The 144,179-nt window shown below is 48.3% G+C and overlaps 1 protein-coding gene and 2 long non-coding RNA genes across 3 annotated transcripts; 1 reads left to right on the top strand and 2 right to left on the bottom strand.

The window, feature by feature from the left end:
• Positions 1–18,564: 18,564 nt before the first annotated feature.
• On the bottom strand, positions 18,565–31,740 carry LOC123376733. The gene is made up of 3 exons (XR_006581914.1): positions 31,608–31,740; positions 30,383–30,484; positions 18,565–18,680 (listed from the first exon to the last, which is right to left on the bottom strand). It is a non-coding gene; the product is annotated as an uncharacterized LOC123376733 (long non-coding RNA).
• Positions 31,741–70,614: 38,874 nt separating this feature from the next.
• LOC123376701 lies at positions 70,615–123,506 on the top strand. The gene is made up of 6 exons (XR_006581902.1): positions 70,615–70,772; positions 105,826–105,881; positions 106,842–106,941; positions 111,101–111,208; positions 112,223–112,341; positions 123,427–123,506. It is a non-coding gene; the product is annotated as an uncharacterized LOC123376701 (long non-coding RNA).
• A 6,108-nt stretch (positions 123,507–129,614) lies between these two features.
• Positions 129,615–132,087, bottom strand: LOC123376394 (transmembrane protein 121). The gene has a single exon (XM_045028344.1). The coding sequence runs from the start codon at positions 131,371–131,373 to the stop codon at positions 130,435–130,437; it is 939 nt and encodes a 312-aa protein (XP_044884279.1). The 5' UTR covers positions 131,374–132,087; the 3' UTR covers positions 129,615–130,434.
• Positions 132,088–144,179: the final 12,092 nt, after the last annotated feature.

Below are 144,179 nucleotides of genomic sequence, written 5' to 3'. Positions count from 1 at the left end.
ATAGTAGACACTCAAACCCTACATCATTTATAACTTGTCAGCTCAAGGTTTATTGACCCCTGCTCATTCTGTCCAGGTATTATATACAGGGTTGGTTTCGCTCTCCTTACAGCAGTGCAATCTGGGACCCTTTGGTTAGCATGCTTCTCCTTTCTCTCATTTGGAAGCAGCCTGTGTTTTAACACTAAGAAGCAGCCTTCAAATCTAAATCATGCAAATGAGGGTTTATTTTTAACCTGCTCTGCATTCTGACAAATACTGACTTTGGCAGGATATTTTTGCAGTGTCACAATGCCAGATTAAGCTTGGAAACATCCCCACAAGGGCTCCTGGAGGGACAAATAAATGACCGAGGATCTCATGGACTGAAAGCATGAATATTACATAACAGACACATGCCCCTTTCCTCTTGGAAATCCCAAGGTATCTGCATCAAACTGTGATACTCCTCACTTTGTCAGCATTTACATGTATGTGAAACAACCATGGTAGTTCAAGCAATATCAATAGCTTACATAATTATTCAGGTGCTAGCAGTCATGATTCTAATAGCACATTCCATTTGCAAGGGTTTCCCAGGCACTCTGTAAGCTGTATACCATTATTCAGGAACCCCTTCACCCACTGCTGAAATGCAGCAACCTCTGATGGGGAAGGCAGCAGCTGTTTAACAGGGTATAACAATGCTACACAAAATATTAGGCCAAGAAATGAAGAAGAGGAATGAAGCTTTCAATAATCCAGACAGTAAAACTCAGTAACCATTTGATGGTTCTCAAGTCATCATCCACTGTTCCATTTTTGAGCAACCTGATTCAAAAGAAAGCACAGCTCCTGACAATTCTCTCCAAGGCCACCTCCATACTGCCAACTTCCTGAACTCCTCCCAGTGCAGAGGCCAGAGATGGAAATGGCCACACTGAGGAGTCCATGCACAAGGGGCCATACATACATATCCTCTCCACAGTATCTCTCCAGGGCACTGATATTACCAGTCACTGTCCTTCCTCAGAAATGTAATGTGACAGGGTCAGGCCAGATGTCTACAGGAGAGTGATAGAAGGCAGATATATTAGCCCCAGGTTAAGTAGGTCCCCTTTCCTTGGGTAAGGTAACAAGGAAGGTTCCAGAACAATCAGGAATTTTCTGGAAACAAAGCAGACAGGCTGATTAGAACAGCTGCAGCCAATCAAGAAACTGATAGAATCAATTAAGACAGGCTAATCAGGGCACCTGGGTTTAAAAAGGAGCTCACTTCAGTTTGTGGTGTGTGTGTGAGGAGCTGGAAACAAGAGGCGCAAGTTGCTGAGAGTGAGAGGGTGTGCTGCTGGAGGACTGAGGAGTACAAGTGTTAACAGACATCAAGAGGAAGGTCCTGTGGTGAGGATACGGAATGTGTTGGGAGGAGGCCATGGGGAAGTAGCCTAGGGAATTGTAGCTGTCGTGTAGCTGTTCCAGAAGGAACTCTAGGCAGCTGCAGTCCACAGGGCCCTGGGCTGGAACCCGGGGTAGAGGGTGGGTCCGGGTTCCCCCCAAAACCTCCCAACTCCTGATCCAACACAGGAAGATCTCTGAGGCTAGCAAAATCCGCCAATAAGCGCAGGACCCACCAAGGTAGAGGAGGAACTTTGTCACAGTAGCCAGGAATGCAATTGCACTGAGATGTGTCTAAACCTTCCTGCTAAACTGGACCTCCTCCCTATATACGGCTATTGGCCTGTGGAATCCCACAAGGGTCAAACCTCTCCCCTATCTTAGTCATCATTCATATAAAGCCAATGGGAAATATATGCTACAGCACAGGCTTGAGTGCCAGCAATACATGGACAACAGCCAGATCTGCATTTCATTAACATCAAACACGACAGGCACTATATTCCAACTATCCCATAGCCTAGAGGCACTTGGATAAGGAACAGGGGTGTGGTAATTTAATAATATTTGAAATGGGAAAATACCAACCACTAATTTAACTCTAAATTCCTTTATTAAATCCAAGAGTCAAATAGTATTTATATAATTGCTCTAAACATGGCTAAAAAGCCTAATAAGCAATTTACTACTTCCAAACAGTAACAAAACATTTATAAGCATTTGATTCAGATATATACAAATGGGCTAAACCCAGGGGTCCTCGATGTATTAGCAATGAACACTTTTATATGCACTTTAATAAAGTGATGTCATTTCCCATTACTGATTTTAGTTAAAAACGAGTTGGAGACAGTTCACCCTTATTTCCTGTCTTAATCCAGATACGATTTACAACCTCCTTTCTTCCCAAGGCTCTTTCTCCCCTCCTTGCTGTCCAACAGTTTTCCCATTGCAACTTGTTTCACACAGGCTTTAACACTGGTGTGTCGGTTAGAGGAAGGGCTGTGTTGGCTCATTTTAAGACAGTTTTAAATCAGACAAAGAGAATCCTATCTGCAGTTACCCCTATCCATTAGAGGCTTTCTTTCCTTATTAGTTATTCTTTGAACCAGAAATCCTTCCTACTTTATTCCTTTTAGCCTTTATACTTATTATTATCAAGGTCTTCTGTCATGGGGCACAACACTCACTGCTGGACTGGCGCCTCCTCCTGGTCACTCTGGGGATTAGCTTAAGGCCAGTGCGCTCCATCCACAATTTGTATGCCATCACTCTGTCTCTACATCTGCCTGGTGCGAAGGTTGCGGATCTCTCGAGGCATCTAGATAGACTTATGTGTAGTGCTGGGGAGGAGCCGGTGGTCGTGGTACATGTAGGTACCAATGACATAGGGAAGGGTAGGAGAGATGTCCTGGAAGCCAAATTTAGGCTGCTAGGGAAGAGACTGAAATCCAGGACCTCTATGGTGGCATTTTCAGAAATGCTCCCAGTTCCACGCGCAGGGCCAGGTAGGCAGGCAGAGCTTCAGAGGCTCAATGCGTGGATGAGACGATGGTGTAGAGAGGAGGGGTTCACGTTCATTAGGACCTGGGGAAACTTCTGGGATGGGAGGAGCCTATACAGGAGAGATGGGCTCCACCTAAACCAAAGTGGAACCAGACTGCTGGCACTAAACATTAAAAAGGTTGTAGAGCAGTTTTTAAACTAGGAGATGGGGGAAAGCCGACTGCTGCAGAGGAGCGTGTGGATCGGACACAGACTTCTCTTAGGGGAGAGTCTGATGATAGAGAATCTTCAGGTTATAGTCAGGAGCAGAGGAATGAGAAATATAATGTAAGGGCCGGATCAGATGATAAACAGTCACATAAAAAAGAATCTGGCACATCAGAAAAAGGCAGGCTAATAAACAGGGACAAGTTTTTAAAGTGCTTGTACACAAATGCCAGAAGTCTAAATAATAAGATGGGTGAACTAGAGTGCCTTGTGATAAAGGAGGATATAGATATAATAGGCATCACAGAAACCTGGTGGACTGAGAGCAATCAATGGGACACAATCATTCCGGGGTACAAAATATATCGGAAGGACAGAACAGGCCATGCAGGGGGAGGAGTGGCACTATATGTTAAAGAAAGTGTAGATTCAAATGAAGTAAAAATCTTAAGCGAATCCACAGGTTCCATAGAGTCTCTATGGATAGAAATTTCATGCTCTAGTAAAAATATAACAGTAGGGATCTATTATCGACCACCTGACCAGGACAGTAATAGTGATGATGAAATGCTAAGGGAAATTAGAGAGGTTATCAAAATTAAGAACCCAATAATAGTGGGGGATTTCAATTATCCCCATATTGACTGGGAACATTTCACTTCAGGACGAAATGCAGAGATAAAATTTCTCGATACTTTAAATGACTGCTTCATGGAGCAGCTGGTACGGGAACCCACAAGGGGAGAGGCGACTCTAGATTTAATCCTGAGTGGAGCGCAGGAGCTGGTCCAAGAGGTAACTATAGCAGGACCGCTTGGAAATAGTGACCATAATACAATAGCATTCAACATCCCTGTGGTGGGAAGAACATCTCAACTGCCCAACACTGTGGCCTTTAATTTCAAAAAGGGGAACTATACAAAAATGAGGGGGTTAGTTAGACAAAAGTTAAAAGGTACAGTGACTAAAGTGAAATCCCTGCAAGTTGCGTGGGCCCTTTTTAAAGACACCATAATAGAGGCCCAACTTCAATGTATACCCCAAATTAAGAAAAACAGTAAAAGAACTAAAAAAGAGCCACCGTGGCTTAACAACCATGTAAAAGAAGCAGTGAGAGATAAAAAGACTTCCTTTAAAAAGTGGAAGTCAAATCCTAGTGAGGCAAATAGAAAGGAGCACAAACACTGCCAACTTAAGTGCAAGAGTGTAATAAGAAAAGCCAAAGAGGAGTTTGAAGAACGGCTAGCCAAAAACTCCAAAGGTAATAACAAAATGTTTTTTAAGTACATCAGAAGCAGGAAGCCTGCTAAACAACCAGTGGGGCCCCTTGATGATCAAAATCCAAAAGGAGCGCTTAAAGACGATAAAGTCATTGCGGAGAAACTAAATGGATTCTTTGCTTCAGTCTTCATGGCTGAGGATGTTAGGGAGATTCCCAAACCTGAGCTGGCTTTTGTAGGTGACAAATCTGAGGAACTGTCACAGATTGAAGTGTCACTAGCGGAGGTTTTGGAATTAATTGATAAAGTCAACATTAACAAGTCACCGGGACCAGATGGCATTCACCCAAGAGTTCTGAAAGAACTCAAATGTGAAGTTGCGGAACTATTAACTAAGGTTTGTAACCTGTCCTTTAAATCGGCTTCGGTACCCAATGACTGGAAGTTAGCTAATGTAACGCCAATATTTAGAAAGGGCTCTAGGGGTGATCCCGGCAATTACAGACCGGTAAGTCTAACGTCGGTACCAGGCAAATTAGTTGAAACTATAGTAAAGAATAAAATTGTCAGACACATAGAAAAACATAAACTCTTGAGCAATAGTCAACATGGTTTCTGTAAAGGGAAATCGTGTCTTACTAATCTATTAGAGTTCTTTGAAGGGGACAACAAACATGTGGACAAGGGGGATCCGGTGGACATAGTGTACTTAGATTTCCAGAAAGCCTTTGACAAGGTCCCTCACCAAAGGCTCTTACGTAAATTAAGCTGTCATGGGATAAAAGGAAAGGTCCTTTCATGGATTGAGAACTGGTTAAAGGACAGGGAACAAAGGGTAGGAATTAATGGTAAATTCTCAGAATGGAGAGGGGTAACTAGTGGTGTTCCCCAAGGGTCAGTCCTAGGACCAATCCTATTCAATTTATTCATAAATGATCTGGAGAAAGGGGTAAACAGTGAGGTGGCAAAGTTTGCAGATGATACTAAACTACTCAAGATAGTTAAGACCAAAGCAGATTGTGAAGAACTTCAAAAAGATCTCACAAAACTAAGTGATTGGGCAACAAAATGGCAAATGAAATTTAATGTGGATAAATGTAAAGTAATGCACATTGGAAAAAATAACCCCAACTATACATACAACATGATGGGGGCTAATTTAGCTACAACGAGTCAGGAAAAAGATCTTGGAGTTATCGTGGATAGTTCTCTGAAGATGTCCACGCAGTGTGCAGAGGCGGTCAAAAAAGCAAACAGGATGTTAGGAATCATTAAAAAGGGGATAGAGAATAAGACTGAGAATATATTATTGCCCTTATATAAATCCATGGTACGCCCACATCTCGAATACTGTGTACAGATGTGGTCTCCTCACCTCAAAAAAGATATTCTAGCACTAGAAAAGGTTCAGAAAAGAGCAACTAAAATGATTAGGGGTTTAGAGAGGGTCCCATATGAGGAAAGATTAAAGAGGCTAGGACTCTTCAGTTTGGAAAAGAGAAGACTAAGGGAGGACATGATAGAGGTATATAAAATCATGAGTGATGTTGAGAAAGTGGATAAGGAAAAGTTATTTACTTATTCCCATAATACAAGAACTAGGGGTCACCAAATGAAATTAATAGGCAGCAGGTTTAAAACAAATAAAAGGAAGTTCTTCTTCACGCAGCGCACAGTCAACTTGTGGAACTCCTTACCTGAGGCGGTTGTGAAGGCTAGGACTATAACAATGTTTAAAAGGGGACTGGATAAATTCATGGTGGCTAAGTCCATAAATGGCTATTAGCCAGGATGGGTAAGAATGGTGTCCCTAGCCTCTGTTGGTCAGAGGATGGAGATGGATGGCAGGAGAGAGATCACTTGATCATTGCCTGTTAGGTTCACTCCCTCAGGGGCACCTGGCATTGGCCACTGTCGGTAGACAGATACTGGGCTAGATGGACCTTTGGTCTGACCCGGTACGGCCTTTCTTATGTTCTTATGTTCTTATGCCTTCAACCCATCTTGTTACCTCAGGAACCGCAGCACCCTCTTCATGGCTCAGCCCTCTGGCTGTGTCACCTCCAAGTTTCCTCCTTCCAGGGAGTTAGTATCACAGTCCTATAATCATGCCACTTCCCGAGTGGCGAGTGGGGCGAACCCAGGCCCACCGACTACTCTGGGTCCCAACTCAGGGACTCTGTCGATGGCAGCCTTATGCTGCTCTCCTTGTAACTGCTTGCCATTTTTTCCTAGGCCTCTTCTCCTTGGGCCCTGCACTACTTCGCCCTTACCTCAGGGCCTTCAAGCACTGCACTGACCACAGTGCTAGCACTCCTTCCACTTGCTGAGAGGCCAGCCTTCACTCCATGAGCTTCAGGCCACTACTGACCCTGCTCTGCCCTGCAGCTCCCCTTATCTGACCCCGCCGGGCCCCGATTGGTTGCTCTCTGCAATGCCTCCACTGCTACCTGCTGAGGTTAACTCTTTCTACACCCAAGTGGGACAGACCACCCCATCACACCTTCCTTCTACTTGCAAGTCAGGGCTAGGGTGACCAGATGTCCCGATTTTATAGGGACAGTCTCGATATTTGGGGCTTTTTCTTATATAGGCTCCTATTACCCCCACCACCACCTAGTCCGATTTTTCACATTTGCTGTCTGGTCACCCTAGTCAGGGCCTTTCTCTACAACACATATATATTTCCTTAACCAAACTTAAGCTAACTTTAATTTTATACTTATCCTACAAGGTGATAGGAAACAACTTCATTAAGCACAGTCCTGCTTTCCTGTATTCCTACAATAATTACAACATTGGTAACCATATTTCACTACCCCTGCATTCAGTACTAAGGTCATTTGTACCCAACACCGGCCAAAGTTGATCCTTTGACACAGCTGTATCTGATGAATATTTAAACATAGCAGGAGCAAACTGTATTTACATAAACACACCCATAGTCTCTTCCCCTCCCAACTAGCTGTCAGGGAAGCATTCATTCAGGCCCTGCTTACTCCTGGCCTTCTCAACATCCTCTGGCAAGGAGTTCCATAGGTTGACTGTGCGTTGTGTGAAAGAATACTTCCTTTTGTTTGTTTTAAACCTGCTGCCTATTAATTTCATTTGATGACCCCTAGTTCTTATGTTATGAGGAGTAAATAACACTTCCTTATTTACTTTCTCCACACCAGTCATGATTTTATAGACCTCTAGCACATCCCCCCCCAGTCATCTCTTTTCCAAGCTGAAAAGTCCCAATTTTATTAATCTCTCTTCATACGGAAGCTGTTCCATACCCCTAGTCATTTTTGTTGCTATTTTCTTAACCTTTTCCAATTCCAGTATATCTGCTTTGAGATGGGGTGACCACATCTGCATGCAGTATTCAAGAGGTGGGCGTACCATGGATTTATATAGATGCAATATGATATTGTCTGTCGTCTTATTCTTTCTTAATGATTCCCAACATTCCGTTCGCTTTTTTTCTCTGCCACTGCACATTGAGTGGACGTTTTCAGAGAAAGGGAGGGGGGAGGGATAGCTCAGTGGTTTGAGAATTGGCTTACTAAACCCAGGGTTGTGAGTTCAATCCTTGAGGGGGCCACTTAGGGATCTGGGGCAAAAATTGGTCTGCCTAGTGAAGGCAGGGGGCTGGACTTGATGACCTTTCAAGGTCCCTTCCAGTTCTAGGAGATTGGTATATCTCCAATTATTACCTTATTACCTAACTATACACAATGACGCCAAGATCTCTCTCTCGAGTGGTAACAGCTAATTTAGACCCCATCATTTTATATGTATAGTTGGGATTATGTTTTCCAATGTGCATTACTTTGCATTTATCGACACTGAATTTCATCTGGCATTTTGTTGCCCAGTCATCTAGTTTTGTGAGATCCCTTTGTAACCCTTGGCAGTCAGCTTTGGACTTAACTATCTTGAGTAGTTTTGCATCATCTGCAAATTTTGCCACCTCACTTTTTACTCCTTTTTCCAGATCATTTATGAATATGTTGAATAGGACCGGTCCCAGTACAGACCCCTGGGGGTGTGACAGGGTTCGACTCACGACAGCTGGCACCTCCTGCCGGTAGCTCTGGGAATTAACTCTTGACCGCTGCAGAGCGTCCTCAGCACATGGTAGCTCACCTCTTGTCTCTTGTCTGCTGCTCTGGGATCCGCATTGCTCCCTGCTTGGTGGTGTCCTCTTCAGGACAGTCTCCATCCGCTTCAGGACACTGCCCTCTGGCAGTGCCCACTACTCTGGTCTCATCCCCTTCCGGGGGGTTGTTAACAGCAATCCTTCTGTTTGCCCCCCTGCCTCAGTGGCCAGCCACAACCTTAGAGTCTACCCCCTCATCTCAGGGGCAGGTCACGGTCTGTCTCGGCCTCTCTCCTCGGTGGCCAGGGGCAATGGAAGGGGGGAAGGGGGAGAACCCAGGCCCACCCACTACTCTGAGTCCTGACCCAGGCACCCTCCAGCGGCAGCTTCCCTCTGTCCTCCTTCTCTCCCCTCTCATCTGCCTAGTTTCCCTGGTTCGCTTCCCCTTTGGTCCTATGCACCTTCTCAACCCCTTCTAGCAAGGGCCACAGCGTGGCAGGTATCTGGGCCAGAGCTCCGCTCTGCTCCCCCAAGCTTGCCCAGCACTGCTCTGGCCCAGGTGCTGCTCCTTCGCTCAGAAGCCAGTCCTTCTCCCTCACTAGTCAGGGAGTGACTGACTTCTCCTCTGCTAGGCAGCCTTTATATAGGACCTAGCCCGGCCCTGATTGGCTCTCCCCAAGCCTTGGCTGATTGGCTGCTCGTTTGCACAGCCTCTCGGGCCTGGTTCAGCCCTTTTCCTCAGGGGGTGGGACACTGCCCCACCACAGGGGAACATCACTATTTACCTCTCTCCATTCTGAAAATGGACCATTTATTCCTACCCTTGGTTTCCTATCTTTTAACCTGTTACCAATCCATGAGAGGAGCTTCCCTCTTATCCCATGACAGCTTACTTTGCTTAAGAGCCTTTGGTGAGGGACCTTGTCAAAGGCTTTCTGAAAATATAAGTACACTATATCCACTGGATCCTCCTTGTCCACATGTTTGTTGACGCCTTCAAAGAATTCTAGTAGATTGGTGAACCATGATTTCCCTTTACAGAAACCATGTTGACTCTTCCCCAACAAATTATGTTCATCTATGTGTCTGACAATTCTGTTCTTTACTATAGTTTCAACCAGTTTGCCCGGTACTGAAGTCAGGCTTACCAGCCTGTAATTGCCAGGACCACCTCTGGAGCCCTTTTTAAAAATTGGCATCACATTAGCTTTCCTCCAGTCTTTTGGTACAAAAGCTGATTTATACCACAGTTAGTAGTTCTGCAATTTCACATTTGAGTTCCTTCAGAACTCTTGGCTGAATACTGTCTGGTCCTGGTGACTTATTACTGTTTAATTTATCAATTTGTTCTAAAACCTCCTCTAATGACACCTCAATCTGAGCCAGTTCCTCAGATTTGTCACCTAAAAGGTATCGCTCAGGTTTGGGAATCTCCCTCACATCCTCAGCCGTGAAGACCAATGCAAATAATTCATTTAGTTTCTCCACAATGGCCTTATTGTCCTTGAGTGCTCCTTTAGCACCTCGATCATCCAGTGGCCCCACCGGTTGTTTAGCAGGCTTCTTGCTTCTGATGTACTTAACAAAAAATTGCAATTACTTTTTGAGTCTTTGGCTAGCTGTTCTTCAGATTCTTTTTTGGCCTTCCTAACTATATTTTTACACTTTATTTGCCAGAATTTATGCTCCTTTCTATTTTCCTCACTAGGATTTAACATCCACTTTTTAAAGGATGTCTTTTTGCCTCTCACTGCTTCTTTTACTTTGTTGTTTAGCCACGGTGGCACTTTTTTGGTTTTCTTATTATGTTTTTTAATTTGGGGTATACATTTAAGTTGAGCCTCTATTATGGCATCCTTAAAAAGTTTCCATTCAGCCTGCAGGGATTTCACTTTTGGCACTGTACCTTTTAATTTCTGTTTAACTAACGTCCTCATTTTTGTGTCGACCCCCTTTCTGAAATTAAATGCTACCATGTTGGGCTGCTGTGGTGATTTCCCTACCACAGGGATGTTAAATTTAAATATATTATGGTCACTATTACCAAGCAGTCCAGCTATATTCACCTCTTGGGACCAGATCCTGTGCTCCACTTAGGACTAAATAAAGAATTGTCTCTCCCCTTGTGGGTTCCAGGACAAGCTGCTCCAAGAAGCAGTCATTGAAGATGCCTTCTCCTTGGGCTGCCACCTTGACATGATGGAGAAGCTTGCATATACTTAAGACCCTAAGAGTGATGCCATCTGGAGTCCTGTACTTCTGGTAGGTTCACCCATGGCAGTAAGGTTGAAGGCGAGGTACCAGACAAAGTGCAGCCCAGCACAACACAACCCAATATAAGAACCGGCGGATGAAGCAGGATCACCTCTCAATGGCTGCGAACGTGGACAAAGACTGCAATGGAGGAGAAATCCTGGTAATCTTGGATCTCCTTGCCACCAGACACAGGTGCCTCTTCTGCCAAGATATGTTTGTCTGCTGGTGTGCATCAGTGCCCCCACATTAAACTACTCAGGTGCAGGCTTCTTTCACAGGAAGAACTTTTCCCCCACCTCTACCCAGAAAAGTCCTGCAGCAATAGGCGAGTGGCAATGGAGATAGGTGAAGTGATCACCAGGAGTCCCTAGTCACAGACCTACATGTAGGTGGTGACCGTAAGATGGTCATCATGTGCCCCAGTGGCGTTTTCAGCAGCAGCAGTCATGACTGAGCAGGCCTTTTTAGGAACCCTTCTGCTCACCCCATATGGGGAAGGGGCTAGAAAAGGTGCCCCAAACATAGGCTATCCCACCATACCTGACTGGATACCCATGTCCAGAGGGATCACTCCCAATGCAGTCAAAAACAAAAATGTTTCTGGCAACTTGGAATATCCATACCCTACTAGATGACTCAAAAAGTAAAAGACCCAAATGCAGAACAGCAATTGTTGCTTGAGAACTCTTGAGGTACAACATTGACATAGCTGCTCTCAGCGAAACGATATGTGCAGATGAAGGCCACTTGAGGGAAAAGGGGGGTGGTTACACTTTCTTCTGGAAAGAAATACCAGCAAGCAACAGGCAAATACACGGGGTTGGCTTTGCAATCAAAAACCTTCTAGTCAAGCGCCTGATGAGTTCCCCATCGGCATCAATGAGCACCTTATGACCCTTCACATCCAATTGGTCAATAAGTCATTTGCCACAATCAACAGTGCATATGCACCGACTTTTGACGCCGAAGAAGAACAGACAGCTGCAGATGCACAGAAGCCAGCAAACAGAGCTGTAAATAGGGGAGTTTCCATGGGAGTTTGCAAGGGGAGTTTGAGGGGAAGACAGGCAGGCAGAGGAACAGACAGGCTAGTGAAGGGAGTGTGTGGTGGTCTGGCAGTGTTTTGGTGCTCGTTGGGGGTTTGTGTTGCTGTGGGTTGTGGTGTTTTGGTTTGATTTGTGTTTCCCGGACTAACAGGACTTAGGTGAGAAGCCTATGACAGATACAGAGGCAGCAGTGGTAGTGACCCAAGCAGTGGAAGACACAATGAAGAAAAAAAGGATGTGAAAGCTGCAGCATGTACATGATCCTGGAGGGGGTACCTGAAAAGAGTTTCATCTGCATGAAGTGATGCCTGATAGAGCTGATGGAAGAAAAGATCTGAGGATTGGAGATGCAAGTGGAAACTCTGGTTAGTTTAGAAGGGTGTTTGAGCGGATGATGGAGCAAACACATGAGGAGGCTGAAGGGAAAATCTGAGACTTGCAGATGGAAGCGGGATCAAAGAACTCTGAGGGGACACTGCTAGGTGAGGAAAATAGACAGTGGAAGCATGTGACTAAGAGAACCAGGCAGAGGAAAAGACGGGCTAGTAAAAGAGAAATAGAGCTCAGGAACAGGTTCGCAGAGTTGGTAAATGAAGAAGGGGCACAGCAGGTGGTCACTGAAGGTGAGAGGACAAGGAAGAAGAGAAGAGCAGCTAGTCCTATGGTGGGGGGGAAGAATCAATGGAGATAACAACACCAAATATGAGCCCCGGGAGGATACGGGATGGGTTGCAGAGGATTGCAAGGGAGAATAGGACTTGCAGCCAGAGGGAACAGGGGATAGACTGGAGAATCGCACCATCACCAGGAAAAGGCAGGTCTACGTGATTGGGGACTCATTACTGAAAAGAATAGACAGGCCTGTAACTAGAGCTGATCCAGAGAACAGAAGAGTGTGCTGTCTGCCGGGTGCTAAGATATGGGCTGTGGACCTGAGGCTGAAGAGGATCCTAACAGGAGCAGGAAAGAATCCACTGATTGTCCTTCATGTGGGAACAAATGATACAGCTAGATTTTCACTGGAATGTATCAAGGGAGACTATGACAGACTGGGGAAGATGCTTAAGGAAATCGAGGCTCGGGTGATCTTCAGTGTGATTCTACCTGTTCCTAGAGAAGGGCAACAAAGGTGTGACAAGATTATGATGAGCAACAGATGTCTCTGGCAGTGGTGCTATAAGGATGGCTTTGGGATGTATGGCCACTGGGAAGCATTCATGGACAGAGGACTGTTCTCTCAGGATGGACTTCACCTGAGTAGGGAGGGAAATAGACTTCTAGGATGGAGGCTGGCACAACTGATTAACAGAGCTTTAAACTAGGAATTGGGAGGGGATGGATGGGAGATGTCTAAGGGTATGTCTACACTACGGGATTATTCTGATTTTACAGAAACTGATTTTTGGAAACAGATTGTATAAAGTCGAGTGCACATGGCCACACTAAGCACATTAATTCAGCGGTGTGCATCCATGTACCGAGGCTAGCGTCAATTTCCGGAGCGTTGCACTGTGGGTAGCTATCCCATAGTTCCCAGTCTCCCCCGCCCATTGGAATTCTGGATTGAGATCCCAATGCCTTATGGGGCAAAATACATTGTCGCTGGTGGTTCTGGGTACATCCTCCCCCTCCCTCTGTGACAGCAACAGCAGACAACCGTTTTGCGCCTTTTTTCCTGGGTGAACTGTGCAGACGCCATACCACAGCAAGCATGGAGCCTGCTCAGCTCAAGACAGCAGTCATGGACATTGTAAACACCTCGTGAATTCTTGTGCAGTTTATGCTGAACCAGGACCTGAAAAACCAGCTGAGGAGGAGGCGGCTACGGCAGCGCGGTGACGAGAGTGTTGAGGACATGGACACAGAATTCTCTCAAACTGCGGGCCCCGGAGCTTTGGAGATCATGCTGTTAATGGGGCAGGTTATAGCCATGGAACGCTGATTCTGGGGCTGGGAAACAAGCACAGACTGGTGGGATCGCATAGTGTTGCAGGTGTGGGACGATTCCCAGTGGCTGCGAAACTTTCACATGCGTAAGGGCACTTTCATGGAACGTTGTGACTTGCTTTCTCCTGCCCTGAAGCGCCAGAATACCAAGATGAGAGCAGCCCTCACAGTTCACAAGCGAGTGGCGATAGCCCTCTGGAAGCTTGCAACGCCAGACAGCTACCAGTCAGTCGGGAATCAATTTGGAGGGGACAAATTTACTGTGAGGGCTGCTGGGATGCAAGTAGCCAAAGCAATCACTAAGCTGCTGTCACGAAAGGAAGTGACTCTGGGAAATGTGCAGGTCATAGCGGATGGCTTTGCTGCAATGGGATTCCCTAACTGTGCTGGGGCGATAGATGGAACCCATATCCCTATCTTGGCACCGGAGCACCAGAGCAGCCAGTACATAAACCGCAAGGGGTACTTTTCCATGGTGCTGCAAGCACTGGTGGATCACAAGGGACGTTTCACCAACATCAACGTGGGATGGCCGGGAAGGGTTCATGACACTTGCGTCTTCAGGAACACTACTCTGTTTAAACGGCTGCAGCAAGGGATTTACTTCCCAGACCAGAAAATAACAGTTGGGTATATTGAAATGCATATAGTTATCCTTGGGGACCCAGCCTACCCCTTAATGCCATGGCTCATGAAGCCATACACAGGCAGCCTGGACAGTAGTCAGGAGCTGTTCAACTACAGGCTGAGCAAGTGGAGAATGGTGGTAGAATGTGCATTTGGACGTTTAAAGGGACACTGGTGCACGTTACTGACTCGCTCAGACCTCAGCCAAACCAATATATCCATTGTTATTGCTCCTTGCTGTGTGCTCCACAATCTCTGTGAGAGTAAGGGGGAGACTTTTATGGCGGGGTGGGAGGCTGAGGCAAATCACCTGGCTGCTGATTACGCGCAGCCAGATACGAGGGCGATTAGAAGAGCACACCAGGAAGTGCTGCGCATGAGGGAAGCTTTGAAAAACAGTTTCATGACTGGCCAGGCTACGGTGTGAAAGTTCTGTTTGTTTCTCCTTGATGAAAACCTGCCCCCTTGATTGACTAATTCCCTGTAAGCAACCCACCCTCCTCCCTCGATCACAGCTTGCTTTGTAAGGAAATAAAGTCACTATCGTTTAAAAATCATGTATTCTTTATTAATTGATTATAAAAAGAGGGAGAGAACTGACAAAGTTGCCCGGGTGGGGTTTGGGAGGAGGATAGGAGGGAAGGAAAAGGCCACTAAAAAAGTTCAAAGTAATGACAGCCTTTTGCTTGGGCTGTCCACTGGGGTGGAGTGGGCGGGTGCACGGAGCCTCCCCTCCCTGCATTCTTACACGTCTGGGTGAGGAGGCTATGGAACATGGTGAGGGGGGAGGATTGTTATATAGGGGCTGAAGTGGCACTCTGTGATCCTGCTGCCGTTTCTGAAGCTCCACCAGATGCCGGAGCGTGTCAGTTTGATCATGCAGCAGCCCCAGTGTTGCATCCCACCACCTCTCATCTTGAGCATCTCTCCTCTCCTCACATTCGTCCCTCATGGCCTCCGTTCACTGGCAGATTTCCTGTACTGGGACAGAGTGACCTTCCACTCATTCAGATGAGCTCTTTCATTGCGGGTCGATTCCCTGATTTCTGAGAACATTTAGTCTCTTGTCCTTTTTTTTCGCCGCCTTATCTGAGATAGCCTTCGGGATGGAAAAATTTGCAGCTGTGGGAGGGAGGGAAAAAAGGGAGAGAAGTATTTAAAAAGATACATTTTACAGAACAATGGTTATACTCTTTCACGGTGAACAACACTATTCACATTACATAGCACATGTGATTTCAGTACAAGGTCGCATTTTGCATCTTAATATTGAGTGTCTGAGGCTTTGGTGTTAGAGATCACAGACGCAGGTCTGTGCAACAGAATTCGGCTTGCATGCGGCCATGGTAAGCCATTGTCTTTTGGTTTCTGCAACCTTCATATATCCAGCGCCCTCCTTTCCCACATACCAAGCAAAGCCCGTTGAGTGCTGCGGTTTTCCTGTTAACATGCAGCAGCAGCAAACAAACTAACCCCCTCCCCGCGCCCATCCAATTCTCTGGGATGATCGCTTTATGCCTCCCCCCACCGCATGGCTGGTATCAGGGAAGATCCCTGCTAGCCAAATTCAAAAAGCTCAGTGCCAATTCACCCCGGCCCCTCCTCCCCCCGCTTGGCTAACGGCAGGGAAGGATTTCTTTTCAGCCACAGGCAAACAGCCCCGTAGGAATGGCCACCTCTGTCCCCTTAATTAAATTCCCGTATTTCAAACCAGGTTACCATGAACGATATCACTCTCCTGAGGATAACACAGCGAGATAAAGAACGGATGTTGCTTGAATGCCAGCAAACACCGGGACTATACGCTGCCAGGCTTTGTCATGCAGTGATACCAGAGTACTTTGCTACTAGCATGGCGTGGTCAAGTGTCCTACCATGGAGGATGGAATAAGGCTGCACTGCCCAGAAACCTTCTGGAAAGGCTCTTGAAGTACCTCCAGGAGAGTTTCATGGAGATGTCCCTGGAGGATTTCCACTCCATCCCCAGACACGTTAACAGACTTTTCCAGTAGCTGTACTGACCGCGAATACATCCCAAGTCCTCAGGGCAAATGAATCATTTTAAAAAGCTTGCTTTTAAACCATGTTTTATATTTACAAAGGTACACTCACCAGATGTCCCTTCCATGTCTTCATGGTCTGGGATAATGCGTTGGAAGGGTTGGGAGGGTATTTCAGTCAGGCTGAGAAAAAGCTCCTGGCTGTTGGGGAGAATGGAGTGTTGTGTTCTCTCTGCAAGCTTGTCCTCCTCCTCCTTCTCATCTTCCCCATCCGCAGAATTCTCAGGCATGGCTGAGATTACCCCCTCCTTGGAATCCACGGTCAGGGGTGCGGTAGTGGTGGCGGCATGTCTGCGGCCCTGTCCCGGACCTTCTGTTTGCTTTTTTGGTTTTCTGGTAGGCTTGTCTGAGCTCCTTAACTTTCACGCGTCACTATAGTGAGTCCCTATTGTGGCCTCTCTCCATCATGCCCTTGGAGACTTTTTCAAATGTTTTGGCATTTCGTCTTTTGAAACATAGTTCAGCTAGCATGGAATCCTCTCCCCATATAGTGATCAGATCCAGTACCTCCCGTACAGTCCATGCTGGTGCTCTTTTTCGATTCTCAGACTGCATGGTTATGGTTACCTGTGCCGATGAGCTCTGCATGGTCACCTGTGCTGATCAGCTCTCCACGCTGGGCAAACAGGAAATGAAATTCAAAAGTTTTCGGGGCTTTTCCTGTCTACCTGGCCAGTGCATCCGAGTTCAGATTGCTGTCCAGAGCGGTCACAATGGTGCACTGTGGGATAGGTCCCGGAGGCCAATACCATCGAATTGTGGCCACACTAACCCTAATTTGAAATGGCAATACCAATTTCAGCGCTACTCCCCTCGTTGGGGAGGAGTACAGATATTGATATTCAGAGCCCTTTATATCGAAATAAAGGGCTTCGTTGTGTGGACGGGTGCAGCGTTACTTCGGTTTAACGCTGCTAAATTTGAAATAAACTCATAGTGTAGACCAGGCCTAAGTGGTCTCAGTGCAACTAGAAGGGACAGAACACCACACCCAGAAGGTATGTGGGTTACAATAGCACCATGTGGTCCTGCTCTCACTTCATCTTCAACACTCCCACAATAAATAATAATCTTATTATTTTATTAAACACCTCTTAAGTGCAACATAAATGCTGCATTCATTTGCCTACTGTACATTGTCACTGCACTCCTAGTATCTAACTCATTACGCTGGAAAGCACTGTGAGATACCTGGAGTATGAAAGGTGCTGTATAAACCCAGTTCTATTATTTTCCCTCCTAATTCTGATACTGAGTGGTAACACAGACACTACAGAGGCTGTCCAATAACTTTTTCTAAAATACACGCATAGGTCTGGATGCACCTGGTAAGATACAGACTGTGGAACTGACGTGGAGTGCAAATCAAAGTGTGTTTATTTGCACATTTGATACAAGTTTGCACCATGAGGGTGTTAACTGTGTATTTTAAATTCCAAATACTGCAGAAAGAAGCCCCACATAAGTGACCAGACATGGCATGGTGTATTGTATTGTACTGCCTGCATCACTGTAGTATCTAAGGCCCAGATCTGCAAACTCACTGGAAGTTAGGACCCTAAATACCTCTGTGGATCTGGACCTGAGTGTCTTCCAGTCATGCCTTAAATGACATATGGCTCATTTTCTCTCTCTCTCTCTCTCTCTCTCATCTTCTCGTCAGGGGGAGAACTTTGTGTGCAGTGGAGTGTTTTGGTCAAGCAAGTGTCCTACAAATATCATAATTCACTACTGCTGGTTTGTAACCAATTCCTTCTATGGCTGGGTTTTCCTGTTGTCATTTGCATTCTTTATAACAAGAAATATGGTCCCTTAAAATTAAAGTTACAGATATTTGGCCTTGAAATGCAACAGGGTCTTGCCTGAAAATCAGAACTTCTCTGGGATAACGCACGCGTACATTGCCAGTCAGATTGGGAAGAATTTTCATGTTACTATGACAGCCACATTGCTCAGGCTCTTACTGAGCTGCCTACTGGAGAACAGTCTCAAAAAGACCCACATGAGTCCTGTCTGCTGGCATTCCAGCCAGGACCATGCACTATGGTTATGTAGTTGTTGAGGTGACTTTCTGCTACAACTTGTGAGTTGGGCCCTTGTCCTGCCTAGCTGGGGAAGGCCGGTGTGGAAATACTGGTTCCATTATAGATTGGGGCTGTCAAGATAGCCCTGCAATGGAGGGTGTCAGTAGTAGCTATTATGAAGCTGCTATGAAGGAAACCCATTGTTGATGCAGGCAATCTATCCAACTCTCTCCCAGTTTCCAGGCTTTATTTTTTGAGAAGGCCATTGAGAGCTCTGTGGTGGGGCAACCTGGGTGATTTTTCTGAGTCCTCCATCATCTTTGACCCTGGAAAATGGGAGTGGAATTAAAAATGTTAGTTTCAACGTATAAAGTCGCAAATGGTTTGGGACCTGGTTACCTGAAGGCTGACCATCTTATGCTCTGCTGCAGTTACCACCAGCAGAAGCTCTCGATCTGAGGCTCCTTTACTGTGAATGTGAGCAGTCTCTGGCAAGATGTTCTGTGGGAGGCGTTCCTGGACTTTGCAACTCCTTTTCCCCAACAAAGCCCAGCTCTGTTATCTTTCTGAACATGCTGTGGACACCATCTGTTCCCCCTAGGCCTCTGAGGAGGGGATGGGCTAAGGTTTGGAGTGGTGGTTTTTTTTTATTGTCCTCATTGGCTTTGGCGATGAATATTCATATCAAAGGATGGGCTGAGCAGTCTCTATTACTATTTGTAGTATGTAGTTTTAGTAGGGCTGGTCAACAGTTTTCTGATGGAAATGGGGTTATCGACATAACAACTTTGTTTTATTTGTCAGGGGGACAGTGTGTTTTTCATCAAATGTTTGGTTTTTTTATCAAACAAAAGTGTTTGGCCAAAAACTGAAGTGAAGAGAAAATCAGTTTCTTGTTTTACTTCCCCCCCCCGCAGATTCAACCCCTCCCTACCACAGTTTTTGGTAGTTTTCCACCAAACTCGAGGTGGGGGGTGGTTTCTAGAAAATAGCCAATTTCTGGGCTGCTCTAACTCTTTGTTTATGAAATGGGCACCAGAGTACGTCGTGGGCACTTCTAGTGGCTTTATTAATATAAATATTCAGTAAAACAAATACATCACAACCTACATTTTGTTCACAGGATTATTTCACTGCCTTGATGATGGCACATGTGCCTCTTATATCATCACATTCACCTTAGCAACTCTATAAAGTGTTCTCAGGTTTTTCCAAAGAGCCAGGCTATCGTACAGACCACCCCGCTTCCTAATCAGTCTGTCAGTAGACATTTCTAATGCAACCATCACTGTGGTATTTAACCCTCAATTATTGTAATGTCTGTGGTTAGGCCATATTTATAGTATACAGCCAGTCAGTGGCTCAATCCTATTGCAAGTTACTGGATGTATTAATAGAGCTGGTCGAAAAATGGTTTGGTTTGTTTTTTTTTCTCAGAAAACTTAGATTTTTTTTTTCCAGCAGAAATTTCAATACCAAAAAAACTTGGCCTGAACCAAGACATTACAGGAGAAAACAGAATCAGCCTAAAACTGAAATATATTGGCTGAAAACAGAAATATTTTGATTTGGAAAGGTTGCCACAGTACCTCATAGTAGTTCAGGTGCCTCATGCTCCCATTCTTAGCTATAGGCCAGACTCCCTGGTCCACTACATCTATTCTGAGATAGCAAGCTATGGTGCACCACAGGGTCTCTGGCCATAGTGCATCTTGGAAGTGGAGCCCAGCCCATAAAGAAGAACAGGGACAGACGCCAACCAGACAACAACTCCCAGGAGGCACCAAAACAGTGTTTCTAAATTGAAATATTTTGGCTTTTGGGGCACTTGATTTTTTTAACAGAAAATTGAAATTTCTGTGGAAAAACAAAGTAAACAGAACACTTTCAAGCAGCCCTATGTACTAAACTGGATGTTATCCACTCTAAGTTGCTGGCCTTATATTCCATTGGCCTTCCCATTGCTTCTATTAATTGGTCTCTGTATCTATTGGGTTTCCAGGAAATGGGGCGGGCGAAGCCCGCCCCATGCTAACGGAACCCCCCCCAGCCTAAGGGGAGGTGCCACAGAGCCTCAGAAACCCACTAATTGCGGGGGACAACTAATAAAAGAACAGGGACAGGAGTGCGGTCAAAGGGTCATAAGAAGGGATCCTGACGGGGACACCGAGCAGAGAACCCCGGACAGCGCCCACTGCTCCTTGAAGGCGTCAAGGGAGCCAGCGGACGCCGCCCAGAGGAACTCCGCCCGGAGACGTGAACGGACTAAGGATCGGAAACAAGCCCCACAGTCGCAGGAGTCTCCATTGGCCAACCGCCTCTCCCTGGTCACGTAGATGGCCATTTTTGCCAGGGCGAGGAGGAGGTTGACCAGGAGGTCCCGCGACTTCGTGGGGCCACGGATAGGGAGTGCATGGAGAAGGAGGTGGGGGGAAAAGTGCAGCCAGAAACGCAATAGGAGATTAGTGAGGAGCCGGTATAGGGGCTGCAGCCTGGCGCACTCTATGTAAACGTGCGCCAGGGTCTCCCTCACGCCGCAGAAGGGGCAAGTGTCTGGGACAGGGGTAAACCGCGCCAAGTACACGCCCGTGCTCACGGCCCCATGGAGGAGCCGCCAACTGATATCCCTGACGGGCCTCGGGACCAGGGTGGAGTACAGGCTGGCCCACCGGGGCTCCTCACCCTCCAGAGGTGGCATGAGGTCCCGCCACTTGGTGTCGGGGCGGGACACGAGGGTGAGGAAGTGAAGGGTGTGGAGCACGAGCACGTAGAGCTGCTTCCTTGGCGCGGTTTGGAAACGGACCGGCTGCAGATCGTGCAGCCGGCTGGCGGAGAAGGGGCGGGGGGCCCGGTCGGATCCACGGGGCAGAGGCCCGATGAAAAGGTCTGGAGGGCTCGGGGTGGGGGGTGGGCGGGGCGTGCCCTCACGCAGGACCCGGTCGAGGTAGGCCCGAGCAGCGGGCGGCAAAGCGGCCTTCACCTCCTGTAGTACGAGCCGGGGAGTACAAGGTCTGGAGAGCCCCATACGCCGAGCGAGCGTCAGGGGATCCAGCCAGTCTCCCCGGTCGTAGTCCAGGAGGTCTCCGACCCTGGTAGCTTCTGCCAGGACCAACCTCTGGCGCACCGCGGGGGACTCCGCCACCTGCACACGGAGTTGGGGGTTGTGTAGCAGGGGCTCCGCGAGGAGATCTGCCCCCTCGGTGGCAGCCACGGACCTGGTCGCAGAGAACAGCTTCCAGGTCTGGAGGAGGTCCTGGTAGAAGACCGGCAGCCCGGGGAGGTCTCGCGGAAGGCCCCTCGGGTCGAGATAAAGGAGCTGCCGGTCGTATCGGAGCCCTCGGAAGCGGCGCAGGAAGGCGTGCGCCAGGGCTCTCCATGCCGGACTACCCGCACCATAAAGGAGCCTCTGCAGTGCCTGGAGGCGGAAGACGTGGACCTGAGTGCGCAGGCACTTCAGGCCCTGCCCTCCCTCCTCCAGGGGCAGGTGGAGCACCCCTGCAGGGACCCAGTGCAGTCCTGGCCAAAAGAACTCCAGAACCACCTTCCGGAGGTCAGTCAGGAACCCCGGGGCCGGGACCAGGGTGTTGAGCCGGTACCAGAGCATGGACAGGACCAGTTGATTGAGCACCAGTGCCCTCCCTCGGAGGGAAAGGTACCGGAGGAGTCCTGTCCATTTCCGGAGCCGCTCCGCCACCCTGCCCTGCAAACCTTGCCAGTTCTCCGGCGGAGAGGGATGTGTGGCAGAAAGGTAAACGCCGAGATAGAGCAGCGGACCCGCGCTCCACCGGATGGCCTGAAGCGCGGGTGGGAGGGAGTTTGCCTGCCACCCGTCCCCGACCACCAGGCCAGAGCTCTTGACCCAGTTGACCCGGGCAGAGGAGGCCGCCGAGTACACGGCCTGGCAGGCCTCCACCCGCGCCAAGTCGCCCGGGTCCTGGACCACGAGGAGCACAACGTCGGCGTATGCCGACAGGACCAGCCGCAGCTCCGGCTCCCGAAGCACCAACCCCGTCAACCTCCTGCGGAGGAGACAGAGGAAGGGCTCGATTGCCAGGGCGTACAGCTGGCCCGAGAGGGGGCACCCCTGCCGCACTCCCCGCCCGAAGCTGACCGGCTCGGTCAGGGTCCAGTTGAGCCTGACCAGACACTCCGCGGAAGCGTACAGCACCTGGAGAAAACCCACAAACTGCGACCCGAAGCCTAACGCCTGCAGAGTGCCCAGGAGATACCCGTGGTCCACCCTGTCGAACGCCTTCTCCTGATCCAGGGACAGGAGGGCGAACGACAGACCATCCCTGCACCCAAGCTCCAAGAGATCCCGGACCAGATACAGGTTGTCGAAGATGCTACGGCCCGGGACGGTGTAGGTCTGGTCTGGGTGGATCACGTCCTCCAGCACGGCCCCCAGCCGCAGCGAGATGGCCTTGGCTACGATCTTGTAGTCCGTGCTGAGGAGCGAGACGGGACGCCAATTCCGTAAGTCGCGGAGGTCCCCCTTCTTCGGCAGTAAGGCGAGCACGGCTCGCCTGCACGAGAGAGGGAGGACCCCGCTCCGCAAGGACTCGGCCCAGACGCTGACCAGGTCTGGGCCGAGGACGTCCCAGAACACGCGGTAGAACTCCACGGTCAGCCCGTCCATGCCCGGAGACTTGTTGGTGGGCATGCGGCGGAGGGCTTCCGAGAACTCGGCCAGAGAGAGAGAGGCAGCTCTAGCCGATCCCGGTCGCCCGCGCTGACCGTCGGGAGCCCGTCCCAGAGCACTTTGCAAGCGGCAGGATCGGTCGGATCCGGGGAGAAAAGGCGCACGTAGAAGGTCCGGGCCCTCTCGCACATCTCCGCCGGATCCGTGAGGAGGGAGCCGTCCTCCGCCAGAAGGCAGGTGACGTGCTTCTTGGCCCCCCTCCTTTTCTCCAGGGCATAGAAGAAGCGGGAGCCGCGATCCATCTCCCGAAGGAGGCGGATGCGGGATCGAACAAAGGCGCCCCGGGCCCGATAGTCTTCGAGGACCCGGAGCTCCTCCCGCTTCTCCCGGCACGCCCCGCAGAGGGATGGATCCTCGGGGTTGGCGGCCAGACGCCTCTCCAGCTCCAAGACCTCCCGCTCCAACTGCCCTATCGCCGCATCCCTCCGTCGGCTGGCGCCCCGGGTGTAGTCACGGCAGAAGAGCCGGGCGCGCACCTTCCCCACATCCCACCACCGCCGCGCCGAGGGAAAGGCACGCCGCTGCCCTCGCCAGGCCAGCCAGAACTCCCGGAAGGACGCCACAAAGCCCCCATCCTCCAGCAAGCTGTTGTTAAAGTGCCAATAGGCCGGCCCCGGCCTCTCCGCACAGAGAGAGGCCGTCACGGTGACGAGGTGGTGGTCCGAAAATGGGGCCGGCCGGACGCTGGAGGACTGGGCCCGTGAGAGATGGAACCGTGATAAATAGATGCGGTCCAACCGGGAGCGGCACGACCGATGGGCTTCCACCCGGACATAGGTGAACGTGGAGGCATCGTCCGGGTGGTGGTCGCGCCAGACGTCCACCAGGGAGTGATGGGTGACGATCTCCCGGAGGACGTCCGCGGCGGCCGGGCTCTGCTCAGTCCGCGAGCGGTCCCGCTCCTCTAGGACGGTGTTGAAGTCCCCGCCCAGGACCAGGCACTCGCGAGGATCCAAGGAGCCGAGGAAGGCGGACGCCTGCTGGTAGAACTGCAGCCGCTCCGGGGCCGATGTCGGGGCATAGACGTTGACGAGGTTGACCACGAGCCCCTCCATGCGGACCCGGAGGTGCAGCAGGCGGCCCGGCACAGCCTCAGCGACCCCCAGCACCTCGGGCCGTAGGTCGGGGGAGAACAGGGTGGCCACTCCAGCCCGACGGGTTGTGAGATGGCTGAAATAGACCCCGTCCCCCCACTCCAGCCGCCAGCTAGCTTCGGCGGCCGGATCCGTGTGGGTCTCCTGCAGGAAAACCACAGAGTACCCCCCCTCCCGAAGGAAGGAGAGCACCTGGCTCCTGCGGAAGCCCACCCTACAGCCCCGGATGTTCAGTGTGGCAAAGGTGACGAGTGCCATGAGGAGGGCTGGGGGGATCCTCGTCGGCAGGGGCGCTCACGGCCCCCGTTGGGCCACGCAGCAAACCGTGGCCCACCCCAAAGGTGAGCAAGGAGTCACGGAATTTGCGCACCCGATGGTAAGCCGCAGCACCCTGCTTCCCGGTCCTCTTTCCCTCCCCCATGAGGGCCCTCGTGGCTAGGAGGATTTTGTGGAAGTCCCCCCAGCGCTGGAGAGCAAGCGGGATCTTGTTGCGGGAGCCCCGGACGTCCTCCAGGAACTCCTGCAACATCATGGGAGGTGGAGGGGGCAGGGACGGGGTCAGGAGCAGGGGTCGGGGGAGGGACAGAGATGGGACCCTGGGCCGCAGGAGCTGAACCATCAGTAAGCGGCTCCTCGTGGCCAGGCACGGGGGTTTGAGGGGTAGGGAGGGGGTCCCTAGCGACACCGGGCTCGGGCTCAACGGCAGGTAAAGCAGCCTCGGCGCAGAGAGATGCAGAACCCTCGGGGAGGCCCCCGCCTGGGAAGGAGCTCGGTTGCCCCGCACCACCAAGGGACACCCCTGGTAGCCCTTCTCCCGGCCACGAGGCACCGGCCATCGCCGCAACAGGCTCGGCGGCCAGCAGCAGGGTGCCGTCCGCAGCCGGGCAAGTCGAGGGGCCCAGGGGACCCTTGGAGGCGGGAGCGGACGCAACAGGAGGGACGGTGGAGCATGGGGAAGAGGAAGCTGGGGTGAGGTCAGCTAGGTCGAGGCCCATTAGCAGAGGGTCGTCCTCCCCTGGGGTGACCGGGGTCAGACCCAGGGCCTCGATCTCCGCGAAGATGGAGGGGAGCTCACCTCCCCCCACCCCGGGGTCTTCCCCACTCGCGCCCGAGGCGACGCTCACCTCGGGTATTGCAGGGGGTACAGGCGGCAAGGGAACAGGAGGGGCCGCAGCGGAGGCCTCCGCAGGGGGGGATTGCGGAGGAGGGATGGTGGTACCTTCCGGTGCTGCCACGTCTTCCCTAGCCGTCATCGGCAGATGGGTCAACCCCTGGGGCATGGCGGAAGGCTCGGTGTCGGCGGCCCCCTTTCTGGTCTTGCAGGGGGTTTCCGCCTCAGGTGTCACGGGCGGAGCCCGAGCCTTCCGCTTGCCCCGCTTACCCTGTACCCGGGTCCAGCCCTCCATGGCATCGTCTTCGGGCTGGTCGACAGGGGTTGGGTTGGGGGGCAAGGATGCCTGTTTGGGGGCTTGGAGCGGCACTGGGGGGACAGTAGGAGAGAGGGAAGAGTCCCCCTGGGGAGAGCCCTCTCCCACGCCCGGCAGTACCCCTGCTGCACCCTCCTCCACAGGCCCCGCCAGAGTGCAAGCAGCAGAGGCAGGGCTCTCCCGCTCGTCTGGGCGCACTGGAGGACGGACCCCTGAGGCCCGAGCGGGAGCAGTGATGGGCTGAGGAGGTGGAGGGGCGACTCTGGGCACCGGGCGGCCAGGGGCGCCGGCGATGACGGGGCCGGCACCCTGTCGGGGCTCGGGGGTCCCGGGCGCTCCCCCGTGCCGGGCCAAAGGGCAGTCCCTCCGAACGTGCCCCGTCGCCTGGCAGAGGTAACACCGGGCCTCCCCCGTCGAATAGTGCACCCGGTAATGGGCCCCCTGGTAGGGGACCAGGAAAGACCCCTCGAGCGCCTCTCCGCCACGCGCCGCCGGCGGCAGTTGAAGCTGCACCTGCCGGCGGAACGAGAGGATGTGACGGAGGGCGGGGTCCTTGCAGCCCAAGGGAAGAGGGCTCACCACGGAGATGGGCTTCCCCAGAGTAGAGAGGGCGGGTAACAGGGCGACATTGGGCAGGAAGGGAGGGACGGAGGTCAGGACCACTCGGACTCCCAGGTCCTCCAGCGGCTCCAGGGGGACGAACACGCCCCCCACCGCCAGGCCCTTCTCCACCGCCTCCTGGGCGGCGGCCTCCGAGGCAAGGAAGAAAACCACCTTGCCGTACATTTTGGAGGCCGCCACGATGGCCGTGGGCCCCACCACCCTTGCCAGCGCCCGCACGTAGGTCTCCACGTGGGGCGAGGCGGGCACCAGGAGGCAACGGACGCCGTGCTTCCTGGTCAAGGTGGGGAAGGGGCCCCGGCCACTGTAGATGGTAGCGGAGGCGGCGGTCGGGGGAGATGACGTAGCGGCGGGCGGGGGGGTCACCGCCACCTGGGCGTATGCTCTGGGGGCCGAGGGAGGGGCACCCGCGGAGCTGGTGGAGGGGACAGCGGGGAGGGGCGCCGCGGCCAGTGGCGGGGCCGCAGCAGCGGTGGCAGGCTCCGCCATGGAGGGCTTTGTCTTCCTAGCGGGGCCTTTTCCCTTCTTTTTGCCCTGGCCCTTTCCGCCGGCTGGGGGGGGTCCCCCAGAGGCGGAAGGGGCGAGGGACGTGGCAGCAGCAGAGGGCACCCCATCGGTCGCCGCTGCCGGCGCCTCAGCGGGAGCAGTGGCAGGTGGTCCGGCAGCGGCGCTTGAGGTCGAGACTGGGGGGGGTTTGGGGGGAGCAGGCGGGGGAGGGGGGACAGGCGTTGTCCCAGGGGTCCCACCCGCCGCGTCTCCCGCCATGCTGAGTCGGGAGGGAGGGCAAACACCGGAGAAAGGGGGCGGGGGGGAAGAACAGGTCACCCACTCCTCCCTGCTAGGCTGTGGGCAGGGGAGGAGGGTGCCAAACTGGGGGAGGGGGGCAGATAGGGGAAGTATCAACGACTGGGGGGGGGTCAGTCACCGACACGAGATTGAAATCCGGCTCCTCTAGCTGCACTAGGGGAGGGGAGGGGAAACAAGAGCAATGGGGGGTGCAGTGCAAGAGGGGCAACTTAAACAAGGGAGAGGCACAAGCGCACTGATGGAGCTATGGGCGCACAAGGGGAGGGGCTAATCAGGGCGAGGGGCTGCGGAGGGAGGGGAGCAACCAGGCTGGGAGTGGGGCAGAGGGACCAAGGGGCTGGCTTCAGGGCTGGGGCAGGACAAACAAAGCTGCAAAGGGAGATGGGCGGGGCAGGCAAAACAAACTGAAGCTGGGCGGGGGGGGGTGGGGGGGGAAGGCTACTAGGGGCAAAGCTAGGGGGCCTGTTGCAGAGGGGCAGGGGGCAGTCCGGGGAAGGGGGGGGGTGCGTACACCCACAAGCACTTGTGCACAGTCAATGGCTGGCTGGCTGCTGCTGGAGGCCCAAACGGTGGCAATAGGGCGTGGCAGGCCAGGCGAGCAGCTGAGTCCCAGAGGCAGGAACTGAGGCAGATGGTAAGGGACTGCAGGGGTGGTGGAGGGGGCAGCGGTGGTGGTGGGGGTTGGGGGGGGGACACAGATGGACCAGGGGGCAGGCTCCACGCCACACCCCCTGTGCCCCCACAAACACAGTCTAAACCCCCACCACTAAAGCACAGTTAAAGAGTTACTCAGTCTTTGAAGGCCCCCTCCACAGTGGTCTTCAGAGTTCTGTGCGCTCCCCAGCAGCCGGTGGTCTTCTCAGTCCTTTTCCTCCTCCAGGCTCCAGCAGCTCCCCAGGGCAAACACAGCTCCAGCAGCAGCAACTCCTTCTCCCACAGCCCTGGTGGCCAGGCAGGAAGGACCCCCCACGGGTGGTAGCTGTAGTGGTGGTGGTGGTGGTGGGGTCCTGGCTTCTCCCTCCAGAGGTGGGGGAGTGGGGGCTGGCCAGCAAGGCCCCCCCCACCCCTCACTCACTTGCTCAGCAGCAGCAGCAGCAGTCCAGGGAAGGAGCCCTCCAGCCAGCAGCAGCAGCAGCCCAGGAAGGGAGAAGGAGCTCCAGCCAGCAAGGCAGCCAGAGAAGGGGGAATACTCCAGCCAGCAGGGCAGCCCAAGCAGACAGAGCAGGTCCTATAGTGGGGTGGCTACCCGCTCCTGCCCTGTGGGGCTTGAAACAGCCCAGGAGAGGGCTGTGGCTGGGGCAAGAAGCCTGGGCTGACTGGGGGGGAAAGCAGGCTCAGCTGTGACTAGGTCCCAATCAGGCCCAGCTGGCCCCTATAAGAGGCAGTGAGCCAGAAGCCCAGAGAGTCTTCCTCTGCTTGTAGAGGGAGAAGGGCCTGGTTGCAGGGAGTTAGACCCAGGGTACCTGAGTGGAGCAGTGCTGGGGAAAGGCTGGGGAGCTCCTGCCTGGAAAGCCCCAGGCTGTGGCCTAGCATAAGGTCAAGAGGTACTAGGGGTTGCAGGGGGCAGCCCAAGGGGTAGGCAAAGGCAGCAGGTCTAAACCCCTTTGCCTATGATGTGTGGCTGATACTGCAGTCTGCCCTAGTGAACGGGGACTAGATGGAGACTGGGCAGTAGCCAAAACTGAGGCAAAGTGGGGATATTGGGTTGAGAGTTCCCCAGGGAGGGGAGACCCAGATTGGTGGGGTACTGCCGGGGGCAGCACCCCAGTTAAAAGGGCACTGGGGTCCAGGGAGGGACACAGGGGCCAGAAGACAGACGGATCACTGGCCTGCAGAGGGCGCTCTTGGCTGGAAAGAGAGCTAATTCCCGAGGACAACCAGTAGGAGGCGCCGCAGGGGTGAGTCTGCACGTCTACAGTCTCCATCAAAAGTCCTCCCTCAGTGGATAATGGCTGAACTATTGTGGGGCAGCAGGAGAAGCTATTTAGCTGTTTATGCATTTGATTTTTTAAGAGTTAATATTTAGTATTTATATATTTCTTTGCGCTACCAGAGAAGCAATGACCAAGGAATGCAGGTTTCCCCTAGCACATGCCACTCACTCCCTGCTCCAGCAACATTCACAGGCTGCCAGGTTGACCCTTCCATAAGGCCATGTGACTGACCTCACCAGCTAATTCTCAAACAATCACCCGCAAACTCCCCTGACAATCCCAATCAGCAGCACTAGAGTGGCAGGATGAGTCTTATACACAAGCATTCGGCCCAGAGTGCTGCTTCAGTGTTGCTGTAGCACTTTCACTGCTGAAGAGCTGGCAACAGGGATCCTTGAGCCAGGAGGAATGTGTCTGTAGCTAATGGAGCTGAGCTCTGGATTCTCACTGTGAGTGATACTGTATTTCTATCTCACTGTTGGAAATTTAAATATTTTCTTATTAATTTCTTATAATTTAACCTCAAGTCAGTCAAGTGAGTAATGAATTAGACCCACTCTGGTGTGGGGAAAGGCTGTTCCTCCACACCACTCATCAGCTGATCTAGCTACTCCATCAAGAATAGGACTGAAATGTTTTAAAGCACCAACAAAGTTTAAACTTTGCATATTCTACAGCTGGATCCCTAGTTCTGTGTTCCCATCCAGTGCAGCACTGGCCGGGTGCATTATTGTCATTTCAGCGGCTCCACACAAAATATAAAACTGCCCCATGCTGTATTACCTTCCCTAAGAATCTCTGCAGTGCAATGTGTATCATCACCATATGGGGGGCAGTGTGACCCCCCAGGACACTGGCCTCTGCTGTTAGACCTTGGGCAAGTCACTTCCCAACTCTGTACCTCTGTTTCCCACCCTGATCTATGTAGATCACAAGGTCTTCAGGCCACAGAGCATATCTTGCTCCGTGTTTGCACTGGGGCTCTACCTGCTACTGTAATGTAAACGGGGACATTCTCTTCCTCCATCTGGGGAAGTTGCTGTGCCCACATGCTGTACAGGATATTGTACAACCAACCTGTGGAACTCCTTGCCAGAGGATGTTGTGAAGGCCAAGACTATAACAGGATTCAAAAAAGAAGTAGATAAGTTTGTGGATGATAGGTCCATCAATGGCTATTAGCCAGGATGGGCAAGGATGATGTCTCCCAGTCTCTGCCAGAAGTTGGGAATAGGCGACGGGATGAATCACTTGATGATTACCTGTTCTGTTCATTCCCTCTGGGGCACCTGGCACTGGCCACTGTTGGAAGGCAGGATACTGGGCTAGATGGACCTTTGGTCTGACCCAGTATGGCCATTCTTATGTCCAGTGCCACCATAGCTAAATTAGAAACAATGGTTGAGACCTTTGAGAAACAGCTGCTGTCATGTTGACACTTACTTTCTACTGAATGTCCCATCAGACCATTGTCCTTTCTTAGCTCTCCATCATCCTCTCCAAGACAGGCTCCATCTCCCTCTCCACTTCTGCCCAGGACCCTCCCTAGGAAACACACATTGTTGGGTGTGGGATATTCTGACACTTTCCCCAGTGGTTGTGACATCAGAGGTAAGTTGTCCAATCAGCCCTTTCTCCCTGGTATGACTATGACATCACACTGCCTGATAGCTTTCAGAGAGAAAGCTGCCCTCCATCTAAGGCAATGTATTTTAATGGATAGGACACTGGGCTGGCAGTCAGGAGGGCTGTGTTGCATCTCTGGCTTTGCTACTGACCTGCTCTGTGTTTTGAGATAAGTCACTTCCCTTGCTTCTGTCTCCTCTCCCATCCTTTTACTGACTTTTCTAGTTGGTCTGGAATCTCTTTGAGGTAGCAACTGTGTCTCACTCTGTGTCTATGCAGTGCCTAGTGCAAGGGGCCCCCAATCTCCATCGGTGCCCCTAGATGCTACAGTAATATAAAAATGATCACAGTTCGCACTGTCCCACTCTACTGCCTCTGGCCCACCCAGCCTCCTGCAAACAGTGCTCAGCATGCTGTGGATGCAGTGTTTGGGGGAACAGTGTTTCAGAGTGCCCTTGGGGGAGATGTCTACATTCAGGCACAAGCCTTAACCCACATCATTTCTGTCTACACACACATAACTTGGACTCGGGCTCAGATCCAGGGTCCTAGCACCGCATGAGGCTGGAGGGTCTGACCCCAACTCAGGATTTGAGCCATAGTGTTTTGTGGTGTAGATATAGCCTCCCCTGGACTCGGGTCCTTGGAGTCCACCAAAAGTATCCCACAATGGTATGGGCCAACTTCCTTTGCGCTCTCTCTCTCTCTCTCTCTCTCTCTCTCTCACCAATCGACTTCAGGGAACCAGAAGCATCGCGCCCCGCCCCCCCCCTTGTTCTACTACAGAAGCTTGGCGTTTAACCCTTCCATTTTATTCTGACCACCGAGATGCAAACATGCCTTAGGAGAACCTTTGGGGCTTGCAGTGGTTACCAGCAAGAAGCCCTTTACGAAGTGTGCTGCATCATGGTCATAGCAGCACCGCAGATTTTGGTTGATCTTTGGTGCAAGGCCAGCAAAACAATTGATTTTTAGTAAGAGTACCAGGAATGACCAAGCATACCAGCAAATAGTGAAGAAGCTGGCAGTGTTGGAAACTTACCATACTGGTGATTAGTGCAGGGAACAGATTAAGCAGCTCATGACTGAGTAGAGGAAAACCAGGGACCACAACCACACCTCTGGCAACTCAACGACATCGTGTCCATTTTATGATGAGTTTGACTGGACTGCACTAAGCACTGGACCACCAGTGGTACATGATGACCTGGTCAGCTGGGATTGTGACCTGCTGGCCCCAGAAACCATCATGGGAATTAATTGGAGCCAGCAGCAGGCACTGAATGAAGCAAAGGAAGTGACTCTGTTGTTGAATTTGGTCTCAGAGGAGGCTTTGCTGCAGGAGCAGCTGCAGCACATCCTAGGGCTGTACTCAGAGGAACTTTTTGACTCCCTCTGCCTCCTCTCCCTGGGGAACAGCCTGCTATGGAACCGGAAGCAGAAATGCTGCCCCAGAGCCTGGTAACTTTCTGGCTCCATTTTTGTGTTAATGTAGGAATGAGAGAGATTTGCTTTGGCTCACAGAATGGAAAAGATATTATGAGTCCTGGGTAACAGTGTGTATCCACTGACTAATGGCACATTGCATGCCAGCGCCATGGCATTCAGCCCTGCACCACTACATGGAATTCAAAATGGAGACTGGGAAAAGCAAACAGTAAAACAAGCATGGGAAAGTGAAAGTTTACTGGGCAGGTGCACATGCCTGCTAGTACATTCCTGTTTGTTAAAATAAGGTTCTTCTTTTACCTTTCCTGTAAGTACTCCCCTCCGTACCAGCCCAACGGTGTAATGAGCCGCCTGCAAAGACTAAACTCCACAGGAGGGGGTGGTGAGGAGGAAGAGGTTCTAATATTCATTTCTGTTAAATGTAGTCCCTGCATTCCATGGGGCATGAAACCATTTGTCTCAAATATGACTGAGGGTTTCAATTCAGTCCAGAAATTCCCCCGGGGGAAGGGGGCATGGAGGTGGAATTCTGTGTGTTTACAGGCAGTCCTAACAGGTTGTATCAGAAGCTGTGGGGAGGCACTAGGCCACACGGACGCCAATACAGCATCCCGTTGTTTCCTTCATTAATTCTGTCCCAAATCCTGGGGGCTGATAGCTGCAAACTTTCCTATAGCCGGAGCTCCAGATAGGCAGTCATATTTCGGGGAAGGGCTTTTTTTTTTTTCAGGGCCACCTCGGTAACTGACCAGCTCACTCACACATGTGCTATTCAGTCACTAGATTTGAATACTTCAGTGATGTGCATTCCTGATTTCCTACTGGCAGCTTGGAATACCATCACTCTCTGCCAGTTGGGCACCAAAAAAACTGTTCTGTCCTCTGATGGGTGCAATGTTTGAAATAACAGAGAAGGTTTATGTAGCATGGCACAGACACCGCCCTTCCCAAACTCCATTTTGATTTATTTTTTTGAAAGCCAAAAGAAATTGCGGTTTTTAACTTCTCATTCTTTGAGCATGTCTTTTGCTGTGGTTAACCTGGCTGTTTCCAAGGCACTTCTGTGGTCTGAAGCATCCCGCTGCCAATATATTGATGTTCAGTTCCAAAAAGTAACGTTATGTGTCTGGAAATAGTGGTTAAGGGATGAAGATCAAGCATAACAGAGAACGGTTTGAGCAGCTGTTGGCTCTAATGGTCATAAGTGTGCAGGCTCCTGCTGCACCCGCAACGTGGGCTGTTACCTCCACTGTACCCTGGCGTGCAGTGCAGGAACAGCTTGGACAACTCTATGGCTGGGTGACCCATGCAATTAGGCCCTCTGAGTGACTGGACTAGGCAAATATGCCCCATGCAGTCCTTAGTGCTGAATCCCTCCCCCATGGAAATTTGCGGTGTAGATATAGCCTCCCCTGGACTCGGGTCCTTGGAGTCCACCAAAAGTATCCCACAATTATATGGGCCAACTTCCTTTGTTCTCTCTCACACACACACACACACACACACACACACCAATCAACTTCAGGGAACCAGAAGCACTGCGCCTCGCCCCCCCACAAGTGTGCAGCAAATTTGAAAGAGAGGGAGAGGAGAACAGGGGGCCAGGAGACATGCAGTAGCATGTGTGTGTGTCTTGTACATAATTTTACATTTGCACATGGCTTATGTACTTTGTTCTTGGTTACTTTTAAAGGTTTGGTGTGCTAAGAGCAGTGGGCCTGCCAGGCAATGGTTTAATACTGTACTTTCCCAATATGTGGGTAAAAATAAAGATTTCTATTTTATAAAGAAATGTTATTTCCATCTTTGCAACACATCATATAACGTGTATTTCAAATAATAAAGGTAAACAATTGTGACGCAGTAGGGAGCGAGGTGGACTGACCTGGGAATGTCGTCTAGTTTTACTGGGGCTGTCTGCATGGGGGATGGGAGAGCAGGGGATGACTTTAGGTGATGGACAGTACCTGAGCCTGTAACCTGAGCCAGGAAGGGGGGGTGGGGGGAGTCAACACCTTTGCCCGGGAAGCTGGACAAAGGAAGAGAGCCTGCTGGAGAGGTTTTTTTAGTTTCAGTTTTGGGCTGGCTGGGAAGAGGCAGGGAACCCCAAGTCTGGGGTCTAAGATCATTGCCGCCCAGAGAGACCTGACTGAGGGGTCCTGGTTGTACCTACTAGCCCTGCTTGGGACTGTGTTCCTGTTGTCTAATAAACCTTTTGTTTTACTAGCTGGCTGAGAGTCACGGTGAATTGCAGGAAGTGGGGGTTGCAGGGTCCTGACTTCCCCCCACACTCCGTGACAACAATGATCAGGGACAACTGGGAGGTTGTTTGCCAAATCCATGTCTCAATACAGCTATTTACATCAATCCATACTGTTTCTCCCTCCATTTCATAAGTAGTCAGGTCATTCAAAAGTACAATGCATAGCAATCAACCCTCCCTCCTGTACTAGCAATCAACACCCCCCCCAGCATATTCATAAAGGTACTATTCTCCCTCTTCCACTGGGCCATGCAAGTCCATAATGTGGGAGCACAAAGCTTCCCTGACTTCTGGTGCCCAGGTGCATCCAGGTCCAGCTATGTTAAGTGCACTTTCTGGCAGAGTGCATCAGGTCAGTGGCCCCCTCACTGTCATATTTCCATGCGGGGGAAACGGCTTACCTTTGGCTTCACAAACATTATGAAGAGCACAGCAACCCCCTGTAATGAAGACAGCATTAATGACACGCCAGAACTCCAAATGGCTCTGTAGACCTTGCCAATAGGATTTCAAAATCTGTCAATCACACTTCAACCACCATTCTACACCTGCTGAGAGTGTCATTCAACCATTGTTCGCCAGGGCCTCTGGACAACAGGGGATGGATCATTTATAATTGGCCTGTTCTGTTCACTCCCTCTGAATCACCTGGCACCAGCCACTGTCAGAAGACAGGATACTGGGCTAGATTGACCATTGGTCTAACCCAGTATGGTCACTTTTATGTTCTGATCAGGGTATGGTTTCATAAGCAAAGGCAAAAAGGGAGTTCATGGGGGTCCTCCCAGCATAACAGTGGGGACAGTAACTCTGTTTATGACTGTCAGGTGGTGGGAATATAGAACGAACATAGACTTCCGCTTGTTGGAAAACCCTGACATCACAAACTCTTCCAGTGCAGCCCAGGTGACCATATAGTGACCATAATATAATAACATTTAACATCCCTGTGGTGGGAAGAACATCTCAACAGCCCAACACTGTGGCATTTCATTTAAAAAAGGGGAACTATGCAAAAATGAGGGGGTTAGTTAAACAGAAATTAAAAGGTACAGTGACTAAAGTGAAATCCCTGCAAGCTGCATGGGTGCTTTTTAAAGACACCATAATAGAGGCCCAATGTAAATGTATACCCCAAATTAAGAAACACAGTAAAAGAACTAAAAAAGAGCCACCGTGGCTTAACAACCATGTAAAAGAAGCAATGAGAGATAAAGACTTCCTTTAAAAAGTGGAAGTCAAATCCTAGCGAGGTAAATAGAAAGGAGCATAAACACTGCCAAATAAAGTGTAAAAATGTAATAAGACAAGTCTAAGAGGAGTTTGAAGAACGGCTAGCCAAAAACTCCAAAGGTAATAACAAAATGTTTTTTAAGTACATCAGAAGCAGGAAGTCTACTAAACAACCAGTGGGGCCCCTCGATGATGGAGATAGAAAAGGAGCGCTTAAAGATGATAAAGTCATTGCAGAGAAACTAAATGAATTCTTTGCTTCAGTCTTCAGGATGTTAGGGAGATTCCCAAACCTGAGCTGATTTTTGTAGGTGACAGATCTGAGAAACTGTCACAGATTGAAGTGTCACTAGAGGAGGTTTTGGAATTAATTGATAAACTCAACATTAACAAGTGACTGGGACCAGATGGCATTCACCCAAGAGTTCTGAAAGAACTCAAATGTGGAACTGCGGAACTATTAACTAGGGTTTGTATCCTGTCCTTTAAATCAGCTTCTGTACCCAATGACTGGAAGATAGCTAATGTAACGCCAATATTTAAAAAGGGCTCTAGAGGTGATCCCGGCAATTACAGACCGGTAAGTCTAACGTCAAATTAGTCAAAACAATAGTAAAGAATAAAATTGTCAGACACATAGAAGAACATAAATTGTTGGGCAAAAGTCAACATGGTTTCTCTAAAGGGAAATCGTGTCTTATTAATCTATTAGAGTTCTTTGAAGGGGTCAACAAACATATGGACAAGGGGGATCCGGTGGACATAGTGTACTTAGATTTCCAGAAAGCCTTTGACAAGGTCCCTCACCAAAGACTCTTACGTAAATTAAGCTGTCATGGGATAAAAGGGAAGGTCCTTTCATGGATTGAGAATTGGTTAAAAGACAGGGAACAAAAGGTCGGAATTAATGGTAAATTCTCAGAATGGAGAGGAGTAACTAGTGGTGTTCCCCAAGGGTCAGTCCTAGGACAAGTCCTATTCAACTTATTCATAAATGATCTGGAGAAAGGGGTAAACAGTGAGGTGGCAAAGTTTGCAGATGATGCTAAACTGCTCAAGATAGTTAAGACCAAAGCAGACTGTGAAGAACTTCAAAAAGATCTCAGAAAACTAAGTGATTAGGCAACAAAATGGCAAATGAAATTTAATGTGGATAAATGTAAAGTAATGCACATTGGAAAAAATAACCCCAACTATACATACAATATGATGGGGGGCTAATTTAGCTACAACAAATCAGGAAAAAGATCTTGGAGTCATCGTGGATAGTTCTCTGAAGATGTCCACACAGTATGCAGAGGCGGTCAAAAAAGCAAACACGATGTTAGGAATCATTAAAAAGGGGATAGAGAATAAGACAGAGAATATATTATTGCCCTTATATAAATCGATGGTAAGCCCACATCTGGAATACTGCGTACAGATGTGGTCTCATCTCAAAAAAGATATACTGGCACTAGAAAAGGTTCAGAGAGGGCAACTAAAATGATTAGGGGTTTGGAACAGGTCCCATATGAGGAGAGATTAAAGAGGCTAGGACTTTTCATCTTGGAAAAGAGGAGACTAAGGGGGATATGATAGGGTATATAAAATTATGAGTGATGTGGAGAAAGTAGATAAGGAAAAGTTATTTACTTATTCCCATAATACAAGAACTAGGGGTCACCAAATGAAATTAATAGGCAGCAGGTTTAAAACAAATAAAAAGAAGTTCTTCTTCACAGAGCGCACAGTCAACTTGTGGAACTCCTTGCCTGAGGAGGTTGTGAAGGCTAGGACTATAACAGCATTTAAAAGAGAACTGGATAAATTCATGGATGTTAAGTCCATTAATGACTATTAGCCAGGATGGGTAAGGAATGGTGTCCCTAGCCTCTGTTTGTCAGAGGGTGGAGATGGATGGCAGAAGAGAGATCACTTGATCAATACCTGTTAGGTTCACTCCCTCTGGGGCACCTGGCATTGGTCACTGTCGGTAGACAGGATACTGGGCTAGATAGACCTTTGGTCTGACCCAGTACGGCTGTTCTTACGTTCTTTTATTATGTTCTTATGTTCTAGGTTGATGTTTATAAATTGGCTTCTGTGATCCACAAGAGTCTGCATAATAATGGAGTAGTACCCTCTGTGGTTTGTACTCCCTGAAGAGGAGTACCATCAATGGCCTTTGTGACACTGCATTCCATATTTTTCATAGAGATATTATGATATGATTATGGCATGACTATGATGTATTTTATGCATATCAATGGACCATTAGGAAGAACAATAGGTCTTAGAAAAAGCTAATCTCCCACTGGGGAGCTTCCCTGAGGATGTTACAAATAGCCTCCAAGTCATGGCTGCTATGACACTACAGGGACATGTGACCAGGTCAGCTGGTATTGGACTCCATCTTGGAATACCAGTGTTTTTCTACTGAAAGGCATGGGAACCAAGCTTTGAAACAAAGGGTTCCTGCCATATGCAAAAGTTATTTAAGGCAGGGGAATTACATCATTGTGGTTCTTCACTGACTCCCCGCCCAAAAAAGACGCTTGAAAACACCTGAGGAAAAAAAGACTGAACTGGGGGTAAGTGCTGGACCCCAACTAGAGGGATTTCTAGACTGTGAAAGGAATACCTGGGTTTTAAGCTGCAAGAAAGTGCAGCTTGCCCCTGAAGAGCCTGCAGCCAGCTTAAATCATCGTTTAGGGTGAGAATTTGCTACTCATATCCAATCTCTTTAGTATATTAAGCTTTAATTGTGTTTTTGTTTTATTTGCTAGGTAATCTGCTTTGATTTGTTTGCTATCCCTTATAATCACTTAAAATCTATCGTTTGCAGTTAATACATTTGTTTTTGCTTTATTTCAAACTAGTGTCTGGGAGTTATAACTTGGGGCAAAAAGCTGTTGCATATTTCCTCTCCGCATTGAGGGAGGGGGCAAATTTCATGAGCTTACGCTGTACAGATCTCTACAGTGCAAGACCTTATAATTTTGGGTTTACACTCCAGGTGTGAGTGTATGTATGTGTGTGCTCTTGAGCAGCTGGACAATTCCTTAGCTGTAGTCTCCCCATGCAGAGATAATCACAGCACTTTGTAAATTCTACAGCTGGGTGTGTCCCTACCTGTGTGTATGCTGATGAAAGCGCAAGCTTGGAGGGTGTGGCAATTTATCACAGCACCATAGTGTGAGAGTAAGCCCAGGCTGGTGGATCAGGGGGACTCATTGGTACCCCCGTTGCAGGTAGCACCCTGGCGGGAACCCCTCACAATACATGGTGCAGTTTGGAAACCCCATTCTCTCAAAGCCAGTGATTATTTCAGGAATATCCTTTATGCCACCACTTTGAGGTAAACCTCACAGCTGATTGCCTCAGAAACCTCCACCGCTACGTTACCCACAGTCAACTTTCCAACCAAACTGGTTGGCAATGGACCTGTAGCAGTCTGGGAAAACTGGCTTCCTGATGGTAATAGCAACTGGGAAGAAGGCTCTGGAAAGAAGGATAAAGGAGTTTGAGCACAAGCCGTGTTCTCGTCCGTTCTCCCTGTTGAAGGAAAAGGCCAGGTAGGGACTGTCGAACTGTGGAGGTGAATGCGTGGTTACGCAGTGGTGTTGGAGAGACGGCTTTGGATTCTTTGACCATAGGATGTTGTTCCAGGAAGAAGGGTTGCTGGGAAGAAGGATTGCTAGGAAAAGATGGAATCCACCTAACGACGAGAGGAAGAGCATCTTCGCAGGCAGACTTGCTAACCTCGTGAGGAGGGCTTTAAACTAGGTTCTCCAGGGGATGGTGACCTAAGCCCAGAGGTAAGTGGGATACTGGGAGGAAACACGAGGAGGATGGTAGAAGATGGGAAGCCTCCTGATTCATACTGAGAAAGTAAGGTAATCGGCTAGTTAACTTAGGTGCATGTATATGAACGCAAGAAGCCTGGGAAACAAGCAGGAAGAATTGGAAGTCATGGCACAACCAAGGAACTATGATGTGATTGGAATAACAGAAATTTGGTGGGGCAGTTCACATGACTGGAGCACTGTCATGGATGGGTATAAACTGTTCAGGAAGGACAGGTATGGGAGGAAAGGTGGAGGAGTTGCATTGTATGTAAGAGAGTGGTATGATTGCTCAGAGCTCCAGTATGAAACTGGATAAAAGCGTGTTGAGAGTCTTTAGGTTAAGTTTAGAGGCGAGAACAACAAGGGTGATGTCGTGGTGGGTGTGTGCTATAGACCACCGGATCAGAAGGATGAGGTAGACAAGGCTTTCTTTGGACAACTAACTGACATTTCCATATCACAGGCCCTGGTTCTAATAGGGGACCTCAATTACCCTGACATCTGCTGGGGGAGCAATACAGCAATGCACAGACAATCCAGGAAATTTTTGGAGAGTGTTGGGGACAACTTCCTGGTACAAGTGCTGGAGGAACCAACTAGGGGCCATGCTCCTCTTGACCTGCTGCCTACAAACAGGGAAGAATTGGTAGGGGAGCTCTGCCTGAGTCATGAACAGGAGCGAAAGCGCAACAAGAGGAGTTCTTGAAACTGTGATTCCTTGAAGTTGCTGGCTTCAGTTGCTGGCAACGCATAGACCACGGCTTGGCAGAATGTGTGGGCACGCTGTTCAAACTTGCTGTAATGTGGGATGTAGCTGGTCAAGTCTTCCCCCACTGCAGCATGAACAAGGAGCTAGTGCAGCCATATTTTGGGCAAGCACTAGGAAGTCTGGGATATGGTTGGTTGGACTCAGGTCTGCATGCTGTAGTGTGGACACCAGGGCCCCAGGTTTGGGCCCAAGTTAAAAAATTCTTAACCTAGGGTTGGCAATCCAGTGTAGACACTCAAGCCCTGGGTCTGCTGACTCGAGTTCCACTACTCCTGAGCTTACATTGCAGTGTAGACATGTCTTGTGAATGCAGATCTGAGAATGACAATTCAAACTGAATTTTGGCCATCCTGGCCTGATACTATAAATCCATGGCAAAATTCCCGCTGGCCTCAGTGGAGCAGCCTGAGGCCTGAGTGTGGAGTGTTGGATGGGGTGGAGTGGAAGATGTAGGAGGCCCCAAAGAACAAAGGGCTACACATGCTTTATTAGGAAATAGCAGGTAGAGCTAGACTATTAGGATTTCTCATAGATATTTACAGTAAACTAAGGCGATTGTCATAGAGGGAGGAAATGACCCTCCAGTAGAGTTTGCATGGTGGGCTGCATCTCCCTTCATTGCTGCTTTCATAAGCTATTTGGAAATAAAAGCGACACCTCCTCTACAGTCCCAGCTCATCAGCCAGCTGGTGCTCCAAGGGCATAGCCATCCTATTAGTTGGAACCTCCCAGAACACTGCCTTTGAGCATGTCCCCTTGATACTGACCTTTTTGGAACCATCCTTGTACACAGCAGTATTCCCTCCCCAGTCCTCTGTGTAGGCATGGTAATTTGTGTGAGCAGTAGAGCACGATGACAATTCCTAGAAGATCATTCAGCCCCTCAATTCAGGAACACTTCCTCTGTGTCTGGTTTAAGGGCGTCCCACTTATTTGCTTGGCCTAGGGGCTCAGATTATGTTTATCTGGGCCTGATAATGTAATTAATTCCAATAGCTGATTCATGACATCTGCTTGGTGAACCATAAATTCTTTAATGTTTCATTTTATTTTGCTTTCAGGGAGATACAGTTTATTGGCACAAACAAAGAGCTGGGACAGTCATTAGTGTGAAACTGAATATGCATGCATCAGTAACTATGGTAACTCCAGAGACAGCACCAGTTTTCTGGTAAAGCCAAGAATTTAGTTTGCATGAAAATGCAGACATAGGAGGGAGAGACTGACATCTGTACATAACAAAGCAGCTGTCTCTCTGCTGGGAACAAGGTACATTTAAAAAAAACACACCTGAGTTGCTCAAGCAAAATATGCAATCGTGCAAGCAAGATAGGCATCGCTTTTCACTTACAGTTCAGGGGCAACTTTCTGCCCTACTTAAAATATTATGGGCAAAATCTCCATCTCTTGATTTCTGATCTCTGCTGGCTGGACATGTGCCAAAGTCAGGGAACTGCACAAGGACCTGAATCCTCCTGTAATTCTTTATGGTTCAGTTTGCAACAAACTGTTAGTAGGTGAAGCTGTCACAGCTCAGGGCAAGTGCTCCCATATTCCACCTCTATGGTCCAGCAAGGGCACCCACTCAAGGCTCCAGGCCCCCAGCCATTGCCTTTCTTGGGTGGAGACACACATCTCTCCCCATTGTGACTGGGGTGGATCCAGGCTGCACAGTCCCCTGACTATACTCTGAAATCCCCAGCAAGACAGGTTGCATAAGAAGGCTTCTTTTGCCTTCTTCTCAGAGGTGGTAAACAGTGTCATTACTGTTCTTTTTAACCAGGCCCATTTTATTAACTTTATGGGCTTAATGGGCCCAACTCCAACATGGGCTCTGGCAAGTGAGCAGTGCTTCAAACCACACACAGGTTTTCCTGTGGTTTCAAGTTCATAACAATCTTTGCTCAGAACAAGAACCGTCATGAATCTGCGAGTGAGTTTGTTGAGTCTGAACTTTTTATGAGTTTAAACTTAACCCAGACTTGATGTCTCTATCTGAAACTTTTAATCAAAGCTCTGACCTGCGAACTACTCATGACACCCCCCTCCCCTTAAGTAGCCATCTCCCCCTTTGTCTTTTCTAATTTACATTTTAACCTGTTTTATCCTGTAGAATCTTGACTGATTATGCATGACCATTATGATCTGTTAATCACTTTGTTTACTTCTGTGTATAAATATTGATGCTCACCCCTAATAAACTTGCCACACTTACTCCGAAGGCTTTTAAGCTAAGGATAGTGTGAGCCCGTTGATCAACGAAGTGTTGTCTGGTCTCTGACAGATTTGTGAGCCCCATACCAACTCCGCACGAACTCGGGTGCTGGAGAGGTGAGTAAGGACTTGCTTTTTTACCTAACAAGTTCTTTATCCAGTTTGGGAGTCTTTGAAGAGACCAGGAATAGGTAATCAGCCAAACAATGGGTCCCATCCCCAGGGTGAAGCTTCAGTTGGCTGAGTTCTTGCCTAACTGCAGGGGTTCCCTAGGACATCCCCTCCTCATCCGCAAAATCCTCCTCCCTTTTGTGTGAGACTCCTTCCTTTCAGGTGTACATGGATAGTGGTGAGGTAGTGGTAGGGTCCCCCCCTAGAATGCCATGCAGCTGGTCATAGAAGTGGCATGTATGGGGCTCTGACCAGGAGCGACCATTTTCCTCCTTTGTCTTTTGGTAGGCTTGCCTGAGCTCCTTTACTTTCACACGGCACTGCTGTGTGTCCCTGTTGTAGCCTCTGTCCAACATGCCCTGTGAGATTTTGGCAAATATATTTGCATTTATTCTCTTTGATCAGAGTTCGGCCCGCACAGATGCTTCTCCCCATACAGCAATCATATCAAGGGTCTTCCATTCACTCCATGCTGGAGCTCGTTTGCGATTCTGGGGGACTGCATGGTCACCTGTGCTGCTGAGCTTGCCACGCTGACCAAACAGGAAATGAAATTCAAAAGTTCCTGGGGCTTTTCCTGTGTACCTGGCTAGTGCATCAGAGTTCAAAGTGCTGTCCAGAGCAGTCACAATAGAGCACTCTGGGATAGCTCCCGGAGGCCAATACTGTTGATTTTAGTGCTACTCCCTTCGACGGGGAGGAGTACAGAAATCAATTTTAAGATCCCTTTAGGTCAACGGAACGGGGTTGGTTGTGTGGATGCAGTAATTTTTAAATCGACCTAATGAGGCTAAATTCGACCCAACCCCGTAGTGTAGACCAGGCCTTTGTGCCTCAGTCCCCATTTGTGAATTGGGGATAAATACCACCCCCTCATCTTCATTAATGTTTGTGAAGCACTCAGATGCTGTAGTGATGAGCTCTATAGAAAAGCCCTTCAGGAAATGAATAATTCTGTCATCAGAGCAGGTTTAATAGTGTGCTGTAGATAAAGCATCAGACCACACACTGAACAATAAGAATGAAAAGAAATATTGAATAGTTGCCCCTTAAGTGAGCCCCAGCCATCCTGTGCACTGAATGAGGCAGCATCCTTTGGGAAAAATAGTATGTGCTCCTGTAATTAATGACTAGTATCATAGTGCATTTGCAAAGGGGGCCAAATTCAGGTTGCACCGACAAGCTTAATTCTGGAATTTCTTAACTTTTGAGTGCTTGGCTGTAAACTTAACCTGCATCCACATTTGTGGGGTAATGATGAACCCTGTGAGCATATATGTTGTGGTAACTCATGAACTAGTGGCCCTCCAACTATGCTGTTCTAGGACATTATCACCTAGGCAACATATTATGTCATGTACACTGTCAGTGAAAAAAACTTTAATTTTTCATAAAAAGCCTTTTTTTTCTGTATCAGAACAGACATGAGGTACAAAATGTTTCCTATACATGTTGTGCTGTTAGCCTGTATTTTGAGTAGTTCTGTGTAACCATGTTTACTTCTAGTGAGAGTGTCTTGTATTGTAATACAGAAGGCGCTTATTAGTTGCAATATGTCAGTGCCCTTTTGCTATGTTGCTTCTAAGCGGATGTTGCTCTTATGGGGAGTGACGACAATTCACAGTAGGGAAAGTGTTTCCAGAGGAAATGTTGCTCGTAAGCGGCGCTTGTTCTAACAAGGTGTTGCTGCAAACACGTGTTTACTGTGATTAGCATATGCTAGTTGATAATGCATAGCACTGACACTGGTTGCTAAGAGAGTCATCCTAAGAGAGAAGGTATTCCAGGGAGGTAGGTCCCTTCAAATCTGGGCTTGTTATGTATCTTCCACACAGATAGAACTGATGTTGGGCATCTTTGCCTAGCTGGCTTGAGGGGGATTTTCAACCAAACAAGCTGGAAACACCTAGTGAGATACATCCAAATCACAGCAAAGAAAAATTGTCATAATTGTGCAGGGTTGCTTGGTCTCTTACTCTGGTTTTCATTGTTCCCAAGAAAGGCAAGCTGGTAACAATACTGTTGATAATACATCAGGATAAGGTTGTAGGAGACAAAAAGAAACACATTCTCCACTATGATACTAACATTGGTGTCAATAATATACACTATCTTGCAAGAATGTACTCCTGCAGGCACCAGATTAATAGATAGCCAATGGTTCTCTTTTTCACCATGTTTTATGTTGCTGACACTGGAAGTTTCAGTGTTGGTTCAGCAACAATCCTGAGTGGCACCACACTTGGTCAAGACAAAGAAGTTGGTTGTTTCTTGTCAGTCTAGGAGAACATCTTGGAGATACACATATAAAGAGAAAAATCCTTGATACTCATCATCTCACCATGCCTATCTAAGCAGCACTCTCGTCCTTTGGCTACCATAGAAAACCAGCCACCAGGGGAGAAACTAGCAAATTCAGCAGTGGACACTGCCACATTTGCCCACGGGCAGCTGATTGGAAGGCCACAAGCAGAATGGAGAATGCAGTGAATTTGTATGTGCTGACCACTCTACATTTATGCTGATGTGTGAAAGTTGCATATAGGCTCACACTGAATGAGACTCCTGCTAGTTCTTTCAATTTGCTAGTTAAATAAAGTTTTTTCCCCTAACACATTAAAGAATTGTTCTGACTTTCTGAATGCATTTAGGGGTCAAAAGTCCCCCACAATATAGGTAATGCAACTTTTTTCTCGACACTGCTTGGCGTGCTGGTGCCTGGAGCCGCCCCTGGGGGCAGGGCAGGCTCCCTGCATGCCTGCCCTGCCCCCGCACCACTCCAGGAAGCAGAAAGAACATGGGGGAAGAGAGGTGCAGGGGTGTGTGTGTTGCTGTTGCTTCAGGCACCGCCCCCAGCAGCTCCCATGGGCCGCGGTTCCCCATTCTCGGCCAATGGGAAATGCTGGGGGCGGTGCCTGAAGCAACAGCAACTGCAACACCCCCCCCGGTGCCCCTGCTCCCCCACGTTCCAGCCGCTTCCCGGAGCGGCGCAGGGGCAAGGCAGGCAGGCAGGGAGCCTGCCCTGCCCCCAGTGCGCACCGGGCCAGCGCCCGCCCCCCGAGTACCTCCTGCAGTCGAACCCCCTGCCCTGAGCCCCTTGCCACACCCTGCACCCTGATCCCCTGCCGCACCCCTCCTGCACCCCAAACCACTGCCCTAAGCCCCCTGCTGTATCCTGCACCCTGACCCCCTGCCCTGAGCCCCCCTGCACCCCTCCTGCACCTCAAACCCTTCCCTGAGCTGCCTGCTGCACCCTGCACCCAACCCCCTGCCACACCCTGCACCCCTCCTGCACCCCAACCCACTGCCCTGAGCCCCCTGCCGCACCCCTCCTGCATCCCGACCCCCTGCCCTGACCCCCTGCCACACCCCTCATCCCTCTTGCACTCCCTGGGGGCAGGAAGGGGGCGGAGTTGGGATGGGGATTTCAGGGAAGGGGTTGGAATGGGGGCAGGGAAGTGGTGGGAAGAGGCGGGGCAGGGGCGGGGCCTCATGGAAGGGGTGGAGTGGGGGCAGGGCCGAGGGCGGCGTGGGGGAGGTGTCAGTAATGCGGCCCTCGGGCCAATGTACTAGTCCTCATGTGGGCCTCGTGGTCATTAGCATTTGAGACCCCTGGTCTAACACTTAGCACATTACAATTCAGGTCTCAAGCAAGTTCTCATTCACAGTCAGGTCTCAGGGTTCTCAACCCACAGATTCTAGGGGCACTGGCATCTTTGTCCAGGAGAGTTGGATCACAAAGGGGCTCTCCAACAAACCTTGGAGCCGTATTCTTTTGAAGTGTATCCCCACATGAAGTTCTTTTCCTCTTGCTATTTGTGCCCTAGTTAGCTGCCGCTATGCTGTCTTCCTCACCCTTCTCTTAGTTTGCTTTTCCTTGTCTACTCAGATGCCAAGGTACTGTCCATTGTGTCTGGCTTTAGGTGAATAAACAGTCCTTTGTTTACAGCAAACTCTGTTTATCAAATCTGCCCCCAAACCCTCATTTAGGCACACATGGCCAGCACACTTCCATAACACTTGACATAACCATCTGTAAGCAGAGTCAGGATGAGCCCCACCCTGACATCTGGTGGTAAATTATGGGGAGTGCGGAAATAAGTTTCGGTTATTTGCATTGGCACTCCCACCCCACTTAGCATACCGCAAAGCAGCATGGGATGATTATTTTCACAGCTGTGGGACCCCCCAATTTCGTTGTTATTGGGGCAGGAGCAATGAAATGTTGTCACCCTGATTGGGTAAATGGGGAACTACAAAATTGTCTTGTGATGGGGGGTTTCATTGTCAGCAGGATAGCGCTTGCTAGACGGGGGACATGGGTTCCAAAACCCATTGGAGAGAGAGGCTGGGGACAGGTATCTGTACTTGGTGGTGCAGGCTCCTTGTGTGAGCCAGAAGCACCAGTTCCACCTATGCTTCTCTCCACTGTGGAATGTCAGAGTTAATTTTTGATTCCCTTAAGAATCTAGATGCAGGTTACTGAGCTGAATTCACTGGTACTGGGGCTCCCCTACTATGAGCTGAAATCACTGAAGAGCTGGACTTGCTGAGCTGAGAGCACTGTGCTAATGAGTGGAGCTGAAATCACTGAAGAGCTGGACTTGCTGAGCTGAGAGCACTGTGCTAATGAGTAGGGGAGCCTGAAGCAATACTGGAAGAGCGGAGTGGAGCAGTTTGTGCAGCCACTGGGTGAGTGGAGCTGAGCAGCTCGTGAGGACGGCTGGAGCGGATCACAGAACAGCTGGTGGACCAGAGCAGCTGGCAGAGTGGAGCAGCCCACAGAGTAAGCGGAGCTGAGCTGTTTGCGGGGACGACTAGTGGAAGCAGAACCCCATGAAGAGGCAGGGCAGTTGGCCCCGAACCACGTAAGGTGCCCCTTTCTACCTAGGCTGGGGAGGGGGACCTCTGCAAAGAGACTCTTGAACTCTGGGCTGCCTGACCCGGGACAGAGACTTTTGAATTGTGGGACTTTTGGGACTATGGGTGATTTGGGGGGTTGCTGGACTCAAGGGCCCAGAGAGAAGGACACGGCCCAAGTTGCTGGGGTGGGTCTTTGCTCACGGTTTGACCTATGAACTCCAGTTGAGGTATTTTCCAAATTTCATGCTTGTTGTTGTTTATCTTATGTAATTAAACCTTTTCTGCTACACCAAGAGTCTGTGCTTGCGAGAGGGGAAGTATTGCCTCCTTGAGGCACCCAGGGGTGTGTGTAAGATTTTCCCAGGTCACTGGGTGGGGGCTCGAGCTGGTTTGCATTACGTTGTGGGGAAGGGACCCCTAGGTATTGAACCTGGCCCTTGCTCCTATCGTTTCAGCCTGGCAGAGGGGTTACACATCCAGGCATACATTATGCAATGATATTACTGACCAGCGTGTAACCAGCTTTCATTTGATATGACACATGATACTCTTGACAGATAAATACTATGACAGTAATGTGTTAGGTGTAGTAAGCATGTCAGAACTGATGGGGGGCCCTCTGCCAGTTGGCAATGAGGATCTTTTAGGGTACGTCTACACTACAAGACTATTTCGATTCATCTTAATTCAAATTTCTGGAATCGACCTAATGAAGTCGAAGTTGTGTATCCACAATAAATACACTAATTCGACTGTGTGAGTCCACAGTAACGGGCAAAGCGTCGACTTTTGAAGCGGTGCACTGTGGGAAGCTATCCCACAGTTCCCGCACTCCCCGCCGCCCATTGGAATGCTGGGATTTCCCACCAATGCATGCTGGGGGGGGGGAAATTGTGTGGAGGGTGGTTTTGGGTAACTGTCATCATTGAACCGTCAGTCACGCCCAGCATCCCTCCCTGAAAGCGCCAGCTGGCAATCTGTTCGTGCACTTTTCTTCTCAGTGACAGCGCGGGCGCCACAGCACTGCGAGCACGGATCCCGCTGCAGTTGTGGCCGCTGTCAGCTCCTCGCAACTTATCGTCCACCTCTTCCGCAGTCAGCTGCTGAGAAATTTGGCTAATTTTCAATGGTGCTGCGAGCAGTGGTGGACCATGGGGGACGTTTTACCAACATCAACGTCGGGTGGCCAGGCAAAGTTCATGACGTGCGTGTTTTCAGGAACTCTGGTCTGCTTAGACGCCTGCAGGAAGGTAGTTTCTTCCCGAACCACAAAATAACGCTTGGGATGTGCAGATGCCCATACTGATCTTAGGAGACCCAGCCTACCCGCTAATGCCCTGACTCGTCATGCCCTATGCAGGCACCTTGCACAGCGACAAGGAAGTCTTCAAGTACCAGCGAGCAGCGTGAACTGTGACTGTTCAGTTTCTTCACAGAGAAGCTGAACCTGCCCCTGTTTCTTTACCAAGTTACTGTTGACTAGCCTCTGCAGTTACATACCCCGTCCACCCCGCTTCTCCAACTTCTAACACACATTTAAAAATTAAAGTACGTGCTCCACTGTAGCTTTACAACGGTGCCTTTATTGATGACTTTGCGTTAAAGGGTTGAAACTGGGACGCACACTGTGCTGGGTAGGGTGTGTGGTCATGTAAAGACCGCCTCTAAAGTCGAGGTTTGACATGCTCCCGCTCCCAGACCGGTCAGCAGTGCTGGACTGGTTGTTTCAACGGATCCTGCCATCCCTCCTTTTTTGGACTCTGTGTGCGGGGGCTATGTGGCCTTGTTGCGGGGGAGGACGGATACAGATTCCTCTGCTGCGTGGCTCTGCGGTCCATTACAGGGACCGTTGCATGACATCTGTAACCCCCCTCCCCCGCTACAAATGCACGTACCACCCCCAACAACAGAAAACCTGCAAACCACCTCCCATACCAGCTAACCGCCTACTGACTGCACTGTGTGTGTGACATGCTGCTGATCCAGCCCCCGTCTCTGTACCCTGCTAAAGGTGACTGTCCTATGCATTACACTACCCCCTCAACCACCCAACGACCCACCCAAGACATCTAACACAGCGTTGTGTAAAAAACCATGACGGAAAAAGTAAGTAACAGAAAACTACTTTTAATAATCAACAACACAGTAAGGGAAGGACTTTTCAAAATGTAGTGACTGATAGCTTTTGGGTAATTTAACACTGTCCTGTGGTGCAGTGATAGTTTTCATGGCCCCTGGTGACCCTCCTTCTTGTTACTTTTGATGAGGGGGGGATTGGAGTTTGAGGCGGGGGTGGGCGGTTGCAGATACAGTGCAGGGGGGCTCTGTCTTCCTGCCTGCGGTCCTGCAGAACATCGACAAGGCGCCTGAGCGTGTCCGTTTGCTCCCTCATTAGTCCAAGCAGCGTTTGAGTCGCCTGCTGGTCCTCCTGATGCCACCTGTCCTCTCGTTCGCAGAGTGAGCGGTGCTGCTGAGTGAGGTTCTCCCTCCACTGGCTCTGCTGGTCCGCCTCGGCTCTGGAGCAGCCCATAAGTTCAGCAAACATCTCGTCCCTTGTCTTTTTCTTACGCCTTCTAGTTTGCGCCATCATCTGTGAGGGGCATGGTGGATCAGGTCGTGATACAGTTGCACCTGTGTGATGTCAAAAAGGTAGTGAATTTCTTACAATGATACATTTTTTAAACAAAGAAACATAGTCTACTCGGTGTCTGTGAACAAGAGTATGCACAGCACCTGTCTCATGCGCACTCACTAATGGAAAGTTCGAGTTCTCTGAATGCGCTTTCATTGCCTGGGGTATTGGGCTGCAGATCAGAGAACCTTTGCAGGAAAGAAGAATTCGTGTAGCAGCAAGGCATGGTAAGCCAAACACTTTTGGATTCATAGAAGTGAATGTACAGCTCTGTCCTCTTGATGCAGGCAATCCTGAAAGCATAAACTCGGCCCCTGTTGCACCCCCTCGCGGCTGTTCACTGGGAAAGATCCCTGTATGCTGCCACTCTGTAGACTGCAGCACGTGGCTGTTAAGTGAGGCTTCTTGTTATGCAAAGGAACAGTTAAGCGCTCCCATTACTAATAGTACCCCGATTACTCTAAGTTCATGCAGGAGTGTGCGAGAGAGATCACCCTGAGGAGAGTCTCACGGGCAGAGAGAGCGCGCATGCTTGAAGAAAGCCACCACAACCCAGGGGCCTACTCTGCCATGCTCGTGAGGGCAATGGTCCCGGAGTTCCAGCTTATAGCATGGCACGGCAAAGTGTGCTACCTCGGGGCACACGATAAGCTAGCTCTGCCAAGGAACCTCCTGCATAGACTTTCAGATTACCTCCAGGAGAGTTTCCTGGAGATCTCTTATGAAGATAAAAGTTCCATCCCCCTGTATGTAGACCTTCTGTTCTCCTAATGTCTCTCCCTGTTTAGTTACTAAAAAAATGTTAACTCGTTGGTCTTAGCTGCTTTTAATAAATAAATGTTAACTTGTTTAAAGCACTTACGGACTGATCCTTCTCCCGATTCAGGGTCCGTGGTAACGGCTGGGGAGGGTTGGTAGGGGATCTCAGTGAGGGTGAGGAAGAGATCCTGGCTGTCGGGGAAAGCGCCGTCGACTGCCTCGTCCTCCTCATCTTCCCCGTCCGTGAACATCTCCGAGGAACAGCCCGTCGACACTATCCCATCCTCAGAGTCCACGCACACTGGTGGGGCAGTGGTGGCAGACCCACCGAGAATGGCATACAGTGCCTCGTAGAAGCGGCATGTCTGGGGCTGGGCTCCGGAGCGTCCGTTTGCCGCTCTGAGTTTCTGGTAGCCTTGTCTCAGCTCCTTGACTTTCACGCGGCACTGCATTGTATCCCGGCTGTATCCTCTGTCTCTCATGGCTTTGGAGACCTTCTCGAAGGTCTTTGCATTCTGTTTGCTGGAGCGCAGCTCCGAAAGCACAGACACATCGCCCCACACAGCAATCAGATCTGAGACTTCCCGGTCAGTCCATGCTGGGGACCTCTTTCTAGTCTGAGATTGCCTGGTCTCCTCTGCTGGAGAGCTCTGCATCGTTGCCGGTGCTGCTGAGCTCACCCCGATGAGCAACCAGGAAATGGGATTCAAACTGTCCAGACAGGAAAAGGAATTCAAATTTTCCCGGGGCATTTCCTGTGTGGCTGGTCAGAGCATCCAAGCTCCGACTGGCGTCCAGAGCGTCAACAGAGTGTTGCACTGTGGGATAGCTCCCGGAGCTACTAAGATCGATTAGCATCCACACCTAGCCTAATTCGACATAGCCATGTCAAATTTAGTGCTACTCCCCTTGTCGAGGTGGAGTACCAAAGTCGAACTAAGGAGCCCTCTATGTCGAATTAAATGGCTTCCTGGTGTGGACGGGTGCACGCTTAATTCGATTTAACGCTGCTAAATTCGATTTAAAGAGCTAGTGTGGACCAGCCCTTAGAGTCACAGCTTTTCAAAAGCATTCAGCAACACTGACCTGCACTCCCCCTTCCTTGCCAGGGCCAGCTTTAGCAAGTGCGGGGCCCGATTTGTGGGGCTTGTACTCCCCGGGCAGTGCTCCGAGCCTTCTGTGGCACTTCGGATTGCCACGCTCAGGCCGGGGGAGGGGGGCCGCAGGGAGCGGGACCGTGTGCTTAGAGCTGTCTGCCCGCTCTCCCGTCTGGAGAGTGGGGCCGCGGGACTTGCAGCACTCGGGCCAGCGCTCTGACTGGGGGAGTGGGGCCACGGGGCTTGCAGCCCTCCGCTGGGGAAACGGGTCGCGGGGTTGCTGGGCTCTGGCCGGGGTAGCGGGGCCACGGGGCTTGCAGTGCTCTGGCTGGCCGCAGGGTCCTCTTAGGCGTGGGCCCGATTTGGGAGAATCGGACTAAAGCCATCCCTGTTCCTTATATTAAACATTCAAATTCAGAATGACAGCACATTCTGTTCAAAAGTTTTATTTTTGCCGAGTTGTTTCACCTACTTAGTCTCTTTTTTCTTCTTTGCAAATTAATCGACAAACATTTATAAGTTCTATTCATTTATTGTGCAGATAATAAAAAAAGCACTTTTCTGAATGATAGGGAACCTCCTTCCATATTTATCTGTGCTAAATAGTCACGATGCATTTGCTTTTCACAAATGTGTGAATCTAAGCTGACACTTTTGAACATTCACAAATAGAAGCGATCATGAATATCAAGGCAGCAAATTATCACACTTCGTGTGCAGTAATAGTCCTGAATCATTTCACTTTATTCACTTAGTTTCATCAGTGTGCATTTCACTCTGTGATGAAGATCAATCCAACGGCAATGGATCACTTAAATCCTGGTTTGGAGATTTTCTATCTCGTATGCTAGATTCATGTCCTCCTTAGAGAAGGAAGTCAGGGAGATAGGAATCACTGCTAGAGATATTTCAGACCTGTCAGTTGAAGGAAAAGTACTGTAAATGTAACCCACACACCTCCTGGGCGTAGTGCTCTGACCCATCTAGTGGCACCAAGACCACTTAGAGAGAGATTAATGAGTCTGCTCTACAGCCTTAACTAAAAGCCATATAGCTTTTAGTTCATGCAGTAGAAGCTCATACATTTAGCTCCAGAAGTCCCAGGTTCAATCCTGCCCGCTGATGACCGGGGTCTGTTGGCATTTTAAGTGGGGCTCTGGAGCTAAAGGCATGAGTCTGTACTACATGAACTAAAAGCCATACGGCTCTTAGCTGAGGCTGTAGAGCAGACACATTAATCTCTCTCTAAGTGGTCTTGGTGCCACTAGATGGGACAGAACACCACACTCAGGAGGTGTGTGGGTTACATACTTCCCCTAGCTGAGGAATCATGTCCCACACTTCAGAGACTTCCCAGCTGAAATCCCAGACGAGCCCCCACTTGTAACGCCAATAGACCCTGGTCGTTGGCAGGCGGGATCAAAGCTAGGACCACTGGAGCTAAATACATGAGCCTCTGTTGCATGACCTAAAAGCTGTATGTCATGCAGTAGAGCAGGGGTCGGCAACCATTCAGAAGTGGTGTGCCGAGTCTTCGTTTATTCACTGTAATTTAAGGTTTTGCGTGCCAGTAACACATTTTAACATTTTTAGAAGGTCTCTTTCTATAAGTCTATAATATATAACTAAACTATTGATGTATGTAAAGTAAATAAGGTTTTAAAAATGTTTAAGAAGTTTCATTTAAAATTAAATTAAAATGCAGAGCCCCCCGGATCGGTGGCCAGGACCCAGGCAGTGTGAGTGCCACTGACAATCATCTCGTGTGCCACCTTCGGCACATGTGCCATAGGTTGCCTACCCCTGCAGTAGAGGCTCATGCACTAAGCTCCAGAAGCCCCAAGTTCAATTCTACCCAACGACGACCAGGGTCTGTCAGCGTTACATAAAGCTTTGCATATTTTCAGATTCCAGGGAGGAGTGTAATGGTGGGTGATAAGCAGATTGGCAGGTTTTCATTAAAGCCAGACTCATTACAATAAGAAATAAGGCACATATTTTTAACAGTGATGGTGATTAACCATTGGAACAAACTCTCAAGGAAAGTGGTGGATTCTTCATCCCTTGAAGTCTTCAGATCCAGACCAGAGGCCTCTCTGGAAGACATGCTCTAGTCAAAAACAAGTTGTTGGGCTCAATACAGGGGTAGCTGGCTGTTTTCTGGCCTGTGATATACAGGAGGTCAGATTAGAGTGGCTCTCAACCTTTCCAGACTACTGTACCCCTTTCAGGAGTCTGATTTGTCTTGCATACCCTAAGTTTCACCTCATTTAAAAACTACTTTCTTACGAAATGAAACACAAAAATATAAAAGTGTCACTGCACACTATTACTGACAAACTGCTGACTTTCTCATTTTTACCATATAATTATAAAATAAATCAACTGGAATATAAATATTGTACTTACATTTCAGGGTATAGTATATAGAGCAGTAGAAATAAGTCAGTGTTTGTATGAAATTTTAGTTTGTATTGATTTTGCTAGTGCTTTTTTGTAGCCTGTTGTAAAACTAGGCAAATATCTAGAGGAGTTGAGGTACGTCTTGGAAGACCTCTGTGTACCCCCAGAGGTACATGTACTCCTGGTTGAGAACCACTTTACTAGATGATCTAATGGTCCCTTCTGGCTTTAGAATCTATGAATCATTAGTAAGGCTAAGAGTTTGTCATGGATGTTTTTAGTAAAAGTCACAGGCAGGTCACGGGAAATAAAGAAAAATTCATGGAAGCCCGTGACTTTTACTAAAAATATCCATGACAAAGGGGGACCTTCTGGGAAGCTGCTGGGGTCCAGCTAGGAGCTCTGGGGGCCCCCACCACCTGTGGGGGCTCGGAGTTCCAGGGTCCACCTCCCCCATGGCTTGGAGCAGCTGGGATCTCCAGGGACCACACACGGTGGCCAGGAGCTCCAGGGAGCTGCAAGGATCCCCTGCCACCTATGACGGCTAGGAGCTATGGTGGGCCCCCCTCGGCCCATTGTGGTCAGGAGCTGTGGGGTAGCCCCACTGCCTATGGCGGCTGGAAACTTGGGGGCCCCTGCCACCTGAGGTGCCGGGGGCCCCAAGCTCCCAGCCGTCTGTGGGCTGAAGTCATGGATTCCGTGACTTCTGCGACCTCCATGACAAAATCGTAGCCTTAATCATTAGGGCTCTATTCTTGCACTACATTTTCATCTATATGTGTGGTTTTTTTTGATAGTGTCACATGCTGATCAGAGTCTGGCATTATTGTTGTGTGTGTGTGCAGGGCCAGCTCTACCTTTTTTGCCGCCCCAAGCAAAAAAGAAGAGCATCGCCCTGCCGTACCTGCCCCACGAGCGCTGTGCCGCCGAACCCCCCCCAGCGCCATGCAAGCCCCCACCCCCCCTGATTGCCACGGCGCCCGAAGCCCCACCCCCTCTGAGAGCTTATTTCATGCAAGCCATGCTGGTGAGATTGGAAAAGACCTTTCAGTTCATGTAGTTACATCTTCGCCCCTAGACAAACTGAGATAGTAACTGTGACGGGATCCCTAGAATGCCATAGTAACTACATTGAGATTTTAGCTGAGCCAGACAGCTCCAGTGAAAGGAGCTGAAAGGATTGATTTGTGAGGAAAGATTAGAGGAATTAAGTATGTATGAGTGAGCTAAATAGCATCTTAGAAGGAACTCATAAATGTATGCAAGCATTGGAAGGGTGTAAATCTTAATGAGCTAGATCCAAGGAGGTAAAACTAGGAGTAATGGGAGGAAATTAACATCAGAACAAATTAGGCTGACATGTAGGAATAGTCTCATGAGTGAGGTTTATCAGAGTTTTGAATATCTCCTAATGGGATTTGGTCACTCACTGATTAAGTCACTTAAAATGAGCTAGGCAAAGCATTAGAGACTGTACTGTAAGCAACAATCCTGCATTGCCCCATGGGGACAGACTAACTGGAAATAAAGGAATCATTCCCATCTTTTCTTCTGATTTTTCTGATTCCATGAGATGGGAATCCATCCCTAGGCAGTGATTTTTCCAGTGATTAAAATCTTCTTACTCTGAAGAACTTTGAGATCCTACCTACCCCGAAGTTCCTCATCTTTGTGGTAGTTTTTAGCTTATTACTCTTTGTCTTACCCAGTTTCAGCTGCCAGAATTAGACCCTGCCCCTGCTCTATGAACATCTCAAAGCTACTTGGGCCCTCATTTGGGAAGGCATCCCTACTCAGGACAGCACTTAACCACAAGCTTAGATCCTATTGGGACTTCAACAAACTAAGCACATGTTTAAGCGATTTCCTGAGTCAGGGCCTTTTGATAGTGTATAACAAATCCTCCCTCCCCACTTCCAATTTTCTCTCACCCAGGTTGCTTACCACAAGAATTATTGTTGCGCAAATGTCATGGCCATCAATATGGGTCGCAGCATTTCTCATGGCTGTTCAGTCTGGGGTAAGCCACTGTACATTACACACATTCCCTTTCACAAAGGGTTTCTCTCACTTCCAGAGCCTGCCTTTCACTTCCTAGCAAACAATCTACAGCAGAGGTTGCCCTCCCCTTGTTTCATGTCTCACATGGCAATCCAAGCACATATGGCAAAGTTTTGTCTCCTCCAAAGAAAAATAATAAAAGATAGATTTGCTTTGGCTCAGTGCCCAGCTGCGTTTGAAGGCTCTGCTTTCATCCTTTATTGTTCCTTTCAATGCCTTCATTTTGATTTGACGTGCCATGCTTGTAGCAGAGCCTTTGCAGGTTTTTGGAACAGAGAGTAGGGCTGGCCAGACACACAGTTTAGTAGGGGTTGCAAGCTCACCTGGAAGAAGCCACGTCTGGTTCTGCTGAGAGCAGCCTGGATGTTTCTGCATTTGATCCAGCAGATACTGTATTCTGTGCTGTAACTGCGCATCTCAGCATCCTGCTGTGCTACAGTCTGGGATATCATGGATATTTAGGCAGAAATTCTCAGTGTCTCATGTGGGACTTCACGTCTGGAATCTAGAATAATGGTCATTAGAAAGCCTGGGGTCTGTTGTGTAAGGCACTTGTCTGGGACCCAGAGCACCTGGGATCTCTTCCTGGTGCTACCATTGACTTGCCACAGAACCTTGGGCAAGCTGCTCACCTTTCTATGCCTCTAGTTCCCCTCCCTTCTGAGTCTGTCACTTTGATCACCTCCCCCGTCTCTGTGTACCCTCCCAATGGCTCCCTCTTCTCTACCATAGCAGACATATATTATTTGTCCTCATTTGCAAGGGCCATCATGACCTATCCCCACCCTTCCTGTCATCTCTTGTTCAGGATCGAACCCTTGACTCCTGCCTCCAGCCGGCCCATGATCCCAGCCTCCATCGCCTACTTGTTAAATATTCAAATAAGCACCGTTGTGTTTCCTCCCATGCTGCCACTCACATGAGGGTGGAGCTCCCTGCAAACATCTGCAAAGCCCCACCTCACGAGCCTCCTCCAAAACGTCCTCAAGCTCTCCTTTGCTGGGAGGCCTGCAGAAACACTTGAAAATGGTTAAGGTGCTGGTGGGCTAAGGCCTGGGATGCTGACCGATACTGTCTCGCGGTTCCCTAGTCTTCCCTCATCTGTCTGTGTCCATTTGTTGTTGCTTGTCTGATAATTAGCTTCTCAGCTGTGTGGGGCAGGGACTGTCATTTTATTCTGTGTTTGTGCAGCACAACGGGGGTCTGGTCCTTGCAGGGGGCTTCTAAGCACTAAGGACATACAAATAACAACAATCACTGTCTGTAGACTGTCTGCTCTTTGGGGCAAGGCTGTGGCTGTGGCTGTACAAAACACCTAGCCCAAGCGGGCTATGATCTCAGGTGCTGCCACTTGGTGCTGCTGTAATAAAAAATCAGCCCATGTAAAAGCAGACATGATATTACCCATTGATATTTGGTCAGTAGTTCAGACAATGCCACAGACTGGAAAGCACACAATGGTCAGCTGCTTAGACACACGTATGCTTCTGAGGTGTGGCTCTCAGCCTCCTGCAAACCGCTGGAACCCAGTGGTCACACCCAGCCACAAAAACCTGACCTCACAGGAACTCGCAGAGTTTCCTTTTTCCCTTGCCACCCTTGTGCAGAATGATGCACTCTGGGACCCTTTCTTACTGCACATTTGACTTTGAGGGTTTAGCTGGGATTTTCAAAAAGAGCCTCAATAAATGATCTTGGAGTGTGACTCACAGTGAAACTGAAAATGCCAGTTGTGATTGCAGACTATGTGCAATGTCTGTCAGGCTGAGAAGTGCCCCCTACTTTATGAATCCCTAGCTGGCTGGGGTCTGCCCAAGGGGGCGGTTGCTCCACCTCATGGGATCCCAAGGGAGGACTGAAGAGGTTTACTCATTTTGCTGGCGTATAGGAGGGAGCAGGGCCCCGCTCAAGAAGCTGTGCCTGCCTAGGATGCAGACCGAGGAGGAGAAATAACATTTCCTGGCAGCAGTGGTCCTCGTTTGTTTCAATAAAAAGGCACTTACATTAAAAAAAACCGACATCTCGCATTGAGAAGAACTGCAATGCAAATGGTTTTAAATTGCCGCTGTCTATGAGCATTACATTTGTTTCCCCTTGAAAGAGCCACCTGGACCTCCCCCATGGGCTGCAGAAGAAGAGTTCTTCTCACGCTAACCAGGCAAGACAATGATGAACAGTGGCCTCAATTGCTGCATGTCATTGTGAGACTGAAACACAGGGAGCCGACTGAGGCCTGGGATGAAGAGATCAGTTTTAAATACTACAGTGCTTTTCTGCCATTCATCTCCAACTGATTTTGGGAGTACTATTGTGCCAGGCACTCAGCACACTTTTCCAGCTGAGTGCTCACCAGAGCCCTATAAGGATGTCATACTCCCCCACTGCCCCATGCAATCCAAAATTGCCTTGGCCTCTCTTGGTTCTACGCTTCATTACAAAGTCCTGGTTTGCTGGCTGAGATGCTGGGACCTAAGGACCTCTTGATGCCAGCTGGCAGAGGGCACAGGGGTGCATGAGGGTGACAGGGAGCCCATGGGTCTGGTATCTTCATCCTAGTTCACCAATGACTGTCATATAAAGAGGTTTCTGCTGAAAGCCTGTGTCACACTGGTTACCTGCATCATTGCAAATTGTATGTGTAGATAATAGTTAAAAGGATGTGCATATATATATAGGAAATTATGTTCTCAAAACCGTATTGTTAAAGGCAGGTCACTCAGAAGTACATGCCTTCAGACAGCCTGTCTGACCATCGCGTATTGTGTATCTTACCTGGGAGTTGATTTGCATCCTGAGTCAAATGCTAACAAAGAGGCTGCTGAGGATGGAAGGAAAACAAGAAGGAAAAGTTGAACAGCAGGGAGGGGGAGTCCTGTTTGACAAAGGGCTGGTCTGATGTATTAGGGGTACAGAAAGTTGCCGTTGCATCCTTCACCAAGGGGGCAAGCAGCCAACTGGCATGTCTTATGAACAGAGGATCCTGGCCATCTGGGTGGTCAATGCTGGGAGAGAAGCTTTGGGTAAGCTGACTTTTATAAGGCAGGGGAATGTCTTGTTAGTTGAGTCTATACTCGAGAAGGCGTATTATGATTTTATTTTATATTTAAGCCTCCGTTTCCAATAGTTCTATCAGTTGAATCTCTGTTTTTTTCCCAGTAAACATATACTTGCTTTCTCTACAAACCAATTGAAGTGCTGTGTGTTAAGTGGAGCTGTGTCCTATGATATAGCTAGTAAGCACTGTTTCTTTGGGAACAGCAACTCTGGTAATTCTGTGAGTGTCCAGTGATTGGGGCTGTGCGCTCCAGAGGGATGCTTGGAGGACTCAGGGGTTGGAGTGTGCCTGTCGCTAGCCTATACAGAGAAAGCAGGGCCTGCAGAGGCCCAAAGGGGAGCATTGCCTGAGGCTGGGAGAATTGGGGAACTGGACCCTAGCAGACAAGGCTTCCTCATGCTAAGGACAGGTGGTAATGAGGTGCCCACAACCCTGGGTCACAGACGCTTCCCGGGGAGAAAACAAAATAGAACCTGCATTCCAGAGCCCAGACTTAATTAACAAGCTACTCTCATGTCTAACAAGTCTTGCTCACTCAACATCCTTGCAGCACTTTAATGCCAGGCATGGCTGGGCCCCTCCTCTGTGAAGGATCCTTTGTGTTTCCTTACGCTCCAAGGTATACCAGAACAATCCTTTGTCTTTATGCACAAACAGCACCCCTTACCCAGCTGTTTGTTTATTCCTGCAGATTTCCTTTCTTGTAGATTTCACACTCTCTTTTTTGCCAGTGGTTTCGTATCCAAATAGGTTAGACAATCCGTCATACACAAATGGCTAGACAGAGGGAGAAGTATCTGTTACGCCCTGCCTGAAAGGAACATGTCTGAGGTATGTCACTCCTGGTGACGTGCTGTAACACTGAGCCAGAAAATGTTAAGCAACTTGCAGGCTAAACAACCCAAATTCAACCTTTGAAGACATATCAGAAAAGTACAATGGTAATTAGGGCTATTCCTTATAAATAGCTAGCAAAGCCATGTTAGATAGACTATAGCTTTGAAATGTAGACTTGTATTGTTAGAGAATTGGAAAAAGATAGTGATTGTGATGGTCTATGTTTACCTATATCTTGTTAGAGTTTAACAAGGTAACCAAGTGGTTCCTGTCTGTTACTATATTCTATTGATTCACAGATCAAAAGGGGATATATCATTTAGATGGAACTTGGGTGTAATAATATCATTCTCTATATTTCTCTTTGAGGTTTGTAGTAAACTGTCTATGAACTGCTTAATGGATAATTACCTTGTGCTGATGAATGCAACTAGTTACCTGTGTATACATAGGAAATAGGAGGTCCTATTTCAAAGCCACAATGCTTCACCCAAGGAATGCCTGCTATGAAAAGGTTGCCAGAGAACTATAAAAGAACTCTTAGGCTGGATCCTGTTATCTCAGATCTGCTTAAGCTTCGTCAAGAGAAGTTTGAGTCACAAGACTCAAATCTCCAGCTCAGTCTGGATTACCCTGATATTGGACATAGTCTGTCTATTTTGGACTATAACCTGATGAACTGATTCTGGAAAGAACTCTTTGCAACTCTAAAGCTCACCACCCATACTATGATATTGACCTAAGAACTTATTAATTAACTCAGAGTATGTGTTAATACCTGGGGGGCGGGGGGGTGGGTGGAGACAGCTGTGCATATCTCTCTATCAGAGTTATAGAGGCAAACAATTTATGAGTTTACTCTGCATAAGCTTTATCCAGGGTAAAATGGATTTATTTGGGGTTTGGACCCCATTAGGAGTTGGACATCTGAGTGTTAAAGGAACACTTCTGTAAGTTGCTTTCAGTTAAGCCTACAGCTGTTAGGGGACGTGGTTCAGACCCTGGGTCTGGGTTTGCAGCAGGCTAGTGGGTCTCAAACCAGACAAGGTACTAAAGTCCTAAGCTGCCAGGGAAGGCTGTAAGCTGCTTTCAGTTAAGTCTTCAGCTTTGGGGCAAGTAATTCAGACCCTGGGTCTGTGTTGGAGCAAGACAGGGTGCTGGGGTCCCGAGCTGGCAGGGAAAGCAGGGGCAGAAGTAGTCTTGGTACATCAGTTGGCAGCTTCCAAGGGGGTTTCTGTGACCCTGTCACAGCCCTGTACTACAATGTGTTTTTGCATAGCATTTCTCATAGGGTACCAAACTCTTACAGATATTGCACAGATGTTTAAAGCTCCTAGATTCATCAACAGTAAAACCAGAATGAATGATTATGATTACCTAGCCTGACCTCCTGCATACCACAGTCCATAGAATATTGCCCAGTGATTCCAGGATCAAGCACCTAACTTCTGGATGAACTAGAGAATATCTTTTAGACAGACTCCTTAATTTAAAGACTTCTAGTGGTAGAAAGTCCACCACATCCCTAAGTAAGAAGTCCCAGTGGTCAGATACCCTCACTGTTAAAAATGTGTGCCTTATTTCTACTCTGAATTTGCCCAGTGTCAATTTCCAGCCATTGGATCTAGTTATGCCTTTCTCTGTGAGAGTAAAGAGCCCCCCATTAGCAGAAATCTTTTCCCCATGTAGGTACTTATGGCCTGCGATCAAATCACCTCTTAACTTTCCTTTTGATAAGCTAACTAGATTGTTTATTTAGTCTCTCACTATAATGCAAGTTTTCCAGACCTCCAGTAATTTTTGATGCTCTTTTTTGTACCCTGCTCAATTTTTCAACAGCCTTTTTTAACATGTGGACACCAGAACTGCATATTGCATTCCACTAATGATCTCATCAGTGCTGTGTAGGAAGGTAATACTAGATGTTCTTTTATTCATCCAAGGATCACATTTGTACTCCTAGACTCAGCGTGTATTGAGAGCTCATGTTCAATGATGCTATGACCCATACGGCTTTTCCCGAGTTACTGCTTTCTAGGATATAGTCCTTCAGCCTGTAAATGTGACCTACATTCTTTGTGTCTAGATGTATGATCTTTTGTTGGGCTGTATTCAAATGAATGTTACTTGAATGAGTCCAGCTTGTTAAGCTATCCAGATATCCCTGTAGAACTGACCTGGCCTCATTATTTACAACTGCTCCAATTTTTGGTCAACTGTCCAGACAATTTTTATCCAAGAACTGACCGAGGAGCTTACTGGACCATTAATTTTGATTTTTTTCAATAGCTCTTGGAACACTGGGAAGTTCCAGAAGACTGGAAGAAAGCTAATCTTGTGCCAATATTTTGAAAGGGTAAATGGGATGACCTGGATAATTATAGGCCTATCAGTCCGACATTGATCCCAGGAAAGATAATAGAGCAGCTAATATGGAACTTGATTAATAAAGGAGGGTAATATAATTAATACCAGTTGTGATAAATGAAGTGGGGTTAGCTTCGTTTTATGGACACCAACCAGCCAGTTAGCTATAAAGTCCCTCTTGGTGGCTGTTCTCTGCTTGCTTTACCTGTAAAGGGTTAACAAAGTTCCCCAGGTAAAGGAAAAGGAGTGGACATCTGACCAAAAGAGCCAATGGGAGGGCCAGAACTTTTTAAAATGGAAAAAAAAACCCTTCTCTTTGTTTTGTGTTGTGTCTCTTGGGGAAAGAGGGGAACAGAGGGCAGCAGGAATGCTGTGTAAGGCTTGAACCAGGTATAAAAATTCATCTTCCGTACCTAGAAGAAATAATTTGGATAGGGAATGTTTAGTTAGACACTATCAGGTTTATTTCTTATTTTGGCTTTTGGATTTCCTCTGTGCTAAGCCCAGATGCTTTTGTTTGCTTGTAACCTTTAAGCTGAACCCCCAAGAAAGCTATTTTGGATGCTTCATTTTTGTAATTGTTTGTTTTAAGATCTAGCAAAAAGCCTAAGTTCCAGATGTATTTTTTCCCCTTCTTGTTTTTAATAAAATTTACCTTTTTTAAGAACATGATTGGATTTTTGGTGTCCTCAGAGGTTTGTGCATGTTGTTTGATTAGCTGATAGCCACAGCTAATTTCCTTTGTTTTCTTTCTCAGCTCTTTGGATATTGCGGTGGATAATCAGCTGAACATGAGCTCCCAGTGTGATGCTGTGGCCCAAATGGCTCATGCAGCCCTTGGATGAGCCCATGAACAAGGGAATCTTGAATAGGAGGAAAGAGGTTATTTTACTTCTGTATTTGGTACAGGTGCAACTGTTACTGGAATCCTGTGTCCAGTTTGGGACGAGAATAGCGTAGCTGAAGTCGACATATCTTAGATCGACTTAGATTGATTTACTTTGCATCCTCGCGGCACGGGATCGACAGCCGTCGCTCCCCCGTCGACTCCGCTTCTGCCTCTTGCCCTGGTGGAGTTCCGGAGTCGATGGGGAGTTCATTCGGGAATTGATGTATCGTGTCTAGACAAGACATGATACATCGATCCCCAATAGATCGATCACTACCCGCCGATCCGGCTGGTAGTGTAGACATACTCTTAGAGTGATAGACTCAAGGAGCTTAATCTATTTAGGTTAACAAAGAGAGGGATAAGAGTTGACTTGATCACAGTCTCTAAGTACCTACATGGGGAACAAATATTTAATAGTGGGCTCTCCAATCTAGCAGAAAAAGATCTAACATGATTCAATGCCTGGAAGTTGAAGCAACACAAATTCAGACTAGAAATAAGGTGTACATTTTTAACAGTGAGAGTATTACCCATTGGAACAATTTATCAAGGGTTGTGGTGGGATTCTCCAACCCTGACAATTTTTAAATCAAGACTGAGTGTTTTTCTAACAGATCTGCTATAGGAATTATTTTTGGGAAGTCCTAAAGTTTGTGCTATACAGGAGGCCAGGTTAGATGATCACAATGGTCCCTTGGGTCTTTGGAGTCTATGAATTACTCAGTCTGAATAAGAGTGGCAGAATCCGGCCATTAGCTGACTCTCCATTTGAAGAAGAAAGGCAAAGCCAATAGTAACTGAATGGACTGATGTTTAATTAAATGCTATCAAGGCAGTTCCAGCTCCTCAGACCAGCTGCTCCACAATGGGAAGCTAATCTTGCATGATTGAGTGCACGTCTGTTTGCTTTTCCCAATTGCTGCTGTTTGATTGCTGCTCCTTGAACTCTGTGTTGATCTCCTTGATCTCTATAAACAAGCATGCAGGATCCCAATAGGACACTGGCGATATGAAGGCAGCTGGGAGATTAAGGGAGTTAACCAGCTGAGTTCACCAGTGGAGGGATTAGGGGTGGGTGTTTGTTCCCTTCACACACACCCCCCCCCACCACTTTCCTTAATTTGCCGTCATTCTGCAAGAAGAATCTGCACTTGAAAGAAAACAGCATGTCACCAACACTAGCTTTGAAGGTAGGGCAAGAGTAATGGGTTTAATCTGCAGCAAGGGGATTTAGGTTAGATATTAGGAAGAGCTTTCTATCTATAAGGGTAGTTCGGCTCTGGAATCAGCTTCTAAAGGAGGTTGTGGAATCCCTGTCATTGGAGGTGTTTAAGAACAGATTGACCAAACACCTGTCAGGGCTGGTCTAGGGTTATTTGGTCCTTCCTCAGTGCAGGGGGCTGGGCTTGATGACTTCTCGAGGTCCCTTAGAGCCCTATATTGCTATGATTCTATTTAAGTAAGTGTACGGTTTCCTTGGTGAAGGTGAAATGAGGCCGCAGTTCCTGGGTTCTAGCATTTGTCTTGTCAGAGCTACTTTCTTCTTCCTGGCACACATCCGCAGACTTTGTGCAGTGAGAGAATTAAAAAAAACCTTTTTATTAAGGCAAAGTTACAGTAAAATCTTAACATACTGCATCAAATGTTACTTATTCAGGCTCAGGTTTATATTCAGAGTACCTGGCTAAAGACTCTGGTGGTATTTTTAAAGAGGAATGTACAGTTAAACTGTCTGTTTCCTCTTCCCTGCCATTTGGAAATGCTGTTGTATAAAAGCTGCTAAGGGATTGATTTATGCCAGATGTGATGTAAACAGTAGGAGCCTTTATGCTGAACACCTTCCTTTGTCATCCCCACCAATAGAAAATGATTTGAACAGCCACTGATGCTTCACAGAGAACTCTGAGGGGAGTAAAGCTACATAGACACTATTCTGCTTTTTTCCATGTGTTTGCTTTATTTTTCTGTGCCTTTACTGAGGATGTTAACATGAAGACAGGATCTTTGTTTTATGTAGTTCATCATCGCCTGCTATTTATTCATTCCGGATAAGAGAAATTCCTGGCTCTTTTCATGAAGGGTCTGAATGCTTCACCTGCTGGAACAGGCTTTGCTGTTAGCTGTGGAGTTCTGCTTATACTTGGCTGTGCTGTTGTGTGATCTCAGAACTGAAGGAGTTTGTGTTACTGCCCCTCTGTAGGGAGGTGATAATTAAAAACAACAACAAAATGTCTTTGCAATAGGTTGGAATGGATGTTGAGTCTTGGGGACTCTTTCTCCTCAGAGACTATGCACAGTTGTCATTGCCCACAGCTATGAAGAGCTGTGCGGTAATTTATAAGTATTATGTTTATTCTTAGGGGGAAAGCATTTCAGAGACAACGTTAAAGAACCCTTAAGCATGCTAAAAGCTTACCAGAGGTCTTTCTTCAGTTCTATGGGACGCCAGTAGGTCAAGTCCTTTCACCCCTTGTCAGGGCTTGCTCTCCACCCCTCCAGACAGAAAGCCCTTTCCATTTGAAAGCTTGTGATCGTTGTTTGGGAAAGGTAAAAGGGTGGCAGGGTTCAAGGTATGGCATTGTTTAATTTTTAAGTTGGTCCTGGATAATAAAGAAACTTTTAAATACGTTAGTTTTTGACAGGTTAAATGTTGAGTGCCCTTTTGGACTAACAGTTGTTGAGCTGCATGTGGGGTCCGTAGGGTCATTGGATGGCCCAAGGTAATTTTTTTTGCTTGGGGTACCAGGAGACCAGCAGCAACCATTGCTTGGAGGCAGCCAGGAAAGCCTTGCGCTACAGCATCCAATTTTGGGGAATAATAGGCCACAGGTCGTTTTTTAGGCCCAAAGGTCTGAGTAAGGACACCAGAGGCCACACCTAGCTGCTCATGTACATAAAGAACAAATGGTTTTTGATAATCGGGGAGTCCAACGGTTGGGGCTGAGGCCAAAGCTGTTCTAATTCCCTGGAAGGCTTTAACGGCCCCAGAGTCCCAGTGGAGGGGCTCCTCGGCATTATGGGTGATCCGTTCAAATAGAGGTTTTGCCATTTCCCCAAAGCCCGGAATCCAGGAACGGCAAAATATGGCAAGGCCTAGAAATCCCTGCATTTCACGTTTCATTTTTGGTCGAGGAATATTAAGGATCGACTGGATACGGGTACTGGATAACGCTCGATGCCCCGGGGTGAGCACATGACTAAGATAGGTTACTTTGTCTTTAGCAAACTGAAGCTTAGAAGGAGATACTTTATGTCCTTTCTCTGCCAAGCAATTTAGCAAGTAAATAGTGTCCGTTTCACATGTTACCTGATCCGGGGAACAAACCAGGACGTTATCCACATACAAGAGATACATAGACCCACCCGGTAGGCAAATATCAGCTAAATTATGTGTCAGGATAGAGGAGAAAATAGTTGGAGACTCAACATATTTTTGTGGTAGTCGAGTCCAGGTCAGTTGTTTTGCTTTTCCGGTCTCTGGGTTCGTCCATGTAAATGCAAAGATGTCCCAGCTGTCTCGATCTAGAGGAATACTAAAAAAGGCATTACACAAATGTATTACTGAATAACAAACGGTACCTGCTGGAATGGCAGTCAAGATTGTGTGAGGGTTAGGTACCACATTGTGTTTAGCTTGAACAACCTTATTCACTGCACGCAAGTCCTGGACAAATCGGTATACTGGTTTTCCCTCTGAATCCATGTCAGGTTTTCTGACTGGCAGAATGGGGGTGTTGAAAGGAGACTTGGTGCGAACTAGATTCCGGAGGCCAAGCAGAGCTTCTCGGGGGATGGCATACTGACAAATTCGAGGAATGTTAATGCCTGGCTTCAGGGTTATTTTTACTGGCTCTGTCCGGAGAGTGCCCAAGTCGGCCTTTGAAGTGCCCCATAGGGAGGCATTTACCTCCTGTCTGAGTCGCTCAGGTAGGATCATCGGGCCCGCAGGCAGGATCGGGTCCTCGGTAGCCTGGGTTAGAACAGCACACAGCTGGGGAAGTTGGTTTTGAGGTAACAGAAGGAGGATTTTGTCATTTGAAAAGAAAATCTGAGCATGCAGTTTACACAACAGATCTCTGCCCAAAAGATTAACTGGAGAGTCAGGAGCTAGCAAAAAGGCATGGGAGGCAGAGACACCAGAGATTTCTACAGCAGCCTCCTGTAATACAGGACAGTTAAATGGCTTTCTGCTTATTTCTATTACCGGAATGCTCTTATCTGTGAGGCTTCCTTTCTTTGGCTTGGCAGTAACAGTAGAAAGGGCAGCCCCTGAGTCCAAAAGACAGGAATAGGCAGTTCCTCCCAAAGTTAGGCGAACATGGGGGGTCCATGGAGGAACAAACATAAGTAGTACAATTATTTGAATAGGTGACAAGAGGACCCCCTGGTCGCCGTCATTCCTCACTATCAACAGCGTCTGTTTTTTCCACAGCCATCTGTTGCTGAGGTCAGTCTGGGCGACGGGGCTGGCGTCTGGTACGTCGGTTTGGACACTCTCTCTTTCAGTGACCGAGCTGCTTACAGTAGTTACACATATTATTGACGCGACTCGGGGCCCCCCCGTGATCCATTTTTGGTTGCCACTTGGGGGGGGGCTCTCCACCCTCCTTGTTTTTCATTTCCAGCATTTACAAGGGCCGCTAGCATTCTCACCTGTTTGGTCTCTTGAACTTTTTCCCTTGTGTGATATACACGGGTGGCCATGCTTACCAGTTCCTCCAGGGATTTTCCCTTAGCGCCCTCGAGCTGCTGCAACCACTTCTTGATGTCCGGGGCTGACTGAGAGAGAAAAATAAGCCTGATCGTGGACTGTGTGTCCGTGGCCTTGGGGTCTATGTTAGTATAGGTACAAAATGCTTTACAAAGTCTTTTATAAAAGTCGGAGGGGTGTTCTTCTTTCCCTTGCACAGTATTATGGACTTTTGACCAATCTAGAGTTTTTTTTCCTGCTTGTTTTATACCTGTCAGAATATAGTCTAGGAATCTTTTTAGCTCTGCCTGGTGAGTCAAATCATTCGGGTTCCATTGGGCCAGGTTGGCTAGGGTTATAAAGCTGCGGCCATCGTTGGCGGCCTCTGCAGCCTCCCGGGCCCCCCTTAGGACCCGCTCTTTCTCTTCCGTGCACAATAGGCAATCTAGAAGTTGGCCCACATCTTGCCAATCAGGATTATGAGACTGGAAAATGGCGCGGAATCGCCTATGAACGACGTCCGGGTTGTTCCTAAGGCGAGGCGTAGTGGCTTGCCAGTTCATAAGGTCTGCAGTGGAAAATGGGACATGAACATAATGGTCTATGACATTCCCATCCATTGTGGGAACTGGGATGATCCGGAGGGGTGCCTGGATATTAACTACCTCTTCCCCATAGAGTGCCCCCTTTCTCGTATGGGACGGACTAGGGAAGGGAACAGACAGGGAAGTAGTGTACCCACTGCTGGTCACTCCACTAGTTGATTCACTGACGTGAATTATGGCGTCCTCAATTTTCGTCGGCGGGATCTGTCTTGTTACAACTGCCATTTCATCTGGATCCGCTGCAATTGGCAATGGAGCCGGCGGGGGTGGCCGCAGTCTAGGACAGTACATGGGGGGAATATCCTCCCAACAATCGGCTTCGTGAGGGGCAGAAGCTTTCGGGAATAGAGGAGCCTGAATCTGTACTTTCTTTAGGCGACGATGCGCCTCATCGTCCCACAAATACCAATAGTCCATTTGCCCCAGCGCCTGGTTTTCCAATGTCAGGTGTAAGGGGGTTAAATAGGTTGGAATATCAAAAGAGCCGTACTTGGGCCATGCAGTTCCCAGGGCTGGCCAATCCTGGGTGCAAAGTTGTAAAAAGCGCTTCCTTGACATCCCTTTTTGAACACCGGGTAAGGGCCATTTACTTAACATATAATCTAAAGGGCTATCCTTAGAGGGTTTTCTCTGAGACCCACCCATCTGTCTTCTGACACTCAAATTGAGAATTAAACAGAGAGCAGAGGGAATTATGGTCTAATCCTGAATTTTATTACAGGATTTTCTACTTACACTGACCACTACAGGGGACAAGACAGAAGGATCCCAATTCGACCTCTGAGCTTCATCGCACGCTACGGCTTCCACCCTGAGGAATTACGAATGAGAGGCTCAGTTCTGCCCACACATCTAACGCCCAAATGTATAAAGCAGAAAAACATTAATCGGTTAACCAGAACAGAACAGAACCAGAACCAGAACCAGAATAGTGTTTTCTTATCCTATTAGGACTCACCTTATCAGAACACGAACCCCAGGGGCCGTGGTGAAGCAGAGAAAGAGGGGCTAAACACCCCGTTGGCGCCGTTCCTAGTTCGCCGCAGCCATCCGGAGTCCAGTGTCCGAGCTAGGAGTGTCCCATCTGGGTCGCCAGAAACTGTTACCGAAATATTGGGTCCGTCTAGCTGAGAGCCAATAACAGCCTGACAGGGATAAGGAAAGGTTGCTTTATTTTGCAGAAGAAAGGAGAGCCTTGCACCTTGGTACAAAAGACTCTGTCTTACACAAATTTCACAGATCCTTTATACACATTTAGACAAAGCCCCTTGCCATGTTAACACTTGATTGGTGGTTGCCAGACCCCGTACTTCTGCTATCTGGTCCGTGAAAACCGGTTTGGAGCCAGTTCTCTCTGCTTCAAGGCAGAGGAGAAAAGACAGTTCAAAAGTTCAGGTTACTGTGTACGTGAGGCTTCTGCTTCCCCCTAATGGCTGCCTGCTAGTAGAAAGGCGGGGCGGGGGGTTCGCTAGTAACTTTCACAATCCCTTCTTTGTGAAGCAGTAACTCGCAGGAGCTCTATGTGCACCAGGAAGGGGCTGTAATTTGCCTTGAGGATTTGTTTAAGATTATTTGCCCTGAAAAGGGAAACAAGAAATGACTGAATCCAGAAAACAAACAAGAGCAGGACCCAGCAGGACCAGCCGCAAGCCAAGCCATGGGCACAGAATAGGGCAGAAGGCTTGATTGGCAGTTGTGTGATGCAGTTCAGAGCCGGGGGGATTTGCTCCTGGCTCCACAGCACTGGCATACTGCTCTCCCAGGCAATAGGCAGCCATTGTCTTTATGTAGCCCCCATTTGGAATCTACCAGCTCATGGAACTCTCACGCTGAGCCTCTAAGGGGCCCTGCCCAACAGACTACAATCAAGATGGCTGCCAGAGCCCTCTGAGCCCATTCCCAGCATGCTTGGAGTCAGCGGTGGTTAGGACAGAAGGAACTAGAAAACTCGGCTGGTACCAACAGGGAGGCTTAGCATGAGTGATCTGGACAAGCAGGCCACTGGCCCAATGACAAGGTTAGTTTGGGGTTTTGTTTGGAAGTTGGAAGAGACGCAGTTTGGCTCAGGCAGTCCTGCTAACTTCTCACTCCCCCTAAAGGGAGTTTTTGCAAGGCCATGAGACATTAGCTGCATAGGCCAGGAAGCTCCAGCACTTCAGTGATCAGCATCCAGCAGAGGCAGAGAGATATGACCTGGCACCGGCTGCCCAGACCTCTTAAGGTTCCAGACTGGGGAACCAGAGAGCCCAGTTGGAGCCAGGAGAGGATCCTACCAAAGCCAGGAGTGAAGATAAAGTAAAGGGGCTTTCATTGATGGTGACCAATGCCACAGCACTCAGCATCAGCTTATCATCTGCCTTGGGAAAGTGCCAGGGAGGAAGCTGGGTTGGAGGAATTTGGGAGCTGGGACATGAGTTATTTATCAAGGTCTATTATTTCTTAGCTAATGTTAATGCCTTGCTTCCCCAGATCCTGTTCTTCTTTCCCAGAAAAGCCCTTCTACCCCCTTGTGATGCCGTTATTGTGTTATGCTGTTATCATGCTATTCTGGGTGCAGCATTCCCTTGCTGGGGCTTCAGTTATGTAATTGTCTCCTTGAACTGGGCTTTACACTCCTTGGCAGCTAGTAGTAGCAGTGATTTTTCTGAAGGGCCTGCAAAGCTGTGCATGGCACAGTGAGGAGTCACATTGGGTGGTGGCATCAGGTGTCAGAGAGAATCCAGGACTGACCCACTCGAGGAGAGGGGAGAGGCTGCTCCTGACATTGGTGCTAGCAAGCACCAGGGAAAGAGAAGGGACAAGGCTTAAGTCACACCTCGGGGGAGAGGCTATGTTCCAAACTCAGGGTCTGTTAACTGGTGCCAGACTCAACACAGCTGTTCAGTTCTGATGGCTCTCATCCACAGAAACTGGGCTCTTCTCATTGGCACCCGCTGCCCTGTAAATGATTCGCTTTCTGGGCTAGGACTGCTTTGTCCATGCCTTGTTGAATGAGACTTCCAAGCAGGTTAGGCCCCAGTCACTGTTCCTTCGTATCTTCTTTTGAGAGGTTGTTGTGTCTCTTTGGGATGGCCAGTGTGAAATTTACTAACAGCCGTCTAAGACTCCAGTGATTGCTCCTCAAGAAAAGTTGAGTTGGGCCAGCCCACCTGGATCAGCTGCAGCAAGGAAATAACAGTCTCACACTTCTAGAGAGTGCATTCTCCTCTGTTTCCCTTGGTAGATCAGCCCCTGAGAAGCATAGGCCTGCACTGAGAAAGGGGCTTCATCCCTATGCCCCTCTGTGTGCTACTCAGACCTTGAGACTGGGTGCACAAGAGTCAGAATAGCCTGCTGGGGCATGTGTGTTACAGCTCCCCCTCTGGGCAGGCACTGAGTCTGTTACAACCCTAGATAGGTTTCAGAGTAGCAGCTGTGTTAGTCTGTATCCGCAAAAAGAACAGGAGTACTTGTGGCACCTTAGAGACTAACAAATTTATTTCAGCATGAGCTTTCGTGAGCTACAGCTCACTTCTTCAGATGCATCCGAAGAAGTGAGCTGTAGCTCACGAAAGTTCATGCTGAAATAAATTTGTTAGTCTCTAAGGTGCCACAAGTATTCCAACCCTAGGTAGGGAATTCTAGCTCAACTGCCACAGCTGGTGCTTTAGCTGTGGAGCTCCCTGGTTCAATCCCCAGTATGTTGGCCAGGATAGCAGCTGTCACTCAGCAGCTGGTTTACTCCTCAGTGCAGGAAAGTGGAAATGGGGAAAGGATTGATTGGGAATAGGTGGGGAGGAGAATGGATGGAGCCTTGGCTACAGATGGGTGTCATAACCTGCTATTACAGGCAGCAGCAAATTACTGCCCCTTGTGGGGAATCAAAGAGGGGATTGTGACTCCCTGACAGCACACCCTGAGCTACTCCTGTGGCAGTGCAGCTTCCACCCCACCTCTTGCTCAAGGCTGCGCCTAATGGCACAATCCAGCCCCTCTTGTCTTGTGTCATTCTGTCCCTCCCACCCCTATTGTACGTGCCAGGTCTCTCTGACGTGCCTAGCTTGTTATCAGGGCAGTCCCCTCTCACCCCAGGTGCTGTTGCCCAGCATCTCATGTGGTGTCCATAGATGGCAGCCCATAGCCAGTCAGGATTGAACAAATTGCTTTGGAGAAACAGTTCACTTCCTGCTTTCCTGTTCCAGTTTGCATTTCATTACTCCACATCCAAGTCCCTCGCTCCAAGGACCTTCTACTCTTTTTAATCTTCTAACTAACAGGCACATTTTAATTGTCCTGTCTTGGAGGTGTCATTCTGAAGCTAGCTGAACCTGGTTTTAAAGATATCAAGCTTATATAATGCATCCTTTGCATTAATTGGAGTTGGCATTAAATATGACTCAAGGACAGATTAACAAATCTCTTACAGCCTCTTATAAAACAGCCTTTCTTTTGAGGTGATGCAGTTCTGCTTAAGCAGAATGTCTTGCATTTTTCAGGTAAAAAGGAGTTCAGCTGTGGCAAATTGAAAGCCCAGGTTGGGGCATTTTATACAGAGAACAAATAACTGAATTCTATGGCTGTAATTCCATTGATGAATTCTGGGGATGTTCTTAAATCAGAGAGAGTGAAGCTCAAGTCACCCTAACCATGAAATGGAATTACAGCCTTGGATTTCAATACATATGTGGACTTGAGTGAATATTAAATGAAAAAGCACCTTAATGCAACATACAGGTTATGAATTAAACAGAGAAATGTCAGCATATGCAAAAGGGAAGTTTCTGGTAAGAACCTTCCTTTATTAAATAGATCCACACTGCTGTTTTGTCTCTAATTCAGAGTGCAGGTTTTGTGAACGCTATCCCAGGGCACAATCCGCCCAGAGTGCAGTCCTGCTGTCCTAGTGCATTCCCCACACTTTTTATCTCATGCAGTACTCTCAGGGTATGTCTACACTGCAATGTAAGCCCAGCATTCAAACTCAGGCTCAGGCCTACCCCCACTTCTGTTTCTGCTTCTGGTTTCTTGGCAGGCTATTCCTCGGGGATGGGGCAGCATAAAAAAGCTCCTGCAAGTATGGCCCCAGGATGTGCCGCAGCTGCTCCTGTGGCAAAGCCTCTTCTGGGACTGGTGTCAGCAGCAGAGTCCTTTTGCTGGCCATATTGAGCACCTGCTGCTGGTTCCCATCAGTTCCCATGCTGGCTTTTCGGGCCAGTTGATCACCATCCCAGCTGACCAGATCATCATGTACCAAGGTTGGCTCCATGCTTGGCGCAGTCTCCAGCACCTGGTCAAACGCCTCATAAAATGGGCATGATGTTGATGAGTTGCTCAAGGTGCAGGTCTGATCCCTGGTTTTCTAGTACTCAGTCTTGAGCCATTTAATCCACTCCCTCCTCTGGTCATCAGTCCGGTAAATTTCCAGTGCTCTTTGCTGGCATGCATGGTCATTCCTGGTACTCTTACTAAAATCCACTGTTTTGCTGGCCTTGCACCAGAGATCTACCAAAAACTGGCTGTGCTTCCGTGACCATGAAGCGGTGCATACTGCAAAGGACTGCTGCTGGTGGATCTCCACTGCAAATGCAGAAGGTTCTTTGAAGGTATGTTTGCAGCTCAGCAGTCAGAAAAATGGTTAAACATCAACTCATTGAGCTGCTGTATTAGAATAGGGATGGGGGCAGCTTCCATTTCTTTGGAGTTGATTGGTGATTCTTGACAGAGAGAGAGAGAGGACAAAGAAAGTCAGCCCATGGGATTGTGGGATTCTGTTGGCAAACCCCCAGGACCCAGATCTACATTACAAAGCAATAGGGCTTGAACCCTGGTCCTGGCTTGGCTCCGGCTTGAACTCTCCACCCTTGTGGGCAGGGACGGCTCCAGGCCCCAGCACGCCAAGCGCGTGCTTGGGGCGGCATGCCGCGGGGGGCGCTCTGCCAGTTGCCGGGAGGGAGACAGGCAGGCAGCCTTCGGCGGCATGCCTGCGGAGGGTCCGCTGATCCCGCGGCTCTGGTGGACCTCCCGCAGGCGTGCCTGCGGAGGGTCCGCTTTGGTGGAGCCGCGGGAACAGCGGACCCTCCACAGGCACGCCTGCTGGAGGTCCACCGGAGCCGCGGGACCAGCGACCGGCAGAGCGCCCCCCGCGGCATGCTGCCGTGCTTGGGGTGGCGAAATGTCTAGAGCCGCCCCTGCTTGTGGGGTCTGAGAGGTTTGTTTGTAGACAGAAGTAGGGGTTGAGTTCAAACCTGAGTCTGAACCTGGCCTTACATTGCAGAGTAGACATACTGTGATGAAGCAGAGAAACTGCCAACTGACACAGCAGGCGTTAAAGATAGCCTTTGGGCCCAGCTAGCCCTGCCCCACTATACCTGCAGCCAGTGCCAGGCCTGGAGGGAGGAGAAAAGGAGGATCCTGGCCAGGGGCGGCTCTAGGTATTTTGCTGCCCCAAGCACGGCAGGCAGGCTGCCTTCGGCGGCTTGCCTGCGGGAGGTCCCCGGTCCCACGGATTCGGCAGCGCACCTGCAGGAGGTCTGCCGAAGCCGTGGGACCAGCGGACCCTCCGCAGGCATGCCGCCGAAGGCAACCTGCCTGCCGCCCTCGTGGTGACCGGCAGAGCACCCCCCTTGGCTTGCTGCCCCAGGCACGGGCTTGGCGTGCTGGTGCCTGGAGCTGCCCCTGAGCCTGACTCAGTTCAGGCCTGACTGGTGCAGAGGCAGGAGCCAGTTGTCTCCCTGCCTGAGGGGAAGGGCACTAGCCTGCCAGCGAAGGCAGCAAGCACTGGCTCCCCAACCAAGAGAGACTGAGAAGGGGACCAAGGAGCCTCCAGCACCCAGGTAACTGAGTGAGCGACCCCCAGAGACATTGTGGGGCTCACCCTCACCAAGGTGCTGTTCAGGGGTTGATGTTCACAGGGCCCTGGGCTGGGACCCAGTGGAGAGGGAGGACTCCAGTCCCCCTCCCCTCCCCAGCCTTAAAGACTGAGGATCCTCAATCAAACAGGGGGCTGAGAGCCATGTGTTCTAACCACTAGGCCTCCTGGAGCTCCAAGCCACCTTAGGGCCTGATTATTATGTACTCTAAGGCCTCTCTGTACTGCTCTAGCCATATAAGAAGGACTTACAGTGAACGTAAATATAATTACACACACACAAAACACCTGATGTTAAAAGCATATTATTAAGGTTGCAAATCAAGCACTGAAAAGCTAGGAAATGCCTGTGCCCCCTTGTGCGTATGCATTATGAAAGTCTTTAATCATGTGATCACATGCTGTTTTTTTACAGGACCCCTACCTCATTCAGTGCACAAGGTGGGCAGTGCTCACTGAATGAGCAGCTATTCAACATTTTTTTCATCTTCATCATTCAGTGTATATCCCCAGGCCTTATTTACTGCACACTATTCAAACCCTGCTCTGAAGACAGAACTATTCATTTCCTTGTGGGCTCATCTATGGCACTCATCACTACAGTATCCAAATGCTTCACAATTAATGAATTGATTTCACAACACCTGTGGGAGATGGGGGTGTATTACTGTTCCTATTTTAAACCTTGGAACTAAGAAACAGAGAGAATAAGGGCACAACCATTCACTAATTTTGGGTGCCCAGTTTGAAATGCCTAGGACCTGATTTTTCAGAGTCTTTAGCCTTATACAGCACTTTATATGTTCAGAGCACAGCTCCCACTGACCTCCATTACAGCTATGAGTGCTCAGCATTTCTGCAAATCAGACCCAGTGTCTCAAGTTAGGCATTCCAAAAATGAGCAACACACAGTTAGTGACCACATGGGAAGAGTTTGGTTTAAGTGACTTTCTCAGCAGCATCCCAACTCTGGGGCAGAGGCAGGGATAGAATCCACTTCTCCAGGGCACCAGGCAACAGCTTTCCCCCTGAGACCATCCTTTCTCTTCCTGCAACCCCCTGTCTTATTCACCACATACCTTCCAGCTCCTGCAACAAACGAAGCAAGGTTCCTACAGACTATTCCCTCCCTCACTGCACAACCCTGAATCATTCCCAGGGCAGGTCCATCTTTTGCCCAAAATGGGGCAGGGGATCCTGTGGACAAAATAGCCTGTGATTATGTAATTAAAGACTGTAATTAAAGAAGGGAGCCCATCTCCCCCCAGCTCACAGTCTCAATCCTTTTGCCCAGCCAGTCCCAATCTACTGCAGCTCCGAGTATTCCACTCCCTCTCTGCCAGCCACCAGTCCCAGTCTCTGCCCCCTAGACTCCTTGTCCAATCTATTCCCCCCCACCCATCCATAGCTCTGCTTTTGACCTCCTTCCATTCAAATCAGGCAGCTTCCTCCTCTATACTGCCTTGGCCTGGCAAGGGGGGGCTGTCATTGAGAGCACCACAGAGATAGTGTCCCTGCTCGCTGTTCAGGTGCCCAGACCCCACATGATGGCAAAGTTATAAGCAACCAAAAACAGGGTCATATAATGGAAAGGTGTCTGGCAATGTCAGTAATAAGATGTGCTGCCATAACCACCTGTAATATAGGCCCACTCTAAAGCCCCTTTACACTTCCTGAATGGTGCAATGGGGCATGAGTGTAAATGAGAATCACCACTAAGAGTTTCCTCTATAACTGGCATGACCTTCTCCCTTCTTGGCTGTGGTGTCTGTCACTGCTAATGCCTGCTAAAGGCCTAATAGATCTTGGAAATGAACCACCATGATTTCCAAGAAATGTTTGGCCTATCACGGTCTTTTGGCAGCTTCTCCTTGGACTCTGAGGGATGCATTCCTCCAGTTAAATGGATTTAGCATCTTTCTGTGGACTATGACCCCATTGTCCAAGCTGGCTGATATTCTTGGGGGGTAAAGTGAGGAATTTAAAGTGGATATAAACTGTTCAGGAAGGATAGGCAGGGCAGAAAAGGTGGGGGAGTTGCGTTGTATGTAAGAGAGCATTATGACTGCTCAGAGCTCAAGTATGAAACTGCAGAAAAACCTGAGAGTCTCTGGATTAAGTTTAGAAGTATGAACAACAAGGGTAATGTCGTGGTGGGAGTCTGCTACAGACCACCAGACCAGGGGGATGAGGTGGACAAGGCTTTCTTCCAGCAACTAACAGAAGTTGCTAGATCACAGGCCCTGGTTCTCATGGGAGACTTTAATCACCCCGATATCTGCTGGAAGAGCAATACAGCAGTGCACAGACAATCCAGGAAGTTTCTGGAAAGTGTAGGGGACAATTTCCTGGTGCAAGTGCTGGAGGAACCAACTAGGGGAAAAGCTCTTCTTGACCTGCTGCTCACAAACAGGGAAGAAATAGTAGAGGAAGCAATAGTGGATGGGAACCTGGGAGGCAGTGACCATGAGATGGTGGAGTTCAGGATCCTGATACAAGGAAGAAAGGAGAGCAGTAGAACAGAGACCCTGGACTTCAGAAAAGCAGACTTTGACTCCCTCAGGGAACTGATGGGCAAGGTTCCCTGGGAGAATAACATGACAGGGAAAGGAGTCGAGGAAAGCTGGCTGTATTTTAAAGAATCCTTATTGAGGTTGCAGGAACAAACCATCCCAATGTGTAGGAAGAAAAGTAAATATGGCAGGCGACCAGCTTGGCTTAACAGTGAAATACTTGCTCGTCTTAAACACAAAAAAACAGCTTACAAGAAGTGGAAGATTGGACAAATAACCAGGGAGGAGTATAAAAGTATTGCTCAGGCATGCAGGAGTGAAATTAGGAAGGCCAAATCACACTTGGAGTTGCAGCTAGCTGGAGATGTTAGGAGTAACAAGAAGGGTTTCTTCAGGTATGTTAGCAACAAGAAGAAAGTCAAGAGAAGTGTGGACCCCTTGCTGAATGAGGGAGGGAACCTAGTGACAGAGGATGTGGAGAAAGCTAGTGTACTCAATGCTTTTTTTGCCTCTGTCTTCACAGACAAGGTCAGCTCCCAGACAGCTGCACTCTGCAGCACGGTATGGGGAGGAGGTGACCAGGTCTCTGTGGAGAAAGAAGTAGTTCGGGACTATTTAGAAAAACTGGACGAGCACAAGTCCATGGGGCCGGATGCACTGCATCCGAGGGTGCTAAAGGAGTTGGCCGATGAGATTGCAGAGCCATTGGCCATTATCTTTGAAAAATCATGGCGATCGGGGGAGGTCCCGGATGACTGGAAAAAAGCTAATGTACTGCCCATCTTTAAAAAAGGGAAGAAGGAAGATCCAGGGAACTACAGGCCAGTCAATCTCACCTCAGTCCCTGGAAAAATCATGGAACAGGTCCTCAAGGAATCAATTCTGAACCACTTAAAGGAGGGGAATGTGATCAGGAACAGTCAGCATGGATTCACCAAGGGCAAGTCATGCCTGACTAACCTAATTGCCTTCTATGATGAGATAACCGGCTCTGTGGATGAGGGGAAAGCAGTGGATGTGCTATTTCTGGACTTTAGCAAAGCTTTTGATAAAGTCTTCCACAGTATTCTTGCCAGCAAGTTAAAGAAGTATGGGCTGGATGAATGGACAGTAAGGTGGATAGAAAACTGGCTAGATGGTCGGGCTCAACGGGTAGTGATCAATGGTTCCATGTCTAGTTGGCAGCCGGTATCAAGTGGAGTGCCCCAAGGGTCGGTGCTGGGGCCGGTTTTATTCAATATCTTCATTAACGATCTGGAGGATGGTATGGACTGCACCCTTAGCAAGTTTGCAGATGACACTAAACTGGGAGGAGTGGTTGATACTCTGGAGGGTAGGGATAGTATACAGAGGGACCTAGACAAATTAGAGGATTGGGCCAAAAGAAATATGATGAGGTTCAACAAGGACAAGTGCAGAGTCCTGCATTCAGGACGGAAGAATCCCATGCACTGCTAAAGACTAGGGACCGAATGGCTGGGCAGCAGTTCCACAGAAAGGGACCTAGGGGTTACGGTGGACGAAAAGCTGAATATGAGTTAACAGTGTGCCCTTGTTGCCAAGAAGGCTAATGGCATTTTGGGTTGTATAAGTAGGGGCATTTCCAGCAGATCGAGGGATGTGATCATTCCCCTCTATTCAGCACTGGTGAGGCCTCATTTGGAGTACTGTGTCCAGTTTTGGGCCCCACACTACAAGAAGGATGTGGATAAATTGGAGAGAGTCCAGCGGAGGGCAACAAAAATGATTAGGGGGCTGGAGCACATGACTTATGAGGCGAGGCTGAGGGAGCTGAGATTGTTTAGCCTGCAGAAGAGAAGAATGAGGGGGGATTTGATAGCTGCTTTCAACTACCTGAAAGGGGGTTCCAAAGAGGATGGATCTAGACTGTTCTCAGTGGTAGAAGATGACAGAACAAGGAGTAATGGTCTCAAGTTGCAGAGGGGGAGGTTTAGGTTGGACATTAGGAAAAACTTTTTCACTAGTAGGGTGGTGAAGCACTGGAATGGGTTACCTAGGGAGGTGGTGGAATCTCCTTCCTTAGAGGTTTTTAAGGTCAGGCTTGACAAAGCCCTGGCTGGGATGATTTAGTTGGGTTTGATCCTGCTTTGAGCAGGGGGTTGGACTAGATGACCTCCTGAGGTCCCTTCCAACCCTGAGATTCTATGAATTTACTCTGGGGGTTCTCGCATAGACTCTCTGGCCCAGGAAATCTAGACACAGGCCCCTCATGCCCAACAATCCCATAAGCCTAGGGGCTTTTGTGTACAGTATGAATAGTAGTGAATAAGTTTTGTTGTCTCTCTTCTGCAGTCACTGTCCTTTCCTGGCTGTGTACTAGAACTCCCGCTAGGGCCAAACACTGTGCTGCATCAGATGGCTGCTCTCCACATGCAGTGAAACCATGCACATTAAGAATGTGCAGGCTGGCCCTAGTATCCTAAACAGCTCTCTCATTGGAGTGTGCTCCAGTTAGCAAATCATCAAGGAAGGGGTGGACCTGCAGCCCCTTTAGCTGAAAAGCTGCTTATGAAACACTTAGAATATCAGGGTGGGAAGGGACCTCAAGAGATCATCTAGTCCAACCTCCTACTCAAAGCAGGACCAATCCCCAGACAGATTTTTATCCCAGAAGGCCCCCTCAAGGATTGAACTCACAACCCTGGGTTTAGCAGGCCAATGCTCAAACCACAGAGCTATCCTTCCCTGCTAGCACTTTTGTGACTGCTCAGGGCAAGGCTGAAAATCCAAAGGGAAAGCAGTTTGTCTTGGAAAGTCTGCCTGTTGCATGAGGATTAGGGGGATTTTCTGTGCTGCTGCCAGATGGATTCATGACTTTAGCAAAGCTTTTGCTACGGTTTCCCACAGTATTCTTGCCAGCAAGTTAAAGAGGTATGGATTGGATGAACGGACTGTAAGGTAGACAGAAAACTGGCTAGATCATCGGGCTCAACGGGTAGCGATCAATGGCTCTATGTCTAATTGGCAGCCAGTATCAAGTGGAGTTCCCAGAGGGTCAGTCCTGGGGCCAGTTTTGTTCAATATCTTCATTAATGATCTGGAGAATGGCGTGGACTGCACTCTCAGCAAGTTTGCAGATGACACTAAACTGGGAGGAGTGGTAGATATGCTGGAAGGTAGGGATAGGATACAGAGGGACTGAGACAAATTAGAGGATTGGGCCAAAATAAACCTGATGAGGTTCAACAAGGACAAGTGCAGAGTCCTGCACTTAGGACAAAAGAATCCCATGCACTGCTACATGATGGGGACTGACTGGCTAAGCAGCAGTTCTGCAGAAAAGGACCTGGGGATTACAGTGGATGAGAAGCTGGATATGAGTCAGCAGTGTGCCCTTGTTGCCAAGAAGGCTAACAGCAGATTGGGCTACATTAGTAGGAGCATTGCCAGCAGATCAAGGGAAGTGATTATTCCCCTCTATTTGTCACTGGTGAGGCCACTTCTGGAGTATTGTGTCCTGTTTTGTGCCCCCCACTACAGAAGAGATGTGGACAAATTGGAGAGCGTCCAGCGGAGGGCAACAAAAATGATTAGGGGACTGGGGCACATGACTTATGAGGAGAGGCTGAGGGAACTAGGCTTATTTAGTCTGCAGAAGAGAAGAATGAGGCAGGATTTGATAGCAGCCTTGAACTACCTGAAAGGAGGTTCCAAAGAGGATGGAATTAGGCTGTTCTCAGTGGTGGGAGATAACAGAACAAGAAGCAATGGTCTCAAGGCCTAGGTTGTCTATTAGGAAAACCTATTTCACTAGGAGGGTGGTGAAGCACTGAAATGGGTTACCTCAGGAGGTGATGGAATCTCCATCCTTAGAGGTTTTTAAGACCTGGCTTGACAAAGCCCTGGCTGGGATGATTTAGTTGAGGTCGGTCCTACTTTGAGCAGGGGCTTGGATTAGATGACCTCCTGAGGTCTCTTCCAACCCCAATCTTCTATGATTCTATGGAGAGGAGCTCTTTGCAAGTACACTGGAGTCAGGAAAGCCCCTGGTGTAAGTAAATGCTGCTGCTATAGACTTCAGCACTTTATCCAGTTGTTTCTTTCTGGTGCCTTGGTTTCAGGATATAGGATAAAAAAATTCTTAAATATCTGAGTGGTTTAGGAGCCTCCTGAGGTCCAAAATTGCATGGATGCCCCCATATTGCAAGTGAACATCAAAGGAATTAAGAGTAGACTCTACACTCATTCTGTGGGTTGCAGCCCTTCCTCTCCAATGTGAAGAACGGGAGGAATTATTTCTTATATCATGGCCACCTTCAGCTGCTTCCTGGAAATCTGGGAAGCCATGAATTTGTCCCTCTGTATTTTCCTTAGCAATACAATCTATCCCCATCAAGTTATTTGCAGAAGACATGTATCTGAAGTGGGGGGGAGGTTAGTTGCCCCATCTGAAGTGGGTTAGTTAGAAGTTTTGCCCCCCCCCAAACTGTTTCTTAGCACAGTGGCTGGATCCAGTCGTATTGCGGGTTAATTGACAAGGAAGACTTACACTGATGATGTGCTGTGTTTTGTTTCCAGGAGACATGGTCTTGTTCTCACTCAAAAGGGAACAAAATAAATGAATAGATTGCACTTTGCTGGCCTGGCCTCTGAAGGTGGAAAGCTATAGGGTGCTTTCAGGTGTGTATTAACTCCTGTGTGTCTTAAATGTGAAGGCTGGATGCTGGGAGAAAAAATACAATGGGGCAAGGGAGTGTGCCAGTATTGACCATGAGATCATGATCATGGGCCCAGGTATCCAAACACCTTGGTTTTGTTGCATACATCAGATGCAAGCACTGGGCCAGACTAACACTGCTCATGAACCAAACCTGGTTCTCCACTGTCTATGAATATAACTCCACTGGAAATACATGGATTACGCAGGAGCTTTCAGTGGATGATATCTGGCCACTTGGGAGCAGCCACCCCAGAGTAAAAGTTGAGTATGTCAGGCTGATATTACTCATTTTGTGTGCACACCTTTATGTTTTTCACTCCTAAGTCAGGTGCATCCTTTATCACTAGAGCAGGGAAGTCTTATCACTAGAGCAGGCTGGGAAATGATTTTTTCCCTATGAAAAATTTTGATAATGGTGATAAATTCTTTATTTTGTTTTTGTCAAACGTATTCTGCTTTTGAAATTATCATTGAAAAACCAAAAATTTTCTGATGAAATGGCTTGGTTTTCACCAAAATTGACATTTAGTCAGAAAGACATTTTCTGTTGGGAAAGAACATTTGGACCAATAAATTAGGCCCAGCTCTATTTGTAGCCTTTCATGTCTCCTTTTACATACTTGGAATAAGAAGGCAGAGGAAGGAGGAGGAGCTGGCCTGGAGTTCTGTGCCTGCCTGTCCCTGAATTTGCAGAAAACAGAGTCTCTTAAAACCAGGAGGAGATGAGGAGAGCTCCAAACAATCCCCATTTAGGATCCCCAACTCTCACCCTTTCTGCTAGTGCTCTTTCATGGCATAAGTCTCATGCATGTGGCATGTCTCTCATTGGGATGGACAAAATTAGCTTCAATGTGAAACCGAAGATCAAACGCCATTCTCCAGTGAGATAGAGCATAGCAGGTAAGGGACTTGTAGAGGAAAGGAGCCCCTCATTGCCTGTGAGTGCTCTGGTGCTTTCGGAAGCATCTCCATGTTAATGAGTGATTCTATGTCATCTCTCGTTGATATTATCAGACTAATAGAGTATAATTGCATCCTGGGCTTTTACTGGTCTGAGAGCTGCTGGTGGTTGCCATGGGAACCAAACAGCTCAGATCTGCTTTATATATGTCAGTATAAAGGAAGAGAAGAGGTGCGAATACTCTAAGATTTCGTAGGCCTGCTAATTTGCAACTCTGTCTTCTCAGAACCCTCTCTCTGCTCAAGTCATTTGTCCTCCCATGGCTGACAATTACGGGCCATTATGTAGCCATCCTCAGGCTACTCTATATCCTGCTTCTTGCACTTCTATCCCTGCACCCTGGCAGGCAGTATCCATCCTGCTCTCATGACTGTCCTAGTTCTCTCTGTGGAGCCATCAATGAGCATCGCTTGCTTCTTTTTCCTTTGCCACAGCTCCCGTTCATTGCTTGCTCTCTGGCACATGTTAGACTACTGCCCTTTACTGTCTGATTCTTCCTCTGCTCCTCCCAACACAGAGCAGAATGCTAGCTACGGGTGAGCAGTCTATCATCAGAGGTAATACCCTCCATACCTTGAATTCATTTAGTTGCTCTTCTTTGGGGCCTCCCTGGAGCTTGTACAACCCAACAGATGTAAGAGGCTTGACTTGACGGAGATGGAACCTTGCCATGGACTTGCATGATGACACAGTCATTTCCTTTGCCTTGTTTCTAATGCTTCTTTTAATGCAGTCAATACTTCTGTTAGCCTTCTTTCCTACCATTGACCAACACATTCCCATCTTCATACTGATGCTAACGTTAATCTCCAAGGCCGCCTTCATTGACAGGGCATTCCAATTCTTCACCAGCAACATACAGAGTAGTTTATGCTTTGTAGCTCCAGAAGGCACTACTTTAGTCTATTTGTAATGACTTCTATATGCTGTTTCTTTGCCCACTCCTCTGTTATTTGGCTGTAAAGATAACATTTACAGCTGAACTAAGGCAAGAACTGGGGGGCAGGGTAATGGGACAGCAGAGTGAAATCAGAGAGGGACTTTTCTCCTGCACATTTCCCTTTAGTTTATTCTTGCCAGCTTCAGCTTATGGATCTAGAGAGACTGTTTTCACACCAGGAATTGTACAGTACAGTCTTCCTGCTGAGGGCCTTTCTGGGCTTAGGAAAAGACACCTTCTGTTCCTAGAGCTAGTGCCTATTCTGAAAGCTGAGCTTCTTGCTACACTGCATCCCAGGCACCACAACACTAATATTTCTAGAGTACGCCTCCATAAAATACAAAAGAGAGGTTTCCTGAAAGTTGGCTAAGGAAACGAGGGCAGAAGTAGCATAGAAGAGAACCCATCTTCCCCACCCCTCATCCCCAATGGTCTTTTCTCACATGTATTTATGGGGAACAAGGTGACAGACAAGAGAAGGATTGTTAAAAAGATCTGAATTATAGATTCCAGAGCAACCACGCTTAAGCATGCTCTATGTTCCTCCACACGACACTCAGAATAAAAGTCTAGCTGAATGCACTGACAAAGACGAGTGAGAGGAATGGAAGAAGGGACCAAGAGAGAGAAGAAAAGTGGAGGAGGGAGGACTAGAGACAGGCTTACTTGGATGGTCCACACATTCCACATGAATAGTATATTTTAAGATGGGTGTAGTGGTTTTCAAGCAGTCAAGAAAAGGTCTCTGAGTGCTCTATTGGTCTATGGTTCTCTTTAACCTGACTAGTAACTTGTCATATAGTCCAGATCTGGACTATCACCAGACTATCACCTGGACTATCACCTCCTGCCACTTATCCCATTCCAACATGGAGAGATCACAGGGCTTCTACAAGCTGTACTGCAGGATCATGGCTTTCCTAGATTTAAAGGCCAGAGGACACCACTGTGGTTGTACTGTCTGACCTCCTGCATAACACAAGCCAAGGAACATTGCCCAGTGATTCCAGTGTGAAGCCCAGAACTTCAGGTTGAGCTAGAGCCTACTTTTCAGAAAGGTGTCCAGCTTCAGCTTCCTGCCATTGGATCTTGTTCTGGTTTTGTCTACTAGACTGAAGAGCCCTCTATGTTCAGAAGTCTTGTCACAACGTAGGTACTTACAGACTGTGATCAAATTCTCTCTTACCCTTCTCTGTGATTTAAGATTAAGAGAGGATTTGATCACAAATAGATTAAATAGACTGAGTTTCATTAATCTCAACATAAGGCAGGTGGGAAGGGGTGGCCCTTTGTGGCTCCCTGCTGGAGGCCTACGATCCTACCACACCCTGCCCCAGGAAGGAGCAGCAAAAGTGAGTCCTCCAGGCCTGCCTAGAGAGCAGGGGCGGCTCTAGGTATTTTGCCACCCCAAGCACGGCAGGCAGGCTGACCTCGGCGGCTTGCCTGCGGGAGGTCCCTGGTCCTGCGGATTCGGTGTCACGCCTGCAGGAGGACCAGCAGAGCGCCCCCTGTGGCTTGCCGCCCCAAGCACACACTTGGCGTGCTGGTGCCTGGAGCCGCCCTTGCTAGAGAGGCCTCATAGAAGCAGCCAATCAGAGCCCAGCAGGCTCAGATAAAAAGAGCTGTGATGGGGCTGAGCAGGTTTGTCCCTGGTTGGGATCAGAATAGCAGAGCAGAGCAGGGCAGGGCAGAGGGGGAGGGGAGGGAGCTTCTTGCTGTTCATAGGAGCTCCAGAGACACCCAGAAGACTGGGTGGCACTGGCATGCAGCGAGGAGAAAGAGGATCTGAGAATGTCAGCCCTGAGGGTGTGGTGAAGAGAGAGGGACTAGATGGGGAAAGGCTCAGGGAATAGCAGCTGTGAATTGGAGGCAGCGGGATATGGCTGCTGTGTAGCTGACCAGGTAGCAAGTGTGAAAAATTGAGACGGGGCGGGGATGTAATAGGTGCCTATATAAGACAAAGCCCCAAATATTGGGACTGTCTCTATAAAATTGCGACATCTGGTTACCCTATGTGTAGGGTCCCTGGGTTGGGACCCAGAGTAGTGGAAAGGCCTGGGTTCCCCCACTGGCCGCTGGCAAAGTGGCCTAAGCTCCGAGAAGGGGATAAGGCTCCTTTAGAATCAGAATCACATGGAACACAATCAGCATACATTAGAGGATGGCAGCATAATTAATGCCACTCAGCATTAAGTCTTGTCAAACCAACATACTATTTTGTTTTGATGAGATTATGAGTTGGTTAATGTCTCGGTCAAAAGTTTTCATTTTAATTTTTGCTCATAACACAGGATGGGATTTTCAAAAAACAACTCAGGGCTGCACTGACTATGGTATCTAGATGCCTGAAGTTGTAGCTAGCACCCAGTAGGGTTTTCAAAGCCCCTAACTAGCTTAAGTGCCTAACTGATATTGAGAGGCACTTAAGCACCTTTGAAAATCTCACTAGGCACCAATGTGCACACTCTGGCATCTAAATACCTTAGTCAGTCTGATCCCCAGTCACCTTCTGTGGGACTTGTGCTCCTAAATCATGTAGACACTTTTGGAAATCCTATCCGCAGTGTCTCCTATGACCTTTACTCAGTCAGGGCTTCCACTGAAATCAATGGGAGATTTACTTGAACAAGGACTGCTGGACGGGGTCCTCTTCACTTAGGAGTAAGAATCATGTACAGATATGCATGACAATGGCCTAATCTGACTCTCATTGAAACCAATGGAAAGGGGCTGTGAGCTTCTGGGGGTGTTGGCTCAAGCCCCTAATGCAAACCAGAACTGGAGGGTATTCACTTTCCTTTGAAACTCCAGTGTCTCAGCAGGCTTCATGACTGTCGCTAGCAAGTCAGCACTTACCACACAGTGGTACCTGGGTTTGGATGCTCCCTGTCCTTAGACAAGACCCATTGTACCTGTTCACTGGCAGTTGGCCAATATTAACTTTTGACTGGATTCTATTATTCATTATTTGTACAGCATAAAATGTGTGCTAGGCTCTTTACAGAAAAAACAAGAGACATGGGGTGACCATCTCACCCCCTCTAGCCATTCTATGCAGAGTAAAAAGGGCCCTTAAAAGCCCCAGTTGTACCAGCATAGGCACTGTGGAAGACAGCCACAAAGTTATCTTCTGCGCACCTCATCAGCAGCCTGGGCAAAGTAGGCATGCTGGGGCAAAGCTGAATTCTCAGTATCTCCCGCAGGACCCCTGATCCAGAGAGGTTACCAGTGAACGACTAAATACAGTTTCAGTTGCAGCTGGGCTGAGATTGCCAACCTGCTGAGGGCTTGGTCTGTCCTGTTATGTTAATGAAAACCCACAGGCAGATTTGAAAAGTCTTAGCTTCTAAGACAGAAATCCTGGCCCCACTGGGATGAGTGGGAGCTTTGCCATTGATTCCAGTGAGGCTAGGATATCAACTTACCTGTTTAACAGGAGAAATAAGCAACAACATTTGTTGTTTAGAGCATGGAGGAGTCTACTCACTCCCCCTCAGGGCTGGGTGCGGTTTAGCAGCTATCCTCTCCCTTTGAAACCCCCTGCTGACAGCCACACCAGCTCTGCGGTCATCTACCTCTTCCTGTGGCTTGGCCTTCCAGCCAGGTCATTTTGAGTTCTGCCCCTTCTAGGAAAACCCAGTCCAGCACACACGGGTGTGGCAGCATCACGCCAGAGGGACCTGCCAGCCCTTGGCTTCAGGGTCTGCATGCACACCAGGTGGGCCACTAGGGGATCCCAGGCCCACCCTCTACTCTGAGTTCCAGCCTAGGAACCCAGTATGAAGCAGAGGAGATCTGTTTGTTCAGACCCTCGGCTGTATCCCTGGGCTGCATGCACTCTTCCCCAGCTGATTCTTCTGCAGGTTCCAAAACAAAGGGGAGTCAAACTAGCTGAGGAACAAAAGAAACAAAAAAGTCCTGCACCAGGCCTACCTGCCTACAGGCAGCTCTGACGGAAGTGTCTAGTGAAGCTCTAGCCCCTGCTGGTTTGTTCCTCCTGCCAGGCAGCTACTAGAGGTCTACACCCTCCCCCAGTCAGCCCCTACTGAGCTGGGCTTTTCCTCTTCTATCTCCTCCCTCCAGCCATGACACCTTGCAGAGGTCTAACATGGTGGGGCAAATTGGGCCCACAGACTCTCATGAAGGTTCTTGGTTGGTTCTGGGTTCTGGGTTCCCCATAACAGGAGGAACTATTTACCCCCTTTTTCAGCTTCTTGGCTGAAAATGTGCCCGTCTACTTCTCAGACCCTTTACCTTACTTTCTTTGAAATCGATGATGCTTTTCTAATGGGAAGGACTGGAAACACTTCTAAACGGTCTGGGATATTGACTTCAAAATCAGAAGAAAAACTTGGGAAAAGAACTTTTTTATGCTTTGATACCATAATTGAAACAAACAGGGAAGTGGCTATGTAGCGAGGCGGTGTGGTTCCCTGCCGCCCTGGAGAGGGATGAACCTCCCCAGACACCAAAGTGGGCAGAGCCAGTGAACCCTGCGCCCACCCCCCAGAGGTCAAGGCGCAGGACAGGAAATGTAAAAGCCCAACCCTAGAGCTCACTAGAGACACAGCCGCCGGAGAGGCCAGATGCCTGTGGCCTAGCTCACGGTTGGGAGACCCCAGCAATCGGTGGGCGACCTGAGGACTGGCCAGACCAGCCGATGCCTGATGCCGACCAGAGCCCGGAGGAGCTGCCAAGCCTTCCGCTCACAAGTTACCCAGAGGAGCTGCCAAGCCTACCGCTCACCAGTTACCCTGAGGAGCCCATGGTGCTTGACCCCTTGGAGGACACCGTCTGGACCCAGGTACCTCTAGAGGGGGAGTTAGAAAGTAGCCCAGGGGCAGCCGACCCTAGTCTGGCTGCAGCACTGCCAGAGCTGATGTCAATGTGTTGCAGCCAGGATCCCCACTGACACAGCAGCGGGTCTTCGGCCGCTGCTAGGGCCCCAGGCTGGGATGCAGTGGAGTGGGTGGGCCTGCGTCCCCCCTGCCACCCAATGTGTGGGTGGCAGTGTCCCCCTCTCCCAGGCCCTTTGGAGTCAGGAGCCTGGGCCTACTGTTTATCTGTTTGCTGAGCCCCTGCCTGAGCCATCGACTCTTCACTGTCCCGCCCTGACCCAGGGCCTGGGCTTGCTGCATATAACTGTTTGCTCTGCCCCTGCCTGAGGGCCTGAGCCACTGACTCTTTGTTGCCCTGCCCCAACTCAGGGCTGGGGCCTGCTCGATATATAGCAGTTGCTCAGCTCCTGTCTTGAGGACCAGAGCCCGGGACTCGCTACTGCCTGCCAACCAGGTGTGAGTAACTATGTGTTTGCCTCTACTGCTGCCATGGCACAAGACCCCCGTGGCCAGGCTAGTTCCCCGACACAACTGAAAAGAAGTAGTGAGGCGGTGTGGTTTCCTGCTGCCCCGGAGAGGGACGTGCCCCAGCTGGACCCCTCTACAGGCTAGCAGTGTCTTCTCAGAACAAACACATCTTTTTTTCCAGGCCTTTGGTTAACTACAAGGGCCAAAGGTTCTGGGGATGCAAGGGATTACAGTGGCACATGGCGGAGGATGTGCAGTGCTGGGTTGGGGAGTAACAGGAAATTTGGGAGGAGCAGTTGAGTGATGAGCCACTCTGAGTCAAAGGTGGGGCATTGCTGGAAATCCTGCGCTACTTTACTGTTGCCTGGGCCTGGTTCTATAGATAAACAGAGGGCTGCAGTCTCAGGACTAGCAACACAGAAAATCCATTGTGTTAAAGACTAAGCACTCGCCCCCTCCACACACGCTGTGAGTTTCTGTGCGAGTCCCACATGCACTCACATGCACATTGAGCTGGTTTAGTAAGTACATCACAGGCTACTGGATTGGTCCATTTCTGTCACCTCCGCTCTTCAAACGTGCTTGCACTCTCTCCCTCTCTGTGGTGGAGCTGCACACAGCACATTTCCAGAGTGAAGTGCTTAGGGATCATCTCCAACCTTGTCTATGCTCCATTAGTTGGTCAGCATGCTGACAGGTGTCATTTCCCAGCAGCCCACTCCCCTGGGGTAGTCCCACAGCACTCTTCTCATTTCTAAGTCACATTGGCTTCCAGCATTTGATTGTCATTCCACTAACATTGAAGAAAACTGCTTCTGCTCCTAGTTTGTAACTGCACTAGCTGGCCTCACTTGCTGTTTTCTGGGAGATTCCATTAAGGCAACACCTGGTAAAAAAGAGTGGACCCAGGCTTCGTTTTTGTGACCTTAACATTTCATAGCAGAGCTCTGAACTCTAATCTTCAGCAGACTTTATAAGAGGAAAATATAGACAATAGTAGAGTTCTATTAAAAAGAATTAGAAGGCCTTTCTCAAAGCTTGGAGAGGCCCTCAGTGCATCTGGGATCAGCTTGTGGCCAGCACAGAGTGGCCTGAGGTTCCTTGCCTGTGGAAGGTGCCGTCAGTTATGGAGTTGGTATGATAGTGTGGTTAGTTCCCAAGGAGCCAAGCTTGTATACTGTTGACACCACAAATTACTGCCTGGTTCCGTTCCAGGCTTCCTATCCTGGGCAAATCATTGACTTTGCAACCTGAACATTGTTTTAACATAATTTTTGGATGTAATTTCCTAAGTTTAAGAAAACTGAAAAAGAGGAAAATCCACCATATGGAATCAGCTTATACCCATGGTTAAAATTTGGCAAAGTTATAAGAAACTGTCAATGGTAAGTGTTATGCAGCTACCATTCCTTCAGGGTCCAGTTCAAGGACCTGGCCCTAAGGTTTAAGGACATCAGTGGCACAGGACCAGGCAACCTCAGCAGTTACCACTCCATGGATCTCCATACCGAATCACAAGGGGCCTGTGAGGCACCAGGGCAGAGCCCACATGTTACAAATCAGCACGGTACCAAACACATTTCTGTGCCTTGTCAAGGAGGAGAAGCCTAGAAGTAAAGGGCTGATCCTCCAGTCTTTATCCTGCTGACATTTATGTTCCTCTCTGGGTCTGAAGAAGGCTGGAACCCTCATCATTAACCTCATCAAATATTATGGTCCTGCTAGTAGGTTTCTAAGTGGGCTGAATTAAATGTTTCTGTCTGATTGCTGGTGCTCATATTGTTAAGACCTGGAGTTGTATAATTTTATCCTTTTTTAATGTCTTACAGGAGTTTATCATTGATTCCCAAACTGAGATATATTCAGTATTAGGAGACACTTATACTGACCCATTTTATTAACATGTTGGGAAGTGGCCTCATCAAATATTACGTCCTTTCTACATAGGCTGTGTTAAATGGCTTTGTGTGCTACCTCTAACATTCTGTTTGGATGGCTGCTGAAGTCTGGTCTGCCCATGCAGAACTCAGCACTGCCTAGTGCTTAAAATGCCAATCACTTGGATAGTAGAAGTTCTTCTTGTTTGGAGTTACTCACATTTCGAGCTGCTCAGGAATTTTACAACAAAATGTTTTTCCATTGAAAAATGCCAATTCATGTGAACCCAATTTTTTTTCACAGGAAAAGGGTCAGTTTTGACAAATTTCCCATTCTGGAAAAATTTTGAAAGAAAAAAACGGTTTCAAAATTGTTGAAATGTCCTGTTTTGAAAATTTCAAACCAAAGAGTTCTGTTTTTTAGCTTTGAGCTGAGTTTTCATTTCAAAATTTAAGTTAATTTGTAGTAAAAAAATTTTTTAAAGGGTTTAACTTGAAACAAAACATTCTGAAATGATTAAAATGAAATGTTTCAATTGACTCAAACCAATCATTATTTCAGATTTTTGGTCACTGAAAAATTTCAGCTTTTCATCCCAATGCAGGATAGGAGGATTGTTTTTTTTTTACATTTTAAAATTTCCTGGGATGGAAAAAACATTTTCCAGCCAGTCGTACTTACAGTGTGTTGGCTTTAATTGTAACAGTCAGATGCAATATGCCAGGCCAGTGGGGTTGGGGGATTGCTCTGGGTTATTGTACGGTGTGGGAAACATTAGGTAGTGTGTTCCATTTATGTTATTTTAGATACGAGATGGTGGGAGTAAAACCTGTGGTCAGCTACACCGATTTAACATCTGAGCACTCAGTAAAGGCCCATTTGGTTGTCATGGGAAGTTTGTTTGAATGCCAGCAGTTGATCAAGGACCACTGGGAGGGAGATGGCTTTTTTGGGACCTGGCTGAAGGTCCAGGAATGAGCTCTCAAGACATCAGAGACTAGTGCATTGGGGACTAATCTGTCTGAATCCACACTACTAGGCAGGTGGCACTGAGACCAGGTTTGGAGGATGTAGGGCCCAGCAGCTTCTGAGAAGGAAGTTTGAACTGGGCTCAGTGTTTGAGAGGGTGAAGAGAGCACCTCTAGCTGAACAGGGACTGAGTTCATTCTTGGATATATTTGTAAGTAATCAAGAGAGCACTAACAAAATCTGGAGTACAGCTGTGGGGATTAGGTTTTCCTGCAGTGGCCCTCAGAGAGCACCTACTGTATTGATCAGCGAGCACTCTGCTTCTGGGGACAGGCTCCTTGAATTAGGGAGAAGAGTAGGGGGAGGGTGACATAATATAAAATTTCCAAGTGCAAAAGTAGGTGATGGGCATCTACCTGAGCCTGGGGCATAGGAAACCTGGTGATGTGACACCCAGTTACCACTGCATTATTCAATCTCTGAGTAGCTCTGCATAGCCTGTGTGTGTGTGTGTACTGAAGAGGCAGCATATGGCCATCCGCAATGACCTCTCATCTCATGACTCTGCAGCACTGACAGGCCTCCTGCCAGTGCCCATGCCCTGCCCTCCCTGACCAGAAAAGTATGTTTTCGGGCAGGGTTTTTAGAGAAGAGGGCAGCCTCTGCAAAGGGTCCTGCATGACCAGTCCTATACTGGGAGGCTGCTGGTTTGACTGTGATTCCCTGCGTGAGACTAGAGGAGTGCATTGTTACATTGTACCGCACCTTTATTAGCTTTGTCATTGAATTCATTCACTCCTCTAGCACCTAGAGCATCCCACCTCTGGGCAGCTGTGATATATTTTATATATGGAGAAACTGAGGCCCAGCAAAGGGGAAAAAGGGTAGGAATATATGGTAAATTTTCAGAATGGAGAGAGGTAACTAGTGGTGTTCCCCAAGGGTCAGTCCTAGGACCAATCCTATTCAACTTATTCATAAATGATCTGGAGAAAGGGGTAAACAATGAGGTGGCAAAATTTGCAGATGATACTAAACTGCTCAAGATAGTTAAGACCAAAGCAGACTGTGAAGAACTTCAAAAAGATCTCACAAAACTATGTGATTGGGCAACAAACTGGCAAATGAAATATAATGTGCATAAATGTAAAGTAATGCACATTATAAAAAATAACCCCAACTATACATACAATATGATGGGGGCTAATTTATCTACAACGAATCAGGAAAGAGATCTTGGAGTCATCGTGGATAGTTCTCTGAAGACATCCATGCAGTGTGCAGAGGCGGTTAAAAAAGCAAACACGATGTTAGGAATCATTCAAAAAGGGATAGAGAATAAGACAGAGAATATCTTATTGCCCTTGTATAAATCCATGGTACGCCCACATCTTGAATACTGCATACAGATGTGGTCTCCTCATCTCAAAAAAGATATACTGGTACTAGAAAAGGTTCAGAGAAGGGCAACTAAAATGATTAGGGGGTTGGAACGGGTCCCATATGAGGAGAGATTAAAGAGGCTAGGACTTTTCATCTTGGAAAAGAGGAGACTAAGGGGGGATATGAGAGAGGTTTATAAAATCATGAGTGGTGTGGAGAAAGTGAATAAGGAAAAGTTATTTACTTGTTCCCATAATAAGAACTAGGGGCCACCAAATTAAATTAATGGGCAGCAGGTTTAAAACAAATGAAAGGAAGTTCTTCTTCACACAGCGCACAGTCAACTTGTGGAACTCCTTCTCTGAGGAGGTTGTGAAGGCTAGGACTGTAACACTGTTTAAAAGGGAACTGGATAAATTCATGGAGGTTAAATCCATTAATGGCTATTAGCCACTATGGGTAAGGAATGGTGTCCCTAGCCTCTATTTGTCAGAGGGTGGAGATGGATGGCAGGAGAGAGATCACTTGATCATTACCTGTTAGGTTCACTCCCTCTGGGTCACCTGGCATTGGTCACTGTTGGTAGACAGGATACTAGGCCAGATGGACCTTTGATCTGACCCAGCATGGCCATTCTTAAAGTTGTGCTCTTCCCATGGCCATTAGCAACAAGACCCTGCATCCTCAGTAACTCACCCACTGCTTTACACCCTCCCCATCCTCAATAGGCGCAGTCTATGTCTATATCTCCGCTAGAGCTGGAGGGTAACTTCCAGGTCATGCAGACTAGACATATCCATATTAGATGTACCCTGTGGTTTCAGACAGGATTGTACTTGGAGCAGTTTGCTCCTCCCACCACTTGTGTCACTGAGGGCATACCGCTGTTTATAGTGCACTTGCTCAAACAGAGCTAGCGCTGGTATGTCTACTTGAGATGGAAATGACCCTTTCCATGGCAGATGTACCCTAAAAGTGAGACAAGTCAAACAAATGCCAGGCTCAGGAGAACAGTTTTGGAGAGGCAGGGAGAAGCCAGGCCTTTGATTGCCCTGTGCGCTCTCCATTCCTGGTGCAGATGGCAGCGTCTCGGGAGTTTTACAACTCCACATTCTTCCAATGGTGTCGCTGATGTTATATGGCCAGGATGGGCCTGTATAATTTGTAATAATTAAGCAAAAACTCAGTACAAAAATATTTAGAAGAGATGAATAAATGAAAGTATTGCTCTTTTTTTCAGCAACATGCAAATGAACCTGGCAGTACATCACAGTGCAGCCGTGTATTTACTTCACAGCCTCCAGTGAGCAGCATTCATTATACCACGCTGTAAATCCAGCTTCTTTGTTTGCTATAAATTAGGGAGAGAGTAGACTGGATTCTAATTTATGATCCCCAGAAAAGGATTTACCAGAGTGCTATCGCACAGTTTGGTACAGTTACAAAGACTGCGACACACACGTTACATGGCCAGGAGCATTTTAATTCTTGGACAGCTGGAGAGGATTACTGGTATATTTCAATAATTCTCGGAAGCCTCTGAAGAAAGATCATTAGTAATCAAATAATCAGTTCAGTTAACACTCTTCAGTAGCTGCAGTCTATCAGATTAAACTGCCTAAGATTAATGGTTGATCTCATTGGCTGAAGCCATCTGCTTCGATATGATGTTATTAAGGACCACAGACCAAATTCTCCATGAACTTTCTGATGGGGAAAGAAGCAGCAGCTGACTTGCAGTGGGCCTTTTCTGAGGCTTGATATGGGGAAGTAATGCTACCTGCACAACTGGCCTGGAAGACTACTGTTACAGATCACCAACTGCTAAAGCCTGGTGAGCTGATGGGGCCGGTGAAGCAATGACCATCATTTGGGAGCTGGCAGAGGTGATACCACAAATGGATGTATTAACGTAGCATGCAGTTTCTCTGGTCAAATGCTTCTTCATAACTCCTCATTGGATACTGGGTGTGGGACATTAAGCACCAATAAATGAAATCCCTTAAGAAACAGGCCGTATCATCGTCTTATCACATACTCCAAAGCTGCAGGCCTGGCTAAGTTTCTTAACCCTTTTTTACTAATTGTAGCCATCCTGCCCTGAGTGATGGTGCTTTTGTCTCTTTCAAGTCTACATAGGATGATCTAGGCATGTTATGTTACTTTGGGACCAATTTTTAGGCCTGTGTCTACAACCCAAATTAAGTCCTTGGCTTCCTAGCTAACTAGAGTTGTATGGTAGCTTGTCTCTCTTGCTGGTTCAGTAATGTGATAATGCTCTATACATGAAGTGTGGGGGTGGGGCTGGAAGGCTTTGATGGGGATGATGTGCTGGGGCTTTAAGGAGGGTTTCAGGGTGTGACCCAAAGACCTCTGGATGCCAACCAACAGAGGGCGCAGAGGGGATGAATGGGTTTACAGGGATCCCTTGGGTCAGGGATATGCATAATAATTCACCAGATGGTGGCCTGCGAGGTCTCTCCTGAGAGCCAGTAGCTCACTGGGCCTCCTAGTTATTGCACAATGTACGTATGGATGATATCTGAGGAGTTGTGCCAATACTGAAAACTGTGTTCTTAAAGTCTGTAAGCTAAGACAGGTCACCAGAAGGGGATAAACAGGCTCTGTTTGGGTGAGGGGTAGTAAATGCTTCTCTCTCTGTCTGGTAACTATGCAGCATGTGTCTCATGGTGTAAGTCTATTTACATTACTGAGCCTAATGCTAATGAAGAAATTGGGAATTCACATAAGAGATCTGCAGGGAAAATCAAAAACAGCAGGGCTGGAGTGTGTCCTGCTCATGAGTGAAGACAATGGATTTGGGGGGCATACCTTGGGGTACAGAGATTCACCTGGGATCTTTCACTGAGGAGACAAGTTAAGAGTGTTGTGTATTTGGTTGTCATGGTTTTGTTGCTATGGCAACTGAGTTAGATTATTATGGGTTAGCTCAACCGGTTTCAACCGGCTGAGGTGCTCTCTGTATATATGTAAATAAAATGGAGGTTTTGGTTAGCTGCCTGCTCTCTGGCCTCAAGTGATTGCTTCCTACACCGGCTGCCCCAAGGATATAACACTGGCGACGAGGATGGGATTCCGGTGCTGCTCCAGTAACAGAAGGAAGTAGAAGTTAAGGTAAAGAACAAACAAACAAAAAAGCTGCTTGTTGCACTGACTGTGAAAGTGAAACTAAAAATCATGGCTACTCTGACCAGGCCCCTGGAGCCTTTTGATGAGAATACAGAGCAGTGGCATGTGTATACTGAGCGTTTTGAGCTTTTTGGTATTGCAAATGACATTACAGAAGCAAAGAAGGTGCCAATATTCTTAACTGTTGTAGGGGCTAAAACCTACTCTCTGCTACGCAGCTTACTACACCCTGTTAAGCCTGAGACTAAATCTTACAGTGACATTGTGGAAATCCTGGGGTCTCATTTCTCCCCAAAACCACTGGTAATTGCTGAAAGATATAGGTTCCACAAAAGAGACCAAAAGGAAGATGAAACAGTTGTACAATTTGTAGCCATTTTAAAAAAGCTAGCAGAACACTGTGAATTTAAAGAAATGTTACATGATGCCCTGCGTGACAGGTTAGTGTGTGGCCTGTACAGTGAAGCTCTACGGAAGCGCCTACTGACAGAGGCTCAGCTTACCTTACAGAAGGCTGTTGATATTGCTGTCTCCATGGAACTGGCTACAAGGGAGGCACAATACATCGGTGCACCCCCTAGGGTGCAAAAAGTGTCACAAGAACCGACCCACAAAACTGTGCAGAGTCAAGAATGTTACCGCTGTGGTAAGCCGGGTCACCAGGCATCAGAATGCTGGTGTAAGGACCTGGTGTGTCGACACTGTGGCAAAAAGGGACACATTGAGTGTGCCTGTAAACAAAAGAAAAAGAGGCCTGTGGTCTGGCCGACAAAAAGAGGAACCCTGCATACCCTAGAGCAGACCCAGGATGATCAAGGTGACACCTCATCGCAAGAGGAAGTGCCACTGCATGTTTTGTCTTTGGCAATGGGCTCACATGAATACTGGGTAACCCCGTTATTGGATGGCAAACGTATACGCATGGAACTGGACATCGGTGCAGCCGTCTCACTGATCTCCGAGACTGTGTATAAAGAAAAGCTACAGCATCTTCCGCTTAAGGCAACAAAAACTGTTCTGAAGACGTATACGGGAGAAGCTGTGCCTATGCTGGGCACTATTGATGTTAAGGTGGAGCTCAATGGACAGGTGGCTAAATTGCCACTGTTTGTGGTGAGAGGTAACTACCCAGCCTTAATGGGTAGGTCTTGGCTTGGGAAGATTCAACTGAACTGGGCAGAAGTGCACCGGATGACTAAAGAAGAAACCAGTCTAACCCCTATACTAAGGAAACATGCTGCTGTTTTTGGAGATGATTTGGGAAGTATGAAGGGAATCATGTGACATTGAACATTAAACCTGGCAGTCCACCAAAATATCTGAAAGCCCGAACTGTGCCATATGCCATCAGGCCAAAAGTTGAAGCAGACCTGGAGCGCCTGGTCACCAATGGAGTCCTAATACCAGTTACCCATAGCTCATGGGCCACTCCTATCGTTCCAATCGTGAAGAAAGATGGCTCTCTCCGGATTTGCGGTGATTTTAAAGTCACTGTCAACCCAGTGTTGTGTGCAGAGCAATACCCGCTTCCCCGCATCGATGACCTCTTCGCAGGCCTGGCTGGGGGACAAAAGTTCAGTAAGATTGATCTGAGTCAAGCATATTTACAGATGCACGTCGATGAAAAGTCCCAAGAGCTGTTGACTATTGTGACTCATAAGGGGCTTTATCGATACTGTCGTCTACCCTTCGGAATAACATCTGCTCCCGCCCTGTTCCAGAGGGCTATGGACCAGATCTTGTGTGGCTTGTCAGGAGTTCAGTGCTATCTGGATGATATCCTGGTCACTGGAAGAAATGAAGAGGATCACTTAAAGAATTTAGAGGCTACCCTACAAAGACTGGAAGAGTATGGCCTACGAGTTCGCAAAGACAAGTGTGAATTCTTCAAGCCCTCTGTTGAATATTTGGGACATATCATTGATTCTGCAGGTCTTCATAAGGCCCCTGCAAAAGTTAAAGCTATTGTGGAGGCTCCCCCACCTCGAAATGTAAGCCAGCTGCGCTCGTTTCTAGGACTCCTGAACTATTATGGAAAGTTCATCTCACAGTTAGCCACACTGCTAAAACCACTTCATGAGCTCCTTGGGCAGAACAAGGCCAGGAAGTGGACTGAAGCCTGTGATGTTGCGTTTAACAAAGCTAAGGATGCATTGCTAAATTCTGAAGTTCTAACGCACTTTGATCCATCCTTACCACTGCAATTGGCCTGCGATGCCTCCCCTTATGGAGTGGGAGCAGTCGTGTCACATATTATGCCTTCAGGAGAAGAGAGACCTATTGCTTTTGCTTCACGCACTCTAAGCAAAGCAGAAACTAACTACGCCCAAATCGAACGTGAGGCATTAGGAATTGTTTTTGGAATTCGGAAGTTTCATCAGTACCTGTTTGGGTGAAAATTTACTCTTCTCACAGACCATCAACCTCTGACATCAATTTTTGGACCTTACACAGGCATTCCCCCATTAGCTGCTAGTCGTATGCAACGTTGGGCATTGTTACTTTCAGCACACACATATGAAATCAAATATCGGAAATCCACTCTACACGGCAATGCAGATGGCCTCTCAAGGTTGCCTTTGCCGGTCAAACACCAAGATAGTGCCCACAAGGAAATCTTCTACTTTGAACAGGTAGAGAATACACCCATCACTGCTACTCAGATAAAGAAGGCAACTCGCGTTGACCCAGTATTGTCCCACGTTATGGACCTGGTGATGCATGGAACATCTCGACAAACCTCTCCGGTCTCATCCGACCTTGTTCCCTACATGTCCAAGCGGACGGAGTTATCGGTCCAATCTGGTTGTTTGTTGTGGGGGAGACGTGTCATTATTCCACCACCACTGAGATCACAGATGTTAGAACAGCTACATTCCGGTCACTGTGGAATAGTGCGCATGAAGGAAATTGCACGAAGCTATTTTTGGTGGCCTGGACTGGACAGCGCTATTGAAGAGAAGGCAAAAGCTTGTATGTCATGTCAGGGTGTGAGGAATGCACCCCAGTGGGCACCCCTACACCCATGGGACTGGCCTGAAAACCCGTGGCAACGTATTCACATTGACTTTGCTGGCCCCCTTGAAGGAAGCATGTTCTTGGTGGCAATAGATGCCCATTCTAAATGGCCAGAAGTCTCTATAATGCAGTCCACTTCTGCAGAGAGTACTATCCAAAAACTACGAGGACTCTTTAGTCGTTTTGGTCTGCCAGAACAACTTGTGAGCGACAACGGACCGCAGTTCGTTTCTCAGGAGTTTCAAAATTTTATGAAAGCAAATGGGATACACCACATCACGTCAGCACCATATCATCCGTCCACCAACGGATTAGCTGAAAGATTTGTGCAGACAATGAAAAACGCTTTGAAATCAGCAAGGGGACAACACTCCATTCAAAAGCGTCTGGATACCTTTTTACTTTCCTACAGAAACACACCTCATGCTACGACCCACGCATCTCCGGCCTTTCTAATGATGGGACGACAGCTGCGCACTTGCTTTGATCTGCTGAAACCTTCTGAACCCGACAAATTGTGCAACATCAGCAGCAATATCAAGTCATCAGACGGGCACCCAGAGCAAAAGACCGAACCTTTAGCCCGGGACAGCCAGTTTTGGCTCGGAATTATACTTCCAGAGCTAAATGGGTTCCGGCCACAGTCATCACTCAAACAGGACCTGTTTCCTACACAGTCCGGACTGCAGGGAATCTTACCTGGCGGCGACATGTAGATCAGCTGTTGCCAGGTCATGCCAGTCCTCAGGACCCATCTGCAGTTGAGGGGTCTGACTTCACCTCTTCTGGTGAGGGATCGAATCACGAGTCACCTGTTTCTGACTGTTCTCCTCCATTACTGCCGGCGGCTGAGATACCCCTTTGCCCAGCACGAGCTGATACCACCTCCTCACCTGTTCGTGCTGCGGACCCTGAGCCCCTAGTGCTTTCAGGTGCAATAACACCAGTAGTTCGCTGTAATCCACCTAGAGACAGAAGGCCTCCTCATCGGCTGGATCTTTAGCTAGGGCGAACCCACGGTTATGGGGCAAAATAATCCCCAGGGTTTAGCCGGGAATGGAGGCAGTCTACCCTCCTTCTCTAGTCTAGTGTGTGTTTTATTTAGGGGATGTTCTTATTAGGGGGGGAGGAATATGTTGTGTATTTGGTTGTCATGGTTTTGTTGCTATGGCAACTGAGTTAGATTATTATGGGTTAGCTCAACCGGTTTCAACCGGCTGAGGTGCTTTCTGTATATATGTAAATAAAATGGAGGTTTTGGTTAGCTGCCTGCTCTCTGGCCTCAAGTGATTGCTTCCTACACCGGCTGCCCCAAGGATATAACAAAGAGCATGGCTTGTTTCATGAAAAAGGGATCACAGTGTACCTGGCTGAAAAAAAGCCTCTAATCTGTGACTCCTGTGAGTGTCCTATTGTGCAGCGCCTGGCCATTTGAAGGGGACACCTGGAGGACTCAGGGGTTGGAGTGTGCCAATCGCTAATCTGTAGAGAGACAGCAGGGCCTGTGAGGCTTAGAGGGCAGCACTTGTGTTGCTGTGGTCAGTGGAGTGGGGGAGCTGACCCCTGGCAGGCACAGACAAGGCTTCCTCATGCTAAGAGCATGCTAAGAGTAACGAGGTGCCCACAACTCTAGGCACCTCCAGGAAGCGTCCCACATGGTCCCAAGGAGAGAGAGGCTGGAATGACAAAACAGACTGGAGTTGGCTGTCTCTGTAGAGCCCCTGCGAGGCAAGGGTTTTTCCTCAAGGCACACTCTGGGTCCTGCCTATATTGTTCGATCCCTGAATGCATCTTCATCAGACCCTCCTTGGTCAGATCACGCAGTGCAAAGCAGCAAGTGGTGAAATGCAAAAGCAAACCAATCAAAGAACACCAGCCCAACCTTTCTAACAGCACAGATGGCACTTGCCTGACACATCCAGTGCCACCTGTCCTGCTTGCCCAAAGGATCTGAGATCAGCAGCCATCCCTAGAGGCTGAAGCGCAAAGCACAACAGAACATCTCCTGCACTCTTGGGGCATGACACACTGCAGTATACTGGCTGGAAAATAGAGTTACACCACATCTGCTGAAATTAATGAGGAAGATAAACATGTGCCAGGTACTGAAGGGAGGCGCCATGGCTTGGTTCAGGGGATTTAGAGAAATATTCAGAAAGCAAGACACAGCATCAGTTACTGAGAGAGGCCAGTGTAGGCCTGGACTGAGGAATATTGAACATCTTGTGGACACTTTCTGACAGCAGGGCCAGGGAACGGGTCTCCAAAAGCAAGGACAACAATGGAGAACTTTTTGGGGTGGGCTGGGGCAGCTCTTTCCTGACCTCAACCCCCCACATCCAGCTGAGATGGGAAGAGGAAAAATGCTGTGGGCAGGCGAGACTGGGTTCAATTCCCTGCTCTGATACAGACTTTCAGTGTGAACTTGGGCACGTCACTTAGTCTCTCTCTGCCTCAGTTCCTCCTCTATAAATGAGAATAATAGCATTGCCTGCCTGACACAGGGGCTGTGAGGATACATATGATAAAGGTGCTCAGACACTACAATCATAGGCGTGGGAAGTAAGGGTGCGGGGGTGCTGCAACACCCCCAGGTTTTATGTGGGGCTACTGGCCCTGTGCCTGGGGCTCCACTCCCTGACTTGGGTCCCAGGGGCCAGTCCTGCTCCCTGCTCCACTTCCTGGAGACCACAGTGCAAATAAGTGATGGTCACATAAACACCACTCTATACCGGAAACCTACTGACCGCTATACTTACCTATGTAACCCTTCTGCCCATCAGGGTTGGCAGCAACAAGGGCTGGGTTCGGTATCTAGGGGTTCCATTTCAATAACACAATGCAAAACCGGCTCGAGCCCCCACCCAGTGACCTGGGACAATTACATACCACCCCCCAGGCGCCTCTAAGAGGCAATACTTCCCCTCTTGCAAGCACAGAGTCTGAGTGTAGCAAAAGCCTTTTAATAAAGGAGGGAAACAGTGTGTCATTATGTTGGGGAAACACCACAAACAGGATTCATAACACAAACCATGAGCAAAAGACACACTCCCAAGTAAGTTTGGCAGTGTCCTTTTCCCCTCAGGATCTTAAGTCCAGCAACCCAACAGTCACCCCACCCTCAGTTTCTGACCTTGGTCAGTGCAGCCCCAGATTGGTTCTTGAGTCCAGCAACCCAACAGTCACCCCTCCCACAGTTTCTTTCCTTGGTCAGTGCAGCCGCCCCCCCCAGAGATCAGAAGTTCATCTGCCTGTGTGGAAGTGGGGGAGATATGGAGAGGGCATCTTACATGCTCTGCTGCTTGGGTTGACGGCGATTGCCACGCCTCTCCATGGGGTTCTGCTGCAGTCTTCACCACCAGCTGTTCTGCTCCACCAGCCACCCTGCTATCGGCTATCCGCTCTGCCAGATGCGCCTCTCCGCTATCTGCTCCTCTCTGCTAGTCATCCTGCTAGCCGCTTGCCAACTTGTCTTCAGGCTCTCCCCCTTAACACAGCTCTGTGATCTCAGCTCTTAGTAACTTCAGCTCTTTAGTGACTTTGGCACTCAGTGATTTTAAGCTGGTAGTAGGGGAGCCTCAATACTGGTGCACCCCTAGCCCAACATAGGTTGAATGCTTAGACTCAGGTATCAGTGATTTCAGCTCTGTAGCATATAACAAGACTCCTAATGAGGATAAACTTTGTACTGTTGTTGTACAGTGAAAAGAGAAATAAGAGTAGCACCGGGAGGGCACACTATCAGACACACATACCTGTCCCCAGCCTCTCTCACTTCACTGGTTTTTGGAACACAAGCCCCTTACCTAGGGAGTGCAACTTAGTTGAAGGCAAGTCCCTCCATCATAAAATGCCAAGTACAGTTCTACTGTCCTTGATTCACATAACCAGGATAACAACCCTTTATTGCTCCTTCCCCAATAACAAAGAGACTGGGGATCCCACAGCAGCCAAACTGACCATTTGAGCAGGCAGTCCATCATGCTAGGCAGGGTGGGTGTGCCCATGAAACGAGATCAGCCCCTGAAATCCTTTTCCACAGCTCACCACCAGATGTCAGGGTAGAGCCCATTCTGACTCTGCTTACACCTGTATGCCTCCAGCTTCCATCCAGGACACATCACCAGATCCATTATCTACAGCCAAGCCCTAAGATAAACTGCATTTGCTCCAATCTCTCAGACAGAGACAAACACAAGATCTCTATCAAGCATTCTTAAAACTACAATACCCACCTGGGGAAGTGAGGAAACAGATTGACAGAGTGAGACGGGTACCCAGAAGTCACCTACAACAGGACAAGCCAAACAAGGAAAATAACAGAACACCACTGGCCATCATGTACAGTCCCCAGATAAAACCTCTCCAGTGCATCATCAATGATCTACATTGAAAATGATCCCTCAGTCTCACCGACCTTGCGAGGCAGACCAGACAACCCACCAACCTGAAGTAAATACTCACCAGCAACTACACACCACACCACAGAAACACTAACCCAGGAACCAATCCCTGTAACAAACCCCGCTGCCTACTCTGTCTCCATATCTACTCTAGCGACACCATCAGAGGACCCAACCACATCAGCGACACCATCAGGGGCTCATTCACCTGCACATCTACTAATGTGATATATGCCATCATGTGCCAGCAATGCCCCTCCACCATGTACATTGGCCACACTAGACAGTAATAAATGGACACAAATCAGACATCAGGAATGGTAACATACAAAAGCCAGTAGGAGAACAATTCATTCTCCCTGGACATTCTATAACAGATTTTAAAGTAGCTATACGTCAACAAAAAAACTTCAAATACACACTTCAAAGAGAAACTGCAGAGCTACAATTCATTTGCAAATTTAATACCATTAAATTGAGCTTGAATAGGGACTGGGAGTGGCTGGCTCACTACAAAAGCAATTTTCCCTCTCTTGGTATTGATGTCTCCTCATCAATTACTGGGAGTGGACCACATCCACCCTGATTGAACTGGCCCTGTCAGTACTGGTTCTCCGCTTGTAAGGTAAACCCCCTTCTCTTCATGTGTCAGTATATTTATACCTGCATCTGTAATTTTCACTCCATGCATCTGAAGAAGTGGGGTTTTTACCCATGAAAGCGTATGTCCAAATCAATCTGTTAGTTTTTAAGGTGCCACCAGACTCCTCATTGTTTTTGAGGCTACCCCTCTAAAAACAGAATCTCGGCAGCTGGTGTAGATGCCAGCTAGGGTAAGGCTTATGGCACCAAAATAAATCATTTATATTCCAGGACACAGTGTCTTCCAACTGTTGGTTTTACAAAAGCAAGGGAAGATGAAATAGGCAGCAGAAATCCTCTGGAGGGAGAAAGCTCTGGATGGCAAGCTGGTCGAGGCTCATTTAGACATCTTCCTTTTTTCTTGCATCCTATTTTGCAGTTGCTGTGTGCTTCTGGGGGAATGCGCAGAGACACGCCAGCATTACACGGCCACAGGTATGCGTGGTGTTAGACTGCAGCTTACATAAGAACATATGTCATCTCAGACAGAGAGGGAGATGGGTACCAATGTGGTATCCAAATCAGTTTAGCAGAGTGAAGAGTGTGAATTGGCTAGAGATGCAGAATAAGTGGCTTCACTCTATAACCTGCATATTTTAATAGTGTTTTTTTCTAAATGTATTTTCCTCATTTTAAAAACAATAATGAAGAAACAAAGAAATCCCATCCGTGTGCTAAACAGCAGTAGAATGCCTCTCGCTGCACAGTCTGAGTCATCACTGAGGAAGGCCCTCTGCCTCCTTCCACTGGCATATTGTTAGTTTTATCATATAACACACACCAGTGTGCCTTGGCAATGTTCATTTCCAATAGACTCATTTGACCTAGGCAATGTTGCAGGGGTGAGATTTTAAGTAACAAGATATAAATACAATAATAATGCACGGCACCCATATAGCACCTTTCATCTGAGGATCTCAAAGCATTAAGTAGGCTTCCCGAAAGCTCTGGGACATAGGTATTGTTGCACTTGTTTACAGAATGGGAGACTGAGATCCAGCGAGGTGAGCTGACTTGTCCCGGGTCAGTAGCACAACTGAAAATGGAACTCAGGTCTCCTGACACCTTCTAAAGATGGTGGCATCTGGAGCCTTCCAAATGTACTAGAGTGTCCCTTTGCATAGGAAGTCCTTGGCACTAAGCAGTTATGTTAGCACCACAGAAAGCTCTTTTCTGACATCCCTGTTTTGCTCAGAGAATCTCCAGAGTCAACTGTCTCCCATCTCTAGAGCGGTTTAATGAATTCTTTCCCAGTGGGATTTGCATTGTTTTTCCAGAAATAAGAAATGGGAATAGTGTCTCTAAAGGAAACACAAGATGAGTGGGGAAGTTTGAGCTTGGAGGACAATACAGATATAAAGAGTGAGCCTTACCCTATCATGCTTGATATTACAGATGAACACAGTTCCCAAAGTGGCGATGCTGTGACAATGAACTTCTAAAGGGCAAACTTCACAATTCAGAGGAAAATGGCGAGCAGCAGGCTGCCTGAAGGGTAAAGGATAAATCTTTAAAAGCATTGAATCTGCTTTGCAGCTATGTAAGACAATCTTCTAGCAGGACACAGATGGCTCATGCATCCATGAGCAGGAAAGAAAGAGGGGGAAAGAGGACAGTAAAACCCATATGCTTAATCATTAGAAGTGCGTGGTTTATTAGAGCTCACAAGGCATCCTTAAAAAAAATGAAAATTGTGCTCAAATAGCACAGATAAACTGGAACCATTCAGTGCTTGGTTGGGCCTAAATTGTGAATGAAAAAGGGAAGAGATGAAACAAAGAACTGATTGCCTGGGATATTCAGCTAAACAACAAAATCTTCTGCAGATCTGATAGACCCAATGATGCATGAGTTCAGGGTATGAGTAAATAAGAGGGTGGAGTCACAGAGGTGTTATATATGTTGGTATTTTCTGTAGTAGAGTATGGGGAACTTTCCGTCCCAAAGGCATTTTGTTTGGAAAGTCTGAGTGATTTCTAAGGAGAAGGACTGGGTGGTACTCATTCAGGGATTCCAAAGGAAATCCAGTGTGAAACATCAGAGACCCTGACAGAGACATGTTTAAACCACACGGAGAGAGCAGAGATCTACTAGGAGATGGCAGGAAAGTGGCATGTGGAAGAGGCACTGTAGCATCCCATCTGATACATGCACAGTCTCTAAATGTGGAGGGGATAGTGGGTCTGGCATATTGCAAATAGCCACACTGTATTTGGGGACTTTTTCCTTGTCTTCTTTCAACATGTGACCTGCACAACAAGTGAAGTAACAGTGTCACCAGTAGAGGGAGCTGTTGTACTAACATGATTCAACACTAATCTGTACTGTTCATCATTGCAGCTTCCCTTTGTAAAGACTCAGGCTAATAATTCTAAGAGAACTTCATTAATGTTGTCAGAGGCATTTTCTCCTCACTTCAGCAAGAACATGTCCTACAGAGTCACTACAGCAAACATATATGTATATATGTTCTTGTGAGTTCTTAAAAGCTTGACCTAGGCATAAGTAACCAACCACACCTATGCTTACCAATTAAGCATTCCTTTATATTACTTTAAAGTGATAGCAAAGGTTACATTCTCATGACATCAGAGCATATTTGCCATAGAGAACTGTTCTCTTTTGAGAGGCGCACTTTAGTTGCACATCACTCAGAGTCTACTGAACCCTTCATTTTCCTTGATGCGTACATGGGCCTACTTGGTCTTGCCATCAACAATTGGTCACTCCTGGCTAACGAAAGGAGTGGCTTTTCTGTCCATTTGTAACAATTTGCTTCATATCTTCACAAGCTCTCAGCTGCTTCTTAACGGAGACACTGTTGCTTGGTTTGAGTAAATGAGCTGCAATTAGCAATCCTCTTTTCAAATGTCTGCCCACTGGCCTCAGTGAGTATATTTTGGAATACAAAAATAGCCAAAGAAAGATTCTGATTGTCCTCCTTTACTTTCTCGAGAATATGTCTGGCAGTCTGACCAGTTCATTCTGCTAATCCTTAGCTACTTTGGACTTAGCGCAGCAGGCAAAACTTTTAAAAGAGTTTGCATTTTTCACATGGATATTGTGGGTCATTATCTGAAGACATCTGATCAATCAGGCAGATTTCAGATGGCTGTTCTCTGTTTCATTCAGCGTATTATAGTCACCTCTCTGCCAAGCAGTAGCTGATGTCAGGACTTTGTAGGTCAGTTGCCTGTTGGAGGAGACATCAGTGACATAGAGTCTGGGTGTTTTCAAAATATAACTTGTTTATTTACACTGTATACACCAGTCCCTGAACAGAGGCAGAGGCCTCAGCTGGCCCTATATAAGAGGCTGGGAGCCAGGAGCTCAGCAGTCTCTCTCTAGCTGTAGAGGGAGATGGACCTGGCTGCAGGGACTTGAGCAGAGTACCTGAGTGAAGCAGGGCTGGGGAAAGGCAGAGGAGCTGGGGAGGCTCCAGCCTGGAAAGCCCAGGCTGCAGCCTAGCAGAAGGCCAACGGGTACTGGGGGTTGCAGAGGGCAGCCCAGGGGTAGGCAAAGGCAGCAGGTCCAAACCCAACCTTGCCGGTGATGAGTGGCTTATACTGCAGTCTGCCCCAGGGAGCGGGGGCTACAACTGAGGCAATGTGGAGATAGTGAGTGGGGGTTCCCCTGAGTGGGGAGACTGGGAGAAACAGGGAGGGCACTGCCATGGGGCAGCACCCAGTGAAAGGGTCACCCGGGGTCCGGGAGAGACACAGGGGGCCAGCGGCAAAGCAAGACACCGGCTGGAAGAGGGCGCTCCGGAGGCTGGAAGCTAATTCCCTAAGACAACCAGCAGGGGGCGCCACCGGCTGAGTCCACGCCCGGTTACAGGGTCCAAATCCGTTTTACCCTGGATAAAGCTTATACGGGGTAAACTCATAAATTGCCCTCTATAACACTGATAGAAAGATATGCACAGCTGTTTGCCACCCCCCCAGGTATTAATACATACTCTGAGTTAATTAATAAGTAAAAAGTAATTTTATTAAATACAGAAAGTAGGATTTACATGGTTCCAAGTAGTGACAGACAGAACAAAGTGAATTATCAAGTAAAATAAAATAGAACACACACAAGTCTATGTCTAAGAAACTGAATACAAATAAAACCTCGCCAATTCCAGTAAGCTTCCTTTTACAGACTAGCCTTCTGCTAGTCCGAGTCCAGCAATCATTCACCCCCCCTGTAATTACTGTCCTTTGTTCCAGTTCCTTTCAGGTATCCTTGGGGAGGAGAGGCTATCTCTTTAGCCAGCTGAAGACAAAATAGAGGGGTCTCCTACAGGCTTAAATAGGCTTTCTCTTCTAGATGGGCCCCCCCTCCTCTCTCCTATGCAAAGTCCAGCTCCAAGATGGAGTTTTGGAGTCACATGGGCAAACCACATGTCCATGCATGACTCAGTTTTTATCAGCCAAGCCACATTCCTGTGAAAGCTCAGATGTGGATTGGCATCTTCAAGTTCACTGTTGGCTTAAGTGGTTTTTGATTGGGCACTTAATTTGCACTTTTCTTAAGAAGCTGACCAAATGCTCTACTAGGCTAGTTAAAATCAAGCAAGTATACAGCCAATATTCCTAACTTCAAGTACAAAAATGATCTATGCATACAAATAGGATTAATGATTCAGTAGATCATAACCTTTACCTTTACTGAGATATGTTACATGGCATACGTAGCATAAAACATATTCTAGTTATGCCATATATACATTCATAAGCATATTCCATAAAGCCTCATGGGGGAGCACCATTTTAAAATGATTACCAGGTGGCTTCCTGTTGTCGTTGTCGTCGTTGTCATCATCATCATCTATTTAGCGTATTACGGTAGCAGAGCTGAGCCCCCGTGATGGACCAGGACCCTGTTGCACTAGGTGCTGTACAAACACAGAACAGTCCCTGCCCCAAAGAGGTTACAAACGAAGTCTAAGCCAAGAGACAATGGATGGCTACAGACAGACAGAGAAGGAAGTACAAGGAAATAGAGACAAGCTTGCAGCTTTTCTTTTCTCCTCCCCTGACCTGGTGCCCATCACACACCCTGCCACTGTGATATGGAGATTGTGCTCTGAACGTAGATCTGCTGAAGTGACCAATCCATCACTCACCCAGCTAGCATACAGCAGCATGGCCCCGTTACTCCTGCCTCCCACTTCTTCACTCCCTGCAAGTGTTAGTTTCCCTGGGAGTCTTTCCCCATTCTGTCCCATAGCAAAGCAATGTCCTACCAAGCTGTTCAAAGATGGTGCAGATAAAGCAGGGAAAAGCCCTCCGTTCAGCTGCACGTGGAAGGTCACACTGACTGTACTGTATCTGAAGTGGTCTGCCCCCCCCCAGTTCTCCTAGACCTTTCGTGTGTTTGTTTTTTGGAGAGGGATGGGATTTATTGGGATAGAGGTTATGGGGATCTCGGTTCATCTATGTTCTTCTCTAATGCTCTCTGCCTTCTGTGCATTTCCACCACTCCATCCCGCAGCATGTGAAGCATGGCTTGTTGCATTGATGTGCTGAGAATTTCAGCTGGCTTGAAGGACCATGGGGCAACATCGGCTGTGAATGTTTCTGATCAGTTTGGAATACTCTGATGTATGGGTCATTGTAGACAAAGTAGTAGGGGGAAAACTTCCTTTGATGACTTCCTTTTGGCAGGTTAAAATGTTTGATGACCAAATCCAAGGTGTGGAGGAGGGCAGATGTGTGGCAGCTGCCATCAGGCCATGGGGACACTACAGTCAGCTCTCTCCCATCTCTCTCAAGGTATGATACCAGCCATGCAGCCCTTTGCTGTCACTTCATCCAAATGTTCATCCAACAAGGGATGCCAAATAGATTTGGCTGGGCTCAGTGCTTGGTGAGGAACTGGAGTTTCTTGCTTAGTTAAGCTGTTTTGTAGCTATTTATTGGCTCCTGCTTTTTGTGAGACTCGTCCAATCTTCAAAAACCTTGGGAAAAAATAAATTCAGTTATAAATCACCAGCACATCTACTCTGCCAGATGAATGATGCCAAATCATCTGTCTCTGCACAGATGCTAAGGTTAGTCTATAAGGACCAGAGTGCTGGAAAGCAGCTTCTGGAAGGCTGAGAGAAGCTCTCTTTTTCTCTTTGTCCCTCCAGACAATATGATTACTTTGTTCATGCAGCTGACACTGTTGCAAACTCTGGTGTAGATCCCGCTATAAAAGTCTCCTTTTAGATCCTGAATTGGCCTGCAAGGATGTTTTCCCCTTAGCTCTGCCCAAAGGAGTGTGACTAAATAGAGATCTAGGGCTAGTCTACACTAGAAGCACTATACCAGTGCAGCTGCGCCACTGTGGCACATCTGGTGAAGATGCTTTAAGCTGACAGGAGAAGCTCTCCTGCTGATATAGCGCTGTCCACACCGATGCTTAGGTCGGGGTAACTTACGTTGCTCAGGGGTGTGTTTATTCACACTCCTGAGCGACATAAGTTATACCGACATAAATGGTAGTATAGACATAACCTTAGTTAGTTGGGGGAGTGTCTAGTTTTTAAGTTTCCAGAGGTCATCTGTGAGTGTAGTTCTGGGTAGCTACCTGCTCCTCACAGTCATGCCCTGAGCTGGCTTTTTGGAAGGAAAATCCTGGCAATATGAAATTAGAAGATATTATTAAGAGGCACCAGGGGAAGCCCTCAGCTGATTACATTTGCTGTATTTTTTCCCATCAAAGAGCTTGTTCTGTCCCATTGTGCTGTCTTCACATCAGATCACCAATGGCTTCGCTGATTGGATCCCAACTCTTTCCTACAGGAACCAAATGGCCAAAAGCCAACTCTAGTCAATGCAGGACTCTGATGGTGACACTGCATTTCGGAGCTGGAAGTACTGTTACCTGGAAACTCAGTGCCGCCTTCCACTTTCCGGAACAGGTGGTTATGTATGTGAATCCTTCCAGCTTCAGGAAGACATTGAGTATGTCTGTAGCCTTCGTAGCTACTGTAAGCATAGCTGGAGTTTTTGTAATGCTCAGACTGGTCTTACTAAACACTTTTGTTCCTTAGAAGACTCTGCTCATTCCTGAGACCCTGCAATCCAAGTAGGCATCTAGATAGCCTGCCATTTTGCTGCTTAGTGCCCCGAGCCTGAACTTAGTGGATGAATTGACTATAAGGTGGATAGAAAGCTGGCTAATTTGTTGGGTTCAACAGGTAGTGATCAATGGCTCGATGTCTTAATGGATGATTGGCTGGATGATGGATCAATGGCTCGATGTCTAGTTGGCAGTCTGTATCAAGTGGAGTGCCTTAAGGGTCGGTCCTGGGGCTGGTTTTGTTCAACATCTTCATTAATGATCTGGATGATGGGATGAATTGCACCCTCAGCAAGTTCGCAGATGACACTAAACTGGGGGGAGAGGCAGATACGCTGGAGGGTAGGGATAGGGTCCAGAGGGACCTAGACAAATTGGAGGATTGGGCCAAAAGAATCTGATGAGGTTCAACAAGTACAAGTGTAGAGTCCTGCACTTAGGACGGAAGAATCCCATGCACTGCTACAGGCTGGGGACCGAGTGGCTAAGCAGCAGTTCTGCAGAAAAGGACCTGGAGATTACAGTGGATGAGAAGATGGATATGAGTCAGCAGTGTGCCCTTGTTGCCAAGAAGGCCAACAGCATATTGGGCTGTATTAGGAGCATTGCCAGCAGATTGAGGGAAGTGATTATTACCCTCTATTCAGCACTGGTAAGGCTACACCTGGAATATTGCGTCCAGTTATGGTCCCCCCACTACAGAAGGGATGTGGACGAATTGGAGAGAGTCCAGCGGAGGGCAACGAAAATGATTAGGGGGCTGGAGCACATGACTTACGAGAAGAGGCTGAGAACTGGGTGTTATTTAGTCTGCAGAAGAGAAGAGTGAGGGGGGATTTGATAGCAGCCTTCAACTACCTGAAGGGGGTTCCAAAGAGGATGGATCTAGACTGTTCTCAGTGGTACCAGATGACAGAACAAGATGCAATGGTCTCAAGTTGCAGTGGGGGAGGTCTAGGTTGGATCTTAGGAAACACTATTTCACTAGGAGAGTGGTGAAGCACTGGAATAGGTTACCTAGGGATATGGTGGAATCTTCATCCTTAGAGGTTTTTAGGGCCCGGCTTGACAAAGCCCTGACTGGGATGATTTAGTTGGTGTTGGTCCTGCTTTGAGCAGGGGATTGGACTAGATGACCTCCTGAGGTCTCTTCCAACCCTAATATTCTATGATTCTATGAACTCTGAAGACATGGAGCAGAGGCGGGACATAACATCCTGGTGAATGCTGATGGAAGAGCTGATAGTTGTTAGCAGCTTTATCCCATCAGGAACAGAAAGATTCTGTCTCAGTGCAGGGAGGTTGTCATAGGTTTGTTCCCCACTTTGAACTTTAGCATCCACAAGATGGGGACCTGCATGGACTCCTCTAAACTAAAATCCTAGCTTAGATCTGGTACACTGCCATCAGCTAGAAGTTCCAGTGTCTAGCACACTCCCTGTTCCCCCAAACTTCCCTGGGGAACACAGATCCAAACTCCTTGAATCTTAATACAAAGAGGGATTCCCTATCCCCCTTCCTTTCCCCTGGTCCTTGGGAAATATACCTTGATTCAAACTCCTTGAATCAAACAAAGAGGGATTCCCTATCCCCCTTCCCTTCCCCTGAAAATCCAAACAAGGGAAGAAATCAATCAAGCTCTAAAAAGAAAAGGATTTTATTAAAAGAAAGAAAGTACACTATATCTGTAACACCAGGATGAAAAAATATACAGGGTCTAGCTATAAACCTGGAGAGGCTCCCCCCCCCTCCTTTCTCAGAATAATCAAAGTAACAGCAAACAGAAATAAAGATATTTCTTCAGCAAACACACAGTTGCAAATGTAGAAATTAATTATAAGACTAAACCGCCTTTCTAATACTCACTATACTGAATAGAAGAAAATACTTCAGGAAAACTGGGAGAGCTTGAAGATATGTCTGGCCTCTCTTAGATCCAAAAAGAGAACAGCAATCCAAACAAAGGACACAGACAAAGACTTCCCTCCACAGAGATTTGAAATTATCTTGTCCCTTGATTGGTCCTCTGGTCAGGTGTTCATCAGGTTACTGAACTTGTTAACCCTTTACAGGTAAAAGAGACCTTAACCTTTAACTATCTGTTTATGACAGAGGTCTTTCTTCCTTATGCACCAGGCTGTGAATAGAGGGATGCTGGAACTATGGGTGCAGGAGATGCTGCCACAGCCCCTGGCTTGAAGTAATAATAACAAACCAAATACATGGTTCCTGTATTCAGCACCCCCACTATAAAAATTGTTCCAGCACCCCTGTGTGGATAGCAAAATGATGATCCCGTCTCAAGAATGAGCTAGCTCAGATTGATGGAATTTTGCTGGATATTTTTCTGTGCATTCGTTGACAAGAAATTGGAGACTTGTCAGCAAACTGCACAATAAGCATGCAGCACTATTCAGAATCTGCTGAGTGAGCATGCTGTGGGAGAAATATGTCACAAAAGTCTCCAAGAGTTCAAAGTTAGGTAAGGTAATAATTGGAGATATACCAATCTCCTAGAACTGGAAGGGACCTTGAAAGGTCATCAAGTCCAGCCCCCTGCCTTCACTAGCAGGACCAATTTTTGCCCCTGATCCCTAAGTGGCCCCCTCAAGGATTGACCTCATAACCCTGGGTTTAGTAGACCAATGCTCAAACCACTGAGCTATCTCTCCCTCCCTAAGTTTGTGTGTGTAAATGACTCTCTGAGATTACTGTATGTCTGAAGCATCCCCAGAAGGTATCATGGTGTTCACTGTCTTCCATAAAGATGCAATTCATTTGCATAACTCTTTTGCTTACTGGTTCAATGACCCACCCAACTGCATAATCCCTCCCCTAGATGCAGGGTCAGCAATTGGCAGCAAAAGACATGGTGTAACATGTACTGCCATTTCACGCACATCCGTGCGTGGGATGGAATTGCACAGAAGAACAACGGAGGCCACTTGCCTTAGAACCAAAACACTCCTTGTGCTGCCTAAATAGAATGGTGCTGTTGTTCTGCTTTAGAAAAACTTAAGCACCCCACAGGGCCAGCCCACAACATTTTGGCACCTGAGGCGGGGAGATCAAATGACGCTCCCATGCCCCCTCACTCGGGCCAAAACTTTGAAAAGTCTCAATTCTGCCTTCTTCCTGTTCTACTTCTCTCATAGTACTGCTCTGCTACCTAGCCCAATAAAGGAGAACTAACAACTTAAAATGCCTTGTTCAAAATTTTTAAGTAACACTTAACTTTCAAATGCCTGAACAGCAAATGTAACTTTTCTTGTGTGCATAGTAAACACTGTCATTTTTATCTGTTTGAATAATCAAAGTGGTGCTTTCTGTGCCTTCTTGGTTGCAAAGATTTGAACTGCTTCCTAAAGGTCCACAGTCTGGGCCAGCTCATGCTCTATTGAGATGATTGCAAGGCCTCTCCTGTGTCATTGTGGAGCGTAGATATGTTTTTATTAACTTCAGCTTGGAGAAGCTGAGTTCTCCACTGGCAACTGTTACAGGAAATGTTAGTAGTATGCACAGAGCAACAAAAGCATTTGGAAAGAGGGTGTTCATCTTATTTGTGCACATATATTCCAGGATAGCCTTTGGAGTTGATCCTGCTGAAATGTATCTTGAAAGGGCTTTCATTAAATCACTCACATCAATAGCGCTCATGTCATCATGTGTCAACACTGTCTCTAGTGCCCTGCATTGCTGGTGTAGGTCTTCTTCAGGTATAGTGAGGAGTTTTGGAATATCATACAACATCCCAAATATACTCCTGTGTTCCTTGAGCTGCATGAAATGTTCTTCAACTGACTGTATTGCACAATTTATCACCTGGTTAAAGAATTCAACTTTGAATTGTTGTTTTGGGTCTCTTATGGGATTATCCCATGCCTCGTAATCAAAATGTCTTCTTCTTTGGTAACTCTTGTATTCTTGAATGGATGGGAAAATAGCTTCAGTGTGAAGTTCCTCTGCCAACTTCTGTGCACTCTTCAGAACGTTTTGAAATCCCTCATCTGACCAGTAAGACTGTAGGTATGACTTTGCTTTGTCCAGTTGTTCCATTGCTCCAGTTATATCAAGGTCAACACCTTGGAGTCTCTTGCTTACAACATTTATTTCAAACAGACACAACACTAAGCCACAGAAATTTGAAGATATGTATGTTTCTGGTGATTCCATTTCCCTCTGCCACTGTTCTCCCACAAACAGTTCCTGTCATAGCATTATCCTTCATAAGGGCAACTCTGGCATCATCTATCTTCCCAATTTGGTGTTTGATAAGCTTGATCGCCTCCACTCAACTTTTCCATCATGTGGCACTAAATGGTTTCAGTGTCCGAGAGGATGTTCCCAAATGTTGCTTCAAATGTTGCCGTTGATGAGTTGATGCAGAGAAAAATACATAGATGCTTTGAATTACATTAAAAAATTCAGCAGCCTCACTAGAAGCTGAAGCTGCATCACTGACCACCAAGTTCAATGAATGAGAACTGCATGGGACAAAAAAAGCTTGAGGGTTTAACTCTTGGATCCATGTCTGCACTCCTCTGTTCTTTCCTCTCATGTTGGCACCATTATCGTATCCCTGACCTCTCATGTCAGCTATCCCAATTCCCGTATCTTCCAGCTTTTTAAAGAAGCACATTTGTCATATCAGCTCCTGTAGTATCATCAATGTCAATAAATTCTAGAAAATGCTCTCTGACAGTCACCATTGCAGGGACATTTTCACTAGGTTCTGTTGTTGTTACAAAATACACCATTAAAGTCATTTGTTCCATATGGCTGATGTCAGGTGTGCAGTCCAGAATAACTGAGTAATATGTTGCTGACTTCAGATCTACCACAATCTTCTGTTTGACTTTTGTTGCCAGTAACTGTATGATCTCATTTTGAATTGTTTTTCCAAGGTAGTGGTGTGTGTACATTTCTTGGGTGGTGACTCTTCTTAGATGCTCCTGGAGTACAGCATCAAACTCAGCCATCAGCTCCACAATTTTAAGGAAGTTTCCATTGTTTGGCACATATAGCTGATCTGAAGTGCCACACAGTGCTAGGTTTTGGGTAGCAAGCACTCTCACAATGGTAATGAGCCTTTTCAGAACATTTTGCCAGTTAAGAGACTCTCATGCAATCTTCTCTTGATGCTGATCATCTATGGTGGCCTTTAACCTTACTCTCATCTCAAGCTCTTTCCACCTATAGAATGCTCTCTGGTGATTTGCTGCCTTCTCATGGCATGCCAGAGTTCTAGCCAGATGTTTCCAGTCCTTTGTTCTTGTAGGTCTCAATGTGGCTGGAACATTAGACTGGAAGAGTTTGCAACAAAAACAGTATGCAGCATTCTGGGTTTTTGAGTACATAAACCATGGTCTCTCCACTTTGTCACCATTGGGGATTTCAAACCAGTAATGTGTTGGATGGAAACTTCTATTTTCATTGTCTTTGGGGAACATGAAGTTTTTCACTTGCTTGAAAAACAAGTGCCCATGCAGTACAAGGAAGTCCCTCAGGCTACTGCTCAAGTGGGTCCACAGTCCTGGATCATCTAGACTTAAGGAACTAAACTCAGCAGCAGCTGTTTCTTGTGCCTCTATCACACTCTTCTCTGATCTACACTTTTCTTCAGGAATGTGCATGGTTACATCCATTTGAGATGGAGATATGGATGCTGCAGTAGCTGCCAGGTCACCTGCACTCTGACTAACTGGAAGATCAGGCTGGGAGATGGTAACATGACATGCCTTCTAGTCTTAGACTCCCGACCAATAACACATATTAATCAAAACCACAGTGAGACAAAGCAGGCTGAACCCTAAGGCAACAAAGCACAACAAAGTCACCCCACCTTACTCTTGGCTGGCTGGCTACAGACTGACTCTGATCACATGTTTCCCAGCAGAGCCCCCGCTAGCCTGCAGGCAGGACCAGGAACCCCTTGCCCTTCCTAAAGTGATAGTATACCTTTCCATCACAGTCCTCAATACATCACAACACTGTCAAATCGGAACTCACAGGGGACCCAACTCTCCCCTCACTAAAGGGCCTGGTACAAAGCCAATCAAGGGGAGTCTTAAGTTTACATTGAGTTTAGTGGGCTTTGGCTTAAGCCTGCACCACCTGTATCATGTTCACTGGAGTCAATGGAACATAATCTGGGCACATTGCACTGAAAAAAAATCCTTCACTCTGTTACTAATTCAACCCCGATATTGTCAAGGTGGAACCTGAGTGCAGGCTGGGAAAGTTTTGGTGGGACCTACTTTGGTGTGACACCCGGCTCTCCTGTTTGCAAGATGGGGCCAGGAGGCTGCCAGACAAACAGAAGCCTCAGCATGTGACCCTGGCCTCTGTGCATGCTCCGTAAAGATCTCTCAGCTACACGCCTGGCTCCCTGGCACACTGCTAATGAACCAGAAAGTGCTCTAATCATTTATGCCTTGCCACTGAGCTTTTTGTTTCTTTTTGGCTCTTCACTCAGGAAAACCGAACTGGCTACTTTCCTCTGTATGTCCAGGCCCTTGCAGGCTGTGACCTCCTGGCACTAGGAAGATGCTGGTGTGTTTTGGATTCTCAACGTTGCAGGGGAAGGATTAGGTAGCAGGGGCCAGATTTTCAGTCTTCAGGTGCCTACAGATGCAGCTTGGTGCCCAGTGGGATTCTGAAATGCACCTAAGCAGGCTGGGGGCCTAATGCCATTGATTTCAAACCCTGGGTGCTCAGTTGCTGGGTATTATCTGTAATCTGTGCCCACGGTCCCCAGGAGCAGGGAGCAAGTAAGTTTCTCTGTCTATCCAGGCCCAGCAGGTGCAGGGTGGATGCTCAGTACACCAGCATGTTAAGCCATGCTCTCTGCACCAGCTCAGCTGTGCGGCCTAGCAAGCATGGGGGGAGGGAGGCAGGCCAAGGTCCTGTCTGTTCCTCCTGATGCCATTCTTACCCGTAAGCTTATCAGCAGCTCCTGAGGACCCTCTGTGCCCAGGCCCAGTGGCTGCAGACCCTGTAGGTGTGTGTATGGAGAGGGAGGGGGCCTGCTGTCCTGGGTGGGCAAGGGAGCTGAGTCAGAGTCTAGTCCTAAGGCTGAAAAATCACGGCTGGCAAATCCAAGCGGACCCCTGAATCTGGAGCCTAGTGCCATCAGATACCAGGGAGGCTTTTGGGGTAGCAGAAGCACACTTGTTTGGGTAATGGTGTGGGTTTTGTCAACACGTGTTGTGTATTTTATGCTCTATGTGTTTTGTGTGGCATGCAGGGTGTGTTTTGCAATACACGTGCACTTGCCCAGTTGTTATGTTATGTTATGTTATGTTATGTTATGTTATGTTATGGGGAGGGATAGCTCAGTGGATTGAGCACTAGTCTACTAAACCCAAGATTATGAGTTCAATCCTTGAGGGGGCCACTTAGGGATCTGGGGCAAAAATTGGTCCTGCTAGTGAAGGCAGGGGGCTGGACTTGATGACCTTTCAAGGTCCAGTCCAGTTCTAAGAGATTGGTATATCTCCAATTATTACCTTTTTTATTACCTTTTGCCACCGTAAAAGCTTCACAGAGCACTGGCATGGGTGAGGGCTCCAATGTACATACTTTTATCTACTCAGGATAGTACCTTAAAATAACCTGTCCTGCTCCCTAATGCCATGCCCACAATTCCATCCCAGCTACTGGGAGCCGCTACTGGGGGGAGCGAACTGACAGCTGGGCCAAGGCATGTTAGAGGTGCAGGAGTCAGAGCCTTGCAAGAGCCTTAGCAGATGTAAGGGGAAGTACTTGGAGCAGGTCCCTCTTATCAGCTAGACATGAATTGTGCTACTTCTGGCTGGCAAACTCTGAGTGCTGGATCACTAACAAGCCTGCCTCTGATGGGGACAGTGGGCAACATTCTCAGAAACACCTAGGCAATTTAGGACCCTAAGTTCCATTTTCAAAAGGGAGTTAAGCATTTGGGGCCAGGTGTTCAAGCTATTTAGGTGCCTAACTTCTACTGAAATCAGTAGAGGAGGGAAGTCATTTATTGCTGTTACGGGCCAGTATTGTGTCCTTTCCCCTCCTCGCTTGGGAGGGAGAAGAGAGTGAATTGGGGCCCAGAAGGTCTGTGATTCACATGCCCCCCGGCAATGCTACTATGCTGGTGCATGTTGTGTACCAGCCCTTGTTTGGGGCTGTATTCAAGTCACAAGCCTGGTCTACACTAGGCGTTTAAATCGGTTTTAGGAGCGTAAAACCGATTTAATGCCCAACCCGTCCACACCAAGAGGCCCTTAATATCGATATAAAGGGCTCTTTAAACCGGTTTCTGTACTCCTCCCTAACGAGAGGAGTAGCGCCAATATCGGTATTAACATATCGGATTAGGGTTAGTGTGGCCGCTGATCGACGGTATTGGCCTCCGGGAGCTATCCCACAGTGCACCACTGACCGCTCTGGACTGCAATCTGAACTCGGATGCAGTGGTCAGGTAGACAGGAAAAGCCCCGCGAACTTTTGAATATTTCCTGTTTGCCTAGCGTGGAGCTCCGATCAGCACGGGTTGCGATGCAGTCCGAAATCAAAATAAAAAAAGAGCTCCAGCATGGACCATGCGGACGTGATCGCTGTAAGGGCAGGCAAATCCATTCTATCAGCGCTCCGTTATAGAAGATGAAATTCAGAATCATTTTTAAAAATTCTCCAGACAGAACCCGGAAGTTCCAAGGGGCGGGGGAGGCTGCGGGAACTATGGGATAGCTAGGGAATAGCTACCCACAGTGCAACGCTCCAGAAACCGACGCTAGCCTCGGACCGCGGACGCACACCACCGAATTAATGTGCTTAGTGTGGCCGCGCGCACTCGATTTTATAAAATCTGTTTTACAAAACCGGTTTATGCAAATTCGGAATAGTCCCGTAGTGTAGACGTACCCACAGTCTAGCCCTAGCTGCCTGATCATGTGGAGGCTGAACACGCTCAGAAGTGTTTGCTGTTGGGCAGAGTTAGTTAGTTTATTAAATGTGAATGTGTGTGCCTATGCATTGCTGCTAATGGAATGGACAAAATGTAAGAGCAATGGACCATTTGTATGTCATGAGACTGAGTTGAGGGCTGGAAAACCTGCCTCAGTGTGAGATTAGCCTAATTCATTCAGCAAGAGATGACCTGATCACAGTGGGAAGATTTCTGATGCTAAAGGGCTCCTCAGTCTAGCAGAAAAAGCCGAACAGGCTCCAGTGGCTGGAAGCTGAAGCGAGACAAGTTCAGACTAGAAGTAGGGTCATGTTTTTAACAGGGAGGCTGGTTCACTATTGGAACCCCTTACCTGGGAGTGTGGTGGGTTCTCCATCACTGAGATCTCTAAATCGAGACTGGGGTGTCGCTTTCCAAAAGATCAGCTCTAGCTCCACCAGAAGCTCTGGGTGAGGGTCTCTGGTCTCTGCCAAGCTGGTCAGATGAGATGGTCACAGTGGTCCTTTCTCGCCCTTAATGTCTATGAATCTGTATTACTGTCACTGGTCATTTCCATGCTTCCTAATGCCTCTGTGTTTTGCTTGTAATGTCCTTGTGGTGCAAAGCGGAGAAGAGTCCTGTGGCACCTTATAAACTAACAGACATATTGGAGCATGAGCTTTCATGGGTGAATACCCACTTTGTCAGATTCTACAGGACTCTTTGTCACTTTTTACAGACCCAGACTAACACGGCTACCCCTCTGATACTTGTGGTGCAGTTTACAAGAGGCTTGTGGTGTATAGGAGGTCAGACTAGATGATCCAGCTATCCCTTCTGGCCTTAGACTTTATGCATGTGTGTTACCTGCTGGAGGAATCTTGGCCATATCTTACCAGTGGCGTGTAGGGGGGATCCCAGCCAGCACAGTTGTGGGGGATGATGGGCTACATTAACTGTGACATCCCAAACCCTCTGCCTAGCAATGAGCTGTTCACAGGGAGCAGCAGCAGTGGAGGGTTAGGGAGTAGATCTGTGAGTGCAGGGCTGGGCAGAGCTCGAGGTGTCACTGTGGGTTCCAGTGGCAGCTAGTAGGAGCATGAGAGGTAGGAAAAGGCAATGGGAGGGGGAGAAGAGTTAGCACCCTGTGCCGTGGGCAGAGTGAAATCACTGGAGTAAGGCACTGCTTAGCCTGAGTGAAGCCAGGACAAGGGCCAGAGTCATACCTGTTACACTGTCATTTTAGGGCTAGAGAGAAGACTGGCTCAGTGGTCAGGGTGGTAGCTGAGGACTTAAGAGACCTGAGCTCAACTCCCTGCTCTGCCACAGACTGCTGATGTGACTTGGGGCAAGTCACTTAACCTCTCTGTGTCTCAGTTTCCCATCTGTACAGTCAGGATAATAGCTTTACCTCATGGGGGTGTTGTGAGCAGAAATACCTTACAGATCACGAGACACTCAGGTGCTATGGTAATGGGGACCATATGGGTGTGACACTCTGTGCCTCGGGGGAACCCCCAGCACCCCATGTTCATCCTTATAATATGATTGTGTGGTATCCAATGCAAAGTTTGTCATGTTGGGTGTCTTCGGAAGGCTCATGATGCATTGAGCATTGTTGTTATAGTAATTGTTGTTACAGTAATGTTATAGTGATGTTGTAGGTTATAATTTCATGTTTATAGTTATGAGGCTGAAAATGTGTCTTCATGGCTTAAAATAAGGCCAGGCAAAAACTCTCCAAGAGCAGAGAGGCAGTTCACACCTCATCAGGGCATGTATGGGACAAACTCAGCCCACCCTCACAGGAACAAAGGATGCTGGCCTAGGCAGCAAGAAAAGGATCTGTTGGACTCTTGAGTAAGTCATCCCCCTTTTCTTTGGTCAGTTTGAGACTGCGATGAGGTAATGCTCACCTGACTCTGAAGGGAGGGGGCAAAGCCAAGAGGGAAGAAAGAGCATGATAAAAGGAAGAGACGTTTGACATGCTCTTTCTCTCTCTTTCAGCTCCATCTACAGACATCACCACCAAGTGACCGAAGGACTGATTGAAAGGGAGAGCCTGGCTGAAGGGCAACCAGCCAGCCTGTAGTGAGAAGTTTGTAACGTCATTGAAAGTGTTAAGATCAGCTTAGAATGTGTTTTGCTTTTATTTCATTTGACCAAATCTGACTTGTTATGCTCTGACTTATAATTACTTAAAATCTATCTTTCATAGTTAATACATTTGTTTGTTTATTCTACCTGAAACAGTGTGTTTGGTTTGAAGTGTGTCAGAGACTCCCCTTGGGATAACAAGCCTGGTGCATATCAATTTCTTTGTTAAATTGATGAACTCATATAAGCTTGCAGCGTCCAGCAGGCATACCTGGAACCTGCAAGATGGAGGTTCCTAGGGTTGTCTCTGGAACTGGAGATATTGTCTAGTGTCATTCGGTTGCACAATCCAAGGAGCATCTTACATACCAGAGGCTGTGCGTGAACAGCCCAGGAGTGGAGGTTCTCATAGAAGAGCAGGGTAAGGCTGGCTCCCAGAGTCAGGGATTGTAGTGACCTAGCAGATCACTGGTCCAGATAACACCAAAGGGGAACATCACAATGGGGTCTGTCCACACTGCTTTGTAAATCTGAGCTTACAGTTGCTGGAACTGGGTCTCACAGCCATGCTAAGGCATCCACACTGCACTACATAGAACTTCCCCCGGCTCGCCTACTCAGCCCCCGCCCCCGCCCGCCCGCTCACTCTCCCCCTCAGCCCCCTCTCCCCCGCTGGCTCACCTGCCCGCCCCCGCCACTGCCCGCCCGCTCGCCTCCTCAGCCCCCCCCTCCCCCGGCTTGCCTCCTTACACCCCGCCACTGCCCACCCACCTCTTCAGCCCCCGCTCCCTCACCCGCCTCTTGCCTACTCACCCCCCACAGGCCGCACAGTGAGCCCCACCTACTCATCCCCCATGGGCTGCACAGTAAGCCCACATGGGCTGCATGCAGCCCCCGGGCCACATGTTGTGCAGGCCTGCTGTAGACAGATAACCAGGAGACCCCAAGGCAGCTATCTGTCCTGGAGTAGTAAGGAGGTGGTAGGGACACCAGCAACAAGCATGCCCTTTCTAGGATGGCAAGGAGGGGGCAGCACTGATCCTGCACCCAATGCTTAATTTGTGCCAGGGCTGAGCCTACACACCTCTAGGCTTGGCAGTCCATAGCCCCAGCATGTCAGGACTTGCTGCATCAATTCTGAATGTAAAAAAATTATTTATGCCCCAGCACCTCTTTCATTACAAATGAAGCAGTGCCTATGTAACCCACACACCTCCTGAGTGTGGTGTTCTGTTCCACCTAGTGGCACCGAGACCACTTAAAGAGAGAGAGATAAAATGAGTCTGCTCTACAGCCTTAGCTAAGAGACAGTTGGCTTTTAGCTCATGCAGTAGAGGTTCATGCACTAAGCTCCTGAGGCCCGAGGTTCAGTCCTGCCCACCGATGACCGGGGTCTGTCGGCGTTACACCTGCACCAGTTTGTGGCTACAGCTCTCAGTGGTCTCCATTCAGCTAGAAAATGAGCTAAATTCTACCCTGGCCCTACCGCTCCCTCTCCCTGGTTGGCAAGGGGATTGGCACCTTCATTGCTCGGGAAGCATTTTGAGCGCCTCCAGTGAAAGGTGCTGGAGACGTGCAAAGAGCTGGGGTCAGGCTGTTACTCTGACATTCCCGTTGCCTGCATGCAGCAGGGAGGTGCAGCAGCTGTGGCTCATGGGCAGTGCTCAGTGAAGATGTCTTCTGCAGAACTTCCCAGCAGTTCCTTTTGGATTGACTGGCCAGGATGAGGGAGGGAGGCAGTGAAATCAGACTGCACACTAGCTGCAAGTGCTGTGTCCAATGACTTATGGCAGCCTGGAAGGCATGTCTGTATGAGCGCTTAATGCAGTGGATAGCCCTTTGTTCTGATCTTCTGCATGCAGGAGTAACTCTGTGTCCCATAAAAGTAACTGACCCATGTTCCAAATGACAGTAGCCATCATCTGGAGCATGGTTAGCACTCAGGTAGCATCTTTATACAGTACCAGTGCCAGAGGCATTGCAGGAATTGGAAGGGCTGGTAGGTTTACCATTGATCTATTATGGGAAAAGCTTTAAAAGAATGGGACATAAATTAATTAGACACCAAAAAGAGGGGCAGAATGTTATTAAATACTAGGGAGTTAATTGCACTGATGCTAATCGTGATGTATTCTAATGGCATCAGTAGAGTTATCATGTAATTCCAGAGTAATTTAGCAATTTAATTAATTTCTGCTAATCCATTTTAAATATCTGCTCTGCTCTCTCTTGCTCTCTCAGGGAAGGAAATGAGATGTCTATTCTCCAGTGCTGCCCACTCTATTTGGGGCCATTTGAAGGTCGTTTGCTTTTTTCTATTTGCTTTTCTTCCCTCCCTGTTTTTTATCCCAGTGGACAAGCCCCACAACATCACCCAGGAGGGAAGTGGCCTCCACAGAGTTAACAAACATGGCCCACAGCTACCTCTCCTTGAACAGGGAGATGTGTCCCATGGAGGCTAGATTCAGGTGTGAGGACAGCTGGGTGGTTGGATGTAGCTGGAGTGGTCTGTCAGCACTACCAGGTATCAGAGAGAGTCCCCAACAAGGTAGCAATGCTGAGCAGACTGGAGTGGCTGCTTTCATTAGGAGCCTAGATCCCTGCCCTGGGTCACCTGGATTGTCTGGGCCCTTAGGACTCGCAGGTAAATCCTCAGGCTCAGAACACACCCCACACTAGATCTGGGACAAGCCCCACAGAAAGATGGAGCATCACTTACTGTGGCCCATGTTCTCAGGGAGGTGGGAGTGGGAGGGGGGCCTACCTTTCTGTTTCAAGAGGAACGCAGCCATCACCAGCTCCATCTGGTGACTCTGATCCAGTGTGTGGGGTGCCAGCTAACCATGGGTATCCACACTAACCAGGGACAGCATATCCCCATGTCCCCACGGCCATCTGGGAATCGTCTGCTGTGTGCGCGGAGGTAGCACTTTTGTTGGGGTAGCAATGGAATCTCATGAAGGAGCTTTGTCTTGTTACAGCTCTGAGGAACCCTGGTCACTGAATAGGCTTGGTCCCAGCTTGTACAGGGGGGTGGCTGGGGCTGGAGTCAGTGGGGTGAGGTGGGCCAGGGTAGAGAGAGTGGCTGAGAGTGTGTGTGTCGGGGGTGAGGTGTATCTTTTCTTTCAAAATCCCATGGCCATGAGGGCTCACACTAGCTGTTCCTAGATGACCGTGTTGTCGCTGTGGCCTTGTCCCCCATATGGTCAGTGCTGGGAGGCATCAGTGCAGATTGCCCATTGCTGTGCAGATAATGAGTGCTGGCTCCAGCTTTCCCAGTGTGCTGCAGTGAGACGCGCTAAGTACAGCCTCCTGGGTGCCCATGCAGACAAGGCTGTTGTCCTGACTAGAGATGGGCTGAAACCAGTCCTGGTCCAATCCTCCGTCTTGCCCTGCCCTGCCCCCTGCCCTGGGGTACAGGGAGTTCAGATTCAGGTCTGAACATGGTAACTGGGACAAGTTCAAACTCTCCTGACACTGGGCGAAAGCTCCCACTTGGTGCTCTGTGCCCAAGCCCTGACTGTGATTGGCCAAGGCCACACCCTGGAGCAGGCACCTGCAGGCTCGGTGACGTGCAGATGCAGGCCCATCTCTCACCCTGACAGCAGCTTGCTGAGCTCTCTGAAGCAAGAGGAGTGATGGCTGCCTTGGCAGGCTGGCTGTAGAGGACACAGCACTACCTGCTGGGGTTCCCAGCAACCTGAGCGTTATGCATGGACTCCCCATGCACAGAGAGCAGAGCCAGCCCTGCAAACCCACAGTCTTGCCTGGCTCGGGAACTGGCAGGAACTCCCACCCCTGCTGCCCTTCTCCCTCTGCAGGGTGGGGATGGCATGGGGGAAGGGCCCGTGTAGGCTGCAGGGAAGGCAGGGCCCTGGTCAGGACTGTGGAGCTGCTGCTGGAGGGCTCTGGGAGTATCATGGGGCTGCAGTGATTTCTGGGTGAAGCCTGGTGTCTCAAAGGCTGTAGAAGGGGTCTCCAACCCAGGGCAAGGTCTGGTGGTTTGCATGAACTACGAGGAAGAGCGCCTTCACCACAGGAAGGCTTCACAGCAGAGGCTACAGGGCTGCAGTGGCACCTGACAGGCCATTCCAGCCCAGTGATTTGGGACTCCTGGGGACAGATGTTGTCAGTGCAGTGAGTGAGCATATGGGGGCAGCAAGCAGGAGGGTGCAGTGCCCCAAAGGGGCAGGGCGGCAGTTGGGCCATGGCACTGCAAGGAGGAGTTGTCTGTACATTGTCCTCTCAGGGAAGTGTGGCATGTCCCTAGACCTCAGTCCATAGCTACTCAGTGAGCCCCTCCCCCCCTTCAAAGAAAGAGCGTCAAAGCCAGCTGCGGCTTTCATGAGAACTGAGGTACTGCTGCCCACCCTCTGCCTCCTGCTCTCCCTGGGAGATCTGCGCAGCACTCCAGAGAGCAGGCCATGTAGGAAGTCTAGGCATCTGCATCTGAAAATATTGCCCCGCCCGCTGAAAGCTGATGGATATCTGCACTGCAGTGGGATGGCCGCTGCCTTGGTTGACCCCTACAGTTGAACCCAGGTCATCCAGCACTAAAAAGCACATGCTGCTGCAGCATGCGCTGAACAGCCAACCTCTGAAGGGGGTGGTGTGAGGCAACAACAGACTCACAGCCTTTGAGGGTCAGGAACATAGGATGACACATACCCATCATGGTAACAGTGCGTTACAGTAGCACTATAGCCAGTAAGGATCAGTTATTGCCTGATGGCAAATTGGATTCCATGGGCATCTGATCAGGGTAAATAAGAATCTATGTCATGCCAGCAGTGCCCTGTCATTGCCTTGGATTGTGCATTGTGTATGTTCCCCTGAGAAAAGCAGAATGCGAGACTGGTTCACAGGGTTTTGACGTAGGGCTTCCTGGGTCAGGGAGGACAGCAGAGTCAGCAGCAATGTGGTCTGGGGTTGGGAGGGAAGTGAGTGGCATGACCATGCTATTTTGGGGGTTAGCAGTACCAGCATGAGTGTATTATGGTGGGTAGGGGCAGCAGGAGAGAAATCAGAACATTTGGCCTGTGGGACATTCTGAAATTCTGAAATTTGTTTTCATCCAGTATTGGGATGTAAAGTTGAAATTTTCACAGAATGGAAATTCTGGGGGAAAAAAAATCTCATTTCTGAAACATTGAAATAACCTTACTGAAACATTTAATTTTAATATATTTAAAAACCATATAATATTAGAATTAATATTTTATAATGTAATGTAAAAATCAAACTGAAACAAGAAAATCAGAATGGAACAAAATGGGAATCGCAAAATGAAATGAGAAAGCACAATACTCCAGTTTGATTGCCAATCATTTTGAAATTTTTCTATAGAAAACGTCATCAAAATCAACACATTCCCATGAAACATTTTGCAATCGATGAAACATCATTTTCTGATGGAAAACTGTTCCATCAATTTTTTTTCAGCTAGCTCTAGGCAGCAGAACGAGCAAGCTATGGCACCTGGGGGAGGCCGTGCGATGCATCATGAGTATGCTCTCCGGGGAGAAGAGAGCACAGCCATGTGCTCTGGAATCAGGATGGAGTAGCAAGAGAAGATGCTGTGGAGCTTGGAATGCTGGTGGCAGGAACTGCTGTGGGTTCAGGAGATCCCAAATGAGATGGGACACCAACAGTGTTGCAGTACTACAAGCCCTCCACATGCCGCCAAACACAGACACAAAACTACAGATCAGTTTGTTCTCATTGGGTTTTTATTTTTATTATTCATTTGCCCCACAGCTGCTTGTATGAGCCATTTGCCATGCCCAAAGGGGAGGAGATCTGTCCATGGTGCTGGTTCCCAGCCCTCCCATGGTCATGCAGCTCAAGCAGCACTTCTTTCCGTTTTATGGAAATATTTTATTTTTAAAAATATAGTAGCTGTGGAAAGCAGCCCTCTTTATAAACACTGATGCTGGAGTGAAATGCATCATCATCATCGTCATTATTATTACTAGCTCTCCTCGGCATCTGCTTCCACTCATGTTGGCCCTGGTTGGATTCACCAGGGCAGCTGCACTGCACCATCTGTTGTAGTCAGGAGTGTTCGCACTGCCAGAGCGAGCGAGCGAGAGAGATCCTTCTAAAAATAGAAATATTGTGCTGAGTCATTTGAAGTGAACAAGATACATAAAACACCAGCATTAGATTAACATTAGCTTGTCAAATACTGCTCCCCGCTGAATTGGCTTAGTGCACTAGCAGAAATGGATATCCCTGCTTCCCAACCAGCAGCCTGAGCCAAGTAGCAAGAGAATGAGAGGAGAGACATAGCTGTTTATTGTATCGGGTGCTACTTTTTGTGTTGTTCCTGCTGGGACAAATAGCAAAGGGAGCTGTTCCAGTGGATTACAAACCAAAAGAAACCAGACCCAACAATGGGGATTCCCAGAAAAGATCAAAAAAGAGACAGTTATAAATAGGGAACAGTAAACACAACTATTTGAAATAATACACATCTATAATCACAGGATTAACTGGTGCAAATGCCCCTCCCGCCCATTCCCATTCCATACAAAGGACTCTGGTAACAATATCTTCATTCCAGGACTTGGAGCAAAGGTGAGAGTCTTAAGGAACAAAGAGAGAAATCTCAGCATCAGGGAACTTGGTTGGGCACGGGAGGAGTGAGTGGAAGGAAAACAGAGGGCGTAGCTGGTTCTGGTCCTTTGCAAGTTCATTTGGTTATTCTGGAGAATTCCTAGGGCTATACCTGAGATGAAGAGGTCTAGGAAACACTCCATAGTTTGATTAAAACATGGTAAGTGTTTTGTGCCTGGGAGAGCTCTCCTTGTTGGGACTCGTCCATCACGCACACCCCATACAATGGGAGAGCAGCTTCTCACCTCCCTACACCCCCCAATGCAATGCAAGCCAATGCTGATGTCTGGAGGTGATCCGTCATGTATCCAGAATTTCCCTGGTGGGTGACTGCTCATGAGAAATTCCCTGTGTACTGTGGATAGTCTGATTATGAGAGATTGAGTTCTGCTGGAGCTCCAGGGCAATAGCATTCTGGGGGAATTCTTTCACCTGTTTCTTATACTCTAAGAAAGTGCATGCCTTGGTGGCTATGGCAATGATGTTCTTGCCAATAAAGATAGTGGAGACCCTGCTGTCCTGGAACAAGACCATGTTAATGGCCCGGATGAATATGGTGACAATGTTGATGGTGACCAGGCTCAGCACAGGGTAAAGCATCATTTTCTGCGGAGCAATGTGCTCCCCTTGCATGCTAATCTCACTAAGAGAGACACAAGGCAGGATCAAGAGCAGTATGTAACAATAGAAGAACATGAGCCCTTCTGCCCAGATGGGAAGCCCAGTCTTGTGTGGCTCCCATAGATTGGCCTGAATATCTAATATATCCAGCAGGTCCAGGGCCACCCAGAAGAGGCGTCCCCGCAGATCCTCCTTCTTCCTGAAGGTTCGTATGTACTCCATGCTGTCCAAGGCCACCAGCACCAGGTAGAGCCCTGGCACACAGATGGACAGAAGTAAGGTCAAGGCCTTCCTGGCCACTGTCTCCAGATTCTTCTTGTCTGCTTTGTAATTCTGAAATATAAAATACAGCTTAATCTCCAGCACAAAGATGTAGAGAAACCACAGGATCATGGCGTAGCCCCGCTTGGCTGTTTTCACCTCAGCCCCCACCCATACCGCCACATAGCGCAGCACGATGAGGAAGCAGATGTCTCCCACCAGGACAATGATGCAGACACCAATCTTCCGTGGCCCTTGGTTCTGCTCCACCAGGTAGGCATCCATGAAGGCCATGCTGGTCATGATGACAATGGTGGTCAGACACACGTGGCGCTTGTCAGGCGGCGGCAGCACCATGGTGAGGTGAGCTGCCCTCCCTCTCTCTCTCTCTCAAGCCTCCTTGTTTCACTTCAAGGGAAGAGGCCCATGGGCTGAGTGAAGAGGATCATCAGTTATAGACAAAGCACCAAGGCCACCAGGAACAACCCCCCATAAAAAGTCCCTGAAAGGACAAAGCAATAGACAATCCCGGCTCTCAAGGGTCTCACATCAGGGTGCTGCAGCAAAGCAATGCACCTGGAATTCCAAGTGCATTGCTTAACAACAGCTGATCCCCAAGGCTTTAATCCAGTAGTGCTGCTCTTTAGGCAGAAAAGCTGGTCCCTCACTGAGCCTTCAGATAGATCCTCCAAGACATCACCTAACACTCTCCAGTGCTGTTCCCAAGGGCTCCGCAGAGGTTAAACACATGGAGTCCTCATTAAGAAATCCTCTGCCCCTTTGTTGGGTTTTCCATTGTTGTCAGTAAGAGGGGAGAGAATGTCCCTGCATGGTCTGTGGGCAGCAAGTCAATGTCTCTAATGCGCTTCCTGGCACCAAGCCAGAAATTCTCCTCCAGATCCTTGGAAATCAGATTAATAATCAGGCAAGTGAGTCAGATCTGTACTGCCAGGAGCCAGTCGGGGTGTAAGAAAGGTGAAGCAGCTCAGGAAATGGTGCTTTCCTCCTGGTGAAGGGCTCAAGAGTCAGAGATTAGGGGCTTTTTACTACCTCAGCCGGGATTCCCCTTTCCCTGTCCTCCGGCAGAAATCTCATTTGTATTATCCATGGTGAACCTTGTTCATTCTTCCTGGCACTGGGTTTAAATCCTTCACCTCTGGCCCACCATTCACTGCAATCTGTAAGAGACCAAGGAGAACACTGGTTAAGGGCTTGCCAGTCACAGATACCGGGAGGGGGCGGGGGGAAGGATGCATTTGTGGAAGTCCTTCAGCTCCAGAGGTGATGTATAGACTGTGAGCTGGACTCCCTGCTTGTAACTGAGACTCCCGCACACTCAGGCTGCCTTAAACCTATGTTCACCAATGCTACTGGAGTGTGGGGGAGGCTAATGTCCGTCTTCCCTTCAAACACAGCTTAAATAAGTACTAATATTAGAATGCCTGCCTGTGACTCTGGAAGTGCAGAATATCTTTCTATTCAGGGAAATGCACAGCAGGGTGGTGCAGTTACATGGATTTGCATAGGAAATATGCATCAAATGGCAGAGGTATAGAAGCCTCTTCCTAAGAACCCCAGCCCTCAGGTGCAAGAGAATCCCTGCTGGTCTCTATCAGACAGCAACACAGTGTGATGACTGGCCTATCAATTTATTCTCATTCTGAACTTAGCTGTGAGAAGGGAGGAGTGGAAGGTCCTAAGGTGTCACAATAACCTAGACAGCTAATGCTGATGGGTAAAGGTGCAAAGGGGAGACAGAGTGACTGAGTCCAAATGAAAAGCCCATAACTTAAAGACTGTGTTAAACTCATGTCTGGTAAATAGGAACAAGGTGAGACTGAAAGTCAATGAGCTGGTATTGGTATGTCTGATATTAGGCCCAAGTGGTAAACAAAATAATGAGGGGATGGGTTGTTCCACCCACCACTGCCTTCAGCGTTTTTTACAGAAAGAAGACTTTGGGAGAAAAGCTGGCTACTGGAGTGGCCTTCACTATCATGGCTACCAACCTCACCATCTCCTGGGCCTGGTCCTTCTTTGTGCTAATCCTAAGAGGTGTCCTGACCCGACCAGGTCAGAGAGAGGGATCTCAATGACATCACCACCTACACCAGCTGTGGCTGAATCCCACCATGTGGGATGTGGGACTTTGCCAGCTTTGTGTGTTCTTTTCCTTCCCCACTTTATTTCTTCTCTTTCCTATTCCTCTGCTTGTCCCTTCTGTCTTAATAAGAATTTGCCTTAGCTAGCCAAGACCATCCATTTTACGGCACTGCTATGAGCCTGTGGCCAGACAGGCTTGAGCTTGGTCAACACACAGGGGATTGAACCAGGGACCACTGGAGGTAAGAACGTGAGTGGCTACAGCTAAAGAGCCAAGCAGCCGTGGGTGGGGCTATAACAAGCTCACGTTCTCTGTGGATCAAGTACAGTGGAGAACCTGTAGCACACACTCACCAGTGGGTTACAGAGTCCTGGCCAAACTCAAAGCAAACAGGAAGTTTAGCTTTTATGTCATTTTTGTCCCTACAGTCCTAGTGCTGGATGTTACAACCTGACCCAGTCTCCTTCTGTACAGGCACCAGTCTCCTTCAGGTGGACTAATTGCTGGGTTCCATGCGCTTCCAAGCCATTTGGGTCTGGGTAGAATCCAGTCACTGTGTCTAGCTCTGTGATCCTATGGCACACTCCTGGGCTCATGCCCTTCCTTGGGACGTGGGGCACAGCTGCTCTAGACCCCAAAATCAGTGTCAGAGATCTCCCAACCACCCCCTCCCCCAGTCACTTACACACTGCCCACCTAGGCACTCTGGCCTTCTAGTGTAACTGCTTTGCGTACAAGGTGCCAGGAAGGCAAGCCCCCCAGGCTTGGCAAAGGAATTTCTTAGCCACAGAGACATTTAAAGCTCTCAAGACGTACAGCTCTTTGAACCAATGTCCTGTGTCCAGGGCCAGCTCCAGGCACCAGCATCCCAAGCAGGTGCTTGGGGCAGTAATCTACAAGGGGCGGCAGTCCCTGTGTTTTTGCCCCCAAGCAGTGTGCCGAATTGATGGTGGGGGCAGTCCATGTGCTGTTAGGGCAGCACATGCGTTTCCGAGGCAGCGGCAATTCGGCGGCAGCTTCTATGTTTAGCTGTCCGTGGCGGTGCAGCTTTTGTCTTCCAGCTGAAGACAGAAGCTGCCGCCAAATTGCCACCGCTGCGGAAATGCACATGCTGCCGTAACGGCACACGGACTGCCCCCGCCGTCTGCGGCGGCAATTCGGCGCGCTGCTTGGGGGCAAAAACAGTAGAGCCGGTCCTGGTGGCCAGCAGTGTAGGCTGCAGAGCCCCTAGCACAATACCCCTACCATAGCCAGTTGCAAGCATCCAGCCAAGTGGGGTCTGGGGCCAGGTTCAGAGCCGGCTCTTCCTGAGCCGTCCCCAGCGGGCCGAGCAGGGCCCATGGAGATAGGAGCGTGGACACTCCACATGCACCAGCGCTGGGCCGCAGCTCAGTCGGGAGAGTGCCAGGGTCCCGTGTAACTCAGGCAGCGCCTGTGGGCGGCCAGCTGGGGCCAACCTACAGCAGCCTCGCAGAGTAATGGGCCAGCCTAGCCCGGGCGCGGCTGGAAGGAGAGGCATCCCCTTGGGAGGCCTGGGCCTGACGGGGGGAGGGGAGGGGTGGGGGACATGTGTTATCCCCGTGTAGCTCCCCCCGGGGGCCGGGTACCACTCCCTGCCCCATTCCAGGCTGGCCCTTCCTGAAGCCGGAACGTTCCTCCCACGGCTGGCCGCGCCGGTCGGACGAGTTGCAACAGCACCGAGCGGGTGGGGTGGGGGGTTTCCAAGAGTTTGTCGCGGGGAGCTCGAGCTCAGTCCTGGCAGGTCAGTGGCGTGCGCTGGGATCCACATGTCGCCCCGCTAAGTGCCCTGGCAGGCCTGAGAGAGCAGGGGTGCACGGGTGGCAGGAGCAGGTCGGGGCTGAGGGGAAAGTAGAGTGGCGCGCATGTTGCCCTAATGGCACACAGACTGCCCCCGCCATCCGCGGCGGCAATTCGGCGTGCTGCTTGGGGCGGCAAAAACAGTAGAACCGGCCCTGCCTGTGTCTGATCTTGCCCTTCCTTTGTGTCAGAGGTTCGTCAGTGTTTCCAGCTGGGCAGAGTCCCTCCAACAAGCCCTGCTTACCTATAGCAATGCACAGAGCAGAATTCTGCTCTTAAATAGGGGACCTGTTTCCTGGCCCACCAGTCATGCTTGCCCACTGTTCAGGGCTGGGACAGTAACTGAGAGCCAATCAAAATCATTGACCCAGCCTGCAGGCTTGATGGCTCATTGTGTTAGCCTTCCGTGAGCTGTTTGACGCCATTTCCGGTAAGGGCAGCAGTGTGGAATGCTGTACAACGAGGTCTCTTTGGGCATGCCCAGGCTTATGCAGTCACATAGTGCAACAGCGAGTTCATCATTTGGTATCAGTGTATCTCACTGGCATGCACTGAAAACCCATGATGAAAACATCTCCAAGAGACCAACACCACTCATCCACCTGAAGTGAAACCCATGCTGGGTCTATCTCCTCTGACAACTGGGACTTCTGGGGTTCGTGCTGACGCCCTGAGCTCCAGTTGTGTAGTCCCCTCAGATAGTGGTAACACAAAACGAGCTCTGGCACCGCCCTGCCATGCTACTGGAATCCAGGAGATTCAGGAAAAGAATTGACCTTGCGCAGTGCTTTTGGGGAAAGACTATCCAGGATCTTCTCAGGGAAACCTGGGCCAATTTCAGCCTGGCAGCAGGCTGGGTTCTCTGCAGCTTGTGGGAGGATTGCTAATGAAATGGGAAGTAATGTGCTGAGTGGGAATTCACTTCTACAAAGAGGGAGGGAGGGCTGAATTCAGAGGTGATGGGTGAGATGCTGCCAATCAGCTCCCTTGAGGCTCGGCTAGACCTCCTTTGACCTCTTCTTAGCCACTGTACCAATGTGTCACCTGCCTGCCAAGAGCGCCAGTAAAAGGCATATGTTAAAGTAGTCCTGATATACACTTCACAGAGAGTGCCAGGTGTAGCTCAGGCAGTTGCTGGGTGTGCTCTCCTCTACTCACCTCTGATTGGCCAGAACCCAGTAGCTCCTTCCATGCTGGAGCACATGAATGCCTTGGCACAGGCCTCAAGATGCTTCACAGATATGATACTCAATTAAGCTTCAGAATACCTCTGTGGGATATACTGGAATGCAACCACCTCTGTAGTGAAGCACAGCCACTGTTTAACAGCTCACAGCAACACTGCTCACCAGTTTAAGAATTGGAATTGGAGACCAATACCATATCCACTTGAAGCTGCAGGGGGTACTTAATTACCCATGCTAGAATGAGGGTGGGTCCTGACAGCATCCCATCTTCAACCTCCTTTTCCCCCAAGCTAGACCTGTTCTTATGTAGGGTTATCCTCTTTTGCTCTCAGAATAATAAATAAGGATCTTTGTAAACAGAGCAAAATAGGATCCTTATTGATCACAAGCATTTGTGTCTGAGAAGATATGTCCCACCCATATCTCAGTGCCCCATCCTGAGTCATTGGTTCAGTATCTCCTGGGAAGGGAGAGTTCTACCTACCAACTCAGCCTCACCTCTTCATTCAGCAGCTAGTTGGAGGTCACCCATTCACCACAGCTCTACTTAGTTTAGAAGAACAGTTCTGAGCACAGCACATGCGGATCAGATTATCCGCCATCTCTGGCAAACAATAGTAGCAGAAAGTTATAAAGGAAAAAGCTTGAGGGCCAGGTGTGTGCACCCTGTGCAATGTGCCACGCAGCAGATTGTAGAATAAAACCTGCCCTGATCCTTCCTCCTCGTCTTCTTTTTGTTTTTGTTCTTTTTTGCAGAGGACTTGTGTTGTAGGTGAAGCATGAGACCAAGCTATCAGACAATGTGTCTTTAACAGAACAGCTATCCCTCTCTTGGGAAAAACTCTTGTTTCTAGAGCGGTCTTTTAACCTGTCCCTAATGCATGCTGCTGTGAACCAGATGTTTCCGACACTCCCCTGGAGGACCCATGCTCACTGCAAGTCAGAACACACGAACGTTGAGGATGATGCTACAGATGCTCTGGTGAGGAACTGTTTTTGATCAAATTTCTTGCATTTAGCCTCTGCTTGAGCTAACAGCTTCATCATGTCATTCCAGCTGGGTGGCAGGGGTGTGATAGCCGCTAAACACACTTGACTGATGGTTTCAGTTGAGCTGGGTTTGGGGGCTATAGAGAGGCCTGACCCGTGCCCACAAATACACGTGTAACTCAGCATTTGACTTGGACAATTCATTGAGTGTCTAAGTGAATCTTCATTTGGGCAGGAGTCACCCAGGCTCAGTTTACAATATCGTGGCACCCTGGGCACACCCATACATGGGCTCTGCACTGCAGCACAGCCCACCTGGCCCAGCTGCTATCCATACAGTCCTGCACACCCTATACTACAGCCCCACACAGCCTCTGAAAGGCTTCTCCCCTGTTTGGAGTGGTAGTGGCAGGAGCCATCTGCTGGGGGGCCTGGAGCTGTTCTTCTCTGGATAGCTGGGCCTTCCTTCTCCTGAAACCATAACTCCCTCTGTTCAGGCTGGATGGCGCTGCCAAAGCTGGCTGACTGTCTCCAGCTTGCAAGTTAAAGTTCTGATTCCTTATCACTTCCATGATGAACTTCACCATGGGCTTACAGGGAACAATATGAAACAATTTAGCAGGCAGTGTCATGTGCAGGTGACAGATCCAGCAGAACAGCGCCAACTTTCTTGCCCACATCAAAGGCATCTTCAATGTCTTGTGTTAGGCAAATAACGTGATCTTGGGTACAGCTTCCTCGTCTGCAGCCAGCTTGAACAAAGGGCAGTTGTGGTTCAATAACCTCATGGCTACATGTCAGAATCAGGCTCTCCATAAGCTTGTATATGGCACAAAGGAGAGCGATGGGTCAGTAGCTCTGGGGATCTTCCAGCAGTTTTCCTGATTTCGGAATGGCGACAGCCTTTGACCTGCACCAGATTTGTGGGATGCAGTTGACCTGGAAAAACTGGTTGTGACACTGGAGCAGGCAACTTTTGGCTTTGGGGCCTAGGCGAAGAGGATTACAGTGGCTGAGAAGCTGGATATGAGTCAGCAGAGTGCCCTTGTTGCCAAGAAGGCTAGCGGCATATTGGACTGCATTAGCAGCATTGCCAGCAGATCGAGGGAAGTGATTATTCCACTCTATTCAGCACTGGTGAGGCCACATTTGGAGTATTGCATCTAGTTTTGGGCCCCCCACTACAGAAAGGATGTGGACAAATTGGAGAGAGTCCAGCAGAGGGCAACGAAAATGATCAGGGAGCTGGGGCACTTGACTTACAAGGAGAGGCTGAGGGAACAGGGCTTGTTTAGTCTGCAGTAGAGAAGAATGAGGGGGGATTTGATAGCAGCCTTCAATTAACTGAAAGGGGGTTCCAAAGAGGATGGAGCTCAGCTGTTCTCAGTGGTGGCAGATGACAGAACAAGGAGCAATGGTCTCAAGTTGCAATGCAGGAGGTCTAGGTTGGATATTAGGAAAACCTATTTCACTAGGAGGGTGGTGAAGCACTGGAATGGGTTACCTCGGGAGATGGTGGAATCTCCATCCTTAGAGGTTTTTAAGGCCCGGCTTGACAAAGCCCTGGATGGGATGATTTAGTTGGTGTCAGTCCTGCTTTGAGCAGGGGGTTGGAATAGAGGACCTTCTGAGGTCTCTTCCAACCCTAATCTTCTATGATTCTATGAAGGTGCTCCATGTGGCTGTAATCCAGGTCTGACATCTTTGCTCTTTTAATAAACTTTATGGGCTGGTCCAGCTCTTTGGCTGAAAAAGGTGCCATCAGGACTGATTGATGGAGAGCCTGCAACCTTTCTGTAACCTCAGCAACCTTTGCTGCACTGCTGCAAGACTTACCCAAGTTCTGTGTACTGCCATTATCCACTAGCTGGGATGTGACAGCATTTGTGACGACTAGAAACTTATTTTTGCCGAGGCTTGAATCGCCATAAAGTCTTTTGATGGTTTGCTAGGCTTTCTGCCTAGAGTGAGTAAAGTCCATCTTTGTAACTCTCTCTCTTCACTGATTGTGTCTGGGCTTGATCCAGTAGTTGAATGATTTCCTTGCTCTCATTAATGGTCTCCTGCTTGTTACCAGCAGATTTGAATTTCTGGTAGAGTTTAATTGCCTCTGATGACTACCCAGGGATATACTCTCGGCGATAGTCTCTAAGGAACCTATTTCTTAGCCATTACCTGAACTAATTTACAGAAAGTTTGGTAGGAGTTGTACTAGAAAGAAAGTCTGTGCTTCATTAACAATAAACCTGGCTGGGTGCCTTCGCTACTAATCAGGTCTTGTGGTCTTTGTGCGCAGTTCGATCGAGGTGCACTGTGTCGGCTCTCTGGCTGAGGCAGCACACAGAAAGGATACAGACACAGCTGACGACTGACAACAGAAGTCATTTATATTGGCTGGCCCTGGTGCTGGTATTTGCACCAGTGAAATACTGTGCAGCAGTTTGGGGAAGAAGTTGGCATATGCATCACATGATTCAGAGCTGAACACGGCCACCTGTACCATTAGCGGTTGCCTGAGCTGCACATGAACATCTAATTTCTGTGCTGGCTCAGACAGCACCCCAAAAATTTCAAGACAAGATGTTGTCACCCTTATAACTGCATGGAGAGCTGTGCCAGATGAAAACAAGCTGCTGCACATAAGTCTGACACAGTTCCAATAGGTGCAAATAAGCACCACACACTTCCCGCAAGAGCTGCCTGCCTCTGGAAGAAAACAGCTACACTGGCAATTCCTGCTAATTGCCATGACTGGCTTTGCAACCTCCGTTTATAGTGGACATTTGTGCACTCATGTCCAATGCTGCTGGTCCAATGCCACAGATGCTGGCTAGTGAACCTACTATAGACTTAGCTAGTAGAACTGATTCTTCTAGCTAAGGCAATAAAGGCTTATGGTCATCCAGAAGTCCCAGGTTCCATACCCCTTGTTAACAACCTATCCAGAGGTGTTACAGTAGTAGCCACCCACTTTATTTTCTCCCTCTCCCCCTCAAACAACAGGAAGGATCCACCCTCCCCACCTCTGCAGCAGCAGGAGGCATGGTCATTAGTGCTAGTGAGTAGGGGGCCAGGTGGCTGCCACCTTGGTACTATTGGTTGCTTCCCCTGCTGTAGGATGTCTGCATTCTCAGACAGGCCTTAGTGCCTTGGTTACAGAAGGGGCAGTCCCTCCTTTCTGACTGATCTTCCCAGACTTAGGCAGATATCACTGCATGGGTTACACATGGGGCTGTTCCCTCTCTTAAAGCAATTGTATCAGACTCTCTGAAGACTCAGGCAGACACCACTGCATCAGTTACACTTGGGTCATGTTCTTAACCTTTTTGTCACAACCAAAAGGGCTGGAAACACATTTGTTTTAAAGAAAATCAAGCTGAGATTCTGATGTCATCACATGGATGGGAGTCAGGGTTCTAGGCACCTGCGTATTGTGCCTGGGTCAAATTCCAGCCCTGAGGAAATCACACACCACCATTTGGATAGAGCTGAATAGACGGATACTGACTCTAAACTTTGAGGGCACCATGTACCATGTATGAGTTGACCTGTTTGCCAAATGAACCATTTTATCAACCATTCTTTCTTGACAAGTCCTTATAGAATAACGTGTCGAAACACATTATAGCCTCTGGATTATTGGTTAATTGTTGGATGATAATTTGATTTCTGTATAAAGTCACTCTGACTGGTGACTTAAGGTTTATAAATAGCATACATGCCTGAACAAATTATTGAGATCTGTCAGAGAACGGGAAGTGGGGGGGGGCGAGAAGCAGGGGGGGGGAGAGGGGGTGGCAAGGGGCAGATACCAGGCCTAGGGAGTTTTAGGACACTGACAATATTTTCCTGTCCTCCTTTACACAGGAAAGTGCATTAAACTTGGCTATGGGTATGGAGCCCAGATTTAATAAAATTGGGCTTCTTTCTTGCTTGAGGGAATGAGAAAGAGAGAAGCTAGATTTATTTGCTGTCTAGTGGACTTGACACAGACTTTTCTCTGTTCCCATTAATTCCAGGTAATTGCACATGCATATGTCAGGGTTCCCTCCCCACTCTGAACTCTGGGGTATAGGTGTGGAAACCCGCATGAAAGACTCCCTAAGCTTATTTTCCTCCAGCTTAGGTTAAAAACTTCCCCAAGGCACAAATTCTGTTCCTTGTCCTTGGACGGTATTGCTGCCATCACCAAGTGATTTAAACAAACATTCAGGGAGGGGCCACTTGGAGCCCTATCCCCCCCAAATATCCCCCTCAAGCCCCTTCACCCCCTTTCCTGGGGAGGCTTGAGAATAATATACCATCCAAATAGGTTAACAAGGTGTGTACAGACCAGACCCTTTGGTTTTTAGGACACTAAAAACCAATCAGGTTCTTAAAAGCAGAACTTTATTATAAAAAAAAGTAAAAGAAGCACCTCTGTAAAATCAGGATGGAAGGTAATTTTACAGGGTAAAAAAAGACTTAAAACACAGAGGATTCCCCTCTAGGCTTACCTTTAACATTACAAAACAAGAATAAACCTCCCTCTTAGCATAGGGAAAATTCACAAGCTAAAACAAAGATAATCTAATGCATTTCCTTGCTATTACTTACAATTTCTGTAATTTTAGATGTATCATTTCAGTAGGAGCTGGATTACCTGCTTGGTCTCTCTCTTTGTCTCCAGAGGGAACACACAGAGAGCACAAACAAAGCCTCCCCCCCGATTTGAAAGTATCTTCTTTCCCCATTGGTCCTTCTGGTCAGGTGCCAACTAGGTTATTTGAGCTTCTTAACCCCTTACAGGTAAAGGAGGGATTTTATGCTACCCTTATCTGTATGTTTATGATAGCATATATGTAGTTATGCACCCAAGGAGCCAAAATAGCGTATAGAATGGGAAACTGGGTATCAGACAGCAAATGACTTTGTCAAGGTAAATAAGTATGTCACTGGCCAAGACAGAGCCTGAATTCTGGTCTTTTGAGTCCCTGGACAATGCCTTAACCACAAACCATTCCTCCTGAATCATGTGTTTATGGGTGGTTTCCCTGCACAGACCTCAGAGAAGTCACTTCCCCAGCATCACACAGCAAACAAGGGGTAGAGGAGACAAAATCCAGTTCTTCTGGGTCTCAGTTTATTTCCTTAGCTTTCTTTGCTGATGCTGCCTCTTCTTCATTCACTACACACTATCACTGCACTGAAACGCCATCCTGTGTGACTACTGGCCAGGCAATTCAGCTGTATGTCTCCCAGACAGCAATTCCACCTGCAAAGGTGGCAGACTTGTTCTCAGGGGCAGCGTGACTAGGCTAAACAAAACTTGGCTCTGTGATATTACTGCTGTGTGTTCTACCCCCGGCTTGGCAAGTGTGATCTAGGCAACCTCTATTACTTTGTCTGGTGAATGGGGGACACAGGCCTTGGTCAGAGGAAAGAATGCCCACAAGTGGTAATGGCAGAACTGGTTGAAAATGAGAATTTCTGTGCTGCAGGAAAGACTGATGTTTCAAAATTTGTTTAATCTTGATGTGGGACGAAAAGTCAAAATATCAACTTTTGTAACAGAACAGAAAGTTCAGAAAAATTTCAGTTTGCCATTGTGGAAACATATTTTGAGGTGGTTCAGCATTAAGTTGTGCCTCCATAAGCTGTCACAAGGGTTCATGGAACTTGTAGTTTGGGTTTCCCCATTCTCCTCTATGGGCCAGGCTCCCTGGCTGGATTACATCTCTCATGATGTAGCATGTTTATGCAACTGCCATGCTGTATAACTGTGCTTCAAGTAGAGGAGAGACTGCAATGTATTGTGGGAGATGATGTCCAGCCAGGGACCCCAGCCCATAGAAGAGAATTGGTCTATGAGATATCTGAACAACCCCTCTGAGGCAGCTCTGGTGCACACAGATGAATGGTGAAATGCCCTGAAATGAAACATTTTGATTCAGTTGGACACACTGAAATATTTTGATTTAGGATGACCTGGCCCAAAACAAAGCCTTTCATTTTGATTTTCCTGACAAAATGTCAACAAAATTGAAATTTTCCCACAGAAAATTTAAATCTTGCAGTGACTGCATTTTCCATCAAATAATCATTTCCATGTAAAATGGCCAATCAACAATTAGAAGGGGAGACGTCAACACATGGCCTCCAGATACTCAGCTGACTGTGTTCCTATTAGGCTGGAGGGTAGTTGTTCCAGAGGGTCTCTTACATGCCTCACAGGGGCACATGTCACACTGCAAACACTTCACAGGTTGTCTGAAAATGAATGAAAGGGTCCAGGAGTAACAGCAAATGAAACTCCCCATTGTGACTGGTAAAAGTTTGCAAGCACTGTTCAGAATAACTCACATGCCATGTGAGCTGCAGGAAGCACTTAGCATTGCTCTCATCAGCATGAGCATCCTCCTCCCACTACTTGACTGTTCCTTGCTGCCATCAACACCGTGATTAGTTCTCTCTTGAGGTTTCAGATAAAAATATATAGCCATTTCTGTAACTGCTTTTTAAACTCCTGCCAGGGTTTACTGGGGATTTACAGCCGTGGATGGATAATTTCCTCCTGAGGTCTCTCAGGAGGAAATGGTGGTTTCTGCCTTCAAGTATTTCTTCTTTCAAAAGACACTGATTATTTTAAAGGCTGTGTATGCGTCGTAGAGAAGCTCACACCACCGTTTTATTTAGAAACAATGCTGCTTGTACATCCTCGGCTTTGCATTTCCCTTCCTCCATTCTGTTTTGCCAGGTGCTATCCAGCCACAGCTGCCTCAGTCTGGGGAATGGACAGCTAGGGGAACAGCGGAGGTTTTGAAGAAGCACAAAGTCTCCAGGGAACATTTCATGTTTTAAGGAAAATCACCCTTGGGCGCAGAAAACAATCAGAAATACCCAAATTATAATTCACTGCAAAACTGTTCCCAGTGGAAGGGTTCTCCCAGGAGGAGTCAGCAGTGATGGAGAAGGTATAAGTCCTAAACACAGCACCTGTTCACAGCAGCGGGACACCCTTCAGTTCTTGTGTGGTTCCCCTAGCGCCTTTGTGGGCACACATGTGCCAAAGGTGGTGGGAGCTC

Source organism: Mauremys mutica, chromosome 8 (genome assembly GCF_020497125.1).
Source record: "Mauremys mutica isolate MM-2020 ecotype Southern chromosome 8, ASM2049712v1, whole genome shotgun sequence".
NCBI classification, from domain to species: domain Eukaryota; kingdom Metazoa; phylum Chordata; order Testudines; family Geoemydidae; genus Mauremys; species Mauremys mutica.
This window is presented reverse-complemented; position numbering and strand designations above follow the sequence as displayed.

Coding starts and splice junctions, on each gene's coding strand:
- LOC123376394 (XM_045028344.1), bottom strand. CDS start 131,373: ATGGTGCTGCCGCCGCCTGACAAGCGCCACGTGTGTCTGACCACCATT.